The sequence below is a fragment of the Prionailurus viverrinus genome, chromosome B4, assembly GCF_022837055.1.
Source record: "Prionailurus viverrinus isolate Anna chromosome B4, UM_Priviv_1.0, whole genome shotgun sequence".
In the NCBI taxonomy this organism is placed as follows: domain Eukaryota; kingdom Metazoa; phylum Chordata; class Mammalia; order Carnivora; family Felidae; genus Prionailurus; species Prionailurus viverrinus.
The window spans coordinates 72,694,017-72,800,578 of NC_062567.1; the positions used below are offsets into that span (position 1 = coordinate 72,694,017).

Here is a 106,562-nt window from a genome sequence, read left to right on the forward strand (position 1 = left end):
CTTAGATTCAGGCAAGACAGAAACCAGTCCCTTAGCAGCAGCACCACCACCACCCCCCGCCCCGCGCAAAAAAAAAAAAAAAAAAAAAAAAAAAAAAAATCAGCACATTGGATATACATTCAACTGCTTTCCCTCCCAAGGGATAAGTCAGGAATTGAGGGTTTCCTCCCAATCAGACCATGCCATGGCATGCCATGCTATGCCAAGCTGAGAAGGGCTCTGGTGAGTGAATGAATGCCAAGAATTTTCCTGCTGGGGGCTTCAATGTGTTTGGCTGGGATGCAGGAATCACTCTCTATTATCTATTCTCCCTCTCCCTCCTCTCCACCTCTTTTATATGTGTGTGTGTGTATACATATATACACACATACATATATATATACACGTATACATACACACACACATATATATGTATGTGTATATATATATGTGTGTGTGTATATATATATATATATATATATAGAAAATGGCCTTCACAACTCAAGCCAAAAATACATTTATTTCCTGTTTACCCACGTTTGGGGTCTGTTGGTCTCAAAATATTAGACATTAACAGTTTGTACCCACATTCAGGAATTCACTTGAATGACACAAGCCTTGGAATTTCACAAAACCACAAATGGCTGATCGCTACAAACACCCACCTTTCTTCCTTGAATATAAGAAATGAGCAGTAGAAGATACATTTCTTCATAACCATTTGGAAAGCAGGGTGGTGCCATTGTACCCAGACTCAAGGCAGCTCTGTCTCTGGCTAGAATGGAAGCTGCAAGCTAGTCTCATGGAGTCATAGGAGAGTTGGGCAGGATATTTTACCCACTCACTGAACATGGAAGTAGCAGGGTCTCCCGTCTCATTGGGTCTGCCATGTTTTAATGAAGTAAAGCACTGGACTTTTCCTGTTTATGTTGTTTCAGATTTGTCATTTTGTTGAGTGGCAAAGAAGGCAGCCATTTAGTAGCTGAAACAGAAGAGAGAACCAGAACTCCCAACATCTAACAGGAAGATCCTCATCCAGGAATCTCTTACCTGGTTTCTGGCTTTCTCACAAAGGCAACTCGTTCATGTATCATTGTTAAATCCCTGTCTCCATGGAGGAAGGAGGGTCTAGGTTTCCTATTCTGCAATATTGCTGGTATCCTTTATTGCCTCATTTTTCTCTGCCTAGTTTCCTGCTTCTTTGAATTTATACTAATTGTTTTACTGGATGCCAGACATTATGGATTTTCTGTTGTTGATTGTCTCAATTTTTTTTGTCTTTCTTTAAAGAGTTTTGGCTTGCTATTGGTAGACAATTAAGATATTTAGGTTCAAAAACAAACAAACAAAAATCAGAAACAGATTCATAAATACAGAGAGCAAACTGGTGGCTGCCAGAGTGGCATGGGGGGAATGGACAAAATGGGTGAAGGGGAGAGGGAAATAGAGGCTTCCAGTTATGGAATGAATTCTAAACCCTTTGCCATACTCTAAATTCTAGTTCACATCCCCCTCACTCCATGAACTCCCCTTACTTCTTTCTCTGTTCTCAATACACTATGTAGCTCTTTTGTGGCAGATGTCACATTCCATATTTCACCACATTTACATGCAGGAAGAAAGACCCTATTCTTGACTATCCAACAATGCCTACCACGTTGTGGTAGTTCAAAATATATATTTGTTGAATAAATGATATATCCCAAAATATATTGTCTTCTTATCAGTGGAAATATATAAGAAAAGGAGAAATGACCCTCCTGCCTAGTGAAATATTGAAATATGGTCTAGGATCCCTCCCAACTCAAAACTTCAATGAAAAAATGGTTAGGCAAAATTGTGCCACATCTATACGATGAATATTACATGACTATTTTTTAAATTTTTTTATGTTTATTTATTTTTGAGAGAGAGAGAGGGAGGCAGAAGATCTGAAGCAGGCTCTGCATTGACAGCAGAGAGTCTGATGTGGAGCTCGAACTCACAAACCACGAGATCATGACCTGAGCTGAAGTCAGACACTCAACCGACTGGGCCACCCAGGTGCCCCTTACATGACAATTTTACATGGAGAGATATATTCAATGCTTACAATGCGTTAGGTGAAATATCAGGATTAAAGTTATATGTATGATAATAACTATAATTTTGTAAAACATGCATAGAATCACTAGAAGGAAATATATTTTTAAATAATGGAGTTCTTTTCATGTGTATGTGCTCTTCACACGCTTTTACTGCCATGATCCAAAATCAGTCTTGAAAGACAGCTGGACTGGCTTACCTTCAGGAAGTATGATGCAGGATGATCAGCTATTCCAAAAGCCAAACTGTATCTTTATTAAATATCCTCCAACATTTTATTGGACTAACTAAAGCCTTATTGAGAATACCAGTTCATATAGTTATCTGCAAGCACATTTTGCAACAAGTTTATCCTGCAGGGTTCACCAGAAGTTTCACTGCTCACAGTGAGGTATTTTAAGAGTGCTTTATTGAGATGTTGTTTGTTAATGACTGAGGCCACTTTTTGACAACATTCACTTTTTATTTTTTCCAGGATGAAATGTGGACAATCAACAGGAGCCAAATTAGGGTACATTTTATGTATGTCTGTACATCTATGTGTCTGTTCCACAATACTTCAAATCAGAAGTTAGCAAGCAACTGAAGATAGTTTTTATGAACCAGCTTAATCATATTTCCAGGCCAACCCATCACAGTTTTCTTCTTTTTCTTAATATCTTCCATTTATTCCTCTCCTCAGTTATCTAAAGGCACAGCTGTGAAATGCCAGCATTGAATTCTGGCTCCTCCATTTACTAACTGTGTGATGCTGGGCAACATACATGACATCTCTGTGCTGTAGTTGCCTGATATATGTAAACTGTAGATAATGATAATAATTGACTCCCATGATTCTTATGAGGCTTCAGTGAGATAATTTTGTAAAAGTCTGATCAGAGCATCTAGCACATACAGACTATTCAGTAAATTGTCTCCGAGTATCATTACTTTGCTCTCTGGTCCTACCACATTCTCCTCCCTATATTCTCTCCATTCATTATTGATGCTTATATCAGTGAGATGGGAGGAAAGATACAAGAATCTTGTCCTGGGGTGCCTGGCTGGCTCAATCAGAAGAGCATGAGACTCTTGATCTCAGGGTCATGAGTTCAAGCCCCATGTTAGGTGTATTGATTAAATAAATAAATAAATAAATAAACAAACAAACTTAAGAGAGAGAGAGAGAATCCTGTCCTGTGAAGATGAATTTTTCCCCAGGCAAGATTTCTGCATTCTGGAGGGCTGGTTCTAGATGAAGGAGCTGTCTGACCAGGGTAATATGAATTCATTATCAAGGCATGGGAAATCAAAAGTAGTAAATAGATAACTCTACTCACCAATTTTTGTTTTGTTCATTGCTTTATACCTAGCAACTAGAACAGTGCCTGACAAGTTGTAAATAATTGGTAATTATTTCTTGAATTAATGCTATGACATATTAAAACAAATTTTTAAATTCATATCCAAGTTAATTAGCACATGGTGCAACAATGATTTCAGGAGTAGATTCCTTAAGCCCCTTACCCATTTAGCTCATCCCCCATCCCACAACTCCTCCAGCAACCCTCTGTTTGTTCTTTACATTTAAGAGTCTCTTATGTTTTGTCCCCTCCCTGTTTTTATATTATTTTTGCTTCCCTTTCCTTATGTTCACCTGTTTTGTATCTTAAAGTCCTCATATGAGTGAAGTCATATGATATTTGTCTTTCTCTGACTGAGTAATTTCACTTAGCATAATACCCTCTAGTTCCATCCGTGTAGTGGCAAATGGCAAGATTTCATTCTTCTATATTGCTGAATAATACTCCGTTGCATACATATACCACATCTTCTTTATCCATTCATCCATCAATGGATATTTGGGCTCTTTCCATATGTTGGTTATTGTTGATAGTGCTGCTATAAACATTGGGGTGCATGTGCGCCTTCAAAACAGCATACCTGTATCCTAGTAGTGCAATTGCTGGGTTGTAGGGTAGTTCTATTTTTAATTTTTTGAGGAACCTCTATACTGTTTTCCAGAGGGGCCACACCAGTTTGCATTCCCATCAGCAGTGCAAAAGAGATCCTCTTTCTCCACATCCTCATCAACATCTGTTGTTGCCTGAGTTGTTAATGTTAGCCATTCTGACAGGTGTGAGGTGGTATCTCATTGTGGTTTTGATTTGTATTTCCCTGATGATGAGTGATGTTGAGAATGTTTTCATGTGTCAGTTGGCCATCTAGATGTCTTCTTTGGAGAAGTGTCTATTCATGTATATTGCCCATTTCTTCACTGGATTATTTGTTTTTGGGGTGTTGAGTTTGGTAAGTTCTCTATAGATTTTGGATACTAACCCTTTATCTGATATGTCGTTTGCAGATACCTTCTCCCATTCCATTGGTTGCCTTTTAGTTTTGTTGATTGTTTTCTTTGCTGTGCAGAAGCTTTTTATTTTGATGAGGTCCCAATAGTTCGTTTTTGCTTTTGTTTCCCTTGCCTCCGGAGACGTGTTGAAAGAAGTTGCTGTGGCCAAGGTCAAAGAGGTTTTTGCCTGCTCTGTCCTTGAAGATTTTTATGGCTTCCTGTCTTACATTTAGGTCTTTCATTCATTTTGAGTTTATTTTTGTGTATGGTGTGAGAAAGTGGTCCAGATTCATTCTTCTGCATGTCACTGTCCAGTTTTCCCAGCACCACTTGCTGAAGAGACAATCTTTATTCCATTGGATATTCTTTCCTGCTTTGTCAAAGATTAGTTGGCCACACATTTGGCCTACTCTGTTCCATTGAACTGAGTGTCCGTTTTTGTGCCAGTACTGTCTTGATGATTACAGCTTTGGAATACATATCTTTTTTTTTTCAATGTTTATTTATTTTTGAGAGAGAGAGAGAAACAGAGCCCAAGCAGGGGAGGGGCAGAGAGAGAGGGAGACACAGAATCCAAAGCAGACTCTGGACTCTGACCTGTCAGTACAAAGCTCGATGCAGGGCTCAAACTCACAGAACCATGAGATCATGACCTGAGCCAAAGTCAGCTGCTTAACCGACTGAGCCACCCAGGTGCCCTGGAATACATCTTCAAGTCCAGGATTGTGATGCCTCCTGTTTTGGTTTTCTTTTTCAAAATTGCTTTGGCTATTCAGGTCTTTTCTGGTTCCATACAAATTTTATGATTGTTCTAACTCTGTGAAGAATGCTGGTGTTACTTTGATAGGGATTGCATTGAATATGTAGATTGCTTTGGGTAGTATTGACATTTTAACAATATTTGTTGTTCCTATCCAGGAGCATGGAATATTTTTCCTTTTGTGTGTGTGTGTCTTCTTCAATTTCTTTCATAAGCTTTCTATAGTTTTCAGTGTATAGATTTTTCACCTCTTTGGTTAGAGTTATTCCTAGGTATTTTATGGCTTATGGTGCAATTGTAAGTAGGATCGATTCCTTAATTTCTCTTTCTGTTCCTTCATTATTGGTACATAAGAATGCAACCGATTTCTGTGCATTGATTTTATATCCTGCGACTTTGCTGAATTCGTGGATCAGTTCTAGCAGTTTTTTGATGGAATCTTTTGGGTTTTCTATATAGAGTATCATGTCATCTGCAAAGAGTGAAAATTTGACCTCCTTCTGGCCGATTTGGATGCCTTTTATTTCTTTGTGTTGTCTGATTGCTGAGGCTAAGACTTCCAATACTATGTTGAATAACAGTGGTGAGAGTGGACATCCTTGTCTTGTTCCTGACCTTACGGGGAAAGTTCTGTTTTTCCCCAGTGAGGAGGATATTAGTGGTAGGTCTTTCATATATGGCTTTTATGATCTCGAGGTATGATCCTTCTATCCCTACTTTCTTGAGGGTTTTTATCAAGAAAAGATGCTGTATTTTGTCAAATGCTTTCTCTGCATCTATTGAGAGGATCATGTGGTTCTTGTCCTTTCTTTTATTGATATGATGAATCATATTGGTTGTTTTGAGGATATTGAACCAGCCCTGCATCCCAGTTATAAATCCCACTTGATTGTGGTGAATAATATTTTTAATGCATTGTTGGATTCAGTCATCTAGTATCTTGTTGATGATTTTTGCCTCCATGTTCATCAGGGAAATTGGTCTATAGTTCTCCTTTTTAGTGGGATCTTTTCTGGTGTTGGAATCAAGGTAATGCTGGCTTCATAGAAAGAATTTGGACATTTTCCTTCCATTTCTATTTTTTGAATAGAGCTTCAAGAGAATAGGTGTTAACTCTTCCTTAAATGTTTGGTAGAATTCCCCTGGAAAGTCATCTGGCCCTGGACTCTTGGTTTTTGGGAGATTTTTGATTACTAATTCGATTTCTTTACTGTTCATGGGTCGGTTCAAATTTTCTATTTCTTCCTGTTTCAATTTTGGTAGTTCATATGTTTCTAGGAATTTGTCCATTTCTTCCAGATTGCCCATTTTATTGGCATATAATTGCTTGTAATATTCTCTTATGATTGTTTCTATTTCTGCTGTGTTGGTTGTGATCTCTCCTCTTTCGTTCTTGATTTCACTTATTTGGGTTCTTTCTTTTTTCTTTTTGATCAAACTGGCTAGGAGTTTATCAATTTTGTTAATTCTTTCAAAGAGCCAGCTTCTGGTTTCATTGATCTGTTCTACTGTGTGTTTTTGTTTGTTTGTTTGTTTTGTTTTTTGTTTTTGGTTTTGATAGCATTGATTTCTCTCCTGATCGTTATTATTGCTTGCCTTCTTCTGGATTTGGGTTTTATTTGCTGTTCTTTTTCCAGCTGTTTAAGGTGTAAGGTTAGGTTGTGTATCTGTGACCTTTCTTCCTTCTTTAGGAAGGCCTGGATTGCTATATACTTCCCTCTTAGGACCGCCTTTGCTGCGTCCCAGAGGTTTTGGGCTGTGGTGTTATCATTTTCATTGGCTTCTGTGTACTTTTTAATTTTCTCTTTAACTTCTTGGTTAACCCATTCATTCTTTAGTAGAATAGTCTTTAGTCTCCAAGTATTTGTTATCTTTCCAAATTTTTTCTCGTGGTTGATTTCAAGTTTCATAGTGTTGTGGTCTAAAAATATGCATGGTATGATCTCGATCTTTTTGTACTTGGTGAGGACTGATTTGTGTCCCAGTATGTGATCTATTCTAGAGACTGTTCCATGTGCACTGGAGAAGAATGTGTATTCTGCTGCTCTAGGATGTTCTGAATGTATCTATTAAGTCCATCTGGTCCAATGTGTCATTCAAAGACATTTTTTCCTTATTGATTTTCTATTTAGATGATCTGTCCATTGCTATAAGTGGGGTGTTGAAGTCCCCTACTATTATGACATTATTATCAATGAGTTTCTTTATGTTTGTGATTAATTGATTTATATATTTGGGTGCTTCCACATTTGGAGCATAAATGTTTACAATTTTTAGGTCTTCTTGGTAGATAGACCCCTTAATTATGATATAATGCCCTTCTTCATCTCTTGTTACAGTCTTTATTTTAAAGTCTAGATTATCTGATATAAGTATGGCTACTTCAGCTTTCTTTTGTGTTATGACACACATTTATACAAAAATATAATTTAATACCTAGAAAATAGGATATAGATCCTTTATTTCCACTTTGAACTTACAGATAACACTTCAGAAAAGAGTTGAAATTAAAATAAATCTTAAGTACACGCTGGATATTTTTATCACAATTATCATAAATTCTAAGTCATGGGGTGCCTGTGTGGTACAGTCAGTTAAGCATCTGACTGTGGATTTCAGCTCACATGATCTCACAGTTCATGGGTTTGAGCCCTACAACAGGTGCTGTGCTGACAGCACGGAGCCTACTTGGGATTCTCTGTCTCTCCCCCTCTCTCTGCTCCTCCCCCACTCACACTGTCTCTGTCTCTCTCAAAAAAAATAAATAAATAATTTTAAAATAGTAAAATAAAAAAAATAAATTCTAAGTCAATAAACACAAAGAGCCTTTCTACCTAGGTAGAAAGATATTCTTCTTTTTCTCACCTGACATATCCCTCAGGCTCTTGACACAACCGAGGACCTAGGCAGACATATTTTATTTTCAACTACTCCCTCAAAGAGAATATGCTAGGAAACTAATTTGACAATAAATTTCATATAATAAAAAATAAAATAAAATAAAATAAAAAATAAAAAATGGTAAAAAAAAAAAAAGAATATGCTAATTAATTCCTTGCAGGTCACCTTTTCCTTATCCAAGTTTTCCACTCTGTCTTTCACCTGGCAATGTAAGACACTTGTCCAATTTCTTCTAGGAAGGGCCATCATGGACTGTTACTGGAAAAACCCAGCCCCGGTCATGACCCTATGCTATCCTCCTCCTGGCCTAGACCTGCTCTCTGTTTTCGTATGGAAATAACTCAATGCTACATTTCTGTAGCAGGTTTCCTTTGCATTTGTCAGTCAGCTGCATTTACTATCTGCCTCTACTATCTTGATGAGGCCTGACCTGGTTTTATATTAATCTGTGATGTTAAACTATCAAACTAAACAGAACAAATTATCTACAGAATTACATGGCAGTTTCTTCCTGCCTCCTCCCTGCTAAGAGATTAAAGTAGGACCCCAGGTCCTAATTCATACCACAACAGAAAGACTGCTGATCTAGCCATTAGAGATCATCCTCTAGATAATCCATCCCAATGCTGCAAGACCAAATCACAGCATACTCACATTTCACCCTGGGGCTCATCCTGAGCATTGGATATTAATTAAATAAGTTAATATTTGCTTTGTGAATTATAAAGTATTAGATAAATGTTGGCCTTAATTGTGGCTATTTTTATGTCTTTCCAGTCTTTCCCTATATCATAAGAAAGAAGTCATTAGTGAGTGAAATACCTGTATGTGGTCCCTGGTGGACCAGAATATTCCCCTGGAACTAAAACACAGATGCAGCTGCTCCAGTTAGCTCCAAGCTACATCTCCTCCCCAGGAGGCTCTTCTTCTTCCCCCCACAAGGGAAGGAGGTTGCCCTGCTCTAGAAAAGGCAGTAGTGTCCACTGCAGCACATGTAGAATAAGGACAATAGTGGTCTGTGAGCACTCTGGAGTAGGGGAAGCCAGTAACATGGAGACTCCATAAGAGAGAAGCATAAAGTCCACAGAGCTGACAGCTGACAGAAGAATTTAGTCTGGAGGTAAGAACAACCAGGAGAGGAGTTGACTCAAAGCCCAAAGCAGATCAGGCTCCCTTTCCACTGAATCTGAGTGTCTAGGGTGCATCTGGCTCAACACTACTCTCTGCCAACAGAGAGAACCACCTCTGACCAACCTAAACAAATTCAGAATGGAGCTTGCCATATTTTTTAAGTGTCTTGTGCTTATTCCAGTATGTTTCAATGAATGGGACCCATTATTTGCCAACTCCTGGAGCCTCTAGGAAGGAACTTCATTTCCTCCCCTCTGATCCTGTCCAATGAGCCTCACTTTATTTTGATACCCCAATATCATGCTGTAAATAATAATAGTCAACCCCATAAGAATCACCTCTTTGAAACCAGCACAGGTAGGTGGATATGGATTTTCCACCATCATCACCCCTTGGTCCTTGTTCTGCCCTCTGAGCACCTATGAGCTAACTTTAGTCCCTCTTCTTTATAAGAATCCTTCCAGGGGGCTGGGGGAGGAAGGAATTGGATGAAGGTGGTCAAAAGGTACAAACTCCAGCTATAAAATAAATAAATCCTGGGGTGAGGTGGATCCTTCCAATACCTGAAAACAGCTATCATATTCTCCCATCATTTTGTCATTTCCAGAGTAAACATCTCCATATTCTTCACATGTTCCTCATACTTCACAGTTCTGAAGTCCCAATTCATAACACTCAACAAAATCTCAAATCATTTTCACATAAATGGCTACTTTTCAATTGATTGTTAAAGCCTACAAGCCGATTTTATATGTGCCCCTGTTAAATTTCATCTTGTTTTTAGTCTAGCATTTCAAAAGACAAGATTATTTTGAATTATAATTCTATCACCTATAATACTGGTTCTTCACTCTGTTTTCATATCATCTGAAGTTTGATGAGCCATGCATATTTGCTGTTTATGGAAGTCACTGCCAAAAGAGGTAAAGACAAGAAGACAAAGCCTTCTCCTTTTTACTAGACATGTTTCTCCAGATTTTCAGAATCATTAATGAGAAATTTTGGTGTATAATAGCCAAACTAAAAGTGTTATTTTTAAGTTCACAGTCATTATCTTTTCTATGAAGCTTTACTGAAATTAATATGTCCTTTTTCTACTCCTTTCTCCTGATCTACTAAATTATTAATACTACCATTAAGGGACATTATGTGAGGTTTGACATTATATTTAGTAGCATTATTTAGCTTCTGGTGATGTCTCCTTATGAGACTTCCACGTGCTCTATAAAGCATCTATTTAATAATTTTACCAGGGACCAAGGTCAAATTAACTGGTTAACAAGAGCAACAGTAACTTTTTTATCATAAGCATTGACTCAGAGACTTGACAAGATTTAAGAAGTTTTGGGTCTGTTGACTGGTTGGTTGTTTTGGTTTGACTAGTTTTTTTTAGTTTCTTCCCTTGCTCCATCTTTCTGCTAAACCTAGGATCTATTCCATTCTCAATTTAAATCTCTTTCTAGCTCTTTAAGAAGTCACTAGTATGCAAAAGATAAAAATATGTATCCAATACATTTGAAAATATTCTATTCCTTCTATGTGTGTATCCCCCATGTGACCAAAAAATGTGTGTCTGCATGATATAAGCCCAAAACCAGAGGGAAAGGTAAGACCAGGGAAGGAATACAAAAACCATGTGTTCTTGCTGCCATCTGCTAATGCGGCACATCATCTTTTTTTTTTAAATGTTTATTTATTTTGAGGAGGAGGGGCAGAGACAGAGGGAGAGAGAGAATCCAAAGCAGGCTCTGCACTATCAGTCCAGAGCCCAATGTGGGGCTCAATCTCACAAACTGTGAGATCATGACCTGAGCGAAAATCAAGAATCAGACCCTTAACCAACTGACCCACCCAGGTGCCCCTGGAATGTCATCTTTCTTAACTTCAAAAATGAGAAAACTCTCTATCATGTTGGGCTTTCTGGTTTCTTCCCCCTACCACACACACACACACACACACACACACCTACTTGGCTTCCATCTCCAACTTTAATCATGGTTCCATCTCAAACTCTGAGTGACAATATACCAATATTCCCTCAGTTAGGGAAGAACTCAGAGATTCCCTCTCTTATTTTAGCAATCATTTAAATGCCTCTTTCCCTAGACCAATCATTAATAATCAGATGCTTCAAGTTTTTTGTGGCAATTTATCATTGGAAAATTACTGTGATTAATTAATTTATTTATTCTTTTATTCATTCATTCTACAAATACTGATCAAGGTCTTCGTCTGTGTTTGGTGTTAGTGTAGTATTGTTAACGACTAAGAGAAGGAATCTTATTACAGGGTAGAAATGTCTAAATAACTGACATTAGGGGAGATAAATTGACCAAGTGACCTGTAGAGAGAAATAGGGCAGCAAGCCAAAAAAAAGGAAATATTCTCAGCTTCCAATAAACTGATTAGAGTCTGAGCACAGTTTGAAAATGGCTTTACGGGCGCCTGGGTGGCGCAGTCGGTTAAGCGTCCGACTTCAGCCAGGTCACGATCTCGCGGTCCGTGAGTTCGGGCCCCGCGTCAGGCTCTGGGCTGATGGCTCAGAGCCTGGAGCCTGTTTCCGATTCTGTGTCTCCCTCTCTCTCTGCCCATCCCCCGTTCATGCTCTGTCTCTCTCTGTCCCAAAAATAAATAAAAAACGTTGAAAAAAAATTTGAAAAAAAAAAAAAAAAAAAAGAAAAAAAAAAAAAGAAAATGGCTTTACTTGTGAGCACTCTGGACTCTGAAAATGGCTTTACCAATGGTCACCAGGCCACTTTTCCAAGGAAAAGGAATGGCTTCCGAGGGGAGTGGAATCTAGGTTAATTCAGATCTTTCTAGATTGTATCTCACATAGAATAAATGCTATAGATTTCTCATCAAAATTTCCAAATCTCATTTTCTTGGAAAGGGAATAACAGTATGAGATGAGGGGTTACTTCAGGAATGTGCATGACCTCAGAGTAGGACCACCTCCCCACTAAGTAATGGGTACTCCTCCCACCCCTCCAGAAGAGGTCACCTGGTGTGGTTCTGCTGTTGATGCTCAGCCAAGACTGTCAGTAAACAGCTCACTAATGACTGGAAGAGCCCTATGCTGCTCTCTGATACCGATATTTCTATCACTCAGGAAGGATTTGAGAAAGCACTATAGGATAGTAGACTATGGAAGGAGATTTGGAGTCAAGCAAACTTGGGTTCACATCATGACTCCATCATAATTGCCTTAAATAATTGACTTAATCCCACTGGGTCTCAGTTTCTCCTCTATATACAAGAGACAATAAGGGCTATCTTTAGTGCTTGCTGTGATGAATAAATAAATAAGCCAAGTATAGTGTGTGGTCCTAATAGGATCTTTGTTAAAGTTAACCTTCTTCTAGGGGTGCCTGAGTGGCTCAGTTGGTTAAATGGCCGACTTCGGCTCAGGTCATGATCTTGCAGTCTGTGAGTTCGAACCCCGCGTTAGGCTCTATGCTGACAGCTCAGAGCCTGGAGCCTGCTTTGGATTCTGTGTCTCCCTCTCTCTGCCCGTCCCCTGCTCATACTCTGCCTCTGTCTCTGTCTCTCTCAAAAATAAATAAACATTTAAAAAATTTAAAGTTAACCTTTTTCTCTTCTCTTGGGCCCAGATCTAGATGAGGAAGCAGTCCAGTGGTGATAGTGAAAACCAGACCACCTGGCTGATCCTGGTTGGCTTTGGGGAGCTGCAACACCTGGGCTTCCTCCCCTTCACCTTCTTTTTAGCCATCTATGTGGTAACAGTTGGGGGCAACGCCCTCATCGTGCTGGCTGTGGCCTCCAGTCGGACACTCCACACACCCATGTACTTCTTCCTCTGCCACTTTTCCTTGCTGGAGATTGGCTACACCTCCAACATCATGCCTCAGCTGCTGCAGAGCTTCCTGAAAGGGAGGGAGGCCATCTCACTGGTCAGCTGTCTGGTCCAGTTCTACATGTTTGCCTCGCTGGCTGCAGTTGAGTGCCTCCTGCTAACTGCTATGTCCTATGACCGTTACCTGGCCATCTGCCACCCGCTTCGCTACCCTGTCCTGATGAGCCCATGGTTGTGTGGCTGCCTGGCTGCTGGAGTCTGGGTCAGTGGATTTTCTTTCTCTGCCTTCACTCTGGCCCTGGCAGCCCCTCTGACCCTCTGCCCTGGCAACAGGGAGATCGACCACTACTTCTGTGACTTTGCTCCAGTTGTAGGGCTGTTCTGTGGAGATGTGGGGGTTATGTGGGCAGCTGGAGTGAGCATCTCAGGCTTTCTGACACTGGTCCCCTTCCTGTTGATTGTGGCATCCTATGCCTTCATCTTAAGGACTGTGCTGCAAATACCTTCAGGCCATGGTAGACAGAAAGCTTTCTCCACCTGTTCCTCCCACCTCAGTGTGGTCGGGGTGTATTATGGCACTCTCATTGTGGTCTATGTAGCCCCAACAGACCACATGGCCCCCTTGCTCCGAAAGGCCTTCTCTGTCCTCTACACTGTATTCACCCCTATGGTCAACCCCATTATTTACAGCCTCAAGAACCAAGAGGTAAAGGGGGCCCTTCATAGGCTCTGGGGACAGCTCATCCCAAGTGAGACCCCACTGAGGGGGAATAGGACAGCAAGCGACTTCTTCCTGGATTCCAGCTTAGCCCCCTCCTCAAAGTCTAGAGGACTAGAGACCACAGTGAAAAGATGAATATTGAGGGATTGAAAATAGATGTCTGACAAAATAACGTAACTTCATTTTTCCAGTTGGGATGGGGTAGGGATCAAAATCTCATGCCTTATACAGGGCCAAAATATTATAGACACTCCATAAATATTAGTTGACAAAAACGAACGAATGAATGAATATGGAAAAGAATGCAAGAAAGAGCAGAGAACAATACCAAGTGGGGAACATCTGCAAATTATTAATCTAAGATGGCAAGACTAAGGTTGGCAGATAGAAAAAGGAAGGGGTAGGGAGATGGTAATGAGGACCACAATTAACATCTCCTGACATGCTTCAAATGAAATCTCAGAAACAGAGATAGACTTGAGCATAAAGTCTATGGAGCAGTGATGTAGGTAGCGATGGTGCGAAAGCCAGTTCCCCTGCATCCAGACAAGGCATCCCCTTGGGAGAGGAGGAGTCAGCCATTCATACCTACAGCCCAAGAGGCCAACTGGGCCACTGCTCTGAGAGTTCCCATTAGTCCTCCTGTTGTTGATGTCAGACAGGTAGGAAGTAGGGAAAAGGAAGGAGACAATTAAATGAGAAAAGAAAGACATAAATTAAACTCAACAAGAGAATTCTGTAGTTTTCCCTCTATCAGAAAATCTTCGAAACCTCTTAAAAATGACACCAAAAAATTCTAATTTTTTTATTTGAATTGTATCAACATATTTCTCAAGGTATGGGATGTGGACCACCTGGTACCAGAATGATCTAGAGTAGCTGTTTACAAATGAAGACTTCTAGGCTCTTCATCAGACCTACAGAATCAGAATCTCTAGATGCGAGGCCCAGGGATCTGCATGTAACAAATGCCACAGGTGATTCTCAGTGTAGGGAAAGAGCATGGCTCTCAGGGGTGACAGGAATAATAGCAGGAAAAATGACCAAAAAAAAAAAGGAATATAGTTCCCAGTTCCTCATGGATGTCGAGAGATGCAACCCTGAGTGATGGGTACCAGATAGGGAGATGTACAGAATGTACAGGGCCAGCAAGAGGATCTGGAGGAAACCTGAGATAGCCAGCCCTGTCTGGGTGGAGTGGAAATACAGAGCAAGAAAAAACAAAGAGAAAATGTCCCTGCCTAGAAGGTTGCTTGGGAAGTGGTCAGAACCTAGGCTGTATATGAGTATTAAAAAATGTCTCTGTGATGTTTATTCTTTGCATTAAAGTCAAAAGTGAAATCCTGTGTTATAACAGTGTCTTGGAGGCCAGCACAGAATATACAGGATGCACATCAGGTTCCCCAAACAAAGAACCCAGCAGCTTCCTCAGGATGCATGCCTCATGCGCCCAGAGGGGTTCCTTCACCTTCTGTGTGAGAGGCATTGAGAACAGAGTCAACCTGGGTGTAGACCCAAGTTGGGAATTGTCGTGGAGGCACGGGGAGGTGTGGGTCCCAAGGCCTGCGTAAAGCATGTGGCTGCCTTTACAATATCATTTCCAGTGTTTTGACAAAGTTCCAAGCCCTTCTCCTCACCTCCCCCGCAACCATCACCTGACATCCCCTGCCACAAGCAGTCCTGTGCCTACTCCTGAAGCCAGAAATTCCTAACGTGTCACCATTTGAATAACTGGTCAAATGCACATAGTACTGTGGTAGAGGAAAGAGGCACGCCTATCTGTGTTGATCTGTGCTCTCCCTCATACCAGCTTCAGCAAATTACTGCACCTCTTTGAGCCTCAGATTTCCGATCCGTGATATGAAACCAATAATAAATACGACAGACACATACATACTTCACAGGGTTGTTGTGGCAATGAAACAAAATACATATAATAAAGTCCTCTATCTCTGTGTTTTACTTGGCCTGTGACACATTTTAACAAATATTAACATCCTCCCCTCACTCTCCCTTTCCTCAAGGGAAGTCAGGAGACACCCTGTCCCTTTGGGTCACATCACCGAGGACCAGCCCTTTCCTGGAGTGGAACCTGACTGCATAGACACATGAGGCACAGCTGTTCCTTCTCGTTACCTGGCATTAAAGGGTTGAGAATTCTGGGAGGACACCAGGTTATAAGAAAACTGGACCTAAATAGAAGAGAAACTCCAGAGGAGAGAGAAGGAAAGTAGAAAAGAAGAGAAGAGATGGGAGAGGAAGGAAGACAGGGAACAGGGAAATGACAAGATGGGAAGGGGAAGAGGAGAGACAATGGAAGGGAAAGTAAACAACAACAAGTGGAAGGGGTAAGAAAGGAAAGAAGTAGGAGAAGGAAAGGAGAAAGGAAGGGTTCCAGAAGCCATTCCCACATTCCTCCACTTGGACCACACGTTTCTGTTCCTAATGAAAAGGTAGGGGCACCTGGATGGCTCAGTCAGTTAATCATCAGACCGGATTTCAGCTCAGGTCTTGATCTCAGGGTGGTGAGTCCAGTCCCGGTGTTGGACCCTGTGCTGGGCGTGAAGACTGCTTTAAAAAAAAAAAAAAAAAAAAAAAAGGAAGCAGATTGGGTTTTTAATGGATTGCATTAAAATGTTTCAGTTATTAATAGGACTTCTGTTCAATATTGCACTGTAAGTCCATGCTTTGAGATACCTTACATAAAGCAAGCACACAAAAATAAATGAAAAAATGAAAAGGAAAAAGTGTAAAAGGCATATAATAGCTCAAAAACAAAATAGGGGTACCTGGGTGGCTCAGCCGGTTAAGCCTACTTCGGCTCAAGTCATGATCTCACGGTTTGTGGGTCCAAGCCCCATGTCAAGCTCTGTGCTGACAGCTAGGAACCAGGAGCCCGCTTCGGATTCTATGTCTCCCTCTTTCTCTGCCCCTCCTGCACTTGCGATCTGTCTGTCTCTCTCAAAATAATAAGTAAACATTAAAAAATAAATAGGTTTTAAAAATAAATTAAATAAATAAATAAATAAATATCTCCAGGGGCGCCTGGGTGGCTCCGTCAGTTGAGCATCCAACTTTGGCTCAGGTCATGGTCTCACAGTTTTGTGAGTTCGAGCCCAGCGTCCCTGTCAGCGCAAAACCTGCTTCAGACCCTCTGTTCCCCTCACTCTCTGCCCCTCCCCCTTGTGTGCCCTATTTCTCTCTCGAAACTAAAATAAGCTTTTTTTTTAATAAACAGATAAATAAATAAATAACACAAACTTTTCTTTAATTTAAATAAATAAATAAATAAAATCTCCATGGGCCACAAATATAAGGAAACTAATAAAAGCTGTGAGTAGGGCTGAAGCTGAAGACCTTATAGCAAGAGGCAGCTATAAGTTCAGCTCCTGCAGGTTAACAGAGACCAAAATTTCTCCACTTGCAGTAGCAACTGGAGCCAAAGTCACTCTAGAAAGGAGGGGCTGGGAACAGGGTCTCTTTTTATTAAAGAGAGATGGGAAAAACTGCTGCCTGCTCCTGTCTGAGGCAAAAGCTTATCCAGAGCACATCTGAGGAGGCGAGAGAGTACATAGCTTAATGACCAGGAATTGAGAGTGTGTACGTGTGTTCTCGCACTCAAAATGAGTCTGAGATCCAACATTATAAAAGACTTGGAAAAAACCTCAGTCCACAAAATGGCCAAAAAATCAGCAGTTGGAAGATAAATTTACACTAGAGAATATTAAAAAATCTCAAGTCTGAAAGACAAGTACCATATGATTTCACTCATATGTATAATCTAAGAAAAAAAAAAAAAAAGAACAAAAAACGCAGAAAGAGACCCATAAACACAGAAAACAAACTGATGGTTGCCAGAAGGGAGAGGAGTAGGGGAATGATCTCACAGTTTGTGGGTTGGCGCCCCCACATCAGGCTCACTGCTGTCAGTGCAGAGCCCACTTCAAACCCTCCATCCCCCTCTTTCTCTGCCCCTCCCCAGCTTGTGCACACACTCTCTCCCTCTCTCTCTCTCAAAAATAAATAAACATTAAGAAAAAAAAATTTTTAAAGAAAGTACTGATATAGTGATAATTCTTCCTTCACAATGTCTATCCATCTAACTGAAATCAAGGCCTTGTGCTCTAATAAAAATAATCAGCTTTTTTCTTTTTAAAAATTGTTTAATGTTTATTTTTCAGAAAGAGAGAGAGAGAGGAGAGGTGAGAGAGAAAGAGAGAAGGAGACACAGAATCTGCAGCAGGCTCCAAGCTCTGAGCTGTCAGCACAGGGCCCGATGCAGGGCTAGAACTCATGGACCGCGAGATCATGACCTGAGCCAAAGTCAGGCACTTAACTGACTGACCCACCCAGGCACCCCAGCTTTTTTCTAACCATGTGTATCTCCTCATAGTTCTGTTTCTCTAGAGAACACTGACTAATACAAGATGTTTGACAATCACTGATTACATAGATACTAGAGAGAATTCAAGTAGAGTTGGAGGTTTAGATCTGATGACTTCTTTCAGACACAGAGATATTATGAACATAGGTTCTAGTAGTCTCCTGTTCAACTTATAGTTTACTGATTGCTGATGCCAGAAGATCCTCAATTTCTCCAAACTCAGTGATGCCAATCATGGATTCCCCCCACTAGACTGACTAGGAAAATACCTTCAGCCAAGCACAGATAATGAGCCAAAGTTCAGCAAAGCACACAGGGACAACCCCCTCGGGGACATTCCAACAAAAGCACAAGGCTTGAAAATCATACTGGTGGGGCACTTGGGTGGTGCAGTCAGTTGAGCATCTGGCTCTTGATTTCAGCTCAGGTCATGATCCCAGAGTCAAGGGATCGAGCCCTGAGTCGGTTCCACGCTGAGCATGCAACCTGCTTGAGATTCTCTCTCTGTGTCCCTCTGCCCCTCTCTGACTTGCATTCTCTCAAAAAAGGAAAGCAAAGGCAAGGCAAGGCAAGGCAAGGCAAGGCACGGCAAGGCAAGGAAAAGAAAAAGAAAAAAAGAAAACCATACTTTTTCCTACCAACTCCCATCTCTCCCCATTTTACCTCCTCATGCATTTGCCCAAATACAGGACCCACCCCCACCAAAATGAGACTTTATTCCTGGTATTATTCTTGGTTACATCCCCTTCCCTGAAGTTCACCCTGGCAGGGCCAGTTTGGGGAATTAGCCTTGGGCAACCATATCCTTCCTGGCAGAGCTGCCAGCATTATTGCCCAATCAGAGACATCTTTGTGCCCGTAGGGTATAAGAGACAACAGCATCCTGGACATAGCAGACTGGGGTTCCACCAGCTACAGAAATGAGGTCCATTCTGATCATCTCCCTCCTCGGCTGCTTCTTTGCAGCATATGAGGCCAAAATCTTCTCCAAGTGTGAGCTGGCCCGCAAGCTGAAGGCAGAGGGAATGGATGGCTTCCACGGCTACAGCCTGGCAAACTGTGAGTATGAACCATCCATCATTCTATCTGCTCAAAGAGGCCTTCTTCCCCAACCAAACAATCTTTCCCTTTTCACCTTGTGATTTACTCATTTACCCATTTGCTCTCTTGCACTCCCCGAATGCTCCTCTTGTCTCCACCTCTGCTGCCTTGTCATTCCTATCAGGATCTCCATTTCTCTCTTTCCACCAGGGATTATTTGATCTGTAATAGATTTTCTTCTGCTGTTCCCCGAAATCACCTTCCCACCCAGTGCCCTTGAATACTTCCTTGGACCCATCCAGAAACTCACCTAACCACTTGCAAGTTTGCTCCCATCACCTTGGCTTTCATCTGCATCCTTTTTAGTCCAGGTCCCTGCAGCAGAGCTGGTGCTGCCTCCCACCCTCTCCCCTGCCCTTTTGTCCACCAAAAACTAACCTCCATCTGCTGAGTTTGTCTAAAGTCTGTTCTATCCGTGTCACAAGAGAGTTGGAAGGGAATTGTGAGAACAGAAGAGGAGACGATGACAAAGTGCAAGAAGGATTGAGAATCTTGGTCACCCATCCCATTAGGCACAACACATAAAGTTATTTCAATTTCCCTTGGATATCTTCATTTTTCTTCATGCCAAACATCCTTTCCTGTCTCCCTCTCAAGGATAGCTTTTTTGGGCTCCCTTTCTAGGATGCCCCTCCATTACTTCTCCACCTCTTCCCTTCCATATACCTGGGGATAGAAGGCAAAAAGTAAATATACAAGGCAAGAGTTAGATATTTGGCTGGGAGATGAGGCTGGAAATGTAGACTGGGAAACAGACTGTGATTGATTGATTATTGGGCATCCCAAATGCATTTATTTAACAAATTGTTATTACATACTTATCATGGGCTAATTATTGCTTAGGATGAGGAATACACAATGGATTATAAATATAAATCTAGGGGTGTCTGGGTAGCTCAGTCAGTTAAGTGTCTGACTCTTAATCTCAGCTCAGGTCTTGATCTCAGGGTCGTGATTTCAGGCCCCACGTTGGATTCCATGGTGGGTGTGAGCCTACTTAAAGTGTGTGTGTGTGTGTGTGTGTGTGTGTGTGTGTGTACACACATACATATAAATATAACATTGAGGACCTCATAGTCTCTTCATTTGAGTCTTAGGGGACTTTATGGCAGTTCTAGTACAGCAGAAGTTGTGTCTCATCACGAAACAATCCTCCTTTTCTAGCCACACCTTTTGTTCTCTCTGACACAGGGGTCTGCATGGCTGAGCATGAGAGTAACTTCAACACCCGGGCCTTCAATGGGAAAAATGACAATGGCAGCAGTGACTATGGGATCTTCCAGATCAACAGCAAGTGGTGGTGCAAAAATAACTCCTCCCCTTCAGCAAATGCCTGCAACACAATGTGCAGTAGTAAGGACACCTTCCCCTCTGAGGGCTGGGTGACATGGGGCAGGTGCACTGCTCCCTAACACCTGACCCTTGGCCAGTGCTGTAGAAGTTGAGGATAGGGAAGAAAGGGGCCCAAACAGTCTTCCACAGAGCTCTTCCTGCCAGAAAGGAGGAAGAAAGATACAATGACCTCTGACTAAGCCTCACCTTCCTGGGCTCCCATCCCTCAATACATGGCATCCTGTTCCTCGTACACACATGACTGTGTCACCCGTCCACGTACCCCACATAGCACTCTGAACACACTAAGTTTTTCCTGAAAACAGAGGTTCTCCCAGGACCCTCATGTATGCCCTGGGTGCCCTCCAGAAGGAACAATGCTCAGAGGCAGATTCAAAGCAAGGCAAGAAAACCCAGGCAAACAGAAGGCAAACCCACAGAAGAGCTCCAGAGATAGAGGGTTTCTGACTCCGGCTCCATTTCCTATAGGAATTCCTCTCAAAAACTCATTGATTAATGAAACAGGAAAAGGGGTTTTTCCCTCCCTGCTCAGCCACTTTTCCTTCTAGGGTTTCTGGATGACAACATCAGTGATGACATCGCCTGTGCCAAGAGGGTCGTGAAAGATCCTAATGGGATGTCTGCCTGGTAAGCAGAACATGCAGGGCAATGATGAGCCACGCTGCCAGGGATGGACCCAGACAGTATTCAGGATGCTGATAAAATAAGCAGCATCTCTGCCGTAGGATTCTCCCTGGGCTTTGTAGGGAGCTGAGACTCTTCTCCCGATGTGAAATGAGGCAGAGTAATACCGTGATGTGCTCACCCCATGCATCTCTGTGGCACATGTTCTTAGACGGGCAAACCCTCCCTATTGAGCCTCTCCCACAGTATAAACTGAGTCCAGACTGCAGACCCTACATCCCCTCTCAGCTGAGCCACTATACACTCCTGCCCCTGCCTCTGATCTATGCTGTATTTCTCTATTCTCAGGGTGGCCTGGGTAAGACACTGCAGAAACAAGGATTTGTCCAGATATCTAGCCAGTTGTAATCTGTGAGACTGTCATTGAATATGGCTCCTGGAGAAAGTGGCCAAGTTCTTGGAAACTCTGAATTTCTATCCCCCTTCCCCCATCTCTGCCTCCAAAATAAAAGTTACTCAAGTTCAGCTGTCTTAAGTATCATGTTTAAGGACTGGGTTATGATGAGACTTGCTACCTGCTATAGACAGCTGAAGATCCTCATCTCTCCAAGCCCATCACTGAAGTTCCCTGTATCTCCTCTGGAAAGCCAGTTAAGGAAAATCCTTTCCTGAGAACTGCTTGAGACTGAAACTGACAGTTGAATATAGCATTCTTGATGTAAGCTCTTATGAAATTCATTAGGTAGAGGTGGCTGATATTATTCTCCATCACCATGAAGGAGAGTTCAAGACGAAAGAGAAGAAAATTGTGGGAAACATTCAGTTTAGACATAGAGAAGGACTGGCAGAATGTCAGGATGATTATGTTGGCTAGGGTAAATGACTAAGCTGCTATAACAGAACCCCAAAAACATGGCATCCTCACAAAACAGTCCAAGGTGCATAGACAAGCTCCTTTGTCCCACCCAGACATTCAGAAATTCAGATTCCTTCCATCTTGCACTTCCACCACCCTTTAAAGCAGTGCTGCTCGAAGTGCAGTCCACAGACCAACAGCATCAACAATATCTGGATACTTGTTAAAAATGTAAATTCTTAGGGTGCCTGGGTGGCTCAGTCATTGAAGCATCCAACTCTTGATTTCAGCTCAGGTCATGATGTCCCGGTTTGTGAAATTTAGCCCCACATTAGGCTCTGAGCTGACAGTGTGAAGATTGCTTGTGATTCTTACACTACCTTTCTTTCTGGCTCTCCCCTGCCTGTGAAAGGGCTCTCTCCCTCTCTCAAAATAAATAAATAAAACTTTTTTTTAAAAAAAGCAAACTATTGGGCCCACAGTAGACCTACTGAATCACTGTTTTAATCTCTGTGGTTTTTAAATTTTTTTATTTTTATTTTTTGAGAGAGAGAGACAGAGAGTGCATGCAAGTGGGGGAGGGAGAAGGAGGGAGAGAATCTTAAACAGGCTCCATACTCAGCACAGAGCCCTACATGGGGCTCAATCTCACAACTGTGAGATAACGACCTGAGCCAAAATCAAGAGTCAGAAACTCAACCAACTGAGCTGCTCAGGCAGCTCATTAATCTGTTTTAATGAGCTCTCCAGATGTTACTTATGCATTAAAAAAGAAATTGAGAAGCACTGCCCTAGGGTATTGTCCTACAAGGACAAAGCTAGATTGAAGACACTCCATGCTCTAAATTGAGGATGGGGAGTAAGTTTGGAGAAACATACATGCAATGTTTTAAGGTCCAGGCCTGAAGGAGGCACATGTCACTTCCATTAATACTCCAAAGACAGAATATAATCACCAGCCATTCCCAGATGCAATGGGGCTTAGGAAACAGTACCAGCTAGACAGCCCGGGGCCTGTTAATAATACTATTATTACAGGAAAAAGGGGAAATGGATTTGGATGGACAACTAGTAGTTTCTGCCACAGTAATTAATAAATCATTAAGAAAGTAAATCACAATCACATTCCTATGGTATAAATGTTTTCATATAACAGTATTTTTGTGCCCCACCATCCGTTTACATATATCTTGTGGGCAAGGTTCTTCCACCTCTGGATAAAAACTCAGGCAGGTACCATGACTTTCATGGTCACCCTCAGATAATGAGAGCACACCAACTCTGTCCAAGGAATTTTCCCCTCCTCTCTCCAGCTCTTTTCTTGGCATCTCCAACATCTTTTATAGACTGTCAATGGAAGATTCAACTAAAGATGCAAAACAGATTCCCACAATCTCTTTTTTAAATATTTGTAGTCTCACGACCATCCAAGCACCCTGTCCCTTCCTGTACTAGAATGAATGGTTATTCCCAATTCCTTCCCCCCTCTGTCATGGGATATTCCAGAGCACTACAATGGACAGAGTACCCACCCACCACATGGATGTTGAACTTGGTCATGTGATTTGCTTTGCCAATAGAATGTTAGCTGATGTGACACAAGTAGAAACTAAAAATGTGATTTCATGGTTTCATCTGACCCCTTGTGCTCCTGTGATTGCCCGACAAGAGCATGCCCCAGGTACTCACTGTCCCCTCACCCCCACCTGGGGTCCAGAATGAAACATGTGGAACAGACTTAAAACCAGCCCAAATCCTGGTTCCTAGAGTCCCCTCCCCCTCCACTCAATCAAAAATCCACCAGACCCAGGAGCAGGAAAAAAAAAATGCTGTTATAAGCCACTGAGTTTTGAGGTAGTTTGAGACATAACAACAACAACAACAACAAACTAATACTCTTTCCCACCCTTGTGTCTTCTCAGAGTCATCCCCTTTACATGACCACCACAAATCCTACCCCTCACTTAGATTACCAGCAGGACTCTTTACTGTGAGGATACAGATGCTGTACTTCCCTTGATGGATTTGTATTAATTTAGTTAAAATATATTTACTGAGCCTTTACTTTGTGGTTAGTTGCTCTGAAAAGAGATTTAGATGAGGGCCTTGCCCTTTTCCATATTACAAACCCAGGGTGGAAATCTAAATTCCCTACCCAGAATAATCCAACCAGTAACTAATATAAATGGGCCCTCAATCAAAATCTAATATAGTTCCTTTCCTCTCCCTGAATAAACCAATGATGGGAGTGTATACATAGTTTTTGTAAATGTTGGTTAGGCATTTGTGAAACAAAAAAATTTTGTCTCCTCTGGGATGCTTATTTTTATTCACCCCTGAAAATGCAACAATGTTCTTTTTAATTCTATAAAAATCATCTGAAGAATAGCTGAGGCAATGTAAAGAAAAACAAAACCAGAAGACTCACACTACCAAATGTCAAGACCTATTACAAAATTATAGTAATTATGATAGCACGGTATGGGGGTACAGATAGGCAAATAGATTAGTGGGACAGAATGATGACTCTCACAAACCTGGCCAACTGATAGGACAAAGGTATTGCAGTGGGGAAAGGATGGTATTTTTAATAAATGGTGCTGAATCAACTGGTTATCCATATGGCTGCTCTTATTATCTTTTATTCATCTCAGAGCTCTCTGAGATCTCTGAGATTAGAAGAAGGAACAGACACACACTTCTAATCTCTGAGATTAGAAGAAGGAACAGACACACATCTATGATTCTAACCAGCTACGAACTTTTCCACTCATTTAATAAATAAATATTTAGGGACGCCTGGGTGGCTCAGTCGGTTGAGCGTCTGACTTCGGCTCAGGTCATGATCTCACCATTCATGAGTTCAAGTCCCACGTGGGGCTCTGTGCTGACAGCTCGGGAGCCTGGAACCTGCTTCAGATTCTGTCTCCCTCTCTCTCTGCCCCTCCCTGCTCATGCTCTGTCTGTCTGTCTCTCTCTCTCTCTCTCAAATAAACTTAAAAAAAAATTTTTTAATTTAAAAAAATAAACATTTAACAGAAAGCAACAGAAGAGGTAATAGTAGACTTTTTTCACCTTCCCAAGATCCAGATATAAACTGGACTTTGAAATATTTTGCCTCAGAGCTGCGGAATCAAACAAAACATTGGCCCTAAAACCTCATCCTTTCGTTTTGTTTTGTTTTTTTCCTTTTTGCTACACCAAAGGAAGCTGCACTGGAAAGAAAGGCAAGCAAACATTTCACCCCACAGCAGAGAAGATCCCAGGATAGAGAACACCCAGCCGTGGAGTTAGCAGAGTTCTTCTCTGGTGGGAAGAACTCATGCCACACACAATTAATGCTCTGATCTCGTACTGTATCATTTTACTCAAAACCAATAAGCTTCCTTTTCTCCAGAAAAAGCAGAATGAGTTTGTTGTTCACATTTTTAGAAATCCTTATTTGAGCAATATATTCAACCTTGCGGTTTGAAGGGAGGAAAAGAAAAGTTTGGACATCAGGGTTACAAATCCTCTCTGACAGGTATGGCCAAGAGTAGGAGAACATTGAACAGACATTTCACCAAAGAAGATACATGGATGGCAAATAAGCATCTGATGAAAAGATGACCAACGTCATTAATCACAAGTGTAAAGCTAACAAAAACAACGAGATACCACTATACACTCATTAGAATGGCTAAAATGGAAAAGACTGACCATACCAAGGGTTGTTGACGAGGATGCGGAGGAATAAACTCTCATGCACCACTAACGAGAATATAAAATGATAAAACCATTTTGGCAAACGACGTTTTAGTTTGATCCAGCCATCACACTCATGTGTTTACCCAAGAATAAAGGAAGTGTATGTGCATACAAATGCATGTACAAAAGTGTCCATAAATGCCTTATTTGTAAAAGCCAAATTCTGGAAATAAGCCAAATGTCCATCAACGTATAAGGAATAAAGAAATTGCAATATATCCATGTAAGGGGACACTACTCAGCAATAAAAAGGAGCTATTGATACACACAATGTGATTAAAGCTCAAAATAATTATGCTAAATGAAAGAAGTCAGGCCAAAAAAGAGTATATAATCCCATTTATACAAATTTATATAATTCCATTTATATAGAACTCTAGAAAGTGCAAACTAATCTATAGTGACAGAAAGCAGATCGGTGGTTGCTTTGGAAAGGGGATAGAAGGAATGTGGAGGAGGGGCACCTGGGTGGCTCAGCAGGTTAAGCATCTGACTTCAGCTCAGGTCAATATCTCATGGTTTGTAGGTTTGAGACTTGCATCGGAGTCTGCTTTGGATTCTGTCTCCCTCCCTCTCTGCCTCTCCTCTGCTAGCACTCTCTCTCTCAAAAATAAACATTAAAAAAAAAAAAAGGAAGAAATGTAGGGGAGACACTACACAAAGACCCAAAAATGTTTTCAGAGGAATGGATATGTTTATTATCTTTATTGTGATGAGTTTATTATTATTCATGAGTTTATACATATGTCAAAATGTATATTTTGGCAAATTGTATACTTTATGTATAGCTTATTCTATATCAATTATGCCTCAATAAAGCTGTTTTAAAAAAATTTTTTAACGTTTATTTATGTTTGAGACGGAGAGAGACAGAGCATGAACGGGGGAGGGTCAGAGAGAGGGAGACACAGAATCTGAAACAGGCTCCAGGCTCTGAGCTGTCAGCACAGAGCCCGACATGGGGCTCGAACTCACGGACTGCGAAATCATGACCTGAGCCAAAGTCGGCTGCTTAAACGACTGAGCCACCCAGGCGCCCCAAAGCTGTTTTAAAAAAGAGGGGTGCCTGGGTGCCTCAGTCGGTTAAGCCACTGCCTCTTGATTTAGGCTCAGGTCACGATCTTATCGTTCATGACTTTGAGCCCTGCGTTGGACAGTGACAGTGCACAGCCTGTTTGGGATTCTCTCTCTCTTCCCCTCTCTCTCTGCACTTCCACTGCTCTTGCACTCTCTCTCCCTCTCAAAATAAATAAATAAACTTTAAACAAAGAAAAGAAAAGAAAAACTGTTAAGAGTCTACCATAAGCAAGAATAAGATACAAATCTCAAAACTGCACTCTACCTCAAAGGAAAAAGGTTCAACTAAAACTTCAAAGTTAATATTCTACACAACTGGGATAAATTCATTACAAGAATACAGACGGGTACAGTGCTCCATATAAAGTGATCTTACTCATGAGTCTATCTGGAGTCTTACATCAGCTCTGACACTAACTACTTGCTCTTATGGGTTGAATTGTGGCCCCCAAGAAAAATACGTTAAAGTCCCAATTGCCAGAACCTTGGAATGTGAACTTATTTGCAAAGTAGCGTCTTTGCAGATGTAATTAGTGAAGACCTGATCATGAGAAGTAGGGTGGGCCCCTAATCCAATATGACTGGCTTCCTTCTAAGACGACAGCCATGTGAAGACACAAATACAGGGAAAATGACATGTGATGAAGACAGAGATTGGAGTTATGAAGCTTCAAGCCAAAGGATGCCAAAAAGGCTGGCCAACCACCAGAAGCCAGGATCAGGAAAGGAAGGATCTTTCCTCACAGGTTTCTGAGGGAGCATGGGCCTACCAACACCTTGATTTCAAACTTCTGGCTTCTGGAACTATGAGAGAATAAATTTCTCCCCCTGCATTAGTGGGGGAGGTGAGAGGACCTATTGCTCTAAGAATGCCCTTCTGCCTGCATCTGACCCTTTGTCACAGCTACTTAGGACTTCTTTCTGCTTGTTCCACTCCTTACTTGGTCCTCATCTCTAAATTACAGGACATTTCTCCTCCTGTTAAGCATTCTTTCTCAGCATTCATTGGATACCTAAATTCCTTATCCTTTGGGATTGGTGACATACTATAGATTGCCAGAACTGGAAGAATTACTACTGCTGTTATTAGTACTAATTCCACTGGGTTACACTTACTTGGTGCTTCTATGTGCCAGGCAGTTGTAGATTCATCTTCATTTCACAGAAAGGGAAGTTAAGGCACAAGAGATTAACTAATTTGCCCAAAGAATTTCATATATAATTTACTACAATCCTTTTTTAAGTTAATTTATCTGAGAAAGAGAGAGAGCATGCGAGCAGGGGAGGGGAAGAGAGAGAGGAGACAGAGAATCCCAAGCAGGCTCAGCACTGTCAGTGCAAACCCTGACATGGAGCTGGATCCCATGAAGTGTGAGATCATGACCTGAGCCGAAATCCAGTCAGATGCTTAACTGACTGAGCCACTCAGACATCCCCTCTTTTTTTTTTTTTTAAAGTTTAGTTTATGTATTTTGAGAGAGGTGGGAGGAACAGAGAGAGAATGAGAGTGCATCCCAAACAATCTCCGTACTGACAGCACAGAGCCTAACCTGGGGCTGGATCTCACAAACCATGAGATTGTGACCTGAGCCGAAATCAAGAGCTGGATGCCTAACCAGGTGCCCCACAATCCTCTTTTATAAAAAGTGAGGAAACCAAGACCCATAAATATTACTGACTTAACCAAGTGTATTAGGTTCCTAGGGCTGCTGTAACAAAGTGCTACAAACTGGGTGCCATCAGACTACAAAGCATGCCCGACCCTTATAAAAGAGAGAGGGAAGGAAAGAGGGTTGAGTAGAAAGCATCCTAAAGTCCAATGCAATTCTACACATTTGGTAAGGTCAGTGGTGAGTCCATGAGCCAAAGTAATTCTGGGAGACTGAGTTTCCCAGAAATAGGCCTGCCTCAGTACTTCTGCCACACTCATCCGGCAGTGGGAATCATGACCCTGATGTGAACATGGTGCCATGGCAGGAAGGAGAAAGTAGTTGAGAGCACTAAACTACAGAATTTGCGCTAGTTATTTTTGCGCTTGCCTCCAAGGGGGTCCCTGACACCAAGTACAGATACAAGCTTAGGAGAAGATGCCATCAAGTGGGACTGATGGAAAAAAAAGAAGTATTGCTTGGAGTTAAAGACTCAGTGCTCCAGAATGGGGGTGTGAGAAGAGATGGGAATGAATTCCCTCTCATACTACAGTATGAGCACCAAAAGGGCAGGAGCAAGCCAGCTACCTGCCCAAGAGCCTAGCATAATACTGGGAACATTAGTAGGTACTCAATAAAGGTTGTAGGTTCTAGGTTCACTTATTTATCAATTAATGTTCAAATACAAAGCAAGTGAGAAAGCAGGTAGTAGAGTAAAAGTGTGAAGGGAAGAAAATAAAGTCATGAATAGGCTATATAGAGAAGCAAAATGAAGTACTCCCACCAAGACCTATACATGGAGGTATAATTGACCTTAAAGAATTCAACCAAAAAATAGATCCATAATGGATCAGAGAAGACACATGTAAAGTTACCTTAAAAATATAGAATGGCGCAGGGGTACCTGGGTGCTAATACATATAAGACAGCATTCTCATTTGCAAAATATTAGGATATTATATTGCTGCTGGACATCATGGGAAATAGTACATAATCCAAAGTACCCATTTTTGAACACACATTAGTTGCATAAAATCCCATTCCCATTTCATCACTTCAACCCTGACATTAAGCCTGCCATTTCAACCTTCACATTTCAGTCTCTTGCCAAAGTTGCTTCCCTATTTCTTGTAATCTCTGGGCATCGGAAGACATTCCATTCTGCATACTGGCATGTAAAAATTACCTCTGTGTCCATCATCAAAAAATCAGAAGAATACCATAAAGCTGAGCCATGAATGAGGGAAAGGTATTGGAGTGAGGGCACTAAAACAAAGAAATACAAGTTGCCACTAGGTCCAACCTTTAAGAGATAATCCAAATGTCTATACTTATATTTTTAAAATAGAATAATAGGGGTGCCTGGGTGGCTCAGTCAGTTAAGTGTCTGACTTTGGCTCAGGTCATGATCTCACAGCTTGTTAGTTCAAGCCCTGCATTGGGCTCTGTGTGGACAGCTCAGAGCCTGGAGCCTGCTTCGGATTCTGTGTCTCCCTCTTTATCTGTCTCTATCTCTGTCTCTCTCTCTCTCAAAAATAAACATTAAAAAAGTTTTTTAATAAAAAAATAAATAAGTAACTATAAAATTTATATAAAGGTATATGCTTTTCAAAAAAATGCTTTGTTTTATAATTTTTACTATGGAATTATATAACATTTTAAATAATTATAAAATAACCAATTTGGCAAAATAATTATTCAAGAAGGAACCATTCCAAACTGACTTAAAAATACTATAATTTAAAGTGCACTTGGGTGGCTCAGTCAGTTGAGTGTCCAGCTCTTGATTTCAGCTCAGGTCATGATCTCACAGTTCATGGCATTAAGCCTTGTGTCAGGCTCTACACTGGGGGCTCAGAGCCTACTTGGGATTCTCTCTTTCCCTCTCCCTCTCTCTGCCCCTCCCCCCTCTCAAAATAAACATTTAAAAAATACTATTATTTAAAATAGATATACTATGTGGGGAGCCTGGGTGGCTTGGTCGGTTGAGTGTGCACCTCTTAATTTCAGCTCAGGTCATGGTCTCCCAGTTCGTAAGATTGAGCCCTACGTCTGGCTCTGTGCTGACTTCACAGAGCCTGCTTGGGAATCTCTCTCTCCCTAAGTAAATAAATAAACTTAAAAAAAAAAGAGAAAAGTTTAATCTAAAATGATGGTATGGACCCTAGGCTTATCATGGGGAACATGTCATAATGTATAAAAATATCAAATCACTATGATGTATACTTAAAATTAATAGGATATCCTATGTCAGTCTATGTCAATTAGACTTCAATTAAAAAATAAAAAGAAAACAAAGGGGCGCCTGGGTGGCTCAGTCGGTTGAGCGTCCGACTTCAGCTCAGGTCATGATCTCACAGCTAGTGAGTTGGAGCCCCACGTTGGGCTCTGTGCTGACAGCTCAGAGCCTGGAGCCTGTTTCGGATTCTGTGTCTCCCTCTCTCTCTGTCCCAACCCACTCGCATTCTGTGTCTCTCTCAAAAATAAATAAACATTAATAAATAAATAAATAAATAAATAAATAAATAAAATGATGGTGGGATGCCTGGGTGGCTCAGCTGGTCAAGCATCCATTTCTCGATTTTGGTTCAGGCCATGATCTCATGGTTCATAAGATCAAGCCCTGCTGTTAGCACAGAGCCTGCTTGGGATTCTACCTCTCTGTCTCTCTCAGAATAAATAAATAAATGAACTTTAAAAATAAAATAAAATGATGGTAAAAAGAAATACATGCAAACACTAATTGAAAGAAGCTGGTATATATACGTTAATGTCAGGCAAAATATACTTTAAGGCAAAAGCATTATTAGATATAAAAATAATAGATTTATTAGAGGCAGAAAGTAGGAAGAAATAATAAAGATAAAGGCACAATCAATAAAATAGAAAAAATCCGATAGAAAAGGACAACTCAACCCCAAGTTGGTTCTCAGGAAAGACAAAGGAAATTGATAAACATTTGGAGAGACTAAGCCAAAAATGGAGAATGCACTGATAACCAATAACAGGAATGAAAAAAAGAAAATCACTTAATATGATTCAGTCTTCAATAGATAAGATTATATTACAAACAACTTTGTAATAAATTTAAAGTTTATGAAATGGGAAAATTCTTAGAAAAAATATAACTTACCACAATTAACACAAGAAACAATACATTTAACAATCATTTACCATTAAATAAATTCAATCAGAAAATAAGTATTTTCCCACAAAAAGCAACAGCAACAACAATGAAAACACCTGCAGTCCCACAGTGCCACAGGCCATATCTACTAAATATTCAAGGAAGAAATAATTCTAAACTTACACAAATTATTCCAAAGAATGGAAAGAGATGATAGAAGCCCAACTCATTTTATGAGGGTAATATAGACATGACAGCAAAACAAGAAAGGAAAATTACTGGCCAAACTCAGGTGCAAAAAATCCCAGTACATATGAAAACTAAATCTAGGAATCTAGGAATATGTAAAAACACTAATAAATTATTGCCAGTTGGGTTTATAAAGGAATATAAGGAATGTTTAAAATTAGAAATAAATCTATGCCTTTTAAATATTAGAGACTAAAGAAGAAAAATAATAATCATCTCAATAGATGCAGAATTATTCTAATAAAATTCAGCATCAGTGATTTTTTTTAAATTTAGCTAACCAGAAATAGAAAGGAAATTTTTTAATCTAGTACTAGCTACAAAATAAAACTCCAGCACATTTTTTATTTTTATTAAGATTTTATTTTTTATTCTTTCTTTAAAGATTTTATTTCTAAGCAGTCTCTACACCCAGTGACCTGACAACTCCGGGATCAAGAGTCACATGCTCCACTGACTGAGCCAGCCAGGTTCCCTTAAATTGGAAGTAATCTCTACACCCAACATGGGGTTTGAACTTACAACCCCAAGATCAAGAGTAGCACACTCTACCAACTGAGCCACCCAGGCACACCAAACTTTTTAAATCCAGTTCCTTCTGAATCCAAACCCCATTCATTTGGTCATATTTTAAGTAAACTTTTTCAAGTAAACCCATGAAGTTAAGTATGACTGGAAAGTAGCACTTGAAAGAAAATTTCTTTGAAACAATTGTCATTAGATAATTAAAGTCAGATCATGAATAGTCTTAAGTGCCATGCTAAAGAGGTGGTTTGTCTTCCTGACAATGAGGTACAAGTGAAGGTTAGAGGTTGGCATAAGCAGTAGAAAGACCAAATAAACCTTGTTTCAGAAAATCATTCTGGCTGCAGTAAGGATTTAAAAAGGTAAGACTTCAGGACACCTGGGTGGCACAGTAGGTTAAGCATCCAAATTCTTGATCTCAGCTCAGGTCTTGATCTCAGGGTCATGAGTTCAAGCCCCACATTGGGCTCCACACCAGCTAAAGCCTACTTAAAAAAATTAACATAGGGGGTGGGGCCAAGATGGCAGAACAGCATGAAACTTTTTTTTGCATCTCTCGACCCTGAAATACAGCCAGATCAACACTAAGCCATCCTGCACACCTAGAAAACTGATTTGAGGATTAACACAACAATTTGCACAACCTGAACCAGAGAACTCAGTAGGTATGTGGTGCGGAGAGGTGAACTGGGGGAGAAAGCTGCAGAGGGCAGGAAGCTGTTTTTGCTTGAGAAGAGAGGATGGAGATGGGGGGAGAGTATGGAAAGCATCCCCCTGTCCGAAAGCAGCTGGAGAGAAAAGAAAGAGTATGCAAGGTACTGAACAAAAAAAAGGAGGAAGGAGAAAGGAGAAAAGAGAGGGTTTAAATTCCATTAAGTCTCTATAAACAGGGGCAGCACAGAGTCTGAAACTCTGCAACTCGGTACCTGGTGGTGCTCTGGTGGGAAGGGTGAATCCCCAGGAGCAGAGAGCGAGATCCGAGAGGTCCTCAGACCACATGGGGAGGGGAGAGGCTGTTCCCCTTCTGGGAGGACATTTGGTAGAGGCTGTGCAGCCTCCTCACAGGCAAAGGTCCCAGTGGACCCCAGAGAACAACCGTATTCACTGTTGCTGGAACAAGGACATTAAGGGGGAAGCCTGGTGCCAGATGTGTGTTATGATTTTCCATAATCCATGAAATGCTGCTGCCACATGAGCGCGTGAATTTTTATGGGGCGGGCTAGCACCCAGTCGCAGTTTCTAGGCATCAGCAGGAGCACAGTCTCTGGAAAGCTCCTGGGGGCGGGCCAGCACCCAGCCATTGCTCAGTGAGACCCTCCCTAGAAGGCCTGAGTAGGTCAAAGCCGCAGTCCCTCAGAAGTGAGGGGTTGGGAAACAGCCATATCAGAGATAAAATTCAGGAGGGAGGTGCTGCCTGACAACCTGACGGTTTGGTCACAGACAGTGTAAAAGCAGGGAGTGGATAGAAGCCAGAGACAGAGGAGAGGTGCATGATTGCTGGTCAGGGAGAGCACAGAGTTCTGATACTAGAGACTGGGTAGCTGGGTGGTGCCATTTTCACTCCTCCTGCACATGTGCATAGACACACCCAGGGGCCACAACAATCCACCCAAGTAAGCTAAGCAGCGCCATCTAGTGGAGAACGGAACCATTACATAAACCCCGCCCAGCTGGGCCAACCTCCCTCTTCAGGAACAACAAGTCTCTGCCTGCTTAGTTTACAGACTATAAAGTGCTTCATAGATTGAATTCTAGGAGAAACTGATATAATTTCAATCATAGTTCAGTCTGTTTGCTGGTCCATCCAACTTTTTTTCCTTTTCTTCTTGAATACAGAGAAAAAATTTATTTTTATTTTCCATTTCTATTAAAAATGTTTTTAATTTTTTTCTACTACATTTTTTACTTTTTTGTAAGTTTTTCAAACTCTATTTTTTAACTTCCATCATTTCATTTTATTCTATTTCATTGTATTCATTTTTCCAAATTTTCAAATATTTTCCTTTTGTTTTCCTTTTCTTATTTTTCCCTTTTGTCTCTAATCTATCAAGCTCCTTTCAATAACCAGACCAGAACACACCTAGGATCTAGCATCCTTTATTTTTTTTGCGTTGTTTTTAATTTTAATTTTTTTTTTACCTTATTCCTTTTCTTCCTTCAAGATGACAAAACAAAGGAATTCACCCCAAAAGAAAGAAAAGGAAGAAATGACAGCCAGGGACTTAACACAGATACAAGCAAGATGTCTGAACCAGAATTTAGAATCACGATAATAAGTATACTAGCTGGGGTTGAAAACAGATTAGAATCCTTTCTGCAGAGATAAAAGCTAGTTAGTATAAAATAAAAAATGCTATAACCGAGCTGCAATCTCGAATGGATGCCACAGTAGCAAGGATGGATGAGGCAGAGCAGCAAATCAGCAATATAGATGACAAACTTATGGATAACAATGAAATAGAAAAAAAGAGGGAGACTAAGGCAAAAGAGCATGATTTAAGAATTAGAGAAATCAGTGACTCATTAAAAATGAACATCAGAATGATAGGGGTCCAAGAAGATAGAAAAAGGGGTAGAAGTGTTGTGTGAGCAAATCATAGGGGAAAACTTTCCTAACGTGGGGAAAGACACAGACATCAAAATCCAGGAAGCACAGAGGAGTCCCATTAGATTCAACAGAAACCAACCATCAACAAGGCATATTGTAGTCAAATTCACAAAATACTCAGGCAAGGAAAGAATCATGAAAACAACAAGGGGAAAAAAAGTCTTTAACCTACAAGAGAAGATGGATCAGGTTTGCAGCAGACCTAACCACAGAAACTTGACAGGCCAGAAAGGAGTGGCAGGATATATTCAATGTGCTGATTTAGAAAAATATGCAGCCAAGAATTCTTTATCCAGCAAGACTGTCATTTAAAATAGAAGGAGAGGGACAAAAGGAGAAAGAGAGAGCAACTGAGGTGGCTCAGTCGGTTGAGTGTCCGACTTCAGCTCAGGTCATGATCTCATGGTTTGTGGGATCAAGCCCCACGTCAGGCTCTGTGATGAAAGCTCAGAGCCTGCTTCAAATTCTGTCTCTGGCTCTCTCTGCCCCTCGCCCGATTGTGCTGTATCTAAACTAAATAAACATTAAAAAAAACGTTTTTTAATAATAAATAAAATAAAAGGAGAGATAAAACGTTTCCCATTCAAACAAAAATTAAAGGAGTTCATGACCACTAACACAGCCTTGCAACAAATTTTAAGGGGGAATCTCTGAGGGGAGAAAAGACAGGAAAACAAAACAAAACAAAACAAAAGCAACAAAGACTAGAAGGGACCAGGAACACCACCAGAAACTCCAACTTTACAGACAACGTAATGGCAATAAATTCGTATCTTTCAGTACTCACTCTAAACGTCAATGGACTAAATGCTCCAATCAAAACACACAAAGTAACAGAATGGATAAGAAAACAGGATCCATCTATATGCTGTTTACAAGAGACCCACTTTAGATCTAAATCACCTTCAGATTGAAGGTAAGGGGATGAAAAACCATCTTTCATGCTAATGGTCACCAAAAGAAAGCCAGAGTAGCCATACTTATTATATCAGACAATATAGACTTTAAAATAAAGACTGTAACAAGAGATGAAGAAGGGCATCATATCATAATTAAGGGGTCCATCCACCAAAGAGACCTAACAATTATAAACATTTATGCTCCAAATGTGGCAGCTTGGCAGCACCCAAACATATAAATCAATTAATCACAAACATAAAGAAACTCATTGATAATAATGCTATAGTAGTAGGTGACTTCAACACTCCACTTACAGCAAGGGACAGATCATCTAAAGAGAAAATCAACAAAGAAACAATGGCTTTAAATGACACACTGGTGCAGATGGACTTAACAGATACATTCGGAACATTTCATTGTAAAGCAGCGGAATAAACATTTTTCTCTAGTGCACATGGAACGTTCTTCACTTCTCCAGAATAGACCACATACTGGGACACAAATCAGTCTTCAACAAGTACAAAAAGATCGAGATCATACCATGCATATTTTCAGACCACAATGCTATGACACTAGAAATCAACCACAAGAAAAAACTTGGAAAGATAACAAACACTTGGAGACTAAAGACCATCCTGCTAAAGACTTAATGGGCTAATCGGGGCGCCTGGGTGGCTCAGTCGGTTAAGCGTCCGACTTCGGCTCATGTCATGATCTCACAGTCCGTGATTTGAGCCCCGCGTCGGGCTCTGTGCTGACAGCTCAGAGCCTGGAGCCTGCTTCGGATTCTGTGTCTCCCTCTGACGCTCCCCCGTTCATGCTCTGTCTCTGTCTCAAAAATAAATAAACATTAAAAAAAAAAAAAGACTTAATGGGCTAATCAAGAAGTTAAAGAGAAAATTAAAAAGTACATAGAAGCCAATGAAAATGATAACAACACAGCCCAAAACCTCTGGGATGCAGCAAAGGCGGTCCTAAGAGGGAAGTATATAGTAATCCAGGCCTTCCTAAAGAAGGAAGAAAGGTCACAGATACACAACCTAACCTTATACCTTAAACAGCTGGAAAAAGAACAGCAAATAAAACCCAAATCCAGAAAAAGGCAAGAAATAATAATGATCAGGGCAGAAATCAATGCTATCAAAACCAAAAACAAAAAACAAAAACACACAGTAGAACAGATCAATGAAACCAGAAGCTGGTTCTTTGAAAGAATTAACAAAATTGATAAACTCCTAGCCAGTTTGATCAAAAAGAAAAAGGAAAGAACCCAAATAAGTAAAATCAAGAACGAAAGAGGAGAGATCACAACCAACACAGCAGAAATAGAAACAATCATAAGAGAATATTACAAGCAATTATATGCCAATAAAATGGGCAATCTGGAAGAAATGGACAAATTCCTAGAAACATATGAACTACCAAAATTGAAACAGGAAGAAATAGAAAATTTGAACAGACCCATGAACAGTAAAGAAATCGAATTAGTAATCAAAAATCTCCCAAAAACCAAGAGTCCAGGGCCAGATGACTTTCCAGGGGAATTCTACCAAACATTTAAGGAAGAGTTAACACCTATTCTCTTGAAGCTCTATTCAAAAAATAGAAATGGAAGGAAAATGTCCAAATTCTTTCTATGAAGCCAGCATTACCTTGATTCCAAAACCAGACAAAGATCCCACTAAAAAGGAGAACTATAGACCAAATTCCCTGATGACCATGGATGCAAAAATCATCAACAAGATACTAGCTGACTGAATCCAACAACGCATTAAAAAATTATTCAGGGCGGGTTCAATATCCTCAAAACAATCAATATGATTCATCATATCAATAAAAGAAAGGACAAGAACCACATGATCCTCTCAATAGATGCAGAGAAAGCATTTGACAAAATACAGATCCTTTCTTGATGAAAACCCTCAAGAAAGTAGGGTTAGAAGGATCATACCTGGAGATCATAAATGCTATATATGAAAGACCCACTGCTAATATCCTCCCCAATGGGGAAAAACAGAGCTTTCTCCCTAAGGTCAAGAACAAGACACGGATGTCCACTCTCACCACTGTTATTCAACATAGTATTGGAAGTCTTAGCCTCAGTAATCAGACAGCAAAAAGAAATAAAAGGCATCCAAGTTGGCGACGAGGAGGTCAAATTTTCCCTCTTTGTAGATGACAAGACACTCTATATAGAAAACCCAAAAGATTCCACCAAAAAATTGCTAGAACTGATCCATGAATTCAGCAAAGTCGCAGGATATAAAATCAATGCACAGAAATTGGTTGCATTCTTATATACCAATAATGAAGCAACAGAAAAAGAAATCAAGGAATTGATCCCATTTACAATTGTACCAAAAAACATAAAATACCTAGGAGTAAATCTAACCAAAGAGGTGAAAAATCTATACACTGAAAACTATAGAAAGCTTATGAAAGAAATTGAAGACACAAAAAATGGAAAACTATTCTATGCTCCTGGATAGGAAGAACAAATATTATAAAAATGTCAATACTACCCAAAGTCACCTACATACTCAATGCAATACCTATCAAAATAACACCAACATTCTTCACAGAGCTAGAACAAACAATCCTAAAATTTATATGGAACAAGAAAAAACCCCAAATAGTCAAAGCAAATCTTGTAAAAGAAAACCAAAGCAGGAGGCATTACAATCCCGGACTTCAAGCTGTATTCCAAAGCTGTAATCATCAAGACTGCATGACACTGGCACAAAAACAGACACTCAGTTCAATGGAACAGAATAGAGAACCCAGAAAAGGACCCATAAATGTATGGCCAACTAATCTTTGACAAAGCAGGAAAGAATATCCAATGGAATAAAGATAGTCTCTTCAGCAAATAGTGGTGTTAAGAAAACTGTGGACAGTGACATGCAGAAAAATGAACCTGGACCACTTTCTTACACGTACACAAAAATAAACTCAAAATGGATGAAAGACCTAAATGTAAGACAGGAAGCCATCAAAATCCTTGAGGAGAAAGCAGGCAAAAACCTCTTTGACCTTGGCCACGGCAACTTCTTACTCAACATATCTCTGGAGGCAAGGGAAACAAAAGCAAAAATGAACAATTGGGACCTCATCAAAATAAAAAGCTTCTGCACAGCAAAGAAAACAATCAGCAAAACTAAAAGGCAACCGACAGAATGGGAGAAGATATTTGCAAACGACATATCAGATAAAGGGTTAGTATCCAAAATCTATAGAGAACTTACCAAACTCAACACTCCAAAAACAAATAATCCAGTGAAGAAATTGGCAAAAGACATGAATAGACACTTCTCCAAAGAAGACATCCAGATGGCCAACTGACACATGAAAACATTCTCAACATCTCTCATCATCAGGGAAATACAAATCAAAACCACAATGAGATACCACCTCACACCTGTCAGAATGGCTGACATTAACAACTCAGGCAACAACATGTTGACGAGGATGTGGAGAAAGAGGATCTCTTTTGCACAGCTGGTGGGAACACAAACTGGTGCGGCCGCTCTGGAAAACAGTATGGAGGTTCTTCAAAAAATTAAAAATAGAACTACCCTACGACCAAGCAATTGCACTACTAGGTATTTATCCAAGGGATACAGGTGTGCTGTTTCGAAGGGGCACATACACCCCAATGTTTATAGTAGCACTATCAACAATAGCCAAAGTACAGCAAGAGCCCAAAAGGCCATCAATGGATGAATGGATATTACTCGGCAATCAAAAAGAATGAAATGTTGCTATTTGCAACTACATGGATGGAACTAGAGGGTATAATGCTAAGTGAAATTAGTCAAAGACAAATTGTCATATGACTTCACTCACATGAGTACTTTAAGATAAAAAACAGGTGAACATAACGGAAGGAAAGCAAAAATAATATAAAAACAGGGAGGGGTACAAAACATAAGAGACTTAAATATAGAGAATGGAGGATTGCTGGAGGGATTGTGGGAGGGGAGATGGGCTAAACAGGTAAGGGGTTTAAGGAATCTACTCCTGAAATCATTGTTGCACCATGCACTAACTTGGATGTAAAAAATAGGTAAATTATAGAAAAAAAAGAAAAAAGAAAAAAAGAAAAAAATTAAAAGGGTAAGATTTCAAGCTGGGAGAGGAGTAGGGGGCTATTGTCTTTCTCAAGAGAGAGAACAAGGGGTTGCAAATTCCAATGTCTGTAGGAGCCTGACATTAAGTGAATGAAGCAGACAGGGTCTAAGACAAGAGAGAGGTGAGATCCGTGGAAAATGAAAAGCACGTATCCCTAAAAAAACACTATTTGGCTCCAGTCAATTGTTTCATTCAAGAATATTGCTCAGTGGCAGCTCTTTCTACCCACGGGTCCTGTCCTCATGCTTTAATAAAATCACCTTTTTGTACCAAAAAACAAAACAAAAAAAGAATATTGCTCAGTATCGCTAGAGCTTCCAAATTGTCAAGACATTTTTAATGTAACTTTTTTATTTTCACAATTGTGCAAAAGAGTCCTCACATATAGGCCAAATCTGGTAATGAAGGTCATCAGTTTGCAACCTGTGGCCCAAAATAAGGTAATGTCAGTAGAGATGAAGAAAGGAAACAAACTCAAGGGACATTATGAAGGAGGAATTGTGATAGCAATCAATCAGGTGTGGGCAGAAGAGAGAACAATGGAATACTTCTAGATTTCCAGTTTGGTCACTGGGTGGATGGTATGCCATTCACTAAGCCATGAAACACAGGTAGAAGGGGTATAAGGAACATTTGGGTAGCTGTAACTAATCAGCTGAAGGAATGACTGGGGTTGGAGCTGAAGTCATTTTCCAGCTATATCCCTGTTCTCTAGGCACCACCACTCCCATCCCTACATCTTTGGCTCAGCTCCATCAGTGATACCTAGTCAACTGATGAAACATGGGACATCAAAGTGACACCTGGTACTAAGCAAGACTAAGTTTGAGAAAAGCTGGGTAGATACATCCATTAAATGGAACCATCCATGGAGGCTAACAGTGAAGCCAGGTGGTATTGTCTAATGTTAGGATGGTGACAGTCCTGATGACCTAAGGTTACAACCAAGGTGGCCAATCATTGCAGGTTGAGAGATCTGGGGAGCTGAGCCAGTTGGGGACCTCAAAGTGTTAGGAAAATGAAACAGGGAACCCAGAAAATATCCTCTCCTCTTAAAGGAAACTTAATTTCAAACATTGAGACTATGATCACTTGCCCATTACACCATCCCTGGTTGCTGGAATCTGAAGGCATTAACCTATCTTTATCCCAGCCACACACTGGTCAAAAGGCTTCCTAAGAGAAAGGAAATCCTGCCATTTGGGACAACATGGATGGACCTTGAAGGCATTATGCTAAGTAAAATAAGCCAGAGAGGGGCGCCTGGGTGGCGCAGTCGGTTAAGCGTCCGACTTCAGCCAGGTCACGATCTCGCGGTCCGTGAGTTCGAGCCCCGCGTCAGGCTCTGGGCTGATGGCTCGGAGCCTGGAGCCTGTTTCCGATTCTGTGTCTCCCTCTCTCTCTGCCCCTGCCCCGTTCATGCTCTGTCTCTCTCTGTCCCAAAAAATAAATAAACGTTGAAAAAAAAAATTTAAAAAAAAATAAGCCAGAGAAAGACAAATAGTGTATAATCTCACCTACACATGGAGTCTTAAAAAAAACCAATTCACAGAAACAGGGAACAGACTGGTGGTTGCCAGAGACAGGGGTGGGGATAGGGGAAATTGGTGACCGTGGACAGAGGTACAAACTTCCCATTACACAATGAATACATTCTGGAGAAGTAATTACGATTGAAAAAAAAAAAAAAAGTTAAATGGGAAGTAGGAGAGCCAAAGGGGTTTCTTAAAAGGAGGCCTCTTTCACCTGCAGCACAAAAGCACCCAGAACTGAGTAACGGGCTGAGATTTAAGAGTTAAATTCTAAAAAAAAAAGCTCCAATGCTCAACCACAGTACTTATGCTAAGGTCAGGAGCCTGACTGGAAAAACCTGAGATCCTATAGTATTAACACATCTGGGTAGAAGCCCCCAAGAATACTGGTTCTGCAGACTTCCCTGAACTGTATTTGCAGAGGTGGCCCATCACTCCCTAGCAATAGCTAGCACTTCCCCCATGCAGGCGGGCTCTCTTGAAGAAAGCCTTCCTCACACAAAGCTGCCTCAACCTCATCTCTCTTCTGCCAGGCCAGTAACCAGGGTTAAATCCCAGCATAATCCAGCTGGAAATGCAGTGGGTCAAATAAAGAAACTTTACCACAAACGAACTAAGAACTAGCTAGCATATAACTGGTAGAAGGCAGGGGAATACCAAGGGCATGCCTAATCAAGGGCACCAGAACATAAAACTGGATAAGTCATGGACTTGGGAGCATGTCCTCAGTACTCAGGATTTAACATCTTGACCAGGAGCCCAGGGAATGGGGTAAACTAGCTTCCAGGGAGCCTTTCAGAAACTTGAGGAAAAAATGATGGCAAGCACTCAGCGAAATGAAAATGCCAGAATTGCCCTGGCAGAAGGCAAAGCAATCAAAAGGTGCAGGGAGGAGGATATGCCAAATTGGGTCCATTTTGAGAGGCCCAGAGGACATCCTCATTCACCAAAGCCATCAGGTAAGCAGGGCACCAATATTACTAAGTTCAGTGCGCCTTCTCTGGAGGCCAGGACCGAGCTTGGTAATACCCGTGAAGATCATGGGGCTACTAAATAAAGGTGGGCAGCACTTTCACTGACAAAAGTCAAGGGACAATTACAGGTATACCTCATTTTATTGTGCTTCACTTTATTGCACTTCGCAGATAATTGCGTTTCCTCACAAAATGAAGGTTTGTGGCAAACCCTGCATTGAGCAAATGTATTGGCACGATTTTTCCAACACCATTTGCTCACTTTATGTCTCTAGGTCACATGTTTAATTCTTGCAATATTTCAGATTTTTTCATTATTATATATGAACAGTGATTAGACTTGCTGAAAGCTCAGATGATGGTTAGCATTTTTTTAGCAATAAAGTATCTTTTAACTAGGTATGCTCTTTTTTTAGACATAATGCTACTGCATACTTAATAGACTATAGTATAAACATAACCTTTATATGCATTGGGAAACCCGAAAATTCACCTGGCTCTTTATCTAGATATTTGTTTTACTACAGTGGTCTGGAACCTAACCCACAATACCTCTGAGTTAAGCCTATAATAGATAACTTCTAGCATAGGTAACTCAAACCTAAACGAACTTCTATTTTAACCCTATCTTTAGATTCATCATCAAAATGATCTTGACAACTTATGTCTCTCTCAGTGATCTAGCATCAGGCCCGACTTCAATGGAAGTTTTACATATATATATATATATATATATATATTTTTTTTTTTTTTTTTTTTTTTTTTCCCCAAGCTCTGGAGAACTCTATGATAACCAGACATTAACTGGGAGAAAGAAAGGCAAGTGGAAGTAGGGGACACAGAGAGCAGGATGAAAATAAGGAAGATACTTGGAACTAGTAGGCTTTAATAAGGAAGTTCCACCCCTTTCTACCTACTTCTTACAGGTTTTTATGTTATCCTCCAAACCAAACCAATTTACCGAAAATGTGTCTACTTCTTGGAAAGGAAGTTTACCTGTCCTGTTTTCCCTTTCCCATCAGAGACAACTCCCTAAGGACTCCAAAATATATATATGTTCACAAATATAAACAAAACATGCATTCAAGTGATTGTTTTACATTTTCATAACATTTTAACATTTAATAGAAATTATATACAATAATTTGTTATTGTATCTTACATAAGATAGCCACTACAGAAATTTACATAGGTTAGAAGCAAGATGGATGGTTAAGGAGGGCCCAGTCCTGTGGGCTATTCTCAGAGGTTATAGGTCAGAGTTCACTGGAGGGTTGAGGGGGGGTTCAGATTATCCAATCAGGTGAGAGGTGAAGAAAGGCTAAAACACAAGTCATTAGATAGAGAAAATCAAACACTGGGTTTCATCAATATCCAAAGGGTACACATCTCCTGCCGAAACACCTATGTGGATTTATTCCAAGACTTGGGAATTCCCATTACAAAGATGTCTCTCCCCTCAGGCATGGTCCCAAATACTCTCTCAATCCCAGCAGCTCTGACATGAATCACCGATCTCTCTTCCTTGCACAGAGTGAGAAGCCATCCACAACCTGTAGACACTACTGGTCCCTTCCCCCCAAATTTGGTTTGACTACAGCACTCAATAACCCAGAGGAAAAACAACGTAATCGGAGTTGTCCTTCAGTGAGAGAGAGTTATAAATATTTGTTTAAAAATGGAAAATTCAAATCCTCCAAAGTCAAATGGTTCCCAAAACAAACTATCAACTGATAGTAGAAGGTTCTGGTTTCCCATTTGCAGTAGCCACTCCACTTTGAGGCAGTGGTGCAGAGACTTTCTCAGAATTTCGAGACCCCTGTGATCTGCACCCATCTCCAGCCATCTGTATCTGGCCCTGTTAAAAGAAAATCACTTTGGTTACAAATCCATTCATTAGGGTCTGAAACATGAATCTGAATTATCAAGATCAAGACAGCAGAAATAAAACTCTGAGCAGATGCTCTTCCCCATACGTAACAATCTCTGACCCTTGGGAGTAAGCAGTCATTAGCTATAGCATTCCTGAGGCTCTCCCAATGGGAAGGAGAACTGTGGGTTGTTTCTTCCAATGAAACAGCCATTCTTTGCTGAGACTCCAGAACAGCCAGCAAATCACAGGAAGATAGTTCTTTGGGCCTCTGCTTGAAACCAACAGCAGAGTACAACTGCTAGTCTTCAGTCAGGGCCACTGGTACCCCACCCAAGAATCAAAGAAAGAAGCCATATCACATTACTTGTCCATACTCTATGAGAAAAACAATTCCAGTGCTGAACCCTCCCTTTAAAAAGAACCATTTATGTAGACTCCTTGTCTTAACCTCTTCTAGTTAACTACATAAACAGTTTCCTGCTCTCTGAGATTCTGGGACTAGTGTCCATCAGGTGTTCTCTCTAACGGCCCATCTGGAGAATTGCCATCTGGGGCACCTTACAGTCCTCTTGTGATAACAACCCCACTCACTGGGAGTACATGCTAGCCATAGCCAGCAGGGAGACCTGTGTCTGGATGGGATTGTTCTTCACTTGCCAGAATATCCACTGAGCCTTCAGCAATTTCTTTGACTGAATGATCTTCAAGGGTTAGTGAAGGATCAAAAAGCAAGGGTGAAGGAGGGCACTGCATACCATCACCCACAACATCCAAGTCCTAGGAAAAGAAAGAGAAAAGCCTATCAGGAACACCAAGGGAACCAATAAGCTTAAGTTGGCATATTTTTCAACAAACCTCAAAGCAATTCTCCCATAGTTCCCTCACCTCCTTGCCTACTTTTAATCAAAAAAAGATTTTCCCCAAATGTCTAACAAATGGGATAAGATCCAAAAGCACTAAAAACTTTTCCTTGCTGCTGAGTATAAAGCACAGACCACTACAGTAGCTTAAACCCATATTTTCAAATTGAAAAATTCAGAGACAGAAAGAATAGTAACTGGAGGGAGAGAGGAAGCAGGAGTTCTAGTTCAATGGGCAGAGTCTCTGGGCTGATGGGAAAGTTCTGGAGATGGTGATGGTTGTGCAATACTGTGAACGTACTTAACACCACTGAATTATACACTTAAAAATGGTTGAAACAGTCAATTTCATGTTACAAATATTTTACAAAGAAACTCTATTAAAAAGAAAGCATATTCCCTCTAAGACTAACTGTAATCAAGATCTACATTCACCGATGTTGAATATAATATAGACAATCAGCATAATCACAAACTAAAATATTGCTTTAACAGATTGGACAATATGAGGGGTGCCTGGCTGGCACAGTCGATATAACATGCGACTCTTGATCTCAGTGTCATGAGTAGCCCATGCTGGACACAGAGCTTACTACAAAAAAAAAAAAAAAATTGGACAATAGAAGATTGCTTGATTAATGCCCTAACAGCCACAGTGAACTACAAAATTCTATTCTGATTAAGTCCCTATCCCCAAACAGCAAATCCCTGATTTTTACACATACTCCAGTTGCTGAGAGAGAAGACAGGAAAAAAGCAAAAAAGGAAAAGGAAAAGGAAAAGGAAAAGGAAAAGGGGAAGGGGAAGGGAGAAAAAGTACGAACAATTCTATAAACTATGTTCTTCCAATTGAACTAGCCATTCCCATTGGGGTGCTGAATGGCTAACAGACCACAGAAACACATTACTCTTGGCTCCTGTTTGAAACCAACAGCTACAGCAAACCACTGGTCTTGATTCAGGGCCTAAGCATTGCAAAGCCATAGACAATGTGTCAAACTGACTTTCATGCCACCAAGAGTCTACTGCTAACCTCTCCTTCACAAGAGTGAATATTACCCAAGGGTTTCTACTCCCCTACATCCAATCCACTTAGCCCCACAAAGCCCCAATAGAGGCTCAAAGTTTCCAGTAATCTAGCTTCACAAGAGGCTTAGTTCTATGCTTTTAAATTAAGTCTAAGAATATGAAACCCTTTCCCTTTCTTTGGTGTGCTAATCACACTTCACAATAATTAAGGTAAAGAATATAATTAAAGAATGTACTAGACTTAAAGCTGATCAATTAAAGCAGAAATTTGGAAAAGGGTACGGCCGGCTAACATCTATTTCAGATGTGTAAGAAACTTCTGTACTATTCACAGAAACCAGTGTTTGCACATGGTTAAGCTTGTGAACTATTTTCTCCAATTCTTTTAATATGCACATTATACAAATAATTAACATGGAATTTAAAAGAACCCGTTTAGGTGGTACACCACAAAGTTTCCAAATCTCAGGACGACAATGGTAAGGAAATGTCTTCAAAACAAAATAGATACTGAAAAGGCTTTTCTCACATAGTTATGTTGTCTGTTACAAGAATTAAAATTGGGGAAAAGAACCTAAAACAAGAGAGGAAGAAGGGATCAGCAGAAATGCCTATCAGAACAGCAATATTCAGAGATATAAATCCATCAGGACACAAAGAATATATATTTTGTTCTGATCTCAAAAATCACACACAAAAAGATAGGAACCTCAAAGTAATAGAATTAAGGTATTAGGTACTTGCCAAACATCCTTGGATCAAAGCACAGAAAACAGGCAAATATAACACCCAGATGAAAGACTGAATTTTAACCTAGATTAATACCTAATACCAGGTCTTCCCATAGGTAAAGTTACCAGAAATTATTAACAGGTTATAGAAATGGTATATAAGGCAGAATATAGGTTACAAGCTAAGAATGCTTGGTGAAATTCATACAGTTAAATCATTTTTTTCCCAGCAAATTTTTTATGCTAATAAATATATCCAGAATTATAGGACAGAATTTCTTTTCTAAAACTCGATTTTGTTTCAACATTTTCTGGAGAATTTTTACCTCCAAAGATTAAGAATAAAACTAACTTTTAATGACCAATATGGTTTATCAAAAGTACATTAATATGAACATAATAGATGTTCAAGTACAAAATGGAATGTTTATCATTTTTAAATCTCTAATGTCAAAGGTCCATCTTAAAAACTCACTGGATTCCCAAAAATAAGGGGTTACTTCTCATACATTCTTTTTAAGTTTATTTGAGAGTGAGCAAGCACGTACATGAGCACACTCACAAGTCAGGGAAGGGCAGAGAGGAGGAGACAGAATCCCAAGCATGGTCTGCACCATCAGTGCAGAGCCCAGTGCTGGGCTCGAACTCTCGAACTCATGAGATCGTGATGTGAGCAGAGATCAAGAGTCAGACTTCTAACCAACTGCACCACCCAGGCGCCGCTCCCATACATTCTTTTTAAAAAATCCAAACAACAAATAAGAATTAACAGATTTGATAGTATATTTTAAAATATTTTTTAAGATTCCTTAAATGTCAAGCTTCACCTATGATCACATCTTATAATCTCTAATGTTTTGTGAAAAATTCTCCAAAAAGCAATACTGAGATGACAAAAACAGGTGAAAAGGGAAAAGCAAAAAGGTCAAACAGAAATGGTTCTAAGAAATTAAAATCAGATGATATAGAATTTACTAACCTAATACATCTATATAAAATACATTTGCTACTTTCTACATATGTACATTAGTACCTAAAAGGAATCTGGTGATGTGCTTATTAGGTTAATTTTTAGACCCTATAAAGCTGCTCATGTTACTACAAGTTAGGAAGAAAAGGGAAAAGAAAAGAAAAGAAAAGAAAAGAAAAGAAAAGAAAAGAAAAGAAAGAAAAAAAAAGAAAAAAGAAAAGGGCACCTCTCTGCATTTTCTTCACATTTAAAATGAAGGAAAGTGGACAAACTCTGTCCTTATCAATCTAGGACTATGTATTCATTTACCCTCTTCAACATAATCTCTTTGGAAAAATTTGTAAAGCACTTAAGTATATAATAAGGTCCCTTTCTAGTTTTCATATTCTATGAAATCTGTGTGAAAAATTTTTAGTAAGAATTAAGATTATAATAAAAACTGTAATTTTATTATAAATAAAGTAATGAAAATCAAAGTCTAATAAGCATGTAAACCATACATAATCAAAACAGGGGTGTTATGGAAAAAAATTACAATCAGTTTATTCTTTTGTTAAGTTTTTATTTATTTTGAGAGAGAGAGAGAGAGAGAGAGAGAGAGAGAGAGAGAGAGATCTCGGGGTTGTGGGTTTGAGTCCCACATTTGGTGTAGAGATTACTTTAAAAAAATAAAATTTTAGGGGCGCCTGGGTGGCTCAGTCGGTTAAGCGGCCGACTTAGGCTCAGGACATGACCTTGTGGTCCGTGAGTCTAAGCCCCGCGTCGGGCTCTGTGCTGACAGCTCAGAGCCTGGAGCCTGTTTCAGATTCTGTGTCTCCCTCTCTCTGACCCTCCCCCATTCATGCTCTGTCTCTCTGTCTCAAAAATAAATAAACATTAAAAAAATAAAATAAAATTAATTAATTAAAAAAATAAAATTTAAAAAAACGAGCACACCTGGCTGGTTTAGTTGGGAGAAGCACGCAACTTTTTTGTTTAAGTTTTTTTATTTTGGGGAGGGGCAGAAAGAGAGGGAGACAGAGAATCCTGCCCAAGCAGTCTATGCACTGTCAGAGATCATGACCTAAGCCAAAGTCAGACGCTTAACCGACTCAGCCACCCAGGTGCCCCAGGATCTTTTTCAGATATTACCCTGTCCTGGTAAATCCCCTTTTTTAGCAAGCAATACCCTTGAGGCCACTCAAACTTTGCTTCTACCCTTTGCAAAAATCTTAAAACCTATATTCAATCTTCCATTTAGATTTGTCACATTAAACATGACATGGTTATATATAATACACCTTTTATTATGAAATTCAGAAGAATTATCTTCAGAATAAATAATGAAGACCTTTATCCAAAGGGCTAAATATTAAGCAAAGTGCTAAGCTAGAGATGGTGTGTCAACTGATGCCTGAAGTCAGACAGTAGGGTAGTGCTAATTAGGGAAACGAAATCAGAGATGGGTTTATGGGCTGGGACCAATTGAGGAACAAGCTTCAAAAAGTAGTGTACATACTTAGAAGGCTATAAAAATAAATAAAGAGATCACTGTTGTTCTAGTCCATTCACAATAGAATCTATGATAACATATCAAAAATAAAGCCAGTAGCCAGAGCTAAGTTTGCAGTCATTTTCTGGGGGGCACGTTAACCTGAAAATGAAACCTTTACTACGACAGAACGAAAACACAAACTTACAACTGTCAAGAGTAGATCTCAGAATCCATTTGTATTACTAAGATTCTAGTGAATCACTCACCTTGTGGATACCAAATTTCCTGGCTACAGCAAATCCAACCATAATCTTAACTTTCCAATTTCCCATAGGTTACAGTTTATTTTCCTTATCATTCTTACAGAAAAACTCTTGCCAATTTAACTGTCTCTAAATCAATATGCTAACATACAAATACAACCATACATACATCATTTCAAAAACTTTATCAACTCTCCTGGCCACAAAAGACTAACCTAGTCTCACCATTAATAAATAAGGCCTTGCCTCAAGGGCCAACCAGAGCAGAGCTTCTCTAACTTACATCACTGAACTCCAGAGGTAAACTCTCAGTGGGCTGAAGCTCGGCAGCACTCAAGTACAGATCCATGGGGCCGGCTTCCAGATCGTGTGGCACAGACAGTACCTGCTCGGGCTTATACATCTGAGGAGGCAACTGGAAATGCAGTGGGCAGCAGGGATCCTCAGAGAGGCTTACAGGAACTGGTTTGTTGCAGGGTACCTCTTCAGACCCCTGGCAGCATTTGAAGAGAACCTGATTCGTGTCCTGACAAATATCTGTAGAAAAACGGTCAAGGGAAATAAAATGGATCTATTGGAGGCACAAAATAGGAAAGAGTTGTCTGCCATGTAAAATTCAAGGTGTGGACTACGGAGACAACTGGTTACATTGGAAACAGAACCAAACCCAGTTAGCAATTTTTAAAGTTCTTCTCAAAATAAGTGTCATTCACTAGCATCTAATTCTAGCTCAAACAGTAATTTAAATCTAGTCCCCAATCTACACTTCAGGATCCCAGTCATTTAAACCAGAGACATTAATCTTGTTCTCACTGAGGAGAGTCAAATGCAAAACATTTGAAAACAGTGCTAAGCAAATAGCAATAACAATTCTAGGTCCCTACACCTATTCAGAAGAAACATGTTATGGCAAAAGCAGGTGGATAGCTTGCAGAGGCGGTACCACCTCCTTCCAAGAATCAAGACACAAATGTTTCTGCTCTGTTAAGCAGACTGGCAAAAGATTACAAAAACTTTTTGAATTTTATTTCCAAACTGTTTACATGTTTTATACTTAAAGCAGCAGAGAACTGGGGAAAATAGAACCTCTAGTAACTAGGGATCTTATCTTGACAAAAAAATAAAAATAAACTTATTTTATTTCCATGCCCCCTTCCCTTTTGAGGGGGTGGGGGTACTAATGCAGAGGAGTTGTATGCTCCCCCAGAGAGAAAGGAAACAGAATTTCCCATGGAAAGGAACTACTCCAGGAACATTTCAGGAGTACTAACAATTACTTCTATTAAGAGTAAAACAGAAAAGGGCCAGTTTCCAAATTGGCAAAGAAGCTCTGTAAAATGAATCAAAATTAAAATCATGCTTAGGTAAAATAACAAAATTTAGTTCCAGTTACCCTATGAAATAGTTTTTTACTCAAATGATACCACTTCTTGAAATCTTAACTACATGTTTTTTCCCTAGATTAACAGACAACTGTTATTTCAAATGTGGGTTTATTTTTAAACCAGAAAGCTCCATTTCCTATAAACTACGTGTACCCAGGATTATAGAATTATGAGTAAACTTTTCTCCCACATTTTGTGATAATTCCTAAAAATTAAAAAAAATCTAACATACAATTTATTTTTAAACCAAGTAAAACTTCTTGAATAAGCCATTTCTCACAATCACTTCTTGGAAATCTAAGGCAGGGTTTCACACCCTGGCACTATTGACGTTACTGGCTGCCCAGTACACTGCCAGGTGCTTAGCAACACTCTGGCCTCTACCCACTAGATGTCAGTAGCATCTCACTGTCACTCCTGAATTAGAACAAGCAAAATTGTCTCCACACATTGCCAAATGAGGATAAAATGGCACCCAGTTGAGAACCACTCCTCTAAAAGAACAGTAAATAGTACAAAGTAAACAGTATTTATTGAATGAAAACGAACAACCAAATGAACAAGCACATGAATCTAATAGGAACAATCAGATTTGCATTGCTTAAGAAAATCTAAACAGTCTCCAATGTGCTTAAAAAGCCCAATCTTATTAAATTATTAATACTTAAGATCAACCCATTAAATTAAATGTTTTAATCAGAACTGTTTTCATGGAATTCAAAGAACTTTCATAAGTCTCTTATTTAATACAATATATATATCTTGGAAAAACCCTCCCCCCCATCCTCCTCCACCCCCTTTCCTTTCAGATGGGGACAAGAGAGACAAAGAGAAGGGAATGGTTGACCTACAACTAGAGTCTGGGTCCTTCACTTTCAGTCCAGTGCTGTCTCCATTAGACCAGAGTAAAGAGTTAACAGGTCACCAATAGCAGTCGCATCTTTCTCTGGGAGAAGGACTTAAGGAAGGGTAAGTGACTTAAGCAACTATGGAGCGGAAAGGAAAAAAGCATAAAACAAAAAAAATCATACTTCCCTTCTCTTTTCAAATACATTTCATTTTCAACTCTGCTTTTTAAAATATTAATATTCTAATAAGCTATTTGAGAATAATACTGTAAGTCTAAAATACTCCTTAATTTCTGTAAATTGAGTTTTTTTGACTTATAAATTCAAGCTCACTGAAGAAAACCTGCAAGTACAAGGCAGAGGAATAAAGGGTATTCAACAACCCCACCATCCAAAAATAGTCAATTTTTACTTCCCCTCCCAGGATTTGATTATATGGAATTCCATACCCTATTTTTGTCACTATCAAACATTTTCCTATGTCATTCATTAATTTTATTAAATAAAATGTTTAACCCCTGGCCTATTCCATATTATATAATAATTTTCTTCTTTGTTCCCCATCTCTGAGAATTTCAAGGCTGTCTCTAGTTGAAAGAGTTTTATGTAAAAATATTGGTCTTTGCATTTGATTATCTCCTTAAAATAAATTCCCAGAGGTGACATTATCATATCAAAGAATATGAATACTGTCAAGCTGCTTTCAAAAGTTTGTGCCACTTGATCTTCCCAATGACAGTATTTAGAAGGATCCATTTCACCATAACCTCAACCTGAAATTCACTCAAACATCATATATATACAAACATCAAATTCATAGATTAAAATTTTCATTTCCTATTTCATTTATGTACAGTGAAAACACTTTTCCACTATTAGCCATTTCTACTTTTAAATCTGTCCACCTTTGTCCAATTATGTTTTGAGCATTTATTTATAGTTTTTGATTACCTTGCACAAGTATTTTGTGTATTAAGGACAGTAATCCTTCATCAGACATTTATTGCAATAATTAGTAAACTAGTAAAACATTCAATAAATAGAATAGAAAAAAGTATTCTTTTCAAAGACCAAGGTTCTCCTTTTTCTATTAAAAAGATATTTTATTTTCCATATACTTTACATCTCTTCCAGGCAAATGAAATCCATCAAGATTGATGCCTTTAGATAATAGTATTTAACAAGTACTTTACTGTGAAAGCAACTTACTCGATATCCATAATAAAGATGCACTTTCACAATCAAATAAACAAGTCAAAAAGTCTTATAACCTGATAGTAAATGTGACCTTGCAGCCGAATCAAGAGATGCTATGATGGTTCAAAGGCAAACTAATTGGGAGGGTAGGGGTGGGAGCATTCCATTTTTGGAAATAGATAAGCTTCCAATTTGAATAAAGTCTAAAATACACAAATTGGCCATACAAAAGATTAATTCTCAAAGGAAGGTCACAGTTCAGAACCTATTGTTTTTTTGGTGGAAAACCCACAGTAAATTTTTTTTTTTGATAACTGGACTTAACAGTATTATAATTCCAATGAACAAGTTCTATCAGGGATCTCTATAGTTTGGAATCCCAGTATTAATCAACAACAAATAAATATTAGCCCACACCTATCTCTAATGACTCAGATGTTTCTTTCTAATGAACTGACCATTACATTTCCAAAGTTCTGAAATGGCCAACAGACCATAGAAAGACATTTCTTTAGGCTCCTGCTTGAAACCAACAGCTTCGACAAACTGCTGGCCTTGATTCAGGGCCAAAGGAAAACAAAGACCTTCAATTAAGCAAACTATGAGATATTCCCACCAGCCTTTAGTCTAGCTAGCAAACTGAAAGGAATAAAAAAGATACGGGTAAGGCAGTGTCTGGTCATTGGAAGAGACTGATTAGAACATCGAACATCATCCACAAAGGCCAAGCACCTCTGACTGGAACGAGTCGTATGAGCCTAAAATGGAGAAAATAAATAAACGTTCAAAAGAAAATACAACCAGTTATCTATGACAATACTAACTTATAACATATAAGGTACACCCTTAAAGGCTAAAGAAAAAAAAAAAACCCTCAATATTTGACAAATTTACTCACAAGACTATATGAAAGGAAAAAAAAGTTAAAACTTCATGTTCAAATAATGAGTCAACCCTAATCCAACATACTTCTCCAGATTATAAGAATGTGATCAGCCTAATGGTTTTCAAACTATTTTGTCTTTTAGAAACCCTTCCCCCCTTTTTACGGCTTGAACTCATAACCTCAAGATCAAGAGTGGCATGCTCCAAAGACTGAGCCAGCCAGGCACCCTAGCAAACCACTTTATTTATTTTTTTTTTTTTTTTTTCAGCGTTTTCTATTTATTTTTGGGACAGAGAGAGACAGAGCATGAACAGGGGAGGGGCACAGAGAGAGGGAGACACAGAATCGGAAACAGGCTCCAGGCTCCGAGCCATCAGCCCAGAGCCTGACACGGGGCTCGAACTCACGGACCACAAGATCGTGACCTGGCTGAAGTCGGACGCCTAACCGACTGCACCACCCAGGCGCCCCAGCAAACCACTTTTTAAAACTGTAATTTTATAGGTGCCTGGGTGGCTCAGTCAATTAAGTGTCTGATTTCAGCTCAGGTCATGCTCCTGCAGTCCATGAGTCTGAGCCCCACATTGAGCTGTGCTGACATCTCAGATCCTGGAGCCTGCTTCAGATTCTGTGTCTCCCTCTCTCTGCCCTTCCCCTGCATACTCTGTCTCTCTCTCTCTCTCTCTAATAAATAAATATTAAAAAAAAATTTTTTTTAATTGTAGTTTTATGTGGAGCCTCAACAAATAAAACAGATAAAAATGGAATTATCATTGAGGCAGAGACCAAGGGCTTAAAAAACAAATTAAGAATGATCACTTAACTGTGCTCTTTTCAATTTACCCCACATCCAATTAAATTAAGTCAGATTTCAGAGCCAAGACTATACAATATTTTGACTATTTGTGACTTTGTAAACAAAGCAAATATATGCCCCTTAGAGGTATAAACACAAATTACCTGTTGGGCAGCGCCATCTGTGGCCAGCATTCTGCGTTCCTTCAGCTGCCTATGTAATAAGGCTTCCACTCCATAGCGCTGACGATACCGCCGAAGACATTTTAGACGCTTTAAGTTCTCTCGTTCTTTGGCCAAAAGTCCCTCTGGGCCAGTTAGGAGACTACTACCTGGTGAGTCACAACAGTCAAGACGCTATGTGCCAAGTAACCAATGAAGGATGGCTTCCCCAAATTAAGAAGAAATAAACTGGGAAATCTTTAGCCGTAAGACAGCCATCTTCAAAAGCAAATTTTTCACTCCAGGTACCAAGACAGAAATATATCTAAGTACTACCAAATGCACATGTTGAACCCACAATACAACAGCTTATTGGAACTTAGCATAAAACTTGCCTAGAGCTTCATGTTCCACTTTGCGATTATGTAAATAACGTCGCTTCTTCTCTTTGAGCAGATGCTGAAGTCGTTTAAACTGATCGATGTACAAAGACTGCAACCGAATTAGTTTCTCACGCATAATCAGGGCAACTTCTTCTGCTGTATAAACACCAGCATGTCTACAATGAAACAGAATTCAGCAAAGCATAAGAAAACACAATAAACCCCAAGCTTAAAAGGAGACAAGGGTAGAGGTGAGACTTAACCTTGTTACTTAACAAGAAGTCACCCAACTACCCATCAACAGATGAAGATAATGATGTGGCATATATATAAATGGAATATTTACTCAGCCGTCAAAAAGAATGAAATCATGCCATTTGCAACGTGGATGGAGCTAGAGTGTATTATGATGCTACACAAAATAAGTCAGTCAAAGAAAGACAAATACCATATGATTTCACTTATGTGGGATTTAAGAAACAAAACAGATGAACATATGGGAAGGGGGGATGGCGGGATGGCTGGACGGCTAGATAGATAGATAGATAGATAGATAGATAGATAGATAGCTGGCTGGACAGACAGACAGACAGACAGACAGACAAAAAAGAGGGAAAGAAACCATAAAAGACTCTTTAACTACAGAGAACTGAGGTTGCTGGAGGGGAGGTGGGTGAGGGATGGGCTGGAAGGGTGATATGTATTAAGGCATGCACTTGTGATAAGCACTGGGTGTTATGGAGTCTTTTTTTTTAAGTTTACTTATTTATTTTTGAGAGAGAAAAAGAAAGAGAAAGCACATGCACACAGAAGGGGAAGAGCCAGAGAGAAAAAAATCCCAAGCAGGCTCCACACCATCAGCACAGAGCCCGATGCAGGGACTGAACTCACAAACTGTAAAATCATGACCTGAGCAGAAGTTAGTCATTTAACCAACTGAGCCATCTAGGCGCCCCAAGCATTGGGTGTTGTATGTAAATGATGAATCACTGAATTCTATTCCTGAAGCCAATATTACACTGTTTGTTAACTAACTAGAATTTAAATAAAAATTAAAAAATAAAAAAGAACTCACCACTGAGACAATCACCTTATTAAATATGAACATTGTCATGCAACATGCAAGTTGTTATTAAAAAACAAAACAACAGGGGCGCCTGGGTGGCTCAGTTGGTTAGGCGTCCGACTTCAGCTCGGGTCACGATCTCGCGGTCCGTGAGTTCGAGCCCTGCGTCGGGCTCTGGGCTGATGGCTCAGAGCCTGGAGCCTGCTTCCAATTCTGTGTCTCCCTCCTTCTCTGCCCCTCCCCCGTTCATGCTCTGTCTCTCTCTGTCCCAAAAATAAATAAACGTTAAAAAAAAATTAAAAAAACAAAACAACAAAGAAAATCTCCAAGTATGGATGCTAATGTATAATCTCACAATATGAGGAAGGGGAGATGCTTCATTATTTTCCCCAGTTATGTTACATTACGTTTAAGAAAAAGTGAAGATATGGAACACTCAAAAATTTTTATTAATCTACATTCTTACCCCATTTCATAATTTAGTCACTTACCAGTCAGGACAGCTTAAAAGTATTCAATTTAGTAGCATTTATATCTTAATATATTTTAAATGAAGTACAAAAGGTAACAAATAATTTCAATTTCTAATTTAAAATACACTTTTTTTTTTTTTAATTTTAAGTAGGCTCCACACCCAGCCCAGAGCCCAACTTGAGGCCCAAACTCATGACCTGAGATCAAGACCTAAGCTGAGATCAAGAGTTGTACATTCAACCGACTGAGCCACACGGATGCCCCGTAATTTAAAACACATTCCTATATTGGGGTTTATGTGGGCCCTTAAAACACTGGTCCACAAAGGCTATTCACTGTCCTCCAGCTCATTTCCTTGACAAATTTCTCAAAATACAGTACCCTAAGTTAACCTTTAATTGCCAAAGATCTAGATCCACACCAATTTTACTAAGCTTTACCACCAATTATAAACAGAACTTTTTAAAGTTATTGTGCTGATTATGAGGTCACAAAGCCAATAAGTTAAACGGCGGTTTAAATGGAGACTTTCCAGACTCTGATTTAAGTAACTCAAAATGAAAAGACTAGTTGCAAATTTGAAAGACTTTTGGTTCCATTTGCCTCGTGTGATCATTAAACAGGAAGAGCAAACTAGGTATGTACCTTGACTTGCTATTTTCATTCTGAGTAAAAAATTATTTCCTTCACTTAAAACACAATGCATGCAAATTACATACTCTAATTTTAGGGGCACCTGTGTGGCTCAGTCAGTTAAGTGCCCTACTCTTGATTTTGGCTCTGGTCACATGCTCACCATTGAGCCCCATGTCAGGCTCTATGCTGACAGAGCAGAGCCTGTTGGAGATTCTCTCCCCCTCTCTCTCAGCCCCTCCCCTGCTCACAATCTCTCAAAATAAACAAACAAACAAATAAATATGGCTGTTCCAGACATTCATGGCTAGTTATTAAAATCATGTTATTAAAACCAGGACACATGGGTGGCTCAGTCAGCTAAGCATCTGACTCTTGATTTTGGCTCAGGTCATGATCTCACAGCTGTTGAGATCAAGCCCTACATCAGAATCTATGCCAACAGGGGGGCCTGGGCGGCTCAGTCAGTTCAGCGTCTGACTTCGGCTCAGGTCATGATCTCACCATTCATGAGTTTGAGCCCCATATCAGGCTCTCTGCTGACAGCTCAGAGCCTGGAGCCTGCTGCGGATTCTGTGTCTCCCTCTCTCTTTGCCCCTCCCCCACTCGTACTCTGTGTCTGTCTCAAAAATAAATAAAACATTTAAAAAAGTTAAAAAAAAAAAAAAAAAAAACTATGCTGACAGCCAGAGCCTGCTTGGAATATTCTCTCTCAAAATAAACAAACATTAAAAAAAAATTTTTTTTAATAAAAGCATGCACCAACTTCCCTTACTCTGATACTCATAAATTTAAGTCAGAGATTTATTATCTGAATGCATCTTCAACAAAGAGGGAATCATCTTACATTCCTTGTATATTAGTGTCTCTTATCTAAGGGCATTCCTCCAAATTTATTCTAATAACAATGAAGACTCAATAACTTGAAATGACCTTTACCAAAACTAACTCTGAATGCCTGTAGAAGTCATATGATAAAAATTACTTTCTAAAAAGGGAACGATTGAACAATTACTCTTTTTTTTTTTTTTTTTTTTTTTAACTTTTCTTGGCTGGCTGTTTCTGTTGTTGTTGTTTATTTTATTTTAGAGACGGAGAGGGGGAGAGGGGCAGAGAGAAAGAATCTTAAGCAGGGTCCACACCCAATCTTACCATTTTGAGATCAGGACCTCAGCTGAAATCAAGAATCAGATGTTTAACCGACTGAGCCACCCTGGCGCCCCTAACAGTTACTCATAGGCTAAAACTTCACCAGTGCTGGATGTTGTTATAAATGGACTTTTCAGATTCCTTTTTTTTTAAATTTTTTTTTTTTTTTAGCATTTATTTATTTTTTGAGAGGCAGAGAGAGACAGTAGGAGCAGGGAAAGGACAGAAAGAGGGAGACACAGAATCCAAAGTAGGTTCCAGGCTCTGAGCTGTCAGCACAGGGCCTGATGCAGGACTCGAACTCACCAACAGTGAGATCATGACCTGAGCCACCCAGGTGCCCCTCAGATTACTTTTTACAAAGCAATTAAGTAAATGGTTACTTTGAGGGAAATCACATACACATACCTATAAGGGGGAAAAGAAACTATGCCAATATTAATCCTAGTTAGGATAAAATCTCTAATGACATCATCATAAACAATACAAAAAGCACCCTCCTGGAACAAGCAAATGAAGACAATATATGCTGTAAATTGCTAACGATTCAAAAAGTGGTCCTAGTGACAATAAAACACTGGCACCAGAGATGAAATGAAAAGAATTTCATTAAATACTCTTTTATTAAATTTAACAACACAGTAATATGCAACCACATTAACAAATTTAATACTCTAAGACATTTAACAACTGTATTTACAGCCCTAAAAATGCAAATATTTTAGGAGGTCAAAATTTTTTGGATAATCTCATGGGGGAATTAAAGAAAGCCTTATATTTAGTTGCCTAATAGGTGATCATACTTGGGGCTTTACTTTCCCCCTTGGAATGTTCCTTTTAGGAGAAATTGACACCAAATACCTAGTCCTTTTAACATTTATACTTCTCATTAAATTAACTGGTATTTTTAAGCTACACTAGCATAAATGTGTCCCCAAGAGACTGATCCACTCTAGATTACTACTGACAAAATCAAGTTTCTGGACCTTCAAACCTATTTACCATACCAAAGGACAGTCACTTTGTGACCCTACAGAGCATATACCTCTTCAAAGCAGCAAGTCTGGCATTTCCAGAAGCACAATGGGGGGGTAAAGAATGTTTGATATTAAGTTACCAAGTAAATAAACCAAATAAACCGAAGTTACTATGAGAGAATTCTGCTAGATAATGACTAGATAACGAATATTCCTTTGCAAACTACTTAGATAGAACTTCCCAATAAGTCCTTCCTGAAGAGCTGACTACACTGACATTACTCAAGAAAAATAGACACAATTATTATACTCAGAAAATGTAAACCTAAATGACTTTTTATGAACAGTCTAGAAATTCATTACCCCTCCCACTATTTATAATACTTCTATGCAAACTGTCAGTGGGAAGTATTAGACAGTAATCAAAAAGAATGAAGAAAACAAAAAAAGAAAAAACTCAAGTAAACACAAACCATGACACTTTTGAGTGGCAATGTTTTTGTTTCTGTAACTCCAAGGTGACCCATGGGTTAAATGAAGAGTAGAACCTTAGTTAAGATATAATTACATACACATATTACTCACTTCTGGTTTCTACCTCAGTTTCTCTTAGCCATGAAACCAAAGGGCACTCTTGAACATCTTTTTATTTTTCCACCGGGGGAAAAAAAAAAAACAACACTCATAAAATGTAACTCTGAAAAAAATGTATTCAAATACAATCACATTATTGTTCCTGAGATTTAAGCCAGGAATCCACTTACATCAGTTTCCTCTTCTCTAACTGATCTAAGCCATTTCTCAACCAACCTCCCACTCCTATGTCCAAGAAATTTCCTATTTTCTCCCCTATACTTTCTCATGTGTAGAATTTGATACCTAAAAACTTCCCCAAATTCCAAGACTTCCAAACAAGAATCAAATTTTGCCTTGCAGCAAGATGGTGATGAACCAGGACACTAACATACGGAAGCTATTAAGCTATTACTGCTCACAAATAACTAAGTTATCTTCAACACCGCTAGGTTATTAACCTATTAACAGTTTACTATAGTTAATTAACAGCATTACTGTAGTCCACACACTGACTGCAAAAAATATTTAAAAGCCTTATGTGGAGTTACAACTTACTTTAGGGGATCTTCTTGATCACTGTCTATGCTATCAGCTTCACTGTCAGGGTCACCTCTCCATGTCTGATCCACAGTAATGGGTTCCTGCTCCCCATCACTCCAGCTGTCTTCATCTGAGGCAAGGAAGGGAGAGCAGCCATTAAGACTTCCCACCTCTGTAACTCCACCACACAAAACTAGATTACTTAACACATCAACCCAAACCTTAAAATTTAAAACAAAACAAACAACTCCCCCCCACCTCCCCCCAAAAAAATTTTTAGCAGAAAGGCACTGGCAAATAAAGTCAGCTTAAAAAATACAACCCAGGTGAGAGTACTTATAACATAAAGGAGGTAACCATGCCCTCAAAAGGACAGAAAGGTCAACTCAAAATTACTCTTGCTTCCTGAAATTACCTTGCCTAACAAAGACAAGCATAAAAACAGCTATGAAGGAAACAGTCATAAAGTCAAGAAAGTAAACCCAAGCACAGGCTACTTCAAACTGAAAAGAACTGGTGAACATAGCAATGCTGGAATTCTCATCAAATTGTCAATGAATTAATTACCGTATTATCACTTGTCATGTATGTTCAAGATACTGTGCTAAATAAACCAAAATAAGTTCTTTAACTTACTTTTTCCTTTTTCATTCTAAGGAGAGAAGATCCTTACCCAGAATTCGGCTGGCTTCGCTGCGGCTACTTTCTGGAGTCTGAGACCCCAGCTCTGTCTTAGCATAGGAGCTCAGCTGGCACAAGAGTGTTTCACCCATAGGCCCTGGATTAGTCTTCTTCATTTGAGCATGAAGTGCCAGGGCATTCCTACGGACATGTTCAGCACAGAAAGACACCCTAAGAAGACAAAATATTAACATTTTATACTCAGGTCCCTTCTTGAAAGAGTTCTACCATTTTCACTGTCACTAATCTTTAGATCTTTTTAGGAAATTAAAATTACTATTACCTTCATTTATAAATTAAAAAGGCCAGTGAAGCAGAGTAATTTTAACTAGCCCAAGGTCAACTCATTTGGTATTACTAAGGGGAAATGCAGGTATCATAATCTGGTGCTTCATTCATCAAACAAAACATTCCAACTATAAAAACGCTGACATCATCTTAGAGCAAATCAAAGAGATCCTCTTTCATCTTTCAAAATTGATTCTGGAAGGCAACTCTACACTTTAATTCAGCATCAATCCAGTGAAGGTAAGAAGATGTGGGACACAATTTTAAAACCAAAATATACATGCAGAATTAACTAGCCAAGTTATGTGAATACTTTTGCTTCAATGATGAAAGCTATAAAGCTTTTCTGGGGAACCAGAATACACATACATGCAGTTTTGCATATTACTTAACAAGGATCAGGGATGACCCACAGGGCCATGGACTCCAGAGTTAAGAATAATCTAGAATATCCCTTTATTTTATAGACAAGAGAAAACGTCTAAACAGATTGAGTGGACCAAACGGAAGTGGTCTCTCCAGTTTTCAACGTTTTTATTTTTTCTCCCCAAGGATATATCCATAACCCCAATTTTACAAAAATCCCAGATATTCCCAAGCCCACAATATACCACATCTCCCCTCTCACTTTAAAACTAAAAGTACAAACGACATAGATTATTATCTACACATATATACCCATCTTTCTTCTCAGGCTTTGGAGCAGCACTGGGACATCTTTTTCCATTCTTCGTCGATATATAACTACACTGCTTGAAGGGTGCATTCTTGTCTTCAAGGATATGCTTAATACAAAACTCCTGCCCCTCCAGACGAGGTTGCGAGCATGGGCGATGAGTGAATGAACAAGACAGAGGCTCCTGAGACCTGGGCACTGGGGTTATCCTCCCCCGATTGGTCGGCAAGACGTGGATCCGAATCCTGTTCATACCAAAACCTGCAGGGTCACACACACAAAAAGCCCTTACCCTTCCCGAAAATTCCTGCTCTACGACATCCGGGCAGACTGCAGATAGTTTCCAAAGGACAAGCAGAAGTCACGCTCTGTAACTCCCCTCCGCACAGGTCTCCCCAGGCCATTAGACAATTTGTCTCACTTCAACCTCTGCGCCATGCCCGCCCCCACCCTGAACACAAGCACGTCGTATCTCAGACTCGCATGGCCGGCGCACGAGGAAGGAGCGCCCGCCCCACGCGGTGGCGGCAACGCCGCAGCGCCGCGCCCGGCCTCCGCCTCCGCCTCCTTGCACGCCGCCTTTGTCCCAGCCCGCCTCAGAGCTCACGGCTGGGCCCTGCCCGTCCTCGGCCGCCTGTGCAAGCGCCATTTTGTCCTCCGGCTCTGGGCACCGGAGAATCTGGCTTCTGGGAGCCCAGAGCAGGAGAGCGACCTCCAGGCTGTTTGAGACAAAGTAACAACTCGGAGAGGGCAGGATGAGCGAAGCAGCAGCCTAACTGCAGAAGACAGATCAAGCACCGCGGCCATGTTACCTGTGCCGCCGCGCCGCGCCGCTAGGCCTCTGCCCGCGCCAGCCGCTTCTAACTCGGCCCCCGCTCCTTTCCAGGCTCCCAATTCCTGATTGGCTACTGTGCCCACGGCGGTGTGTCACCATTGGCCGAGGCCAGCTACCTATCATGTCTGGGGAGGCGGGGCGCTGAGAAAAAGCGCGGCTGGGGTGGCTAAGAAGACCTGTCCGTCAGTCAACAGCTCCGCCCCGAGGAGGGTGAGGTTGAGGGTGAGCTAGCTGCCGGAGTCTTTGGAGCGGTGGTGGTGTTTTTTTCTACGTCACAGCGTGGCTTCCTTTCGGTATACTTGTGGGACTACTTTTGGCCGCTGTGTGGTTCTAGGGTGCTGTTACCTCACCGTCCCTACACAGCGGGTAAAAAAATCAGTCGTATAGAGGCCAAAGGATCACGGTACAGTTGACTCTTTATACAGGAAGAAGCTGTAGTTTTCTTTTGTGAGCGGTTGGTTTGAGTACGGAGTCTGGGAAATTAAACACTTGATTTTTCAGAGCAACCCTAAGAGGCAGAGGCTATTATTTCCATTTTACAGATAAGATAACCAAGGAATAGAATGGGCCTAAGTCTAGTAAATGGCAGAAGGAGAATTTGAACCCAACCTTCATTCTTTATCCCTTTATAGTACAGAGCATTGGACTGAGAATAAGGAAATATGAGTTCTGGTTTAGGCCTTGGTTATTGAAAATTCTCTACAATTTCATGCTAAATAATGGAGGTATATAGAAATGGTAGACACAATCCCAATTTTATCATACGTTAGCAATTTTTAGTTAAAAACATCTTTTTTCATCACCACACCTCTTGTAGAAGTGAACCAACAATCTTTCCCTCTAACCCTTTTGGATCTTTTTTGCATCCCAACATTCCCAAGCTTCTTTATCTAGTGTCAGTTTCATTTAATGTTTCTCCAGTACCAATGAGCAGGTATGATTCACAGTGCAGGTGAGTATAGAGAATCTACAATGCTCAGACAACAGCAGTCAGCTTAGTCACAAGTGATTAAAACAAAAATGGGAGGTGGAGTAGGTAGAGGAGATGCCAATTCCAGATTAGGGCATCCCTAGAAGGCCCATTACTGAAATTCATTCAACAAATATTTACTGAGTGCCTAAGTGCCATGCACTAGACATACAGAGAGAACGAGAAAGATAACCATGCTCTTTTGAAGTAAACATGCTTGAGCAGTTTGGGATTGTGGATGCAATACAAACATAATATTAATAGCAACTGTGATTTGTACACATAAGCAAACCCTCCAACCTTCAAAAGGGGTACAAAGAAGATATTTGTTATAAACACTCTATAACTCCAAACTAACTGGAGGAAACCACATTACAGAAAATATGGGAATCAGAATCTGCAACCAAGGACACCTGACTGGCTCAGTCAGTAGAGCATGCAACTCTTGAACTTGGCATTGTAAATTCAAGCCCCACGTTGGGTAGAGAGATTACTTAAAAATAAAACCTAAAAAAAAAAAAAAAAAAAGAATCTGTAACCAAATGTGGTAATATCATAAAGGGATATTAAAACTCTACTATACTGAACAATGAAAAGAGGCTTTAGGAACTAGATAAGGATACAGCAGACTTTAATTAGGTCTACCATAGGTCTTAGTTGAAATAAAACCCTCCTGCTAAATCCAAGAAAGGCAAAAAAGTTGCTATGTAGAGCCACTTCCTTCTAAGTGAGTAAGAGGGCAGATATTATTGAAGGGTCAAGATGTTAGCAAACTTTTTGTGCTGTTTAACAAAGTAGATGGCTGTTTGTAATCCACTGAACAATCTGCTAGGTATTAAATAGGTTAAAGTGGACCTGAGGGTCTTTGTAAAGAAAAATTGGCAAAGATGAATTTTTTTAATTTTTTTTATTTAAGTAACCTCATTTGGGGCTCAAACTCATGAACCCAAGGTCAAGAGTCGCATGCTTTCCTGACTGAACCAGGAGGCCCCACAAAATCAGGTGCCCCACAAAAATGAATTCTTGAGAGTTTTTCAGAATTTGGAGTTTTGGGGACCAATCCTAGAGAAAGGTATGTGTGTGAGACAGAGACAGAATGAATATGAATGAATGCCAAACTCCTCCTCTTTCTATAGTCATCCTCATCTCAGTATGACAACTCCATTCTTCCAGTTGGTCAGGCCAAGCACTGGGAATCATCCTTGACTTCTCTTCCAACCTTACAGCAGATCCTATGGCTCCATCTTCAAGATACGTAATTTCTCACTACCTAGTCCGAGCCACTCTCATCTGTTACCTTAATTATTGTGAAAGCCCCTTTAGCTTTGACTCATGCAATCCATCTTAAATACAGCAGTCCAAATGAACACTTTAAAACCTAAGCCAGATCTTGTCACTTGTCAGCTCAAAGCGTTTCGATGGTGCATTTCACTGTCTATATAATGGCTTACAAGGCCTTATAGTATCTAGCTTTCCATTGCCTCTCTAACCACATATCCTACTACTCTCTGTTCCTCACTTATGTCCATATTAGCTACACTGGCCTCCTTGCTATTTCTCAAACATGCCAGTGTATTCTCACTTCAGAACCTTTGCACTTGTTTCCCGGAATGATCCTGTAAAGTTCTTACCCCAACTATTCTCATGGCTTGTTCTCACCTCTTCCAGATCTTTGCTGAACTGTAATTTCATGAGGCCTTCCTTCCTAGCCATCTTATTTCCAATTTCAAGAGCCTTACCTACACACACACAAAACATCTCTATCCCTCCTTCTCCCCTTTACATTCTCCAAAGTCCTTGTCATCTAACATACGAAGTTCTACTTACTTATTTGTTTCCCCTACAACTACAATCTGTAAGTTCTGTGAGGGAAGAATGTTTGTGGTTTACCGCCATATCCCCATCAGTAAGCGGTACACAGCACTTGATAGGTACTATTTCCTTTTTTTTTTTTTTCAATGTTTTATTTATTTTTGAAGGAGAGAGAGAGAGAGAGAGACAGCATGAGCAGGGGAGGAGCAGAGAGAGAGACACAGAATTGGAAGCAGGCTCCAGGCTCTAAGCTGTCAGCACAGAGCCCAATGCGGGGCTCGAACCCACAAACTGTGAGATCATGACCCGAGCCGAAGTCAGATGCTTAACCGACTAAGCCACCCAGGCACCCCTGATAGGTACTATTTTCTAATGAAGGAATAAATGTAAGGTAGAAAAGTGCCTGAAACTACTCTTCAGAAAAGGTTGATCTAGTATTCAATTTTAACTTGCTTTTATCGCTGTGGCTTTTTGATTACCTGTTGGTTTTGTGTTATGTGAAATGAAGAAAAGGTGCAAAAAGGTAGCACGCATAGGACAGGTGACATAAACCACGAGTTCAGAAATAGGCCCCAGAGCTACAGATTGCAGTGAACACATGCCTCTTATACAGTAAATGCAATCCACAGAAGGGGCTTCAAACTTTCCTCAGAACAATGAAGGATAGAGATCAAGCCATTCTTATTCAGCTATCAAGTGTCATGGAAACCATCATCACATAAACATTAGAAGATGAAGCCTAATTCTATCAATTTGTTTAACAAGCCCTATGAATGGGGATCCAGTTGCACACCACCTTTATATTGATTTATACCTCATCTATTCCCAAGGATGACAGTTGATAGTAACTCTAACAAAGAGAAATCACTAAACTTATGATTTTGTAGTATCATCCATCCTTACATTATTTCTCTTCTCTTCCATTCAAACCAGACCAGAATTCTTAAAATGTCAGCAATTCCCACAAAAGTTTTAGGAGAGGTACAGCAAACAAAAATCCTAAATTGTCTTATTTTAGAAAATGGAAGGATGACCAGAACTCAAGTGATTTTTTTTTCAGAAGTGTACATCATTCTGTTAAATTGATCTTTTTTCCTTGTAGAGTTTACTTATTTTTGAGAGAGAGAGAGAGAGAGAGAGAGAGAGAGAGTGTGTGTGAGTGAGTGGGGGAAGGGCAGAGAGAGGGTCCCAAACAGGCTCTCCACTGTCAGTGTGGAGCCCAAGTCGGGGCTTGAACTCCCAAACCGTGAGATCATGACCTGAGCCAAAATCAAGAGTCCGATGTTTAACAGCCTGAGCCACCCAGGAGGCCCCGCCTTTTAGTTTTTAAACTATAGCTTCCACTAACTTTGTTATAATTTGGGAGTATTTTAGCATAAAATCCTTTCCCTTTAAATGTGTAATTTACATATGTGTGGTTTTACATGTCCCAGAAAGAATATTCACTATCAATTTTTCCAAGCACCACCAAAAATACTTTATTGAGTGAGGGTTTTTTCCCCCTCTGACTACATCATACTACCATACTACCGGGTTCACTGTGACCACCAGATCTTAGGTCCTTCCAATGGACTCAATTCACACAGGATCCTGTGTAGTCAGAAAGTACATACTACTACCAAAACTAAAAACTGTAATCATAACAATAAGTTGACAGTTAAAGACTAATTTGAAGACTTAGGACACATAAACAACAATCAGATAAGTGTTTTATCATTAACATTTATTGATGGGATGGATAAATACATATTGAGAAACATACTTGACAGCAAGATATCAAACTGATAGCCAGACTATAAAATGTATACAACATCCTTTTTTAAATTTTTTAAAAATGTTTTGAATTTTTTTACAAAGAGCCCTTACTGTAATGGTCACTTACATCCTATCAATCACATAACAACAGTAGAGATCCCAGGGGTAGCATCCAGAACTGAGGTGCCCCAAGGAGGACAGAGGCAACAGCAGAATATATGCTGAGAAAGGACTCTTAAGAGCAATACAAAGAAAACAGACAAAAATATTACCACAAAATTGTACCTGAGTGACACAGATTGGTAAAGTATTTTACTTTTTTTTTCTTCTTTGCTCTTTGGTCTGATAAGAAAACGGACAGTTTCAGGTGTGTGGAACAGGATAAGGAAAGGTCAGTTTCAAATCCAGAAACCTAGGTTAACACTAAGTTAGGCTGCCGCATTCTTTTCTTTGGGTGCTTAACCCAGACAGCACTTCCATCTTACGATTTCCAATGTGATCAACCACTAATCAGTTCCGCAGCATTCGACTGAAGAGTTCCTGATAACCTGATGGAGACATACTTGCTCTGGCTTCAATTAGCATGCTGTCAAGCATCCCTCTCCACGCTTAACGTGGCAACGGAAAACCCAAGTCTTTCTCTTCTTTGAATTCAACCATAAATATGCACTCACAAAGGGGAAGAGCAGACACTGCTTTTTAGTAAACATTCATTTTCTTTCCCTCCCTTTTCCAATGCCAAGTTCATATTAAAAACTTTAGAAACATTAAAATGGAAGGGTCTCCCACTTAGAAAATAATTCTCACTCCAGGCCACTCTATCAGGTAGGATTGCAGTACCATGCTTGTTTCAAACTCACACCCACAGAGGAATAAAACGACAAAATAAAACTTGATATTCTGATAGAACATGAACATTTCTTAAACCATCAGGAGCAAAACTCAGTTAAAAGCTGGGTGTTAAAAAGCAGCAACATGGGAAATCTGGGGAGGTATTGAAGTCACTGAAAGCTTAGTGGGACTGCGGAGGGCTTATTTCTCACCATGTGAGGGGTTGCATAGACTGCTTAAATTCTCCTAAACCCAAGAGAATAACATTTGTATCCAACTTCAAGATGTTCTAGAATATCCCTTTTCCTACCATTAGTATCAAAAGAACTTACCAACAAAGAATAATCCTTTTAAAGAAGTGACTTGTTCCCAAGTTCCCACAGTCCCTGTGTTTCTGTGGGAAACACAAAATCCTACCATACTGGGATAAGATCCCTCTAATTGCCTTTGTCCAGAAGCATAGTATGAGGGGTATACATTTTCAATACGGGGAATTAGGTAGCAAAAGTTTAAGGAAATCAAGCACTGATGTTACCATGATTTTATTTCTATACCCTAATCCATTGCTGTTTCCAACTGGAGATTTTAATTTTTTTTTCTATCAACCTTGGTGAAGCCAATAATACATAACTATGACAAAGGATATATTGAATCAAAATACTAAAATCGTTTAAAAAAAAAAAAAAAAGAAGAAACTGAGAGTCTCAGATACTGAAACACATTGATTCATGAGTGAGAAACTTAGATTAAGTCCTACGTATTTTCTAAACCCAAAAAGCATAACTGATATTGCAGAAGACCAATTTAGCTTTAAATTAATGCTTCACTTCAGTCAACAGCAACACAGGTATCTGATTAAAAGCCCTAAGGACATTCCACAGGTGTTTGTTTTTGCCAACATGAGAGTCAAGCAAGGTTTTAGTAATGAGATTTATAGAACTTGAAGCTCCGGGCCTGCTTAACCACCACTTATCCTTTTCATAGTCTAGGTTAAAAGGAGAAAAAAAAACCCATGTTTAACTAGACTAACTTTGGATGTATAAATCCCATTCTCACCCTTTGAAGGTGTGAGCATAGAGAAAACACAGAGTTTAGAAACCACACTACCCTTTGAAGCCTAAGTCTATGTTAATTTGAACAATATGCATGCTAGCTGACAGGCACATCTGCTAACCCAAATCCAGCAGCTTCATGCAGAGCACATAGGACATTCATGACATATGGACAGATCTAAAAGCAAACACTGTAGGTATCTTAAAACAGTATCAGGAGGCAGTAATATAGAAGTCTTTAAACTGACCTATATCAGCAATGATCTACTAGTGCAAACGCCAGACTACACAGCAGAAAGCAGCCCTCAGGCTCTAAAAAGCACTTTTTCTAGTTTACTCCTGACAAAAGGTCTAAGGAACTAACTACAGACTGCCATGGAGAACGGCTCGGAGGCCAAACGGATATGTATGCCTCTGTGGTGAAGGGAGTGCATATGATTAGAAAATATGTGGCATTTGATGAGAAAAACTGAACACTGTAAAAGGTATTTTCATAATCAAATCAGTGATCAATTCCACCAAGACACAAATCCAAACTAAATAAACTTTTGGGAAGGTCAGGAAGGAGAGCAGACTCCACCAAACAAAATCTAAACAAATAGCCTAGATTTAGTAAGCACATCATAAATCTACCAATTACATAGCACAACACAGAAAATATCAAGGAGAAAGAGGAAAATGCCATCTGTAAAAACGAAGTAACATTCCAAGTCAAAAAGTATTACTGGTTTATAGATCAGCAGAGAGCTCATTTTACACAGCAATGGCAGGCACTCTAGACAGTTCAAATATGCAGAGATACAGGACACTAATTCACCTTAAAGTTTACTGTACAAATTCCTTCCTACATTAGGCCAGTGCATCAACAATTCCAATTGCCTCGGTTTTCTCCCCAATCTGTTCCTGGCAAGCAGCAGCACATGTACAACTCCTGTCTCCCTATGACTTCCAATGAAAAATATTCAATTTCTCTATAAAGAATATTTGGTAAAGGAAGCTGCGTTAAAAACAAGAAGACAAATTCAAATTGCATCATCTTTTCCATAGCAAGAAATACCATGAAGACCAAAGACTATCACATCAAATAATCTGTGGCTTGGTGGCATTTTCAGTTGCACAACTTGGCTTAGAATGCTTTCTAGCCCCTTGAAAAATTTTTTTCCTCAGCAAAAGTGCTGAGTGCTAGGATCCTGAATACCACTAATCCTGAAATCTGGGATAGTCAAACACCCATAAGAATAGGACTCCTAATCCATTTTTTTTTTAAATTCTTAGAAACCTGAAAAACCTCTGCCTAGAAGCTAAAGCCACCAAAGATGAACGATCTGTACCTGTGGGCTAGGCTTGCTCGCCCTCATGACACCAGTACTGTTAAATTCACAAGCTCTAATCTCTGAAGTCATATAGGTTTGCAAAAATTAAGGATGCAGCTGTTTCCCTTTAGATATACAGATAAAAAGCAAGTCTTACATTCATAATGTAATTTAAAACACAATATCCTAAAAATACCCAATCACAATTTCATTGTTTTCAGTATCCTCTAGCTCCATGGCTTCTCCCAGAACTATTCTCATATATGGTCTGGGCTTTCATAGGCAGGATATACGGCACATCCCCCTTCCCTTCAAAGACCCTGAGACTGCTCTCACTTGAACACTTTCCCAAAGCCCAACTTGAAAAAAAGACACACCCAATTCTGTAGGGCAGAAGCCAGCCTTGCTCTCCAATCCTTCTTCCGCAACCCCACCTTTGTTCTGCATCAAAAGGAAAAAGGGGGTAAAAGTTTTTATAATGGAGTCCAGAGTCAGGCCACCGGCTACACTTGCCCAAACTAGAATTTAGAAGGCTACCAGTCAATTACAACATAAAGAAATGGGAAAATACCATGTTAAACACATGCCTCTTCCTTCCTTTATGTTCTAAAGGCCACACCGTGTTCTCTCTAGTAGACTGTTGGGAAGTGAAAATGGTGAGGGACAGGGAGGGAAAGATAAAACATGATTTTTAAACACACATACTTAAAAACGCACATACCCACACTTACATACACACTTAAAGGTGTCAACACTTCAAGTGGCCGGAGCCTATCAGAACTCAAGGCCAAAGCCTACCCTCCCATCCCCCCTACACCCCCCCCCACCCTCCAATCCCACCCCCCAGGAGTCATTGCTATGTATCTCATACACACAGCAAAATCCCTATCCCCTCCCCAATGATATAAAAAAAACTAAACAGATAACTTACTTTCTTTAAATTATTTTTAAAAGTCTCTTAAAAGATTTTGACGTTTAAATACTTCCTCTCTTCTGATAATATTAAACACCAAAAGGATCCACAACTGTTTGATAAAACCAACCCTCCATATTTCAGTCCTGGCAAGAAGAGGGAAGACATCAACTCTAATCGATCTAATTAGGAGGTGGAGAGGCCAAGAACAGAGAAAGTACTCTTAATCCTTCACAGCTTAACACATTCTCACCTCTCTAATACCAGTAAAAACTATAATAAAATAGTTAAATTTCTGAGGCAGTAGCTATAACAACCAAGCCCCTCTACCACCCTCCCACCTGCATGTCAATATTCATTTATTCCCTAGTCCAAGAAGGGTGACGTATTTCATGAGGGAAGTAATTTCCTTAGTCCAGAATCAGTAGTTAAAAAAAAAAAAAAGTTGTTTTTATGGAAGTTTTTTTTCTCCTCTTCTTTTTCTTTACTTAGGAAGGGGTGGAAGTGGTGGAGGAGGTTCTGATGGTAAAGGTGGGAGCCGGGGTTTGTCTGTATTGCCAGACCTGGAGGACATTCCACCACCCCGTGGATTCAGATATTCACCATAAGAATGAACAAATTCAAATGCAGGGGGCTGAGTGGGCTGCACACCTTGGGCACTGAGAAGGGAGTGAAGCATATTCACAGTATCTTGATAGTCTATTGTCTGGGTTGTGTTGTGACCATTGGCCCCAGTGGGCCCTTTGTCCAGTTTCATATGAGGAACTCGAGTTTTACAGCTAGGCTGTGTAAAGGGAAGGCCACTTGTGTCTGAGCTATGCCCAGGCAACTGGGCCATTGTAGGAAGAGGAGGGAAGGGGAAATTTATGGAAGAGGATTTAGTACTCTTGGCAATCTTGGCTGGATGATCAAACACTGCCCCTCCAGTCTCTTCAGAGGGGCCCCTTTTACGAGTAGAACTGGAAGAGGAGAAAGAACTAGACAAGCTATAGGGTTTGTGTGCTAAGGTGCTTGTCTGGCTACTATGTTTTGGATCACCTGGACGTTTGTTCCCAGTACCAGCTGGAAGCTGTGAGTGAGAGTGCTTGTGTGAGTGGTGATTATGATGATGATGATGATTAGATGGGTGGGTCTTGTGCTTTTCTTTGTGCTCTCGGCTCTTTGTGACACTGTCCTCTACAGAATTGTGCTTGTCAGCTGCAGCATGGACTTTAATGCGCATTTTTATCTCCTCTGGTTTTGAAGAGGCAGCTTTATCTCCACTTGCCACTGGGATTCTCATTTTGAGAGCTGCTTTGTCAGCTTTTTCCAGAAAAGGCCGCTCAGGGTTTTCTGAGCCCTCTACGGGCATTTTCAGAATGACCGAAGAATGGCTATCATGGTGTGACAGGAGATTCTGGGCAGCATATGCATACTGTGACTTCACATTGGCCTCCATGTTCTCTAATTGCCTCTTTTGGGCAGCCAACTCTTCTGCATGCTTTGCACGGTATTCTTTCAGAGACACTTTAGCTGATGGCACACTCTTACTATTTTGCTTCTGGGAAATAAATGTATTCGAACCATCCTGTTGCAAAGAATGATCAACTCCTATAAGTGCTAAATTCTCACTAGTCCGATGACCCTGAGCAGGTTCCAGTTTAAAAGGGGGTTGGGAGGACAGCCAACGTTCGCCCTGCAACATCTCCACATTGCTTAAGTTGCTGGATGACTCTTCAGTGGCTGGAAGGGAAGGCACTGAACTTGTGGTAGAAGAAGTTGACATGCTCATTAAACCTGCGATAGTTGTGTCTGAAGAGCTCTGGGAAATCATATTGAGAATTGTCTGCTCCGAAGTGTTTTCATCTGTTCCTCGATCATCTGCTTTTGTTTTCTTGGCAGCCTGGCATGCCTAGAATGAAGCAGATGACATCTCTTCACTTCAGGAAATTTACAAAATGGAAAACAAAAACAAATAAGCACAAGCTAAAATAAGAAGACTGTGCTTGCTGCAACACTGGAAGTTTCAGATACTGCACAGGCAGTTGGCTACTCTGAGATCAATAATTATAACCACTAGAAGTCAGATTTTAAAAACTTTCAATCAAGAGTCATACAAACAGATCTCAAAGAGATCTCTTTACTCCCATGTTCACTGCAGCACTATTCACAACTGCCAAGATAGGGAAGCAGCCCAAGTGTCCATCCATCGATAGGTGAATGGATAAGCAAAATGTGGTACTTACATACAATGAAATTATGCTTAGCCATAAAAAAAAAAAAAAAGGAGGATTCTGGGAAAATGTCAAGAGTAGAAAGCACCAGGAATCTGTCTCCCTACCTAGAAAACAATTGGACTGGCAGAATCTGTCTGATGTAACTATTCTGGAGTCCATTGAAGGCTTGCAACTTTTGGGGCAAGCCTTGGACAGTAAATTGAGGTTAACTTATATCAGTTTCATCTCTCAGCACATCAGCAACTACCCATCTCCTACCCCAGCCACAATGAAGGCAGTTGTGCACCTGCTCCTGGAATAGCCTGCACACACTTTGGGGAAGCCAGTACCAGCAAAAGACTATCCTACAAATATCAAGCTCTGTGCTTTGACCCCTGATTGCAGCTTCTGACCACAGAGGTACAGACCAAGAGGCAGGCAGCCACTGTTGTTGTGCCTCCCTCCACTGTTGCAAGCTCCTCCCCCTCTGGCTAAAGTAACTTCCAGGGGATCTGAAGCACCTGCATCCTTTCTCCTCTTCATTTTTTGCTTTATTCCCCTTTGGGGAGCCAGACATTAAAGATCAGGACATTAGAAAACTTGGACCACACATTCCCAGGGAAAGGATCAGAAAAGAAGTGAGAATACCTTAAGTTTACACCTCAGGCTGATCATCAGTGACACCATACAAAATCAAATCCACTCCACATCCAAAAACAATAACAAAAACAGAAAACCCTGGGAATCTGATTCTAGAGTTACCACATTATTAGATTCAAATGGCCAGCATTCAACAAAAAAATCACAAAGCATTTAAAGAAACAGGAAAGTATGGCCCATAAGGAAAAAAAATAAATCAACAAAAAATGCCCCTGGAAAAGACCTGATGGCAGATCTACTACACAAAGACTTTAAAATAACTCCCTTAGGGGAGTCTGGGTGGCTCAGTTGGTTGAGCTCCCGACTCTTAATTTCAGCTCAGGTCATGATCTCACGGTTCATGAGTTTGAGCCCCATGAAGGGGGCTCACTCTCTCTCTCTCAAAATAAGTAACATTGTAAAAAATTCAAAAAAAAAAAGTCTATAACTGTGCCTTTGTTTCCTCCAAGATTTAAGAGACTTAATACATTTTAAGGGAAAAAACACAATTATTAGTGTAAAAGCTAGTTATTACTGTAACTTTGGTTTGTAATTCAAATCTTAATTTCTATATAAATTAAGAGCCTAATGCATCTAAAAGGATTATTAGTTTATGTTCTGGGGGCATGCAATGTTTAAAGATACAACTTTGTGACAGCCAACAATCAAAAGATGTGGGGACACAGCTAAAAGGAGGAGTTTTGTATGTATGTTACTGAAGTTAAACCAATATAAATTCAAATTAGTATAACTTTATGATGTTAAATGTAATCCTCATGAGAACCACAAAGAAAATAGCCATAAAATACACACAAAAGGAAATGACAAAAGAATTTAAAATTTTCACTATGGAAAAATCACCTAAAAGAAGACAGTAATGTAAGAAATGAGGGACAAAAAACTATAAGGCATATAGAAAACAAATAGCATAAGCATAATGATATCATTTATAATTACTTTTAAGTGTAAATAGATTAAATTTTTGTCAAAATGCATAAAAGCATATGTCCAACTATATATACGCTCTCTACAAGCAACTGAGATCCTAAGACCCAAACTTGAAAATAGGAGGAGGGAAAAAAATACACCATGCAAACAGTACCCAAGAGACAGCAAGGGTGGCTAGTGGTATACTTTTTTTTTTTTTTTTACGTTCTAACTTTAAGTTTATTTATTTATTTAGAGAAAGAGAGAGAGAGACTGCATGGGTGTGTGAGTGGGGGAGGAGCAAACAGAGAATCCCAAGCAGGCTCCATACTACCAGCTTGGAGCCCAACACAGAGCTCGAACTCACAAACCGTGATATCATGACCTGAGCCAGAAATGAGAGTAGGACACTTAACTAACTGAGCTACCCAGGCACCCCACAAGGGTGGCTACACTAATATAAAACAAATACACTTTAAAACCAAAAAAGTTTTCAAAAAAAAAATAAAAAAGGTTTCAAGAGAAAAGAGCATATGTTAATAATAGGCTCAATACAACAACTATAACTATTATAAACATTTACACACCCAATAAAAGACCATCAAAATACAGGAAGCAAAACCTACAGAATTGAAGGAAGAAATAAGACAGTTTTATACTAATAGGTGCAGACTTCAATACGTACCCAGAACAATGGACAGAACAAGCCAACAAAAGATAAACAGAGAACTTAAAAAATAAACCAACTAGCTCTAACAGACATATATGAACAAACACTCTACCCAACAACACTATAAACATTCTTCTCAAGTACACATAGGGCAATTACCAGGATAGACCATATGTGAGGCCACAAATTAAGTCTCAATAGATTTTTAAAAGACAGATACCATACAAATTAACTTTTTTGACCACAACAGGATAAAGTTAGAAATCAGTAACAAAAGGAAAACTGGAAAATTCACAAAATTGTGGAAATTAAACAGCACTTCTTAAAAATATTTTATTTATTTATTTATTTATTTATTTATTTATTTATTTATTTATTTATTTAAGAGAGAAAAAGAGAGCTCAAGCAGGGGAGGGGCAAAGAGAGAGGGAAACAGAGAATCCCAAGCAGGCTCCGCCCTGCCAGCACGTAGCCCAATGGGGGGCTCAAACCCACAAACCGTGAGATCATGACCTGAGCCAAAACCCAGAGTCAGATGCTTAACTGCCTGTGCCACCCAGGCGCCTCTAAACAGCACTTTTAAACAACCAATGGATCAAAGAAGAAATCAAAGGGGAAACTGGAAAATACTTAGAGATGAATGAAAACAAAAACACAACTATCAAAAGTTATGGGATGGGGGCACCCGGGTGGCTCAGTTGGTTAAGCGTCTGACTTAAGATCATGATCTCATGGCTCGTGAATTCAGGCCCCACACTGGGCTCCATGCCTACCGCTCGGAGCCTGGAGCCTACTTTCGATTCTGTGTCTCCCTCTCTCTGCCCCTCCCCTAATCGCACTCTGTCTCTCCCTCTCAAAAATAAAATAAAACATTAAAAAAATAGTTTTTAAATTTATGGGATGTAGCAAAAGCAGTGCTAAAGGAGAAATTTATAGCTATGAGCACTGACATTTAAAAAACAATAAAGATCTCAAATTAACAAACTAACCTTATAACTTGAGCAACTAGAAAAAAGAACAAACTAAAGCCAAAGCAAGAAGAAAGGAAATACCAAAGATTAGAGCAGAGATAAACAAAACAGAAAACACAATAGAGAAAAATTAATAAAACTAGAAGTTGGCTCTTTGAGAAGATCAAAAAAGTTAAACCTTTATTTAGCTAAATGGTCTGAGAAAAAAACAGAAGACTCAAACCACTAAAATCAGAAATAAAAAGGATTATAAGAGTACTTTGAACAATCATATGCCAACAAATTAGATAATCTAGATGAAATGGACAAATTTCTGGAAACACAAAACCTACCAAGAATAAACCATAAAGTGTAGAAAATCTGAACAGATCTGTCTAGTCAGGAGACTGAATCAATTAAAAAAAAAAAAACTCCCAACAAAGAACAGCCCTGGACCTGATGGCTTCGCTAGTGAATCTTAACAAAACGTTTAGAGTAACACCAATCTTTTTTAAATTTTCCCAAAAATTTGAAGAGGAAGGAACACCTCTCAACTCATTCTATAAGGCCAGCATTACCGTGATATCAAAGCCAGACAAAGACACTACAAGAAAACTAGAGCGCCTAGGTGGCTCAGTCAGTTAAGCGTCTGACTTTGGCTCAGGTCATGATCTCACGGTTCATGAGTTTGAGCCCCGTGTTGGGCTCTGTGCTGACAGCTCAGAACCTGGAGCCTGCTTCAGATTCTGTATCTCTGTCTCTCTCTGACCCTTCCCCACTCTCTCTCTCACAAAAGTAAATAAACATTAAAAAGAAAGAAAGAAAATTATAGACTAATATCCCTTATGAACATTGATGTAATAATTCTCAACAAAATACTAACAAACTCGGGGCGCCTGAGTGGCTCAGTCGGTTAAGTGTCCGACTTCAGCTCAGGTCATGATCTCACGGCTTGTGAGTTTGAGCCCTGCATCTGGCTCTGTGCTGACAGCTCAGAGCCTAGAGCCTCTTCAGATTCTGTGTCTTTCTGTCTCTCTCTGCCCCTCCCCCACTCACACTCTGTCTCTCTCTCTCTCTCTCTGTCTCTCAAAAATAAACATTAAAAAAAAAACCTAACAAACAGAATTTATTAGCAGCATATTAAAAGGATTATACACTACGACCAAAGGGATTCATTTCTGAAATGCATGAATGGTTCAACATACAAAAATCAACCATGCGATACATCACATAAGCACAATAAAGGAAAAAACCACATGATTGTCTAGATACAGAAAAAGCATCTGACAAAATTCAATACCCTTCCATGATAAAAACACCTAACAAAACAGGATTAGAAGGAAACTACCTCAAAAAAAAAAAGCCATATACAAAAAACACACAGCAAATATCACATTCAACAGTGAAAAACTGAAAGCCTTCGGCTAAGATACAGAAAAAGGCAAGGATGCCCACTCCTATTCAACAAAGTACTAGAAGTTCTCATCATAACAACTAGGCAAGAAGTGCATGGGTGGCTCAGTGCGTTGAGCATGTGACTCTTGATTTCAGTTCAGGTCATGATTCCAGTGTCATGGGATCCACACCTGCATCAGGCTCAGCACTGAGTGTGGAACCTGCTTAAGATTCTCTCTCTCTCCCTCTGCCCCTCTCCCCTGCTCACATACACTCACACTTTCTCTCTCACGCTCAAATTAAAAAAATAAAATAAAATAACTAGGCAAGAAAAAGGAGTATTCAAATTGGCAAAAAAGTAAAATTATCTGTTTGCAGATGATATAATCTTGCATAGAAAACACACACACACAAAATAAATGAATTCAGCAAAATAGCAGGATACAAAGTCAACACATAAAATTCAGTTGCATTTCTGTACATGAAGAATCTGTAAAGGAAATAATGAAATAATTCTATTTACAATAGCATCAAAAAAAAAAAAAAAACCGAATGACTAACATAACCAAGGAAGTGAAAAACTTGTACAATTAAAACTGCAAAACACTGTTGAAAGAAATTAAGACATAAATGAAAACTCATCCCATGTTCTAGATTCAAAGATTTAATATTGTTAAAATGTGAATATTATTACTCTAAGTAATTTACAAATTCAATGCAATCCCCACCAAAATCCCAATGTTTTTTGGCAAAATAGAAAAGGCTACCCTAAAATTCATATGGGATCTCTAAAGACCCCAAATAGCTAAAACAATTTGAAAATGAGTAACAAAACTGGAGAATTCACACTTCCTGATTTCAAAACTTACTACAAAGCTACAGTAATCACTGTACAGTAATACATTGTGGTACTGGCATAAAGAGACATACAGACAAATGAACAGAATAGAAAGCCCAGAAATAAATCCATGCAATATATGGCCAAATGATTTCTGCCAAAGGTGCCAAGACCATTTAACGGCAAAAGGATAGTCTTTTCTTTTTTTTTTTAATGTTTATTTTGAGAGAGAGACAGAGCATGAGCAGGGGAGGGACAGAGAGGGACAGAATCCAAAGCAGGCTCCAGGCTCTGACCTGTCAGCAGAGCCCAATGCAGGGCTCAAACCCACGAATCACGAGATCATGACCTGAGCCAAAGTCAGACTCTTAACCAACTGAGCCATCCAGGGGCTACAGGATAGTCATTTCAATAAACAGTGCTAGGAATACTAGATATCCACATGCAAAAAAATGAAACTGTACCCTTGCCTAATACTACATACAAAATTAACTCAAAAATGGATACAGAACTTAAAACTCTTAGAAGAAAACACAGAACAAAAGCTTCACAACAGTGGATTTGGCAACTTCCTGGATATAACATCAATGGCACAGATAACAAAAAGAACAATCTGAACTTCAAAATTTTTTTTTTTTTTTCTAATTAAAAAAATTTAAGAATCACTTCAAAAAATTAAAATTAAAAACAGCAATTCCACTTCTGGGTACATAACCAAAAGAATCAAAAGCAAAGTCTTGAAGAAATACTTGTACATGTTCACAGCAGCATTATTTACAATAGCTAAAATATGGAAGCCACCAAAGTGTCCGTCAACAGATGAATAGTTAAGGAAAATGTGGTACATACACACAATGGAATATAACTCAGCCTTTTAAAAGAAACAAAACTCAGTAAGCTACAACATGGATGAGCCTTGAGAACATTATGCTAAATGAAATAAGCCACAAAAAGATAAATACTGTGGGTGCCTGGGTGGCTCAGTCAGTTGAGCGACTGACTTCAGCTCAGGTCATGGTCTCACGGTTTGTGAGTTCGAGCCCCGCATCAGGGCCTGTGCTGACAGCTTGGAACCTGGAGCCTGCTTCAGATTCTGTGTCTCCCTCTCTCTTTCTGCCCCTCCCCCACTCATTTTCTCTCTCTCTCTCTCTCTCTCTCTCTCTCTCTCTCAGAAATAAACATTAAAAAAAAGATAAATACTGTATGATTCCACTTCTATGAGGTACTTACAGTAGTCAAATCATAAAGACAGAGAGCATAATTGTAGTTGTCAATGGCTGGAGTTGGGGGAGGGGGAATAGGTAGTTATTTAATGGGTATAAAGTTCCAGTTTTACAAGATGAATGAAAAGAATTATGGAGGTGAACGGTAATGATGGGTGCACAACGATATGAATATATTTAATACTACTGAGCTATACACTTAAAAATAGTTAAGATGGGGTCCCCTGGGGGCTCAGTCAGTTAAGCGTCTGACTTTGGCTCAAGTCATGATTTCATGGTTTGTGAGTTCAAGCCCCACATCGGCCTCTGTGCTGACAGCTAGCTCAGAGTCTGGAGCCTGTCTTCAGATTCTGGGTCTCCCTCTCTCTGTCCCTCCCCTGCTCGTGCTGTCTCTGTCTCTGTCTCTGTCTCTCTCTCTCTTTCTCCCTCAAAAATAAATGAAACATTAAAATAATTTAAAAAAAATAGTTAAGATGGTAACTTTAATGTTATATGTATTTTACCAAAATTAAAAAGAAAAAAAGATGGAAATCCAGCCATCTGCCATAATATGAACGAACCTGGAAGGCCTTTTGCTGTGAAATATGCTAGACACAGGAAGACAAAAACACTGCATGATCTCACTTATAGGAGAAATCTAAAATAGTTAAACTCATATAGACAAAACAGATAGTGGCCTGGGGGGGAGGAGGAAAACAAGGACATGTTAGTCAAAGGGTACAAAGTGCCAGTTATACAAGGTAAGTCCTAGAGACCCACTATACAACATAATATCTGTAGTTTAACAATATAGTACTGTATATGCGAAAGAAAATCTGCTAAAGGGGTCAATCTCGTTAGGTGTTCTATCACCTGCCAAAAAAGTTACATTAATCTATACCAATGCTACAGGCAATTAAAAAAATGAATCTGTGCATATCTAAAATCCATTTGTGAACGTCTATGCCTTATGACTGCATAGGACAGCAGTTAGTCCAAAAGCAAATTCCAGAAATATTGGTGAGATGTGATGTGATTACCATGGTGACCTATGTACTCATAAGCCTCCTTTGAATCCTAGGCAAACTCATTTTCTACAATTCACTGAGCTCAGAAGAATGGAATTAAGTTTATCAATCTGGATTTCTGAGAATGCAGGGAACATTTTAAAACAAACTTTCTATCTGACACTAGGGGGAAAAAAGATTCCATTATGCATAAGTAAAACTTTGAAAAATATTTGAAATACAACTTTAGCCTGCAATCTAAATAAAAACAAAGTTCTAAAATCCATTTAAAAAGCAAATAATGTCAGGGTGCCTGGGTGGCTCAGTTGGTTAAGTGTCCAACTTTGGCTCAGGTCGTGATCTCACAGTTCATGAATTCGAGCCCCACATCCATTGGGCTCTGTGCTGACAGCTCAGAGCCTGGAGCCTGCTTCATACTCTGTGTCTCCCTCTCTCTTTACCCCTCCCTGCTCATGCTCTGTCTCTCTCTCAAAAATAAATAAACATTAAAAAAAAAACAAACTTAAAAAGCAAATAATGTCAAAGACAGCATGATACCAGCTCTAACCCTGCAACTCCATCTTTCCTGTACCAGAAGTCAACACTTTATGACTCAGAGAAGCCATACTTTTCCCAAAAGTCTCCACACAGAAAACACTCAACCAATGTTGCTAACTGACTATATCACAGGAGTTGCACAACACAAAACAAATTCTGCTATTACCTACCACCATGGACTTCTGGGCCAGTATCCAAGCTATGAAGCTATCAGTATGTAACTAAGAAAAGGAAAATTCCAAACATGGGGTACATATCCAATTCTGCTATATTCACTGTGCAGTCAAAAGAAAAAAAAATAGTTTTGTACCGCAAGCTGACAGCAAAAATTCTTACCCTCCAATTCCGAATTCGTTTGAGCCTGTTGGGAGTTTTCTCCAGAATCTGTAGAAATTCATGTGTCAGTTCTACAAATGAAATAGAACATTTGAGAAAAACTTAAAGCACAAGTAAAAACCAAGAATAACCTCAACTAACTATTTTCTTCTGAATCAAGTCACTTTGGGCCAGATATGTGACAGATCAAGAGCAAGTGCTTTCAAAGGTCCCTTACTCTAAAACTTACCATCTAAAAGTTCCAAGGTCACAGTGGCGTCAACATACTCCCACCAGTGCTTCCCATCAGTTGAGACTGGGATCTCCCAGTTGGACCACTTGCAAGCCAGATGAATGCAGACACAGGCCACCACAGGAGGTGTGTACTGCAGGCTAAATGTGGTCAAATGCAGGCTGACATCAGAGGGAAGGAAACAAGAGAGTGTCATGAGCTCTCAATTCTGAACCCAAAGTTAAAACTCTCCATTATTTAAAAAGAAAAAAAAAAAAGTTAAAAAAAAAAAACAAAAAACACTGGGGAGTAAAAAGGGCAAGAAATATCCAGTGCTCTGATCCAGCACTCAACATGACTTTCCATTAACCCACCTGCCCACTCAGGTAACATTTCTAAACTTTTTGGCTACACATCACTCAATCCACATACTGACGAAGGACCAGGACCAGGACCAAAACCAAACAGACAAGGAACTCTGTTATTTAAAATAAGAATCTATTAAAATAAGCTTCTTCTGAGAAGAAGCTTAGAACTTAAGGAAAATTGTAAGATTTTGGCTATGTGTAACCCCTAAACCAAATACTTAAAACCCCCTTAAAATTATCTTGTCTCTTGCCAATCACAGGTCTGGTCCACTTATAATAACGAATAGACAATCACTCTCTTAATTGTGAATGTGGCTGATTGATGGTTTACTTCAAAAATGTCTCCTATCAGGCTATAAAAGTGAACTTCTTAGTCCCAGCATCAATAGAAGTTATCTTTGGTTTCCATGAACAATCAATTAGAGATGAGAATGAGCAAATAATTTGGTAATACAAGTTATATATTAATTATTTTAAAGCAAGAAAAAAGAAAATTATTATAACTCTTTACACATATATATGCCCATTTATCTGGAATGGAGGAAGAAAAAGGAAGTCTTTTCATTATCATAATTATTGCAGAATCCTCCAAATTAGATTCTCAGTCACTGTCAATGAACCCCAAGTTTACCTAAACTTACAGAACTATGCTCTTGGATATTTTAAAGAAAGGTAAGACATGCAGAATTGAGTAGGCTACCAAACAATCAGTACTACACAATTATATTACCTTAGCAAGTTAAATAGCATGGAAATTTAAGGTACAGTATGAAAACTGTATAGAAAAATCAACATTTACCAGAGAATTGTCTGTTATCACATTGTTATCAAAGATCCATCCCGGGTCTTTGGGTTCTAGTTTACTAAGTGCCAGACCTGATACCTTTCCACGTACCCCTCAAAAGGTGACAATTCCAACCCAAATAAAGTCCTATCCCAAAATATAAGGGAAAAATATTAAAATATAAACCTGTTGGTTGCCATGAAGTAAGAAGTCTGTGCTAAGTCCTTGCTTGCTAAAAAAAAAGGGGGGGGGGGGAGAGGAGGGAAAAATTATTAGTTCCTTTCATTCTCAACAATTATTTAGTGAACATTTAATATTTCCACGTAGAGAATATCATAACGAATAAGGCAGACAGGGTCCTTGATCACCTGCTATTTAACATTATACCAAAAGTGACACATTAGTTTTTGTGATTACAATAACTATGCTGCTTCCAGACCTAGGAACTCAAGCTTTCTACACACCAAATATTTGGGGTACTTGTTTAAAATGCAATTCCTGGACATCCTCCCTACAGTGTGACTCAGTATGTCTGGAGAAGGATACAAGCATTTTTAATAGGTAACCCAGAAATTCTGATGCAAGAGTTCACTGAGAAATACTGAACTGGAAGATGAACTAATTTGGAGGCAAGATCAGAACCCAGAATACCTTGATATATTTGGTAAAAGTGATTTGTGCTTTAAAAAAAAAAAAAAAAAGGTTTTTAATGGAGTATCCTGTGATTCATACCCCAAATCATCAAATAACATGAATTACTGATATATCATAATCAAGGGGGGAAAAAAAAAACAATGACACATCCCTCTTTCCCCAAAAAACTTCTCTGGGTAAAATAAAGCTTAGTCTTTTCAATATTAGCATGTATCTACCTCTGTTTATAACCTTATCCTTGTTCAAAATAAACCTTCTTATGCTTTCAAAATATAAAGAACTTGGGGAAACTTTGGAAGGCAGCTATGCTCACCACTATACCACCAACGCTGCACAAGAAGTTGGGAAAACTTTGGGAATTTACAGATGAAGCACACATTAGCAAAATATAAAATAAAGCCAATTGTTAGTTTCATCTACAAAATGAAAAGGCACTCCAATGCACAAGTGTCTAGATATTGCTACTACTATTAAACTAAGTAAAAGGAACAAGGTTTCATGCAATTATAGCTACTAGCTTAAATTAGAAAAAAAAAAAGGAAGTCCTGCCAAGGGTTTGTCAATCATGGAAATAAGTCAAATAAACTCTACATGATCCTCTGAGTGGCCTAGGACAATCAACCCTAAAATCAAATTAAGATCACCACTCCCAAGATAACCTTAAACTGCTATTAGATACTCATGATTTGACTTTATAAAATCTGCTCCAGGCTCTGAGAAACATCCTCAAGAGACTAATTCTCTTTAACTGTTCTTAAAAATTTTAAGAACCCAGGGCACCTAGGTAACTCAGTGGGTTAAGCATCCAACTTGGGTTCAAGTCATGACCTTATCGTTTGTGAGTTCAAGCCCCAAATCAGGCTCTGCACTGACAGCACAGAGCCTGCTTCAGATTCTCTGTCTCCCTTTCTCTCTGCTCCTCTCCCACACACATGTTCTTTCTCGTTCTCTCTCAAAAATAAACATTAAAAAAAAAAAAAATCCTCGGGGCACCTGGGTGACTCAGTCAGTTAAGCATCTGACTTCAGCTCAGGTCATGATCCCACCATTGGTGGGTTTGAGTCCCACCAACTCAACTTTAAAATCCCAAGTTAGAGGGGTGCCTGGGTGGCTCAGTCAGTTAAGTATCTGACTTCAACTCAGGTCATAATCTCATGGTTCCTGAGTTCGAGCCCTGCATTGGGCTCTGTGCTGACAGCTCAGAGCCTGGAGCCTGCTTCAGATTCTTTGTCTCCCTCTCTCTCTGCCCCTCCCCCACTTGTGCTCGCTCACACTCTCTCTCTCCCAAATATAAACATTAAAAAAATTTTTTTAATAAAATAAAATCCCAAGTTAGAAACACTCATTTTGATTTAAACCAGGTAGTCCTTTCAATTTAACTTCTAGCTAAATTAGCTGTTATATATCTGTCCACCATAAATAAATCATAGCCATTAAATGGTAAAACAACTTTAGACAACCGTTTCAAGCTGGGATTCCTTACCTCGAACCAGTTGAGTGCACTTTACCACATGTGTATGTGGATGATCAATTGTTAGTTCAAATCCTTTTAAAAAAATAAGATAACTAGTTAAAAGCTAAAGATACTAGAGTCATTTTATACTTCTGAGTCATCATTAAAGGCCTCTCTCATTTTCCTCTCCCAAAAGTGCTGTTCAGAGGCTAAGAGGGTCACACAACATACACAGCATGCTCTTCTCTAAGACATATGATCTTCAATGACACTTATATTTTGAGCTAAGTAATAAAGCTAATGCACTTTTAAGACTCCTGACGAACCAATAATCTCTAAATAGAAAACACTTTTTCTAGGGACAATAGAATATAAGGTTAGAATAAACAGTCATTCAAGTAGTAACTTCTAAAGCTTAACCTTGAGAAAACATTTTAAAACCTATTCCTCTTGGGGCACCTGGGTGGCTCAGTCAGTTAAGCGTCTTGGCTTGGGTCATGATCTCACAGTTGGAGCCCCACGTTGGGCTCTGCGCTGACAGTGTGGGGCCTGCTTAGGATCCTCCGTCTCCCTCTGTCTCTGCCCCTCCCCTGCTCATGCTCTCTTTCTCTCAAAATAAACAAACGAACCAAAAAAAAACCACTCCTTTAAAAAAAATTTTAATAAAATAAAAATAAATTTTAAAAAACTACTACTTTTATCTCAGTTTTGTTCCTTTTCAACATTCTAACTTATAATAATAAGTGGTAATCATTTATTTAACCCCAAATGGTCCTTACCAAAAATACTTAAGGAGAAATTGGTCTATAAAAAAATTTTAGTAAGTTTCTTTTCTTTTGCATATGTAAATAAAATTTTCTAGATACAATTAAAAAATTCTGAGAAATTTACATGATGTAAATTATTCTAAATGGATGACTCAGGCAAATTAAATCTTAGTGGCTTTCACATTAAAACATTAATAAAAATTTATTCCACCAGAAAAATATCATTGTCCCCTAAAATATGTTACTTTGAAGGTAATTTAAAGTAAAAAGCTAATTAACATAAAGTAACTTCAGAGATAAGCTTTGCAGAACTGTGTGTACAGACATGCAATAAAATACAGCTATACCAGTAACTTTCCAACACAACTCAGGAAATCTTCCCTTCCCAGAGAAGAGAAAAATAGCCCAAAAGAACTAAGAAAAAAAATCTTTGTTTCCATATTTGGTAAGCTTTTAAAGGCAGTGTCTCTGATAAAAACAGTAATAGATAATAGCATTATCAGTATTGCCGATCAACCATGATAGCTTGAATTTCTCCACCTCCACTTTGCTAAACACTGACCACCAATTTTAAAAATAAATGCTATTATCTGAATATAATGACAAACATGGGAATGCAAGCTGGTGCAGCCACTCTGGAAAATAGTATGGAGGTTCCTCAAAAAACTAAAAATAGAACTACCCTATGACCCAGCAATTGCACTACTAGGCATTTATCCACAGGATACAGGTGTGCTGTTTCGAAGGGACGCATGCACCCCCATGTTTACAGCAGCACTATCAACAATAGCCAAAGTGTGGAAAGAGCCCAAATGTCCACTGATGGATGAATGGATAAAGAAAACGTGGTATATATATATACAATGGAGTATTACTCAGCATTCAAAAAGAATGAAATCCTGCCATTTGCAACTACATGGATGGAACTGGAGGGTATTATGCTAAGTGAAATTAGTCAGAGAAAGACAAAAATCATATGACTTCACTCATATGAGGACTTTAAGAGACAAAACAGATGAACCTAAGGGAAGGGAAACAAAATTAATATAAAAACAGGGAGGGGGACAAAACAGAAAAGACTCATAAATATGGAGAACAAAATGAGGGTTACTGGAGGGCTTGCAGGAGGGGGGAAGGGCTAAATGGGTAAGGGCCATTAAAGAATCTACTCCTGAAATCACTGTTTCACTATATGCTAATTTGGATGTAAATTTTAAAAAATAAAAAATAAAATTAAAAATATATATAATAATAATAATAGTAATAAAATAAGTATAATGACAAACATCATAAAAATCTGTAAAGGAAAAAGTTCTTTAGTTTCTGCCATTATTTATCAGAGAGTTAAAAACTGGGGGTGCCTGGGTGGCTCATTTGGTTAAGCATTGGACTTCAGCTCAGGTCATGACCTCACAGTTCATGAGTTCCGAGCCCTGCTGACAGCTCAGAGCCTGGAGCCTGCTTCAGAATCTGTGTCTCCCTCTCTCTCTGCCCCTCCCCCACTCACACTCAGTGTATGTGTGTGTCTCTCTCAAAAATAAACATTTAAAAAAACTTTTTTAAAAAATTGACCAACCTTAAAAAGCAAATCATGAACCCAAAATTTAAACACCCTGCTAACTGCTACTCCATAGGTTGGCTATACCTGCACTCTCCACACTCTATAACCTCTATAATTTGCAAAAACCTTCAGTAGAAATTTTCTTCCTGTTTCCTATTTTGCAAATTTTAAAATATTATTTTAAAGAAAAATAATAACTTACCTAAAGTCTGCAGAATTATGCTTTCTAATATCACCAGATCTTGAACTTGTTGCAGGTAAGCCTGCAGGTGAGAAGACAGATAAATTATTCCCCAAAAAGGCACAATATACGAAGTGTAAACAATTCTAACACCCCTTCCAGGGAAACTAAAGCAACAAAAGGCAGGAATGGAGTTAGGAGGTAGAGTAGGAACTAAAATAGAATCCTTGTATCTATTCAGCACAAATTCTCCTCTTAAAAGAAGAAAACAAGTGGTATACTGAGATATAACACTTTATTGATAACTAGCTACAGACAAGGCACCAGAGATTTGGCTCACTTTCAAGAATAATATTTGTGATGCAGACATAGATAATTAAAAATACATCTTTTTCAACATCACCAAAATACATCTGTAGACCCTTCCTATAGTACTATAGGCAATATCAAACATTTGACTACTGATAAACCTTTGAGGTAGATTTCTAAAAATTATAAGAAGAGTTCAAAGGAAAAGGGAATAAACAGAAAAAAACTCTCTCATATTTGTACCAGCCAATACTATAGCCACTATCCACACATGGCTACTGAGCACTTAAAATGTAGCTAAATTTAAATGTGTAATAGAATATACACCAAATTTTGAAGACTTAATTTTTAAAAATGATGCAAATTACCTCATTAATAACATTTTAATATTGATTTTATGCTGATATGATATTTGGTGTTAAATTATATAAAATCATTAAAATTTCTTCTTTTAAATGAATATTCCATTTTTTTAATGAAGATTTTAAATCAAATTCAATGAAATGTCAAAAATTTTTAATTACACATGACTCCCATTATATTTCTATTGGAAAGAATGGTCTAGACCTCTAGGAAAATGAGACTGAGGGAGGAGTTAGATCTATATACCATAGTGAACTTTCCACTTTATGATCCTGAGGAAGTCCAGTAAGGACTTAAACTATGCCAGTTCTCCTCTCCATACAGTGAAGAAAATATCTTCTCCTAAGATTCATCATCTCATGAAAGCACTGGGTGTTGTATGGAAACCAATTTGACAATAAATTATACTTACAAAAAAAAAAAGAAAAGAAAAAAAGGATTCATCATCTCATGAGGAATAGAAACTCAGGTGAGGGGCACCTGGATGGTTTAGTCAGTTAAGCGTCTGATTTTGGCTCAGGTCATGATCTCACGGTTCCTGAGTTTGAGCCCCACATTGGGCTCTGTGCTGACAGCTCAGAGCCTGGAACCGGCTTTGGATTCTGTGCCTCCCTCTCCCTCTCTGCCCCTCCGCCCCTCCCCTGCTCATATGCAGTCTCTCTCTGTCTCTCAAAAATAAATAAACATTAAAAAAATTAAAAAAAAAAAAAAAACTCAGGTGAGAAGATATATAAATACACTTTCAAGGGAAAAAAGTGAGAATTATTTTTTGTTTTACTTTGTTAAAATAAAATTTTGTTTTATTTGGTTAGTTCTATGGACCAGTGTCATTTACTAGTCTAAAGCCAAAAAAAAAAAAAAAAAAAAAAAATGTCCAGGGCAATATAAGTCTTTCAAGAAGGGCTACTGCTGTACCCAGAGAAAATGATGTCAAGACACTGCTATGCAAAACAATTCACATAATTAGGGGCTATTATCAAAATAAAAAGAACCCTCTCAAAAATTACTTTCTCCAATATGAGCAAAACACGCAAATTTATTTGATAAAGGATGACTCATGCATCCATTGTAAGAGACAGAAGTAATCTAGTAACAGAAACCCATAGTTTAAATACTTACAAATGGTCAGACCTCAAAATTTCTCACAACTCATCACTCTCCAACAAGACTTTTTTTAAGTTTATTTTGAGAAAGCGAGAGAGCACACTCTAGAGAGAGCACACAAGCAGGGGAGGGGCAGGGAAAGAAGAAGAGAGAAGTTTCTAGGTAGGTTCCGTGCTGCAAGTGCAGAGCCCAACACGGGGCTTGAACTCACAAACTGTGAGATCATAACCTGAGCCAAAACCAAGAGTTGGACACTCAACCATCTGGCCACCCAGGCACCCCCCACACCCCAAACAGACTACTAAAGCCAGGACAGAGTTTCCCCTCTTTAAAAAATGGAGGGTAAAAAAAAGCTATGTGCACATGCATAGGACAAAGGTCTGATAGAATTATAATCAGTAATATCTTGCTAAGAGGAAGGAAAATGAGCTTTAACTTTTACTTCAAATGATTCTTAAATGTTTGGATTCTTTTTTTTTTTTTTTTTTAAGTTTATTTTTGAGAAAGTGCACCATGAGGGGAGGGACACAGAGACAGGGAGCCGGAAGATCCAAAGCAGGCTCTGCAGTGACAGCAGAGAGCCTGATGCAAGGGCTCGAATTAAGAACTGCAAGGTCATGACCTGAGCGGAAGCCGGTCGCTTAACCAACTGAGCCACACGGGCGCCCCAAATGTTTGGGTTCTTTCATAACAAGCATATAAATCTTTTGTAATTTCTTTAAAAGTTAAAAAAAAAAAAGTAACAGGACTCATTTTTTTAAGAATTCACAACAAAAATATATTTGTAAGAATATTATTCACAATATTATACTGGTAAAAAGTTGGAAATTATGTTAGCAGAGAATGATTATATATGTACATAAGGAAATAAATTATCTCAACACTTAAAGAAAATGGAGAATAAGATGGGAAAATATTTGGGGGGCACCTGGGTGGGTCAGTCAGTTAAGTGACCACCTCTTGTTTCGGTTCAGGTCATGATCTCATGGTTTGGAAGTTTGAGCCTCATGCCAGTCCTTATGCTGACAGTGTAGAGCCTGCTTGGGATTCTCTTTCTCCCTCTCCCTCTGCCCCAATCTCTCACTCTCTCAAAATAAATAAATAAACTTAAAAAATATATATTAAAAAAAGAAAATATCTGGGATAATAATAAGTGAAAAAGACATACAAAGTATGTACGTGTGTGGCTATTCATAGAAAAGCAGCTGGAAATAATGATTCACCTACATATCCGTGGTTCAAATTATATCTAAATAATATATTTTCTTTCTGTTTTCCTGTGTTTTCCAATTTTACTATAATGTATACAATTAACTTTGCCATAAAGTTTCTGATTTTTTGTAAAGGAAAACACTGAAAGTTTAACAGCCCCCATTTGACTTCAGCAAATCAAAGTTACAAAATTAAATTATCATCAAAATAAAGAAAAACAGATATGTGTAATTAATCCCTTACCTCACTCCTAGTATCAGGAAGTGATTCCTGTGGATGGAGACAAGTATGTGCTACCTTGATGACGTGTTCCAATTTTTTTGGTTGCTCCTCTACTTTAGCTGCTAGAAATAAGGCCGCTGGAGCCACAGACTGGATGGAGAGAAAATAAATCGTATTTATTTCTAGATCGAAGGAGATCTAAAAAAGAACTAAGTCTCAAACCAAGTTCTTTGCCTGCCTCAACTTCATCACTTCTTGTTAATGCCTTTTCTTCTACTTAAAATGTCCTCCCCTCTCCTACCCATTAATTCGCATCCACTCCTGAAAACCAATCCTTCAACAAACTACCTACCTAATGCAAGAAACTACTAGGTGTAAATAGTTGGCTTTTCATTTAAAATAAAATTCTTTCTTTAAGTTTATATCATAGCCCTCTGTATACTTTTTTTTAAAGGAGTACACTGAAAGTAATTAGTGGTCGCCAGGAGCTAGAAGAAGAGAAGAATGGGAGTGATCACTAATGCTTAAGAAGTTTCTTTCTGGGGTGATATAAATGTTGTGGAATTAGATCATGGTGAAGGTTGCACACCTTTGTGTGTTAACTGTACACTTTAAAACCAGCTAATGGTACACTTTAAAGGATAAATTGTATTTTATGTGAATTATCTCAAGTACACTTACATATGAGGGAGCACAAATCTCAAGGGAATTCAAAGAATATTATTACATTCAAGAGGCTATACAAAGAAAGCACTTAGGGAGGGAAAGAATCTCAAGCCAACACACAAGTAGACAACAAATTCAGTCACTAAACAGTATAAGAGATTAGAGCAATAGGACATAAGTGTAGCCTGGTAGTGATCTAGAAAACCTCAGGAAGAATTCTTTTGAATCTTAACAAGAATACTTCAATGAATCAAAGATGGAAATGGCAAGAGGCAGGAGTCAAAGAAATACAATAAATAATTTTTTACACAACTTAAATATCCACTTTACTGAGTAGAACTGACAAGCATTCTAATACTTATTTGTATCCCTGCTATCTGCTACTTTGCTAGAAGAGATTTTTATCCACAAATTCAATTCACAGTAACAATTCTCTTCCTTCATATTTACTGCATATTTCCTTCATATTTGTATGGAGCCATATTTGTATGCAGCAAGCTCCATATACATACATTCCTAGACCTTAGGATAAGCAAAGCAGAACCAGAGGAAAATTGTCATGAACAAGATGTGGGGAATCAGAGCAGGAAGCACACTAAACTGAGTAGGTGACACAGATAACAGGATGTGGAACACAAAAGATCTTTAACAAGAGAGTGACACTAGGGGCGCCTGGATGGTTCAGTTGGTTAAGGTCCAATTTCAGGCTCAGGTCATGATCTCATGGTTTGTGGCATCAAGTCCAGTGTCGGGCTCTGCGCTGGCAGTGGGGAGCCTGCTTGGAATTCTCAGTCTCTCTCTCTCTCTCTGCCCCGCCCCCTTCACATGCATGTGCGCACGCTTTCTCTCTCTCTCAAAAATAAATAAAATGAACATTAAAAAAACAACACACAAAAGAGTGACACTAAAGATTTTAGGAAAAAAAATGTATAGTTTAGGAAACATTTAGAAAGATATCTTTGGTCCCAGGAGGGACCAAAAGGAAGAAAGAATGAAATGCATTAAAAGGTAATTTAAAAAAAAATTAATAATCCAGGTATTAAAAAAAATAAAGTTTAGAGTAGGAACTAGCAATACAAATGAGGGGAAAAAAAACACAGGCATGATTTTAGAAAATTAATAGGGTTTCACTAAATGTATGTATTTGCACGCAGAAAAAAAAAAAATCCTAAAATGGTAACAGGGTTATCTCCAAACAGTGTAAGAATATCATCATTTCCTCCTTTACTCTGTCTTCTTTTAATTTTATGATGATGACTGCGCACCAATAGAGACATAAAAACAGTTAACACTATAAAAATTAACAGGACTTTATAACTGATTTGAAAAAATGGAAAAGAACTACTTAATGACAATACTAAGATTCTAAGCCTACAACTTTGCCTTCAAAGAGCTAAAAATGTATTTGAAAGGCAGAAACTAAAACATAGTATACTAACAATAACTAAGAAGGCAAGATAATAATGAAGTGACTACAAGAGATAAATTTTAATCTAACTTTTGTGCAGTCAACCATGTAAATACTCATTGTTCCTCATGGAATCACTTACCAAGCCAGTTTATCAAAACATTTTCCCATTAAAGGCAGTTTCTAAGAGGATTCTTAGACCAGGTAAGAGTTTAAGATTTTCTCCATTTTGTTTTATTTAAGTTTATTTATTTGAAAGAGAGAAAGAGTGGGTGGGAGAAGGGCTGAGCAAGAGGAGAGAGTGAGAATCCCAAGCAGGCTCCGCACTGCCAGCACAGAGCCTGATGCGGGGCTCAAACCCATGAACCGTGAGATCATGACCTGAGCCTAAGTCGGACGCTTAACCGACTGAGCCACCCAGGTGCTCCTACATTTTAAAAGAATAAAAACGCTGGGGCGCCTGGGTGGCTCAGTCGGTTAAGCATCCGACTTCGGCTCAGATCACGATCTCGCAGTCAGTGAGTTCCAGCCCCGCATCAGGCTCCATGCTGACAGCTCAGCGCCTGGAGCCTGCTTCCGATTCTGTGTCTCCCCCGCTCTCTGCTCCTCCCCCTGCTCACACTCTGTCTCTGTCCCTCAAAAATGAATAAACATTAAAAAACATTAAAAAAAATAAAAATTAAAAAAATAATAAAAATGCCACTTAATATTTGTTTGCTATGTACAGGCATTTTGTAAATTAATTCATTTAAATCTTATTAATACTCTGAGACAGGCACTGTTACTGACTCCAAAGTGATGAAAAAACTGAGGCCTATGTAACTTACCCAAAGCCATAGAACTAGTAAGCAGTGCAACAAAAATCCAAATCTAGACAGGTCTGACTCCAGAGCCCATCCTCTTAACCACTAAGCTTGACCCCTTACGGATTAGCTAATCAGAATAAAATACACATAATCAAATCAGTTAGTTATCAAAATACAACACCCACATTTTACAATATATGAAATACAACATAAACACACATACCAAGTTGGTCACCACTAATTTTATATTCCCCCATTTGAAAATATTTAAAATAATACATATAGAAATTCAATTCATGAGGTTAAATTTCTTCTCAAAAAGAGAGTAATGCAATGCCAGAATTTAAGTAAAAATAAATCATTCAATCATGTTCACTAAAGAAATAAAACTTATTTCCATTGAAAGGCAACCTCTCTATCTTCCAGGGTGTTTGAAATATATTTTATCTTGATATAAGTGATGCAAAATACAATAATGCAAAAATTGCACACTTCAGATTTTTATGCTTTACTGTTCAATACATTTTTTTAAAAAACAAATGTTTAAAAAGCAAGAGCTCTAGGCTCCAAAACACTGAAAAATGAGAAAAGTACCCACAACATGTGAAATACAGCTCTAACACATAAGAGCTCATATAAAATAGGAAATCAGGATAAAAGCGGGACAAAGGGAATCAACAATTTTTAGTCAATTCTTCAATTTCATAAGAACAATGACCAATAGGTGTAAGAAACTCAACTTCACTAACTGAAGAAATGTAAATTAAGAAAATAATTTAGGACTACCTCTAACTTGTTCACCACTGTATCCCAAGTGCTCAACAAGTAGTTAAAACTTGGTATTTCCTGATGTAACGAATAGAAGTTCTGATGTAATGAACAGAAGTTATTTGTGATGAAGCAGAGAAAAGGATCCTCTCTTACAGTGCTATAAACAATGCATACTGACATAATCTTTCAGTAGGGCAAACTGACACAATGAAACAATGTATACTGATATTATCTCAGTAGGGCAAACTGACATAAAAATTTTTCAAATGCAGTCTCCTGGACACAGCAATTTCACCTATAGGAATTTATATTAGAACAATCACATAAGTCACATACTATATATGTACCAATTTTATGTAACACTATTTGTAATTAATAAACTAGAAACAACCCAAGTATCTACCAATAGGGAGCTGAAATAAATTATAGTAACTACACAAATAAATACTACGTGACCATTTAAAGTATAGTTGACCCTCAAAAACACATTTGGGGCACATTTGGGGTTTGGGGCACCTGGGTGGCCCAATGGGTTAAGCATCTGACTTCAGCTCAGGTCATGATCTCCCAGTTTATGAGTTCGAGCCCTGTGTCAGGCTCTGTGCTCAGAGCCTGGAGCCTGTTTCAGATTCTATGTCTCCGCCTCTCTCTGCCCCTCCCCCATTCACACTCTGTCTCTTTCTCAAAAATAAACAAACATTAAAAAAAAACTAAAAAAAAACACCAAACAAACAAAAAAACAAACAAAAAAACCCCACGGGTTTGAACTGTGTGGGTCCACTTATATGTGGGTTTTTTTCTATAAATATAGTCCAGTACTGTAAATGTATTTTCTCTTCCTCATGATTTTAGTATTTTCTTTTCTCCAGCATATTTTATTGTAAGGGTATGGTATATATAACGCAAAAAGAAAACTATGTGTTGACTGTGTTATTGGTAAGGCTTCTGGTCAACAGCAGGCTATTAGTAGTCAAGTGTTTGGGGAATCAAAAGTTATATGTGGATTTTTGACTATGTGGGGGTCAGTGCCCCATCCCCACCCTGTTCAAAAGTCAACTGTCATGAAAAACCAATACAAAAAGATAGAATATACTGTTAACTGATAAAAGCAACTCGCTTAAGAGTATAGTAAGAAATGATTTTTTTTTACTAGAAATAAATAAATACTAGTATATTTATAAAAAAATGTCCAAGACCCAAAATGACAAAACATTTATCAGTGGTTACCTCCGGAGGGTGGGATTACAAAGGAGCTTTCACTTTCCACATTATACATGTCTTTCTTTCCTACTTTTTTTTTAAGTTTATTCATTTACTTTAAGAGAGAAGGAGAGTGTGCGAGTGGGGAAGAGGCAGGGAGAGAGAATCCCAACAGACTCTACACTGCCAGCAGTGAGCCCAATGTGGGGCTTGATCTCATGAACTGTGAGACCATGACCTGAAATCAAGAGTCAGACCCTTAACCAACTGAGTCACCCAGGCACCCCTACATTATACATTTCTATATTAATTTTTACCATAAGTATTTATTACCTTTGTAATGGTAAAAAAAAAAAATAGTACCATGAAAAATGCACGGCAGCTTGACTGGACAAATATCAATGCTACAATAATGTATGATGTGATTTATAATTTGAATTTCAACTTATCACAAGTAAACTCTTAAAAATTAAGATATTAAAGGGTGATATTTTTGATCTGTTAATTTTCAAATGTGCCTAAAATCAACTCTCTAGAGAGAAACAACAATCCCAAATTTAAAGTCACTGGATTTTGGGAAAGGTCACGCCATCCACTAGAGTCTCTCTATATTGAATAATTATCAAATCATATTCAAATTTACTGAAGGTGCCTTGGAGGATATACAGAAAAGTGAGTCTCTGTCCTTGCTAAGCGTATAATACATAGGAAATAAGGAAAAAATATACTTTACCATAATAAAAGAGAAGACATTTAGAAAACTTTTAGAATTGGCAAGACAGCTATGGACTTTGTCTTCAAATTTCATTCTTTATCCACACTGCCTTCTATTCTAGAACTATCAGATACCCTCAATAAATGCTTTTCTCTGTCTTAGTTTGCTCCTTGCAATCAGAGGTAGGGCATGGTTGCAGGTAAAAGGTCTACTGATAGGACAAAGCCAAGCTGACTGGATAATTGGCAAAAATTCGGAACACTTAATCCACAGATCCAAAGGGTTTCCTGTGAGTATGCCAATATCTTACAGGAGCAATATCTAGCTTCACAGATTCTCTTTCTATGGCATTAAAAAAAAAAAAGAGGTCAAAGCTATCATCCTAAGGACAAGTCTTGAAAACTTTTCCACAAAACATAACCTTTCTTTAAAAAAAAGATGAAATATTCGACTCACAAATCCATACGAAGTATTCATCAGGTTTAACCCTATTACCTTGTGATTTTATTAAACAAATATAGTCTTACCTGCAACCGGGAAATCACTATGCACTCGCTTCCAAGTCACTTATAATAATGTTAAATAGGACCATTTCAGGTATCAAAACTGAAAATAGCACTATTTACAATTCTGTCCAGAAAAAAAAAATCCCTTTATTACTATTATTTTCTTTTTCCTGTCTTAAAAGTCACCCCCCAGTCATCACATAATGTGCCTTCCCTTCCCAACTGGTCACTGAATCATTTATGTTCACCTGTTTTCCTGTGACTATATTATTATTTAGTATTTCAAAAATTACACTTAAATTAAGCATTGTTTCCCCTTTAATGCTCCTCTCCCATCCCCAAAATGCTAAGTTTAAGTGTTCAATAATCTTTTTATAGAGAATCCACCTATTCTAAGGATACACTAAGCCTACCAAATAACTACCTAAGCAGGAAAATTGGAAGAATTGGATTCAGTGTGGCACATAATGATCCCATTGAAATCCCAGTTCACCAACAAAGATCACAAACACACACACATGTTGGAATCAATCACGAAAGGATTACACATACAACAAAATACTTACATTTCGATGGAACTGTGTAAAGGACTGAATCATGTAGAATCGGTGCATGTATACTATAGCAGTGTTGATAGTCAATTGTGAGCTAAAATGTTCGTTAAGGCCCCAAAACAGACTGGCAGCACGATTCCCGAAAATACAACCTGTATATCCTTCCAAAAGGACCATGCAGCCATGCACAATACATGCTTCTAAAGGAAAATCATACATAATTTTCCAAATTAAAGAGCAAAATGTTTTCTTTCACCAAGTTATTAACCACCAATTGACACCTAACATAATACCTTACATACATACAACAGATATTCAATATAACAATACGCTAAATTGATACACAAGCAAGCTTCTTAGCACGTGGGGATCAAGAAGGATATAAAAAATTTACGTAAGACCTAAACCAGTCACTTGCCTCCTGAAAATCTTGCAGTGGTGATCCATTAGCTCAGGGTATCTCTTCACATTACTTACAACATTACACCTTCCGTGATCCGGGCCCTAGGTATGTCTCCACCATCTCCTCACCTTCTGACCTCTAGAAATTAACTTTCCACTCCCACTTGTCTCTGGCAACTAATAAGCCTTTCCATATGGTGATCCCTTGGACCAGAAACACTATGGAATGATTTTATATTCATTCACTGACAAGAAAAAAACTTAAATGCCTTTACTTCTAAAGCCCTCAGAAGACAATGTGGGTTGTTATTCAGAGAAAAGGTCGTCATCCCATGACGGCAACAACCTTAACAACAACACACATATAAAAAAGGATTAGATGTACGGAAACAGAATTTAAAACAAAAAAAAGCTTAACTCAGTACTGAACTGATGCTTAGGAAACAAATTGGGTATCTGCAACAAAGAGGACACTTCTTTTGAGAGGAGCACAACTTTAAGACACAAACATTACAGCCAGCAACACAATCCACTCAGAAACACACTTAACCCAAAACACTTAATCCACCCAGAAATAATTTTCCACTCTCAGACTTTAAAACTATATACGCTTTATCTGTTACAAAATGAGTATATTTTCTAACAAAAATACTTCAAGTGAAATAAGTCATTAAGTTACCTGATCTTTGAAATGCAAAGAAAATACACATTAGAACTCTGAGTAATTTAAAAACCCAACATTTGTAAGTGCTTATTTATTTAAATGCTTTTTTAAAACATTAGATCCTTGGGTCTGTATCCTTACGAACAGAAACTGACATCCTTCTTTCCTCTGAAATTCTATAGTTTTAACAGTAGCTACCATTTGAAAATCTAAATACCACGCATTGTGTTGGGCACAGAAACTACATGCAAAGGGTAACACTCCATTTTACAGACGAGAAAACCAAGAATTTGACAAGTTTCCTAAACAGCTAGTAATTGGGAGGAACGGATTTTGAACCTAAGCTGGGGCATTAATTCTAGGTCACCCTTTCTTTATAAGCCCTTCAGGTCTTGAATTTCTCAAAACTCTCTTTAAACACTAAGTTCAAGAGGCAGCCATCAACAGTGAAACCTCTACCAAAACCTTAGGGCATAGCGGAAAAGTACAATCTGAAAGTCACCAGACCAAGAGACCACAACACAACGAAAAGGGACTAGGAAAGGCTGGTTAAAACACAAAACTGCGAAGGATACGAATTCCCAGCAAGGCTGATGGCACTGGTGAGCGAGCGGGAAATTAACTCCGCTTCGCTTCCCTAGCGCAAACACTGAATTTGAGGCTGCCCCAACGCAGGTTCTACCACCTAGACAGTCAGCCCCTGCCTCCCTCTTCCGTCCCTGACATAGCCTGAGGCCTGGACGCCCGAGCTAGGCGGGTCTGACTCCAAGGCCGGAGGCCTAGGCCGCAAGGATACACGTTAAGACGTTGTCCCATGTCCTGGAGCAGATTTGCCGCCTGCTGGCGAGAAGAAAGTTCTTTATCTGGGTCCAGGCCAAAACGACGGGACGGGCTGTTTTCCAGCTGTTCTCGAGTAAAATACCACCGTTTGTTGTTGTTCTTCCTCTCTCCCTCCATAGTGCTTCAACCAGAAGGCAGCGACGGAGGCTGCAGCACTTCCCAGCGTCACCTAAGCGGCGACACACATCCGCTGTGCGGGGGCAACCGCGACGTGACGAATTTCCGCTGGAGGATGGACGGCTAGGTTGTGACAGGCTTCCGCAAAGAAGGACTAGATAAGGGGTCTACTTCCGGAATGGACCTCACGACAGCCTGTAGCCGAATTAACAGCCAGTAGGCAACCAGGAAAGACCTTGAGTCTAGGACGCAGGCGCCAGTCATGTGACCCCTGGGAGGTAGGGTGGGGTTAGAAGTTCTCGTTTGAAACCTCATCTCCTCCCGCGAGATCTGGGTTTAGCCTTAGCGTGGTGGAAGAGGTGGCGGGGTAAGTGTTGTGGCGGGCGTAGGCGCCCGCCCACGCGCCCCTCGGTGGTTCTTCAGAGAATTTCGTTTGTGGTGGGGGTGGAGGTATAAAAATGGTGCCGATTCTGAACTTGACAGAAAACAGGTGAGACTGTCGAAAACTGAAGAAAGTAATCAAAGAGAGTGACCCTATCATATATCGTAATATAAAGCAACAAGAAAGCTGTTACGTTGTTGGTAACAGTGTAAACTACCCATTTACAAAGCCGCTTTACAACATTTATCCAAAGCCTTGAAAAAATTCCTATCCCTTGCCACAGTGATTCAACATAAGGGAATGAAATGAAATGAATAGTGTTAATGAATTTAGCGATTATGGGGCGCCTGGGTGGCTCAGTTAGTTAAGCTTCGGACTTCAGCTCAGGTCATGCATGATCTCACAGTTCGGGAGTTCAAGCCTTGGGTGGGGCTCTCTCAGCACAGAGCCGACTTCCATCCTCTGTCCCTCTCTGTGCCCTTCCTCCCTCTCAATTTTTTTTTTTAATTTAGTGATTGCTATGTTCCAGGCGCACTATTGACTCTTCATTTAAAAGGCCCAATATCCCTACCAAGAGATAGTAGTACTTCAGTCCTCATTTGGTGGACGAACGAACTAAAACTCCTTCATTGTGGAAAGCTTCCACCTCCACATAACACACGCACAAGTTTGTAAGTCCTTGTCCTCCGTCGAGATATACTCCAGCTGAACGCACGGGCAAGATACTTAGCCTTTTTGTGCCTCTCGTATAAATGGAAATGGTAATAATAGTACCTACAGGTTGTGAGAAGGATTAAATGAAGCTATAATTAGTTAAAAGCCTTTGTAATAGTACCTGGATCATAGGAACATAGAAAACATTGATTAGATGTTATCATAGTGTTTATTATATTAAAATTGAGGGCAAGGACAATGCCTTCTTCATCTTTGTGTCCATAGCACTTACTTAGTGCAGTCCTGGCCCTAGCAGTCAATAAATATTTGTCAAATAAGTGCTCACAACACCCTACAATAAAGAAACGGGCTCGGGGAGATTAAGTAAGTTTGCCCTACACTACACTGCTTATAAGTGTAGGTTTTTAAATCAAATCTAATTCCACAATTCTTTCCATTCTAGTAAACTGTATTCTTGCTTTTCTAAAACACTCAATTTGCCTTAATTAAATTGGTATAGATTTAGATCCTTTGTCTTTTATAATATTTTGAGTTTCACCATTTTGGACGTGGCTGTTCTCACTCAGTTTGATTCTAATTCGTTCTCAGAAGTATTTCCTTCCATTTCAGGCCCTTCTCTGCCATCTACTACCTACAGTTAGCATTAGCGACATTTTACTACAGAAAAACTGAGGTTCAGGAAGATTTAAGTGACTTGTTTCAGGTTATAACATTTTAAAAATGTATGATTTCAAACTTCTGATATCACAGACTTGTTTCTTTTAATAGAATAAGCATTTTTTCAATTATGTAGTCATTATATAATCTTTTAAACAGCCAAAATTATTTCTCCCAGAACCCTCTTGCCTGTTTCTCTGACCTGTGTTTGGTTCTCTATTTGATCCCTTGGATTAATGACTCCATTTTGAATTTACTATCCTGGCTGAGTATACCAGTCTTCCAAGAAAAAGTTCTGGTATCTGCTAAGCTCTAGGCAATGCAGGTGGTAATCAATGCCTTGCTACCCAGGCATACAGAACTCAGAGAAAGGAAATATTCTTTGACTGAAGATAAATATTTGAAAGTAGGCACCAATAATAATAATTGCTAAACACGAGTTTTGCATCAGGCCTGGATTCACATCCCAGCTCTTTTTTGTTGTTGTTGTTAACCCTCAGCCATTTTTAAGTGTGCAACTGTAATCACATTGTTATGCAACTGGTCTCTACAACTTTTTCATTTAGCAGAACTGAAACTCCATACCTATTGAACAACTCCTCATTTCCCTCTCTTCACACATCTGACAACCCCCATTCAATATTGTGCTTCTATGAGTTTGACTGCTTTAGCTATCTCATATAAGTGGAATCATACAGTGTTTGTCTTTCTGTGACTGGCTTGTTTCACTTAGTATAATGTCCTTAAAATTCCCAGCTGTTCTTTTAACTAGCTGTGTGATCTTAAATGTTATCTCTGGATCCTGACGGGACACCATCTGGCACATAGTAGGTATTCAGTGCATGTTTATTGTCAAAATAATGTTAACCTTCAGGGCATCTGGGTGGCTCAGTCAGTTAAGAATCCAACTTCAGCTAGGACGTCGTCTCACGGCCCATGAGTTCAAGCCCCACCTTGGACTCTGAGCTGACAGATCAGAGCCTGGAGCCTGCTTCAGAGTTGGTGTGTGTGTGTGTCTGTCTCTCTTTGCCCCTCCCCCACTCATGCTCTGCCTCTCTCTCTCAAAAAAAGTAAAAACATTTAAAATTAAATAAATAAATAAATAAATATAAATTAAAAATGTTAACCTTCAGATAAGTTGCTCTGAAAGAACAATTGACAAAATCTTAAACCAGAGGAATTTTCCTTTTTTTCTCTTCTTTTTTTAATTTAAATAGGACCCTATTTCCTATAAATGAAACCCATCAAGCTACTCTTCCTCATAACTAGATTAATCTTGTTCTGAATGTAGGATTATACCATATCGCATGGTTTGATCTTATTTTGCATTGTGCTTACAAATGTTGTATTTCATCCACGTTGAACATTACCATCTACTACTGTTGAAACAGTTTCTTTCCAGGACCCCTGGGTGGCTCAGTCAGTTAAGTGACTCTTGATTTCAGCTCAGGTCAGTATCTCACAGTTCATGAGATCGAGCCCTGCATCAGACTCTGCACAGACAGCTCAGAGCCTGCTTGGGATTCTCTCTTTCTCTCTCTCTCTCTCTCTCTCTCTCTCTCTCTCTCTCTCTGCCCCTCCCTGCCCCCCCCCCACTCTCTCTCTCTCTCTCTCTCTCTCCCTCTCTTAAACATTTAAAAAAGAAATTTCCCCCCAAAAATTTCTTTCTAACATTTGTATAGTCTCCAAATTAAAACATGAAAAGATGGTGTGCCATTTGTAACTGTTCCTAATTCCACATTCAGTTGATGTCACTCTGATAGCTTGAAATTTGCCATGGTGTGTGGGTGTTCTGGTAAATTATTAACAACTAGCTATCCAGAAAATAATTATATGTGTACATATATGTACATAAGTTTATACATAAACTTACCAACATAAAAGATGTGTAGCACACAATTTCTGAAATATAGAATATACAATCTTTATCATAAATTTCTTTTTTTTTAACGTTTATTTAAACATTAAACCAATGTTTATTGAGACAGAGAGACAGAGAGAAACAGAGCACAAGTTGGGGAAGGGCAGAAAGAGAGGGAGACACAGAACCCAAAGCAGGCTCCAGGCTCTGAGTTGTCAGCACAGAGCCCGACGCAGGGCTCAAACTCAGGAGCCATGACATCAAGACCTGAGTTTAACCGACCGAGTCACCCAGGCACTCCTACAATCTTTATCATAAATTTCTTATAGCCAGTTGATTCTCACAGAATACTTTAACCCAGTTTTGCTGAATTCTTTTTTTTTTTTAATGTTTATTTATATTTGAAGGAGAGAAAGACAGAGCATGAGCGGGAAGGGGCAGAGAGAGAGGGAGACACAGAATCTGAATCAGGCTCCAAGCTCCGAGCTATCAGCACAGAACCTGATGTGGGGCTCCAACTCACAAGCCATGAGATTATGACCTGAGCCAAAGTTGGCCACCCAACCGACTGAGCCACCCAGGCGCCTCCAGTTTTACCAAATTCTTGTTTTAAGAACTAACCTGTGATTTCATTTGACAAATGAGAATAGTTTTGACTATTGGTTGACATTTTCATTTATGTTAATCAATAAAATAAAAGTGAAACAATGAGACTTAATGTTGGAACTCCACTTATTGTCAGTGACTTGAGCAACATTTTTGCTGACTTGGATAATAGTTTTTGAAAACTTGAAGAATCAATTTTTTGAGCTATTGACAATTTAATGGCTATAGACATGATATACTTTTTTGTGTTTATTTTTTTAATATCTTTATTTTAGAGAGAGAAAGAGAGAGTGGGGCAGGGGCAGAGAGAGGGAAAGACAGAGGATCTGAAGTATGGTCTATGCCAACAGGAGAGAACCTGATGTAGGACTCCAACTCATAAACCGTGAGATCATGACCTGAGCCAAAGTCAGAGGCTTAACCAACTGGGCCACCAAAGTGCCCCAACATGATACACTTTTAAACCTAATCTACATTAACTTATTCTCTTATCGCTTTCTTAAGTCTAGTCAACAAAACAAATAAATAAAGCTTTCGTTTGTAGCATTTGCCAATTCTGTATTGTAAATTCTCCCATTATGGCCAATTTCAGGCTACAAATATGACATCACTGAGCATGAAATTGGGAAGAGATGAACACACCATCACGTAGTATTTCCTCCGTATAGATAACAATAGACAGGGACTTCTGGTTTCCAATCTGATATGTAAAGAGCTTGGAAGTCATTGCCCCTGTTCTCATAACAACAAAAAAACATGAACAAACTGAAAATCAACAACCCTTGTTAGATCCAGCAGAGAACTGACATGACAGGGCAAACCTCCACCATAAAAACTAGAAAGACAGAATCAGAAGAGGCAGAACAGAAACTCATGGCTTACTGGGAGCAAAAACTACTTTTGAAACCAGAAACTGATAGGAATACTTGGGCAGTTGACTAACTGCTGGAGACTGCACATAGGCTAGATTGAGAGATTGAAACAAAAACAAAAACTCCTGAGGGCCCCCACATTTTCATGAGTTTTACTTCCAGGAGCCCCATAGGTCTTACTCTGAAGATTGGAGAAAAATCCCCTCATCCTTCTGGCAGGGAGAGAGAAAAAATACTTGGAAATAGACTCAGAGCATTCAGTTCTCCTTAACAAAGGCCTGTCCTCAATGGTAGCTACTTAACAGAGCCTAACCAACATAGGAGAAGGAAAATAACCAACTCCAGCCTCCTCTAGCCTTCTGGTTTCACCTAAGATGGGGGTGGGGGAAGGGGATAAGTTAATAAGCATTTGTGAAGGTCAGTCCAGGGAGGACACAAACTCACTAAAATACTGAGACCTGACAGGATTATAAAACGCTTCCCCCGGGGCACCTGGGTGGCTCAGTCGGGTTAAGCGGATGACTCTTGTTTTCGGCTCAGGTCATGATTTCACAGTTCATGAGTTCCAGCCCTGCATCAGGCTCACCACTGACAGTGTGGAACCTGCTTTGGATTCTCTTTCTCTCCCTCTCTCTTTGCCCTTCCCCTGCTCATGCTCTCTCTCTCAAAATAAATAAACTTAAAAAAAAAAAAAAAAAAACAACACTTCCCCAGCTTCCCCCTCTTATCAACACATCAGTAGATCTGTATAATAACAGGATTACAATGGAAGGAACTACAAGTTCAGACCCTATTTAAGGAGTCTGTAGGTAAACCCAAAGACAACATGGGAGACAGAGACATCAGAGGAAATTTTAGCCTCTGACAGGTATAGCCATAGCAAACAGGAAATACCAGCCTAATTCCCAAACAGATAAATATAAAACCCCCATTCCTTTTACCCAATATATCACATCTAACTTTCTACAAAAAGATTATAAGGCATACCAAAAGGCAAAAA

The 106,562-nt window shown here is 39.3% G+C and overlaps 4 protein-coding genes and 3 non-coding genes across 12 annotated transcripts; 2 read left to right on the forward strand and 5 right to left on the reverse strand.

Moving 5' to 3' along the window:
• The first annotated feature begins 12,802 nt into the window (after positions 1–12,802).
• On the forward strand, positions 12,803–13,944 carry LOC125170606 (olfactory receptor 11A1-like). Its single transcript, XM_047867292.1, has one exon. It carries the CDS (start codon positions 12,803–12,805, stop codon positions 13,853–13,855), a length of 1,053 nt encoding a protein of 350 aa, XP_047723248.1. The 3' UTR covers positions 13,856–13,944.
• A 4,951-nt stretch (positions 13,945–18,895) lies between these two features.
• On the forward strand, positions 18,896–21,675 carry LOC125169478 (lysozyme C, milk isozyme). Its single transcript, XM_047864860.1, has 4 exons — positions 18,896–19,163; positions 20,397–20,558; positions 21,107–21,185; positions 21,531–21,675. Exons 1-4 carry the CDS (start codon positions 19,025–19,027, stop codon positions 21,595–21,597), a joined length of 447 nt encoding a protein of 148 aa, XP_047720816.1. The 5' UTR covers positions 18,896–19,024; the 3' UTR covers positions 21,598–21,675.
• Positions 21,676–43,651: 21,976 nt separating this feature from the next.
• KANSL2 (KAT8 regulatory NSL complex subunit 2) lies at positions 43,652–63,441 on the reverse strand. Of its 5 annotated transcripts, none has more exons than XM_047868405.1 (10): positions 63,286–63,438; positions 62,476–62,734; positions 61,502–61,680; positions 60,844–60,958; positions 55,426–55,589; positions 55,034–55,200; positions 53,849–53,945; positions 50,143–50,294; positions 45,088–45,207; positions 43,652–44,415 (listed from the first exon to the last, which is right to left on the reverse strand). In XM_047868405.1, exons 2-10 carry the CDS (start codon positions 62,724–62,726, stop codon positions 44,284–44,286), a joined length of 1,377 nt encoding a protein of 458 aa, XP_047724361.1. In that variant the 5' UTR covers positions 62,727–62,734; positions 63,286–63,438; the 3' UTR covers positions 43,652–44,283. The 5 variants fall into 5 exon arrangements, with proteins under 5 accessions (XP_047724361.1, XP_047724355.1, XP_047724356.1 ...); XM_047868399.1 differs by having other exon boundaries at positions 50,041–50,294; positions 63,286–63,436; XM_047868404.1 differs by having other exon boundaries at positions 44,303–44,415; positions 45,022–45,207; positions 50,041–50,294; positions 63,286–63,441.
• On the reverse strand, positions 44,615–44,749 carry LOC125171441 (small nucleolar RNA SNORA2/SNORA34 family). The gene has a single exon (XR_007154346.1). It is a non-coding gene; the product is annotated as a small nucleolar RNA SNORA2/SNORA34 family (small nucleolar RNA).
• Positions 46,126–46,258, reverse strand: LOC125171440 (small nucleolar RNA SNORA2/SNORA34 family). The gene has a single exon (XR_007154345.1). It is a non-coding gene; the product is annotated as a small nucleolar RNA SNORA2/SNORA34 family (small nucleolar RNA).
• LOC125171439 (small nucleolar RNA SNORA2/SNORA34 family) lies at positions 53,621–53,757 on the reverse strand. The gene has a single exon (XR_007154343.1). It is a non-coding gene; the product is annotated as a small nucleolar RNA SNORA2/SNORA34 family (small nucleolar RNA).
• Positions 63,442–71,891: 8,450 nt separating the features above from the next.
• CCNT1 (cyclin T1) lies at positions 71,892–100,858 on the reverse strand. 2 transcript variants are annotated; one of them, XM_047868398.1, is made up of 9 exons: positions 100,349–100,852; positions 98,499–98,580; positions 91,882–92,010; positions 88,672–88,732; positions 86,172–86,234; positions 84,221–84,266; positions 82,901–83,064; positions 82,672–82,742; positions 71,892–73,845 (listed from the first exon to the last, which is right to left on the reverse strand). In XM_047868398.1, the coding sequence occupies exons 1-9, from the start codon at positions 100,507–100,509 to the stop codon at positions 72,439–72,441; spliced, it is 2,184 nt and encodes a 727-aa protein (XP_047724354.1). In that variant the 5' UTR covers positions 100,510–100,852; the 3' UTR covers positions 71,892–72,438. The 2 variants fall into 2 exon arrangements, 1 of the variants encoding a protein (XP_047724354.1); XR_007154219.1 differs by lacking the exon at positions 82,901–83,064 and having other exon boundaries at positions 73,707–73,845; positions 100,349–100,858.
• Positions 100,859–106,562: the final 5,704 nt, after the last annotated feature.

Coding starts and splice junctions, on each gene's coding strand:
- CCNT1 (XM_047868398.1), bottom strand. CDS start 100,509: ATGGAGGGAGAGAGGAAGAACAACAACAAACGGTGGTATTTTACTCGA. Junction 83,065..84,220: donor TACTTCATGGCAACCAACAG/GTTTATATTTTA, acceptor CTCTGATGTCAG/CCTGCATTTGACCACATTTA. Junction 73,846..82,671: donor AACGAATTCGGAATTGGAGG/GTAAGAATTTTT, acceptor GCTTCATTCTAG/GCATGCCAGGCTGCCAAGAA.
- LOC125170606 (XM_047867292.1), top strand. CDS start 12,803: ATGAGGAAGCAGTCCAGTGGTGATAGTGAAAACCAGACCACCTGGCTG.
- LOC125169478 (XM_047864860.1), top strand. CDS start 19,025: ATGAGGTCCATTCTGATCATCTCCCTCCTCGGCTGCTTCTTTGCAGCA. Junction 19,164..20,396: donor CGGCTACAGCCTGGCAAACT/GTGAGTATGAAC, acceptor TCTCTGACACAG/GGGTCTGCATGGCTGAGCAT. Junction 20,559..21,106: donor CTGCAACACAATGTGCAGTA/GTAAGGACACCT, acceptor TTTTCCTTCTAG/GGTTTCTGGATGACAACATC.
- KANSL2 (XM_047868399.1), bottom strand. CDS start 62,726: ATGAACAGGATTCGGATCCACGTCTTGCCGACCAATCGGGGGAGGATA. Junction 55,590..60,843: donor GATCAAGAAGATCCCCTAAA/GTAAGTTGTAAC, acceptor GTTTCATTGTAG/ACATGCTGGTGTTTATACAG. Junction 45,208..50,040: donor TACCTCTGGAGTTCAGTGAT/GTAAGTTAGAGA, acceptor TTCTTTTCCTAG/GACTTGGATGTTGTGGGTGA.